The sequence below is a fragment of the Molossus molossus genome, unplaced genomic scaffold (genome assembly GCF_014108415.1).
Source record: "Molossus molossus isolate mMolMol1 unplaced genomic scaffold, mMolMol1.p scaffold_m16_p_7, whole genome shotgun sequence".
NCBI lineage: Eukaryota > Metazoa > Chordata > Mammalia > Chiroptera > Molossidae > Molossus > Molossus molossus.
In genome coordinates this window covers 16,703,379-16,847,557 of record NW_023425401.1, presented here as the reverse complement: position 1 = coordinate 16,847,557, position 144,179 = coordinate 16,703,379, and the positions used below count along the sequence as shown (strand labels likewise).

The 144,179-nt window shown below is 39.1% G+C and overlaps 1 protein-coding gene, 1 non-coding gene and 1 pseudogene across 8 annotated transcripts; 1 reads left to right on the top strand and 2 right to left on the bottom strand.

The window, feature by feature from the left end:
• Window positions 1-14,134: 14,134 nt before the first annotated feature.
• Window positions 14,135-14,208, top strand: LOC118620608. The gene has a single exon (XR_004957505.1). It is a non-coding gene; the product is annotated as a small nucleolar RNA SNORD93 (small nucleolar RNA).
• A 1,428-nt stretch (window positions 14,209-15,636) lies between these two features.
• On the bottom strand, window positions 15,637-48,035 carry LOC118620345 (annotated as a pseudogene).
• A 24,594-nt stretch (window positions 48,036-72,629) lies between these two features.
• On the bottom strand, window positions 72,630-143,361 carry FAM126A (family with sequence similarity 126 member A). 7 transcript variants are annotated; one of them, XM_036246454.1, is made up of 12 exons: window positions 143,162-143,332; window positions 118,212-118,290; window positions 110,349-110,450; window positions 100,579-100,758; window positions 99,255-99,335; window positions 98,627-98,742; window positions 98,159-98,254; window positions 92,833-92,949; window positions 90,784-90,871; window positions 89,883-90,042; window positions 73,883-74,134; window positions 72,707-72,789 (listed from the first exon to the last, which is right to left on the bottom strand). In XM_036246454.1, the coding sequence occupies exons 2-12, from the start codon at window positions 118,260-118,262 to the stop codon at window positions 72,722-72,724; spliced, it is 1,311 nt and encodes a 436-aa protein (XP_036102347.1). In that variant the 5' UTR covers window positions 118,263-118,290; window positions 143,162-143,332; the 3' UTR covers window positions 72,707-72,721. The 7 variants fall into 7 exon arrangements, with proteins under 7 accessions (XP_036102340.1, XP_036102347.1, XP_036102345.1 ...); XM_036246449.1 differs by lacking the exons at window positions 72,707-72,789; window positions 143,162-143,332 and adding exons at window positions 121,867-121,869; window positions 135,288-135,297 and having other exon boundaries at window positions 73,028-74,134; XM_036246447.1 differs by having other exon boundaries at window positions 72,630-74,134; window positions 143,162-143,361.
• Window positions 143,362-144,179: the final 818 nt, after the last annotated feature.

Genomic DNA, 144,179 nt, shown 5'->3' with positions numbered 1-144,179 from the left:
AGGGAGTAACTACTTGTTATGAATTGAATTGTGCTCCCCACCCCCCAAAAAAGTATACATTGAAGCCTCAACCCCCACTGAAGGGGTTTGCAGATCAACCTTCAAGAAGGTAATTAAAGCTAAATAAGGTAATTAAGGTCCCATAAGGGTGGGGCCCTAATCTGATAGGGCTGGTGTCTGTATAAAAAGAAAAAGAGACACCAGAGCTCTCTTTTCATGTGAACACACAGAGGAAAGGCCACGCCGGGACGCAATGAGAAAGAGGCTCTCAGTAAGCCAGGAAGTGAGGTCTCACCTGCCTACACTTTGACCTGGGACTTGGAGCCTCCAGAACTGTGAGAAAATAAATTTCTGTTGTTTAAGCCACCCAGTCTGTGGCAGCCTGAGCTGACTAATCCACTGCCTAACAAGGTTGTGTGTGAGAACAATTAAATCAGATCACATAAAGGTATTAAGAAAAGTACCAGGTATGGGCATCTCTGTGTGCCAGGCACTTCACGGACATCCTTTACAGTCCTCCAAAACTCATGCTCTTGTACCACCTCACACTGCCTGGTACATAGTTCGTTTGCTGAATTTTGAATTTCAATATCATAATCTTACTAACACATGATTATAAGCCATAAAAGCCATTTGTGCATTTATTCATCCTGGAATGTTGAGTTTTGACAATGTGCAGCCCCTGCACTATGGCTTGTGCGTGGGAAAACAGGAAAATTAGGTGCAATCTTCCACTGAAAGATTTTTATGATCTAGTTAGAGAGAGTAAGACAAGTATGCCAGTAAGTTACTTGTCCATATGACTAATCTTTGGAAAGATAGTAACATAAAGTCAAGATTAAGCACAGCAACCCAGGGGTAAAAGCTTTGCACTTGAATTCTTGCTTTACCACTTAGTTGATCATGGTCAAGTAGTTTGGCCTCTCAGAGTCTCTTTTCTCATGCGTAAAAGAAAATAAACAATAGTGCCCACCTCAATCAGTTCTTGTAAAGATGAAGAAAGAATATGCCTGAAATATAGTGCCTAGCTAAGTAAAGCCTTAAGCAAAGGTAAACTATTACTATTATTTTTCATAGTTTGCCGTTTACTTCTTCATTCTTACTGGCTTGGGTTTCAAAGATCAGCCTTTTTCAGAAGTATTGTTTTCTAACTCTAAGCCTTCCCAAGAAACAGTTGCACCTACTACATACACAGCCATTAAGTAGGTAAGGGACAGACTAATCAATATGCAATCCAGTGTAAGCTCCTCAAGGAATGTATTTGTTCTATTAAAGCTTAATGCAATGCTGTGTATGCAAGCATAGAAGTCATATGGATCGGAGATCAGACCTGTTGAGATTTGAATCCAACTCTTCCATTTACTCAAAATGAGAATCTCAAGAACCAGTTGATAACATCAAAAAAGCTAATTAATTCACCATGGTTACCAGAAAATAGGGCTTAGTTTCCAAAATGCAGCCAAATATATGAGCCAAAATGAAAAAGAAGGAAAAGTTCTATCATGCATTTTGTTTTCCAGAAATGTTATATTTAAAAATATATTGCAAAAAAAACAAATATATATTGCTGTTCAAACACCATGTGCTTCCAGAAAATTCAACTCTGTCCTCTTTTTTCTGCTACGGTGGTTTTGGGTGGATACACAATTTCTTATTGTCATGATACAGCTTGGGATTCTTAACAACATCCGGCAAGCATATGGTGAAATAAATTTCCACAAAAAAGAGATTAGTCAAAAAGCATCACTGAGACATCAACCAAGTGTAAGGCTCTGCCAGGAAAAAAGACTTTTAGAAAACTGTCGTACTCAGCCACTGCCCATAGGATTTGGTCATCTTACTTGGGGACAGAGTGCACTTATCCTCGATAAGAAAGAGGGTGGGGGGTAAGGGCCAAATGTGTAGGGCACACAATGTATTGTTATAGAAATTTGGAAGAGAAAAGTCGCAGAGGGCTAGACCATTCAGGGAAAACTTCGCAGATGTGAACCTGAGCTACTTTCTGGTGGCTGGGGAAGAGGAAGAGAAGAATAAAGAAATGCCAGAGAGCACACAGCTATGAGTCGAGATGGTGCAACACTTGAGGCCTAGCAGAAAGCTCCAGACAGGAAATAATGAGACCAAGTTATAAAAAGAAGACAATGTCAAGAAATTTGGATTTTAGCGAGAATAGATTGAAAGCCACTGAATATTTTAGAGGAAAAAAATTACAGGGGCGCAGCTGGTATGGCTCAGTGGTGCATCAGTCCATGCACCAAGTGGTCACCAGTTTGATTCCTGGTCAGGACACATGCCCGGGTTGCAGCTCGATCCCAGTAGGGGATGTGCAGGAGGCAGCCGATCAATGTTTCTCTCTCTCTCTCTCTCTCCCCCTTCCTCTCTAAAAAAAGTCAATAAAAACATATTACTGGGGGGTGGGAGAGATAAACCACAGAACTTATATGCATGTATGCATAACCAATGGACATAGACAACAAAGCCGGGGACAGGGTGGGGGGGGGGATGGGGAGGAGGGTGTCAATGGGGTAAAAAAGGAGAAACATCTGTAACAAAAATAAAATTAATAAATAAAATATAAAAAAAATAATAAAACATATGTAACTTAAAAATCATTTTGTATGAATACATAAAAAACCATATTCCCTTTTTTAAAAAAACTAGATAAATTGGTACAAAAGAACATAACTGTTCAAATTCTCTCTGCCTCTTTGGCACCTTGCTGCCCAGTTCTTGTCCCTGTCAACAACTCAGTGTATGTGGTTTCTTGGATAGCTTAGGTATATGGAAGCAAATACACACTCATATATCCTTTCTCTCTCTTTGAAAAGAAACAAGTGTAATGCGTACTATACACTCACTATTTCTCATTGTTGGATACATTGAGAAACAATTTAGTTAAAAACCAGGCATTCCAAAGAGGTCTCACTCAGGGATGATATACAAAATATTGGCTTCCACCAATCAGAATGGCACCAAAAGGCACGGCTACACTGGTTCATCTGGGCTGGAAAGCAGAGCAAAGTTTCCTTTGTTTTTTTCCCAAAGGGACCATCATGTTAAATTTCTCTAAGATCAAGACAACTACGTAGACAACACCTACCTTTACATTTTTTTCAAGCTAAATATTTTCCCCTCAGTATTTTATGCTGCAGAACTTGGAAAGGTTTGAAGCCTTTTTTCCAAGGAAATAGGTAGTCCTTCCTGCAGAGTTGCTCACTGCACACAGCTTGCTCAAAGTGGGTGCCCAATATCCCAGTGGGAATACCAGCTAATTGAAATCTTCATCGCCTGCTGTTCAGTGGGCCTGCCATTGGTGGCATTAACCTGGTGAGCGGTTATGGCCTTGGACCCAGGAGTTCTTCTTCTCAGAATTTATTCTAAAGAAATTATAGACACTTTGAGGGAGGTGTCAGCTCACCATGACCATGTCAACGACTCTCCTCACCAATAGGGATGGTTTCCCAGCAGCTCTGCCCAGTGTGACTCACCACTGGCCACAGCTGATTGGACAGAGTATAAATTCCCAACTCAGAAAGAGCCAATTAAAAGTCTTTCTCCCACACACACAGACGCACAAATACACACACACACACACACACACACACACACACACACAAAACATGACTACTCTAAGTACCCCAACCCCCTCAGAGTAGAAGAGAATAGTGGTTAGTGTCAATGTTAGGATGTAGCCAAAACTTTGTGAGGAAAGAGTAGGAACTTCTGAGTACCAGGAGGTGAGACTTCCCCAGGACCATATTGGCAACAAGTTTGGAGGCCCTGGGATAGGGTCGTTTTGGGAAAAAAAATTCCATTAAAGACTGAAGTCAAATTCCCACCTTCCTGGAGGATAGGAGAACCCTAAATAGGAGTAAACAATCTTGAGAGAGACACAAACTTTTACTAGAGGGAACATAAAAGTGAGTAATATTTTTTTGAAATACGTATAAATTTTTATTTCTCCATACGCACATTTATTCATTCATCCAACAAACAGTTGTTAACTGCCTGTTATGTGTCAGACATTGCTTAAGGACCAGCAGATATAACAATAAAAAATACAGGCAAAGTTTCTGCTTCTGTGGACTCTAGATTCTAGAAGGGAAGGCACCAAGCAAGTAGAGCAGCACACACTTAACAGGCTTTCACGTGTCAGGCCCTCTCCTAAACCTTTCCACAGCGCAGCTCACGCTGTCTTTATCACAGACTATAGTAGGCACTGGGATTGTCCTCGTTTTACAAACAAGAAAACCGAGGCTCAGGCAGGCTACGTAACTTGTCCTGGTGCACACAGCTAACAAGTAACAGACGAGGATTTGAATTTTAGAGTTTGTAATTGACACAGATGGAAATGGATAATGGGAAGGGGATGGAGATGCAGATATAGACAGAGAGGAGAACAGAACTATCCATCTTCCCAGAAGACAGGAGACTCCTAAGTAAATAATCATGAAAGGGACTTGAAGTCCTGCTAGAGGAAGCCAGTTGAGAGAGAGAGAGAGAGATGGACAGATAGGTAGGTGCTATAAAGAAAGCTATGGAAGGAGGGAGCTTTTCTTTGGATTGAGTGGCCAAGGCAGGTGGCATTGTGATTGTCCAGGGCAGATTCCCAAAGCCTGCCTAAGCCAAGAGTAAGTGTGATCACAAGTGACCAGGTCCCAGGTTTCAGCAGCCAACACCAGAGAAGGCCCAGGGCTGGCAACAGTCACATCTCAGGGTCACTGTCCGCGGGCAGCCCCCACTGCAGCCGAGGCCAGGGGGGCAGCACATTCGTGTCAGCCCGACTCCTCTCCTGTGCCATAAGCACCTCCCCACATACCTCCCCAGAAGCAATGGAGAGGAGAGGGAAGGGGAGCAGAAACCTGGAGACTGGGCCTTTCACAAAAAGCGACTGAATGTTTACCTCTAAAGCCTGTTTAAATGAATGAATCTGAATAAATTCACTGGACTAACACGTCAAGCCCCCTGGGCACCTCGCACCCTGTCTAGCAGAACGCAGGCTCCGAAGGGAGTGTGGATCCGCAAGGGAAAAACAGAACAATCCGCTCTCAATGCAGCATGTGATGCCACTGCCCCCGCTGGAAGGTCACAGCAAGGAGAGGAGAAAGGACACAAGATGGTAGCAGGAGACGCTTAGCCAGGCCCTGCTGCTTTCCTTCCAGATGGAATAGTGATGACGGCACAGAAGTTCTGTCGCATTAAGATTTAGGACCGAAACACACATCATGTGCATCTCTGGAGAGAACAAAACATTCGTTATTCTTTTATTACCATTTTCCTAAAGATTAAAGCACGACTTAGGAGACGTCATTGGTGGCAATGCTGCATTCCGTTACCCAGCACAAGCTCAGATGGGCCTGGCGGCTGTTTCCAGGCGTCCAAATGTGGGTCATAAATATGCGTTAATCAGAAAGGACAACGCAATCAAGCAGCTTCGCACATTTATCATCATTTCTATGAGACACTTATAAGCAACTGCCTGCATGTGCTTCAGGCAGCCTGGGTTTTAGAAACGGAAATGGAGCAGTCACAATCCCTACCCTCTTGAAATGTAAACCTGCAACGCTGATTTGAGCAATCACATAAATATACACCAGAACAAAGGCGATCTGCAATTATTCCCTGTCCCACACGCCCACTCTGAGCCCGCCTCAGACAGGCTCTTTCTCACAGCCACTCAGGAATCCTGTCCACGCTGTTCTCACGCCTGCAACTCCGTCCAGGTGAAAGTAAAAATCTGGAACATGGTGCTGGGTTTACATTCTTTTAGGAATTGAAAAGTAGGGAAATTGCTTTTTTGTGTGCAAAAAGAAGAGGCTCACCCTGTTAACTACCGAGACAATTTCCATTACTCTGCCACTTATTTTCTGCAAAAACACCCCACTTTTGTTCAGGGTGGTATTGTACCCAACTTACTTTCTTTTTTTAAAAAAAAATGCATTTCCCAGTATCATTTGCAGCGAGAGAAGGGCATGTGACAAGTTTTGGCCATGGAAATCATCAAGTGGGGCTTCTGTTTAAAAGGGTTACCCCCGGCAGCATTTGCCTGTGCCCTTCTCCCTTCACAGTCTTCCTGCTTGGAATGCAGATGAGACGCTGGATGTGCAGCAGCCATCTTGTGACCACAAGCAGTCCATCAGAAGGGCTAAAGCTATATTTTAAGGATGGCTGAACAGAAAGATAAAAAGAAACTGGGTCCCTTTGCACCATTTCTAAATTGTTATGTGAGGGAAAATAAAACCGGTATATGTATTTAGTATATGCAGCCAAGAACTGATTGATTCCAAGAATTATACAGATGAGGCTGTATAAGTTAGGGGGCCACTGTGATCAAAGCTCACTTTTTGACAGTATTTTCCTCCTTTTGAGCAGCTGTAGTTGTCTGAGGCATTTGGAGCAATGTTAGTGGGGGGAGGGGGGGTTGCCCAGTTCAGTCATGAGCATTTAACAACCACTGAGTGAGGTTCTAAGCTGGGCCAGACACCGTGTCTGGGGCTGTGGATACAAGTCTCCGCGCTGACGTTCTATTCAGGGGAGAAGAACAATAAACAAACAAACAAACAAGAAAAGGAGGTTAAGGTGTCGTGAAGAATACAGCAGAGTAAGGGGGACGCACGCTGGGTGAGTGAGGGACCCTGGCTCTTTACACACGGCGGTCAGACTAGGCCTCACTTCGTGGGTGGTGTAATAGTCGGCTAGGATGGACAGAACTGAACACCACAGACGGGGTGACTTACACACAGAAATTTATTTTCGTACTCTTCTGGAGCATCAAAGATCAAATTGCTGTCAGGACTGGTTTCTGGTAAGGCTCCCCTCCTCACATGGCCTTGCCTCCGTTCTTCTGGAGAGAGAGGTGGGGTGGGAGAGAGACGTCTCTGGGGACTTCCTCTTCTTATAGGACACCTGTCAGATTAGGGACCCATCTTTAAGACCCCATTTAACTTTAATTATCTACCTAAAGGTCCTATCTTCAATTATAGTCACATTGGGGATTTGGACCTTGGCATATGAATTTTAGGAAATACAAGTTGGGCATAACAAGTGTCTTATGAACAGAGACCTGAAGGAAGAGTCAGTGAAAGCCAAATGAAACCTGGAGGAAGAACATTTCAGACAGAGGAACAGCCAGTGCTAAGGCCCTGAGGCAGGACTATGTTTGGCATGTTGGAGGGACAGTGAAGAGGCCGATGCAGCTGGGGCAAAGGGGCTAAAGGGAGAGTGTCGGGGGGGGGGGAGGCAGAGAAGAAATGGAGGCCTTGTATTGCCCTGTAAGCCATCGAAAGGACTTGGCCTTCACAATGAGAAAAAGGAGAGGGACTCGAGAGGTCTGAAAGAGCAGCAACATGACCTTGCCCGTGTGTTGAAGAGCTCCCTCGGCTGTTGGGTGGAGAATGGACTGTAAGTGAAAAGGTGGAAGCAAAATATCAGCTGAAAGTCTGTTAAAATGATCAGGAGAGATGTAATGGAGCCTTGAACCAGGAGCCTGGTTGAGAAGCGGTCAGATCTGGGATTTAGAGGTGGAGCTGGTGGGACTTGCTGCTGATCAGTGGGTGTGAGGTTTAAGAGAAGGAGAGGAGTCTGGGATGCCTCCAGGTTTTTGCCATAGGCATTCGAAGACTGAAATTGCTATTTACTGTAGTGGGGTAATAGTGGGGAGATCAGTTTTGAGGGTGAAAGATCAAGGGTTCGGTTTGGGATAAGTTATTTCAAAATGCTTCTAGAAACCCCAGTACAAGCGTTGACAGTTTTAAACCTATACATCTGAATGAAGTCATCTCCTAGAGAAGAGTAGAACAAGGAGAATCTAGATATGAGGACTGAGCCCTGGAGAACTCCACAGAGTCGAGGTGGAAAAATGAAAAGGATTTAGGAATAGAGACCGAGAAGAAACAGCCCCAAAGTTGGAGAAAAACCAAGAAAGTGTAGTGACCTGGAAGCCAAATGGGAAGCATTTGAAGGAGGAGAGGGTGATGGCCCTTCAAACTGACAGGACAACTAAGGTGAAGACTGAAATCACTGTGGACCTTGGAAAGAGCTGTTTCCATGGAGTGAGGGCTTGCTGTATTAGTTATCTATTGCTGTGTAACAAATTTCCCCAAACTTAGCAGTTTAAAGCAATAAACATTTATTATCGCACAGCTTCGGTGGGTCAGGGATCTGGGTGTCGCTCAGCTGGGTGCCTCTGGCTCATGGTCTCCCATAAGGTTGAAGTGAAGGTGTTGCTGGGGCTGGAGTGCTCTCAAGGCTTGCCGTGGGAGGAGTCACTGCCAAGCTTGCTCACGTGGCTGTCGGCAGGCCTCAGATCCTTGTTGGCTATTGGCCTAAGGCATCTATTCCTTACCAGTGGGTGTCTCCGTAGGACAGCTCCCAGCATGGTAGCCTGGTTCCCCTGAGAGAAAGAAGGAAAGAGAGAGCAGCCCAAGATGGTAGCTATAGTGTTCTGTAATATAATCTCTGAACTGACATCCCAGCACTTAAAAAAAAAACTTTGTTAGGACATTTTTAAGTTCACAGAAAAATTGAGCAGAAAGTAGGGAGAGTTTCCACACCCTCCCTACACACACTACCCCACTACCAACATTCCCCATACTGTACATCATTATCAACCAAAGTCTGTAGTTTACATAGAGTTCACGCTGTGGTGTACATTCTGTGGGTTTTGACTCGTGTATAATAGATGCATCCACCCTTTCAGTGTCATACAGAGGTGTCTCGCTGCTCTACAAACCCCCAGTGCTCTGACTTGTTCATGTTCCCTCCCCCAAAACTCTGGTGACCATTGATCTTTTTATTGCTTCCATAGTTTTGCCACTTCCCGAATGTCATATAGTTGGAGTCATATTGTAGGTAAACTTTTCAGACTGGCTTCTTTCACTTAGCAATATGCATTAAGTTCCCTCCATGTCTTTTCATGGCTTGATAGAACATTTCTTTTCAGCACAGTTTATTTATCCATTCATCTATTGAAGGACATCTTGGTTGCTTAAAAGCTTTAGCAATTATGAATAAAGCTATAATAAATAAGCTTTTGCAGGTTTTTACATGGATATAAGTTTTCAACTCCTTTGGGTGAATGTCAAGGAGCATGATTGCTGGATTGTATAACAGTATGTTTAATTGTTTAAAGAACTACCAACTGTCTTCCAAAGTGGCTTTATTCTGCATTCCCACCAGCAACAAATAAAAGTTCCTGTTCTACATCCTCACCAGCATTTGATGTTGTCAGTGTTTTGGAATGCACGCATTCTAATAAAATATGACGTATTTCATTGTTTTAATTTGCAATTCCCTAATGCCATGTGTTGTGGAGCATCTTTTCTTATGCCACCCCATCACGTTTGCCGATTCTGTTCCTTAAAAGAAATTCACCAGCTCTAGCCCACGCTGAAGGGCTGGAAATCACCCAAGGGCATGCACAGCAGGAGAGGGGGCATTGGGGACCATCTCAGAGGCTGCCCAATATAACGCAATTCAGAAAAGAATGGAGGAGAGGAATTGGAACAAACATAGGCAGTGCTTTTGAGGAGTTTTGCTACGAAGAGAAACAAGGAAATGAGAGGTTAATTGCAGAAAGATGTGGACTTAAAGTATGTTCATATTTCATTATTTTATAACAAACCAGATCATTCTTATCAATAAAAGTAACATATTTAATATATTGAATATGTAACTAAATAGAATTCTATTTTACACCTTTATTCATATATTTGTTAGCAGCATTGTGACCTATAGTGCTCCAGTTTGTAAGAAAACAAACCTGAGGGGGGATTTTAAAAAATAAATCTGTTTGTACCCATGTGGAGGTCAGAAACAAGGACACCTGTATTCCTTTGCTTCCAGGAGACTAACTAGCATACCCTCTAATTACTGATCAGCCACACCGTTTATTTAGGCAGATAAAACCAATAGGTCTCAGTGAGGGCAGACATTCTCTCTTGGCTTGAAAACAAGCGTGCAGCTGCTTGGAAAAGGCAGGCTGCTGGGCTGAGACCTGCATGTGGCAAACAGCCCAGAGACACCAATTAAAATGTTACCCGACTGGAGCGATCATTCAAATAATAAGTAATGTCTGTTGTTGCTTTATCTTCTGACTCTACAACAACATAATAAAATGCAGAGACAAGAGTAAATGAACAGGCCCATTAATTGGCAAAAGCAAATGCCCTAGATCGGTCTGATGTCCGTCCATAGAGAACAAGGGAACCTTCGTATCTCCTGGAAATAGAGACCTGGCAATGGCAGGTTTTGGGGGGGGGGGGGCGTAAATAATGTGTTTTCTTCCCCTTCCATGCTCAGAAACAACTCAGACATACAACACAGAGTGGAAATTAAAGTGTTAGCTTTCCCACTGATAAGATCGAGTCTTTAGAACTGGGTCTGTTCTATCGCCCTTCTCAGTCCAGACCTTGAGTCACCATCTCCTTATACTGATCCTGGGCACAGAGCGAAGAAAAAGAACATGAATCCTCACAGCTGACATCCTTCTAATGGATTTGCTGTTCTTTGAGAAAGATGAGTCATAGGATGTCACCTGCCATAACATGTGGGGGCCAAAAATTTAGAGTGAGCAAAATGCAGGATCATGTTACTGCAGGGTTAATGAGAAATACTCACTTGGTTTGGTCTACCAAAAAAGCACAAAGGTAAAGGGAATGGCATAAATTTCCAACTGACTGTATAATGAATAAAAAAAAAATTCTCAGTGGCTTCCAGGTGGTCAGTTCTTATCCTGCCCCCCACCCCCATCAGAGAAGGTCAGAATCTTAGTCTGTTTCATTGGGAATGAGAGACAAGCAGGAGATGGAAGCCAATGAGCCAATCCCAGTTTGCATGCTCTCAAAATTCATGTTAGCACAGGATTTCATTGGAATTCCTTCCTCTTTTGGAAGGGAATGAGGAAAGTGTGGGCAGAGGCTAGGGTCATTATCCCACAGAAGTTCTTCCACAGAGAAACAGGGCCAAGTGGGTTGGGGGGGGGGGCAGGGAGGCTCCCCTCTAGCAGCAGAGAAATGCCTAACACCTCCTGATGCCCCCAGATGCCTGCTCTAGAAAGGCAGGCCAAATACACACCAAGAGAAGAAATCCAACAGGTTTTATCAAGCACTAACTGCACCAAGCCCTAGGCCAAGTACTGGGAAAGCAGGGATAAATTCACACTCAAGGTGACCCAGGAGAACTCAGCTGGGTAAGACCCCACCACTACTACCATGTGAGCCTGTAGGAGTTTTATAGTGTTACTAAACTACTTTGGGGGACAAATGGTAAATCTCTTTCCCTGGCGTCATTTCCCACTTATCCAGGCACTGTGCTGAATTCTGGGGATCCAGTGGACAAGAGTCCTCATGGAACTTATATTCCATCACCATGCCAACTGTATTATGGGTGAACAGTCTGAGGCCAGCTCTACCCCACCAGAGAAAATCCTGGATGATTTATAAAGTGCTTGTACTCTATGATTCTTCTCTAACTCTCTTGGCCTCTTCAGCTTTTCCCTCTCCTATATTCCATATGCTGTCACCTCCTATTGGTAATGCTAGACTCAGCATCGGTACCCCCTCCTCCAGGAAGCCTTCACTGACTCCTTAGCCGGACTTGCCCGTTTTGTGCTGTGCCCTTGGCACACTATGTGGGCTTCTGTCAGGGGATGAACCTCATTTTACACTCCTTGAGGGCAGGGGCAGTTTCTCCTTGAACTTCACACCCAGCACCCATTACAATACAATGCCTGGCACAGAGTCAGCACTGATAAATATCTGCTGCATGAAACAGTTCCTCCAACCAAAATGATCGCAAGTGCTCCAGCTTCTAGGAAACCCCAAATCTCAAGATTCCAAGGACAGGTTAAAGATAAAACTAAGAGCAAGGCTGGGGAGGGTTTGTTCTGTCCCTCAGGGCTTCTGTGACTGTAGGCCACCCTAAGGGAGGGCATGGGCTATCTGGGGCGCGGCGGATTCCTAACATTATTGGAATATCAGGAGCTTCGTCAAACCTGCAGCGAGGTAAGTGGACACCACACCCAGGGAGGTGTTTGGGGTGGATTTTCCGGAGTCCGCAGGCTGGGGGACCTGGGCTGTCGCCCGCCACGCTTTCCCTCGGCCGCCGGCAGGGGGCACGCGAGGGCCTCCGGGCGCCGTGGGCGGGGCGGGACTGGGTGGGTGCTGGGTGGGGGCGGATGCTGGGCCCGGAGCCACACTTGGGCAACTTTTTGGTTGGCTGCCTCCGAGTGCTGACAGTCCAGGCCCGTTTTAAACTTGGTCTCTCCTCCGCGCCCTCCCCTTTCGGCAGCGGCGCGCGACTCGGTAAGTGGCTTCCGACAGGCTCGACGCCGGAGCCGACCACGTGGCCTGAGGGTCTCCGGTGACACTAGGATGCCCCTTGCTGTCCCGATCCCTGTCCAGTCCGACCCTGCACCAAGACCGGGGGTCAGGCTCAGTTTGGCGACCCCTCGGGTGCGGCCCTTCCAGCCCCGGGGAAGGAGCCCCTCTTGGGTGGGGACACCCTCGTGGCGCCTCAGGTCCCTGTTCCCCAGTGGCCGGGCGCCAGGCACCCCTCGTGCCTGTGGCCCCGACGCTCAGAGGATCGGACCTCAGGGAGCTTCAAGCTCCTTTCCAAGGAAAAGGTAACATTTCGAGGACCAGACCGACCCGGGGCGGAGGCGCAGAGCCCGGGACGGTGCGGGTTGGGGGCGCACTCGCCCCCCCACCCCCACTCCGGGTTCTGCCGCCGGGACCGAGCAGTTTAGGAAGTGGGTGAGATCACGGATCTGAAACGCTGTTTCGGTGCGGAGCCGTGTAATTACGGTGTCAGCAACCAGCGGAGGTCATTTCGCCCACACAGCCACCCTCCCGCCGCAAATGCCTTTCAGTTGTCACTTCGCACGGTGGTTGGGCTTTTTTTTTTTTTAAAGGTGTGGGGGTGAGTCTGGCGGGAGCGGAAAGCATTTTCAGGGTGGGAGGCTGGTCTCGGGAGGCACTCTGAACCACTGGGTCCACCACGACAAACATTGAGGCCGCCCGGGGAGAGTTCGTCCCAAGGAAGCACTGCGTTGGGGAGGCGCTCTTCAGCTCGGTGGGCATGCCAGGGGGTCGTGGCTGGTGCATATTGCCGTGGCAAGGGTTATTCTCCAAATTTAAGGTCCGAATTTAGAGTTCAGTGAGTGAAGGAATCTCTGGAGCTCTCACAGGTACCACTTAGGAGTCGTCTTTGAAACGCGAGGCTTCTGGGGTTTACATCTTGGCCTGGTTTGTGAAAGATCCTTTTACTGATGAGGCAGCCAAACAGGATGTCAGTTTTCATCACGCTTTTTAAAAGGAAAAGAGTGTGTTGCAGGCTGTGTTCTCAGCACCGCCTTCCAGACACATGTAGGCCCAAAGCACATGAACAGTGTTGCCCCATACCGCAGTCTCCGGTGGATACCCCACCACACAGGGAAACGAGATGGCCAGGCTTTGGTTCACAGTCGCCGTGGGTGTTGAGCCAAACTGTTTCAACGGCGCCATCTGAGGAAGACACGTACTGAGAGCCTGGCAGCGTTTCAAACAGGCGGTGGCTGGGCCCGTGTCTGTTGAAGGATGGTGGAAGCTGAGCAAGTGAGGAAGCCTGTTCTCAACTCCTTGGGTTCTGCCTCTGCCTTTGGTTTTTAAATCTGTTAAAACTTTGTTTTTCCTAGAAAGATAACCGTTGCCAGTAATGTTTACTTTTCTAAAATGGATATTATTCCATGCTAATGTAACAGAGATAACGTTGGGAAATGGTGGCTGCTGACATTCTGTTAAATGGGTTCCCAGAGTAGAGGGATTTATTTCACCACTCATTTTACTCCTGGCTGGAAATTACAGGAGATTCCCAAGTGTCAGGAAATTTGGAGAATGTAGCTTTTTTTTTTTTTTTTTTTTTTTAAATAGGAATTCTATTCAACAGTAGCTTTTTATTCCATCAAGGGCAGCTAGTAGATAGTCACAGTAAAAGACATTCTTTATCAAAACAAAACATAAAAAAGTTAGTGCACAGTATTCTTAACATTGTTCTTCTCACTTTTCTACCAGGCTCAGTCCAGCTTCAAGATGCTGACAAACCAGGTAAATGGAGAGAATTTGGATCAAGTTATTATTAAATACTTGAATAGAATTCTTGGCCAAGGATGAGAACCCTAATCTGATTGGATATACTCCTGCTCTGATGGGTTAAAGGATTTACCTGAGGCCAACTAGATAGGAATTTATTTATTTGTTTATTTATTTATTTATTTTTTAATCCTCACCCGAGGATATTTTTTCCATTTTTTTGTACAGATAGAGTAGGAGGGAGAGAGAGAGAGAAACATCAACGTGAAGGGACACATCGAGTGGCTGCCACCCGCACGACCAACCAGGGCCGGGGACAAACTGCAACCGAAGTACTTGCCCTTAGCGGGAACCGAACCCGGGTCTCTCCGGACCGCAGGCCGACGCTCTAACCGCTGAGCCAAACTGGCCAGGGCAGATAGGAATTTATTAAATGCAGTCTTATCCCTCCCCACTTTGTACAGATAGAGTGGGAGGGAGAGAGAGGAAGAGAGAGAGAGGGAAACATCGATGTGAAAGGGACACATCGAGTGGCTGCCACCCGCACAACCAACCAGGGCCGGGGACAAACTGCAACCGAGGTACATGCCCTTAGCGGGAACCGAACCCGGGTCTCTACAGACCGCAGGCGGACGCTCCAACCGCTGAGCCAAACCGGCCAGGGCCCCACTTTGAAAAGGATATTTAAGTGATGGACATTTAATCTTTCAAACGTTTTTCCAGTGGTGACCATTTTGAGTTTGAAAGGAGGCTGAGATGGATTGTTAGCATTAGTAACATAGGATTTTGAGTTTTAAAAATTGGTTTTTATGTCAGAACATGACTATGTCTGAGTTGATGTGAAATGGTGGGGAATTCTATTGTCTGCACAGTTTTGTGAACTATTTTCTTAATGACAGTGTCTTGCTTAGTACTTGCTAATCTAATCACCTGCTGTGGAACTTCTTTTGCAGGGCCAGTACTGGAAAGACAAGCTTGTCAAGTAGATAAGGTGTATCTGAACATGTGATGGTTGATATATGCAAATAGAGCCTTTTATTTCTTTGTCCCTTTCACGGTAAGAGCGGGGGCGTGTTTTGAGGTGCCAAGTATCCGTGAGAATGTACATCTGCCCCACAGAGAATTTCCATAGAATTCAATTCCATTATTTAGAGTTTTTCTACCAACCAGCCCCAGCCTGCAGTTTGACATAGTAATAAGACTAGCTATTCTATACCTGTTTTAAGACAATTTTGTCAACTGCTTTAATTACAAGGTTTTTTGGTTTTTTTTTAAAATCTCATTCTTTTGACTATGGTAAAGATTATTTGTTCCAAAGTTATCTTTTTAAAATCTTGGTTTTATATGCTTAGGATTTGTCTGTAATACTGTATGTGAAGCCCTCTCAATGATTAAATTTTACCTCTTTGACCGAAAACAGATCGATAGGTTCCTAGGGGTGGGGAGGGGTTGGTTGCAGAAGAGTATCCTGAGGAGTTCTGAGGAACTGTTTTGACATCTTGATTATGGTGGTTATTGTGTAACGTCTGCTTTAATAAACATGACTTAAAAACTTACCCTTTCTGGCATCTTAATGACATTTCCAATGAAGTCTGTGGGAAGATGGTCCTGAGTCAGCACTTGAATGATTTCCTGAGATGTTTTAAAAGTGGCAAAAACATCAAAATCACTTTGGAGTATAAGTTGCATAAGTGACTCATGTACACAGTAAATACCTGAGAAACAGGACCAAGAGGTATATGTTAGCTCAGTTATCAAGGATATACAATTTCTTTTTATGGATGTTTCGGGCAACATTTCTTTATCTTAACAACTGCATTTTAAATCTCGCCTGTGCTGTGGCGCTTCTCCCTCAATCTCTCTCTTTTTTTTTTTTCTTTAATCCTCTCCTGAGGATATTTTTATATTTATCTTCAAACAGAGTGGGAGGGAGGGAGAGAGAAACATCGATTGGTTGCCACCTGCATGACCCCAACTGGGGCCGCGGATGAACAGCAACCAAGGTATATTCCCTCGACTGGAATCAAACCCAGGACTCTTTGGTCCAGCGGCCAACACTCTAACTGCTAAGCCAAACCAGCCAGGGCTTCCCTCAATCTCTTGACAATCCGTTCTAGTGGCCACATGGTAGTAGAAAATGGAGTGTAAAAATTATTTTACCTGTATGTGCCCTGTAACTTTTGGGGCATATTTTGGGTTCCTTGTAGCCTTGCTTTCTACATTGGCAATTTCCTCTTCCAAGAAAACTGAATTACCTTGGTCAATACTGGCTAGCCAGGGAATTAGGGCAATGAAGTGAGGTGCTAAGTAATTGGGCTTGAGTTGATCTCAAAGCTTAATTCATAAGCCACATGGTTTACTTCTGGAAGAATCAGTCTGAACTCTCCTTTTCTCTTGGGATATTTAAAGATGCTTTTGAAAGGAGGGACGGGCCAAGCATTGTTTGAGAGCCATAGCTGTTGGCTGTAGGTACTAGGTCTGACCTGCAGAGCCTGTTGAGCCTTGTCCCATAACTAGGGGTGCTTCCAACAGCTGTATTGTGCCCTCTTACTTTAGGAGCAAGCAATGCCCTTCAGATGCCCTCTTGTGGTTCCAAGTTTGGTACATTCCCTGCACTATTTTCCCCCCAAATCTCCTTCCATGTACCATGGCAAAAGCTTGTCCTGTACCTTGGTTAAGTAAAATAAATCTAGCATCACCCAAGAGATTGGGGTGAGAAGCGGAGCCAGCCCCACATGGTTCTGCAGAGAGCTTGCCCTTCTCAGCACAGCGCGTGCCTGCATGTTGAGCGGAGCTAAAGCCAGAGTGGAAAGATGCCAAGTGATGACTATTAAAACAGCCAGGGCATTCTTTTGTGCTCAAGTACCCTGAGGGGACGTGAAGCAAATTGACTTGAATGAAATGTTTTCAAAGAGGACTTATTAACTCCAAGGGAGAAGCTTGGGCATGAAGAGAATCTTTAATTATGACTATGAAAGAATGTGATTGAAGTACAGTTTGACGCTAATGGTTATGATTTCACTGAAAATGTGAAATCTTATTTAAGAACTCCAGTCACTAACCTCCCCAGATGCGACTTGCCCAGTATCAGTTACACTGTTGCTATGTTAGTTCAGGTACTGAGTCAATGTGACTTCAAGAATGGGCATGCGTTTGACAGGCACTCAGCAGTGTTCCCAAGCCCTTGAGTATAAGGAGTTTTTGTTTCTTAAAAGCAAGCAAATCTTTGTAGCTCAAGTGACTATTCCAAACCCACAGTATGTATTTTTTGAGGTTCCTAAAACCTTAAATGTTTACATAATTTGGCAAATATTAACTGTTTCCCTGTGTGCTAAGTTTTGTGGTAGCTGATTCCCAACAACAGAGTTGACACGATGTGACTTACCCATGTCACTGTGTACGAGGAAGCTGGCTAGAATGTGCGTCAGTCGACTTCTGTTATAAGGAATAATTTCACTTAGTATCTGAGGCAATAGCTGAAAGATTCCATTGCTAGGACAAACTGTGAAGAGACTGTTATATCTACTTATTCAACACCAATATATTTCCACAATAACTTGAGTTGGCTTACAAACTAATAGCAAACAATGCACTAATTGGAAGAGGGAATAAGAGCTCAGCAAGAAGAGAGCAGGATTATAAAATAAGCCATTTGACCTCATGCTTTTGGCTTCTGCCAATTTAGCTCTGAGTCTCCCAGGAGCCAGAGAAAAGAGCCAGTTGGCAAATTTGCCAGTTGGCACTTGAAGTTTTAAATGGAGTAGGAGGAAGGGACAGGGCCATCTGCATTTTAGGCTCTTTAGATCCCAAGTGAGAAGATGCCCCCTTCCCCACCCCCCATGATCTCAAGTACCTTGAAGGAAGAAGTAGAACAGAGAAGGTTGTCCAGATAACAACACAGGATCTAGAGATAGTGGAGACATGCACTTGACCCTAGGAGGTCTGTTGGTCAGTGAGGCCTGTCAGAGGCTACCTATTTAGCTGATTGTCAAGCCAAAGTCAGGGATAAATAACACCTCTTGAGTAAAAAGCCATGTTGAGATTATGTGAACAGACAAACACCCAGAGATGTGCTTGAAAGGCTTATTTTTATTCTGTACTCATAAAGGTTGCCTTTCCAAAATTTACTTTATATTCATAAACTGAAAAGATCCGACTCCGGTATTGTTTTTAAGGGAGTTACCCCAATCTGGAACTATGCAACCATGACTGGAAGGCCCCTAGTGGAATTTATCTGTATTGCAAGGGGCCAGTTGTCTTACAGTACCTTCCACCATTGCCAATTGCATTTCTAGAAGAACAGCTCGTGGTCAATCTGTTTCAGAGATAAAGAGATAAAATCCAGTCAAATGAGTGTGATGTATGTCACCATGAACTGTTCTTGGGAACATAGCAGAATGATGTCCTTGATGGAACGGAGCCTAATACCATTGATTTTCCAGTTGAACAAATGCCCTGGCATGTTAGCCCCCACTCCCTAGGGCAGAATAGAGCCCATTGTATCATTTATAGACCTCCTGGAGTACAGAAATGTGTGGAACTGTGGGAATCATCCAGAGTCCAAGCTGCACTCCAGTACAGGCTGCTGGCCACACATAGGGGCTGAACTCCTGAAATGTGGCCATTGTGAACTGACATGTGCTAAGGCATTGAAAACCATGGGCTTTGGAAGAATTAATGTTAAAAAAGAGAGTGAAACATCTCACTGTTATGTTGATTACAAGATAAATGATAATATTTTAGGTGTGTTGGGTTAAAATGAACTATATTATTAAAATTACATAAATGTGATTTGCATTATGTTTCTGTTGAGCAGTGCTGGTTTAAAACATGAATCAAAATATGGGAACATGCAGAGAGTGCTTCCACAATCAAGCAGAGAGAAGGATGTTGCTTTTCTACTGTACAGGACCTGGAGGAAAAGCAAAACTCAAATTACCACTTAAAATGCAGGATTTAGAAGTAGCAGCTAGTTTTCAAGGGCAGAAGGTGCAGGGGTAGCCAGTGCTACTTAGAAGATGTGGCATAAATTCTACACCTAAGTTGCTAGCACTTCTGGGGTCTTTAAATAAAAAAAAACAGTCTCTTGTTCTAAGATTACTCTGTCCAAGTACTTGTGTGTTCATTAAAATAATCAAGGGCCAGAGGACTTGGTATGCAACATTAAAATACAACTTCCTTAGTAAAAAATCCATATGGTGAATAGTTCTGGTTTCCTGACCTAGTTGGTTTAGGGTGTGTGTGTGTGTGTGTGTGTGTGTGTGTGTGTGTATCTATAGTAATATTGTCTTTCAGAGTTTTTTAATAGAAGGAAAAGATTGGGGGAGGTGGCACCATAAATATTACTAGAACTTAAGGTACAATTTTTAGAAACTACCTTATGTAAAACAACATGTTCCACAAAATTCTCTCCTTCCCTCATTTTCTCTTAACTCTAAAAAGTAGGTCAGTATAAAACCCCCTTTTGTGGTTTCTTTACTACTAATTATGACCTTTTGTCATTTTGCCTTTTAACAGTAAGTTGATTCTTCCCTTAGGTTTCAAATTTTTTCTTTAACAGTGGTGTTGGGGTGGGGGGAACTTTGCCCTCCTAGAGAATAGTTGGTAATGTCTGAAGACATTTGATTCCCACAGCTGGGGGTGGGGAGCACTGGCATCTAGGGGCAGAGGCTGAAGATACCACAAAGTACCCTCCAGGCACAGGACAGCCCACATCAAGGATTGTCTGACCCAGAAAGTGCAGGGGTTGAGAAACCCTCTCTTAGGAAACGTCATTCCCGACAACGCCAACCAGCGAAGGTCCTTCAGAACATGCTCCAGGCCATTCCCAAATGTGACTTGCCCACACACGGAAAGTTCTCTGCACTTGGAGGCCCAAGGGGGCTCAACCACTGGCCTCACTGTTCTATGTCACAGCATTTACAAAATAGCAACTCATTCAGGGTTGGGGAATGTCCGGCCCACGGACCGTGTAAGGCCTTCAAAATCAATACCAGCTAACATTACACACCTCACCAAATTAGCCTGGCCAAATACAGCAGGCTAATTTTTAAGTTGATATTTTTGTACGGCCAGTGAATGATGTTATAAACATCCAAATGGCCCGTGGCAGAACAAAGTTCCCCACCCCTGCAAGAGCTATGGGATTTCCTAGGCTCCTGAAAAGTTAGTTTTTGTGTTGATTGTGATGAGCTAATTTTGAGTAGCCAGAAATTCAAAATTAGCTCATCACAAACTAGTGTTTTTCTTGGTCAGAACTGGTCAAACTGGAAGTCTTAGCTTGATTGCTGAGGTGATACTTTCCCAGGTCCACTGAAAGACCGTCAGACCTCTGGCCTGGCCCCAGAGTCCAGAAACCCCCCAAAGGTTATTACCATGACCTATGGCTCCAACAAATAGCTCCTATGCACATGAGAGGCACCGAGCACATCAGAGGCACATTCACAAACCGGCTGCAGAACATAAACCCACACCCAAGGAACTGAGGCCAGACCGCTGACCTAGCTCCACCTCTCTCATTTTAACACTGACCAGAAGATTTTGACTCATTTTCAAACCCAAAGAACGATAAAAACCAAGAAACAATGAATCATTGTGTTGGCAAAATTAAACCCTTCAGGTTGTGTGGAGTGGAATCTGGGTTCAGTCCATGGATGTGCCTTGAGTCAGACCCCATTCAAACCTTGACTAGTACCCATCACAAAGATGCGTTGACTACAGCTGACGCTCTTGGCTCAAGGTGACGAGTAATACAGTTGCTCTCAGATGTAGCAACGGTACAAGGTGGGCACCAGGGGCAGTGCAGGGAATCCCTGGAAACCCAGACAGGGCCCGTGATCCTAGAGCTCCGAGCAGTCAGAGGCGCTGCCTACCTCTCAGGTTAACGTGTCTTTCTTCTCTGTCTTCTGAACATGGGCATTTCTCATCTTGCACTTCCTTGTGTAAAAGAAGTAGAGCACGTGCCCTGTGATTACAAACAGTACGGAGATGAAGACCAGCATGACGAGGATGGAGTGGGTGAGGTCCATGAGGTAGTTCAGGGAGCACTGCACGCCGTTCACAGCCCCTCGCTCCATTTCTGGAATGTTCTGAAGAAGTTGAGGTCAAAAGACCAGAGACCTACAGGGCAGCAGTAGAGGGGGAGAGTAAGTGTGATGAGGTGAGGAGTCCGGCCTAGCACTACTGTATTGTGTTGCCTAAGCGAACCTTCCTGTTGCTCAGTTTCCTCATCTGCGAAATGGGAATGCTAAGAGCACCATATCCCGCCAGAGGATTCCATGGTAGAAGATTGCGAAGCGTGTAGCCCCGTGCCTGGCCATCTGTGCCTGGTAGTCACTGTCCTCATTTGTGGCATTATAGTTATCTTTTTCAATCACCATTACCACCATCATCACAAGGTACCAAAAACTTCATTTGGGATATATTTATTTATGCCTACCAGTTCATTCTAAAAATGTTTAGGAAACACAGCAAAGTCTTGAGTTTTAAATCCAGTTCTACTTCCAGAGTTTTCCTCTTCACTCCTGGTTGAGCAGAGAAGGAATGGGTCTCCTCTCTCTCCTGTGCCGTCCACCTTCCACGTAAAGAGGCCAAGTCTGAGTGCCTGCGAGAGCCTCGCCCCGGCTGCTGTCTGAGCTGGAGCTTCCCGTGGAAGCCCCGCGCCCGGCCCTTCCCGCGCAGCACTTACGGTTCCGAAGTGTTCGGTGGCACAATGTGAAGAGCTCAAAGAAGTAGGGCTACTTGTGCACTGACAGAATTATTTCTAATCAAGGGTACAAAGAGTTAGAGTTCTTAGCCCCGGCTGGTTTGGCTCAGCAGTTAGAGCGTCGGCCCGCAGACTAAGAGTCTCAGATTCGATCTGGTCAAGGGCACTACCTGGGTTGTGGTTTAATCCTTGGCCCTGGTCAGGGTAGTGCAGGAGGCAACCAATCAATGTGTCCCTCTCACATCAATGTCTCTCTCTCTCTCTCTCTCTCTCTCTCTCTCACACACACACACATTGATATCCCCCCCCCCCTCCAACTCTATCTAAAGATAAATGGAAAAATATTCTCAGGTGAGGACTTTAAAAAAAGGTTACAATTCTTAGATTTTGGAAAGCAAAGTTACCTGTGGGCGATGTGTCAAACACTTGCAGCCAAAGTTCTGTAACTTTGTTTCCATCAGAATGGAAACAAGTGTTTACTGAGCAAATGCCTAGAATGCACCCTGTGCTTGGGGATCCCTGGTGGACACCAAGGCAGGCCACTCTTTGTCCTGGTGAGAGGAACAGTCGTCGCCACCACCAGGCCTGGTCGTGCTAACCACACAAAGCCCGGCACAGTGTGCCCTGGGCACGGGTGCTTGCGACAGGCGCCGTTTCAGCAGCACACCATCGACCCCAAGGCCACGGGTAACTCTGCTGGAAGAGCTGTGAATGGCATTCTGCTGGCACTGGGTGTGTGGGAGCCACACCGCATCCACTTCATTCAACACGGGTTCTCTCTGTCTTGCCACACACTCCCCACTCCGCCCTTACACGGCGGTGCTCATGAAAACACCAAATTGCAGCCAAACATAAGAACGATGATGATGATGAAAGGTGAGAGTTCATATTCATGTTTTGAACAAGTAGCTCCTGCACTTGTGACCGTTCTGTGCCACCCACATTGCCCACAGGAATTATCTTGGTGCATCGCCAGGACCTGCGTGGTAGCTAAGTGCCACCATTATTACCCCGTCTTGCAGAGAAGAAACCAGGGACACGGGAGCTTAGGTAACTTGCCAGCATCGGCAGGCACCTGGCTCCACGTCCTGAGCTGTCTCCCTCGCGAGTGTCCAGAGTGCTCTGTGTCTCTGGGTCCTTTTCACAGGTCAGGAAAAAGAACCGCTGCCGCAGTGGAGAAAAGCCTGAAGTTTCTCTCATACTGAATGCCTTTCTAGATTGCAGGCACCGGCAAGGAAATTTCCCATTTCCCAAATGTGATAATTTCCTTTGGGAACAGGAGTCACTGGTGCACATTTTCTTTCTTTTGAACTGAATGCTTGATTATCATAATATAATGTGAATTGCATAAATCTCAGATGGCTAATCTTCTCTCAGTTGTTCGTGCAATTAAAAGCAGGGCGTGCAAGTCAAATACCCTAGTAAAAGGTCATTCACCCACTGGGCACTACACTTAAAATAGTTTCAAGGTGAGGCAACCGCCTGATGAAGGCACAGGTGTCTGTGTCAGCTGTTTGGAATTAAGAACACGGTTTCTTTCTCAGGCACATGTATTCTATCAGAGAAATAAGGTTCCCAGGCTAGCCCGTGGTTTTATAACCTCTTAAATTGGACCAACAAAACTTTCATTTCCCTTCTCCCGATATCCCAAAGGTCCAGTGGACCAATGGGCTCCAGGTTTCCACTGGGAAATTAGAAACATATCACCCAACACCATGCTCCCACCCAGTAGTCCCAGAGATGAGAAGGTGACACTCCGAGCCCAAGAGGGAGGGAGCTGGCTGAAGCCTGGTGCCCGGAGCAGCGGAAGAGGCACACCGAGGAGGTGTGCAGCATGCTCCTCGAAGAGGGAGGGAGACGTACTTGGTTGTTGATCTGCTCCTTCCACCACCACCACAACCACATCTTCCACTCCGCCCATTTCTGATGTGGAAGTTGGGAATCGTCTGGCTCTGAGCCGGGGTCTCAGGGAGGGGCTTTGAAGATGGGACTTAAATCAGGCATGTCCTCACTGCCAGGTTTGATGACATATGGTCGGTGGCAGAGTTCAGAAACCACGTTCTTAGGGCAGACAAGCATGCAAACTCTCAAAGTCTGCCACCCTGTCCCTGGGAAGGGAGTTCACTGCCCTCCCCAGGCAGCTAAGGAAAGCCTTGGCCTACCAGGCGGTCCTCGTCTCCCTGTCCCCATCCCAGTTCCACAGAGAAAGGATCCAGGTCAAAATTCTTCTTTCATGTGGACGCCAGCTACAGCGTTTATATGCCTGGCACCTAGGAAGTAACTAGGTCCCCACGTTTTCACATCTCAGCCTTTGCACAACACTGCCTGGCCTAGAGCACTCTTCCCTCTCCCGGTCACCTGCCTGGCTTGCCCTTCTGGAGCTCTGACTTGTGCCTCCTAGAAAGGCTTCCCCAAGCCCAAGATAAGATTGGGTGTCTCTCCTCCATGTTCCCAATTCTTCTGTCCTTCCTAACAGCTCCTATCACTTTGTACTGTTCGCTGTTGTTGACTATTCGGTGATCTCCCATTCCATGGAGCTAAGACCTTGTCTGATTCAACCACTCTCATATCCCCAGTGTCACAGAACAAATTCTTGTCTTGTCACAGAACAGATTTTCAGTGAATGAATGATGAAGACTTGCAATGACAGAGTGGTGAGACCATCAAATGCTTCTAAGATTACTTAGCAACATCACAGCCTGCATATCACACATGACCCACTGCTCACTGATTCTCGCCAGGATCACGCCCGAAAAGAGCAAGATGATGGGGATGTAAGACTCAGGATATTCGGGGTCCTGCTCGCCTTCGAACAGAACCGTACTATTGGTCCAGTGGAGGGAGGACTGGTCAGGAAGGATAGGTTGGTTCATATTTCTTTCAAAGAAAGAAGCGTGCATCTGGTCCTCTTTTAGCACCTCATGGTTTGAAGAAGAGTTGTTGCTTAATGGAAATGAGAAAACAGCCAGATCAAAAGGACTTCCAGGAGCAAACACAGAAAACACACAGAGCATCAGACAACCTATATGGAGCCAGCTGGATATGACGCCCGTGGTGACCGAGCCGTAGTGCCCCCTGAGCCTGGTGAAGAGAACTGTGCCCATCAGGCCAGACAGAGCTGAAAGGGCCGTGAGGATGCTCAGCAGGGAGCCCCCGATCCCCTGGGTGTAGGCGTAGCCGGTGGTGATGCAGTCGAAGCCCAGCACCGTCATGTAGAGGAAGACTAAGCCCAAGCCGGCTGGGAACACGGTCTGCCTGCGGTAGGCTTCCCAGCCCTCTCGACACGTGGGCAGCACCCTCCGTGTGCTTTGAAGGCAGAGGGAGGACCCTGTGGTCATGGCCTGTTGTCCTTCAAAGTTAGTCCTGCGTTCCCTTGGCTTTTCTGAAGTTTTAGGCTTTTTGAAGAATCTACCAGTGGTTTCCCAAGAGCTCACTGCACCTAAAATAAAATCCAAAGAGATGTTATGTCAGTGCCCTGCCCAAATGCCCTCAGCCCATTCCCAACCTCATCTGCTTCCGTTGGACAGTTCCCCTGTGCACTGATGGCTTCCTATCCTGGGAGGCTGTGTCTCTGCCCGAGGGCCTCCCTCCAGCCACAGGGACATAGGGCAGCTCTACATACACAGAAGTCAGTGTCCCTCTGAACCACCTGCGACTGATGAGTGACAAGACATGGTGGAGAAACACCCTAGTTTCCTGTGCCCTACACAGTCTCTGAGAGGGCCAGCCCCCATGGGACTGAGTCCATCCTCAGTGGTCGCACATACACCTTTTAATGGCTGACCCCTATCCTGCCTCCCCCATCCCTTCACCATGCTTCCTGGGATCACCTTCCAAAACATTAGTTTCCACCCCAAATCCTTGTCTCGAGGGTTGCTCTTAAGAGAACCCAAACTAAGACACACAGTGAAAGAGGAAGGGGTGATGAAGGAGAGGGAGGGTACAGAGGAGGGCTCACATGCTTGAGACATGGTAACAAGCTCCTGGGGACAGAGATGGGTAACTCCTTTGAGTGTTTTCCTGAAGAAACACATACTCATGAAAAGAAAGTGATAAATGCCTCTCAGTCTTCCAGTGCAGGATAGGCAAGGACTGTAAACAAGTTTTCAAATACATAACCATGTGCGCGAGGTGGTTAGCACAAACTAAGACAAACCCTGGAAAGGACCAGAGGGGCCAAGCAGGGCTGTGGAGGTAGGAGGGGGTCAGGTGGGCCACATTCGTTTTAGACCAAGACTGTGAGGAGGGTGAAGCTCTTCAAAGAAAATAGTTTACTGCCAGAGAAGATTTTTTAAAAGATATTTAAAAGCCAGTTAACACTGACTTAAGTTCTACTGTGAGCCAGGGAGCAAAACAGGGCTTTACACAGATTGTCCTATTTCATTGTCACAGCCTCCCTGAGGTCAGTGTTGTTATTGTTATTTGTACTTTATAGATAGTGAGACACAGAGAGTCTGAATAAATTAACCATATGTGGTCACACAGCTAAAGTATATAGCTTTATCTATCATCTATATGTCTATCTATCCATCCATCCATACATCCATCCACCAATCCATCCATCATCCATCACCTAAATAGGAATATGTATCTATTTATCTACCTCTATAAGTACACATACTTTATTCATGCAATGAGATCTGGTGGGCAAGTAATTGCAAAACAGCTTTAGAGAAAAGAGAATTCATTATGAGAAGTTCAGGAAGAGAAACTCAGGTCAGAAGCAGTGAGTGGGCTGTGTTGTACCAGGCAGATGGCCAACATCGTCAACAGGTAAGGATAGTTCTCATCTTGGGAGAATGAGGTCCTATTTATTGGCAGGTCCCCCTTCTTCCCATTCTCACCCTAATGTTAGGGAATTTCTGATTTTATTACACATGGCTGATAGCAGTGATAGCCAATTCGTCATATTGTCTTGACAAAGAGCAGTCCATACTCCTTAACACAGTTGTCTCTAGCTTAGCATCTTTAGGGAGGATGTTTTTGAGTGAGACAGGAAAGAAGAATCTACCCCCAGGGCTGTGGACTAGGTTGGGCAGGCTATGCACTGCACAGGTCAGTGGGATGCTACTCCCACAGGAGTGTCTCCAAATGGAGTTGTGCACCGCACAACCTGTGAAAATGCGCACGGCAGCCCCGCCCACCCGCCCGCCAATGACAGCAGTCCTGTGAACCGCACGACCAATGGCGCGGCCAGAGCCTTCTCCTCTCACTGTTTCTAGGCAATTTGCTGACAGAATGTTGAGACTGTGCTCAGACACAAACTCAGGAAAGAAAAAATGAAACTCTGATGGAAAGGAGAGTAAAAGAACAAAAGCCCTCTCCGACTTTGCATTACCTTGAATGTTCACAGCCTTCTGTTGCCTTTCTAGGAAGTGTCCCCCTGCTTTTTGCTGGGATTTTACAGCCAGTTGGGGAACTAGTTGGTAAACCCTGGACAGAAACAGAAACTCGACAAGAAGTGAAACCAAGTTCCATCCAAGAATGAAACCACAACCGATCACACGAGATGCCCATGTCATCACCTGGCCCGCAGACAGGGGAGCCAAGGGATTGATGATCTGGTCCAGCTGCCGGACGGCTGCATCCATCCCTGCAGGTGAGAGGAAGGGAACGTCGCATGTCATCGGGTCAGTCCTTCCTCCTGGTAAACAAGGTCATGCATTTGCTGGATTTGCTACCCGTGCCCTGGGTGAACGATGGTGAAAACCGGACAGAGTCCTCTCAGTCTAACTAGAGATTAGTCATAGGATTTGCCACCTGAAAAACGCCTTCAAGATCAGTTGTTGGAATCTGAACAATTAACAGATGAGTAAACTGAGGACGGGAGACACCAGGATTTTTGGAGCTGATTATTTCAACTCCTGTCTCAGGACTCTTTGCTATCACGCCCTACCAGCTTACCGGACACAACATTAATATTGGTATGACCAGCATGTTGACAGGGGAGAGGGAGTGAAGGACAGATTGGTTGAATACTTTCTCTGGGCCGGGTACATAGCTCTAAGCCTCCCACATATATTCATCTCACTTAATCCTCAGAACCCTAAGAAGTTGATAGTGTCTCCCTTTTACAGAATAAGAAAATGAGGCACAAAGAGGTGACGTTATTTGCTCAAGGTTACAGAGGAGGTAAATGGTGGAACTGAGATTTAAACCCAGGCAGTCTGACTCCAAAGCTGATCCTCTTAACTATCCTGCCATAATTGAAGAATATATTTACAAGATCATTTTAAAAATTATAATGAACCTCAAACCAGAATCTGTGCTTTATTTTAGACTTCTTTAAAATTAATTAACAGAGACTAGAAAGATTTTTTTCCCCGGAGACAGAGGGCACTTTCAACGCCGCATCACCCGGCTCTTACCCACAGAGCCGTTTTATTTTGGATGGTGTTATTTAAGCCACACTACATCCAAATCAGTGTCATTTAAAAGATAGCATGATTGTAAGGGGTTTCTGCTCTTTGTAAAAAGTATATTTTAATAGGCTCCCCCACAATAGCTTCCTTTATCTTGTCTATCAACGCTCACGAACATTTTCAAGCAGAGAGGAACAATCACACAAATATAGGCTGGGACAGCTTTAAGTTGGCAATTTGAATATATCACAATGTGAATGATCCAAGTTTTATAAATGGAAGAAAAAAACAAAGAAGATGCCAGAGTCTTCCATGTAGCACCATTAATGAAAAGAAAAAATTCTACCTCTCACAGTCAGATAAGGGAAGATGAACAGTCACATTTGTTGATGGATTTGGGGGGACAAGATGGGGGAGTGCGGCACAGCTCACCAGCCAGCTGGCCTCTGTTGTCACCTGTGAGGCTCACAATCCAATCCCTCTGAACGGTGATGGTCAGGGCCGTGCCAGCCAGGTTTGCCAAAGCCACCAGGGTAATCACAGCTCGCAGCTGGCCACCTACAGAAGGAGGGTAAAGGGAGTTTGGAACCCAAGAATAGACTTTCTCAGCCCCTTGTGGTACATACACTTATTTATTTAATCTAACTGAACACAGAAACCTCTGAAAGAGATTTGATGTAGGTTTGGAGCCAAACGTTACTGTGTGATTCTAAACATCATCTTCTTCCCACCCCATTAGCACCAGATCCGACGCTAATTTGTACTTTGCAGACAGAGACTCTGCTGTTCTAATGACTTTGTGTCTGTGGAATCTGGGCTCTGGTTCACAAATTAGGAGTGAGGAGAACAGTGGCAAAAGATGAGCCAGATCCAAAAGCAGGGCGCAGGGCCGTCCAGATGACTCACTGAAGGGCATCAGGTCCTGTCTCTGAGTGGAGCGAGCGGGACATGGGGACACTCACAGTGAACCAGCCGTGCCAGATCTGCTCCATCTCCCTTTGTAGGAGAACACAAGCATCAGGACAACACAGCAGGCGGTGACAGAAGCATTCTGAGTGAAGAGCGAGGCATGAGCAACTGCGGATGGAAACGCTATGACTCTTGGTTTTAAGAGGCAGGTTGCAGCTACCTCATTGTTTGATGCAGAGTAACCGCATGTGACCAAATTGCTGTGCCAGCCACGGTTTTTGTTTCTATCAGCAATCACAGGCTTGAGCAGGAGGCACATGGGCTCACTAGAGGCAAGCCTTTGCAATGAAAAGGAAGAAAAGCTGGGCTTTGCAAGTAAATGAAAACGTACATTGAGAGAAAGATGATATGAAAAGCAGGACACTGAATACATCAAAGAACTAAAAATGTTCTACTGCTGTATCACTCTTCTGGATTTCATTTGTGACTGAAGTTATCAATATGGCCTATGAACCAATACGCCAGAGTCTAAATAAGTTAGCGTTCGGAGGGTGTGGCTTCAGAAAATGCCTTTCCAAGCCCTGGCTGGTTTGGTTCAGCGGTTAGAGCCTAGGCCCGCAGACCGGAGAGTCCCGGGTTCAGTTCCCGCTAAGGGCACGTACCTCGGTTGCAGTTTGTCCCCAGCCCTGGTTGGGTCGTGTGGGTGGCAGCCACTCAATGCACCCCATTCACGTCGATGTTTTTCTCTTTCCCTCCCCACTCTATATGAACAAAAAATGGAAAAATGTCCTCGGGTGAGGATAAAAAAAAAAATCTGTGATGGGTAAGAATCTAAACACTACAGTAAAATATTTTAAGTGTAATGCCAGAGAATGACACAACGCTGTATAAGTCTATTTCTACTTTTCAAAAGGTATGCTCTGTTGCTACTGTGTTCATATCTGTATTTTATTTCAGTAAATAAAACAAAAGAGCGAGTGAGATCATAATTCACCACATCATTGTACACACCATAGACAAAAATATCACCTTTATTTCTTGGTTTTCTTTCAACCCAGTCACCAATTAAGACCCCAAATATGAGTACAGATCCAGCCACCACTACGCCAAACACTACTGTTAGGAGAAGATTGTGTCCATATAATTCCATCAGGAACACAGACATGGCAAGTGCCACATTCAGTCTCCCTGCAAGGTAGCAGAAGCAAAGCCTGTGTTAGTCGCTGACCTAAAAGATAGAACAAAGTGCCCTGGCCAGTTTGGCTCAGCGGTTAGAGCGTTGGCCTGTGGTCCAGAGAGACCCGGGTTCGGTTGCCGCTGAGGACACGTGCCTCTGTTGCAGTTTGTCCCCGGCCCTGGTTGGTGGTGAGGGTGGCGGCCACTTGATGTGTCCCTTTCACGTCGATGTTTCTCTCTGTCTTCCTCTCTCTCCCTCCCACTCTATATGAACAAAAAAATGGAAAAATGTCCTCGGGTGAGGATAAAAAAAAAAAAAAAAAGATAGAACAAAGTTAAAAACCAGAAAGATGTATTTCACCCAAAGAACATGTAATATGCAGGATTTAAAGCCAGAACATCAAAATTATTTTTTTATGCAGTTCAGCTATAACATTTAAAAATATGCCCTGGCCAGTTGGCTCAGCGGTTGGAGCATTGGCCCATGGATAGAGAGCCCTGGGTTCGGTTCCCACTAAGGGCATGTACCTTGGTTGTGGTTCATCCCCAGCCCCGGTTGAGGTCATGTGGGTGGCAACCAGTTGATGTGTCTCTCTCACATTGATGTTTCTCTCTCTCTTCTTCCCTTTCTTTCTCCCACTCTATCTGAAGATGAATATAAAAATATCCTCTGGTGAGGAATAATAATAATAATAATAATAATAATAATAATAATAATAATATACTGCCCAGTCAGAGTGGCTCAGTAGTTGAGCATCAACCCATGCACCAAGAGGTCGCTGGTTCGATTCCTAGTCAGGTCACATGCCCAGATTGTGGGCCAAATCCCCAGTGGGGGGCATGAAGGAGGCGGCCAATCGATGTTCTATCTCATTGATGTTTCTCTCTCTCTCTCCCTCTTCCTTCCTCTTTCTCTAAAATCAATAAAGAAAAAATTAAAAATATATATATAATATACTTATATTTTAAAAAGCTGGACAATCAACAAATCATCAAACAAGTGTTGGCAAGGGTGTGAAGAAAAGGGGACTTTAGTACACTGCTGGTGGGAATGCAGACTGGTGCAGTTACTGTGGAAAACACTATGGTGTTACTTCAAAAAGTTAAAAATTTAACTGCCATTTGACCCGGTGATCCCACTTCTAGGAATATACTCCAAGAAACCTGAAACACCAACCAGAAAGAATATATGTACCCCTATGTTCATAGCAGCACTATTTACAATAGCTAAGATCTGGAAGCAATCCAAGTGTCCATCAATAGATGAGTGGATAAAAATGCTGCGGTACATGTACACAATAGAATACTATGCAGCTGTAAGAAAGAAAGATCTCTTATTCTTTGAGATGGCATGGAAGGACCTGGAGAGTATTAATGCTAAGCAAAACAAGCCAAGCAGAGAAAGACAAATATCACATGATCTCACTTATTTGTGGAATATAATGAACTAAACAAACTGATGAGCAAAATTGACCCAGAGACATAGAGGTGGAGTACAGACTGACAAGTCTCAGAGGAAATAGGTTGGGGGGGAAGAGATAAAACACAGAACTTATATGCATGTATGCATGACCAATGGACATAGACAACAAAGCTGGAGATGGGGAGGAGGGTATCAATGAGCGGAAAAGGAGAAACATCTGAAACAGCTACGAAAAAAACTGCAGTTTTGGTGGCTTCAGAAAGTCAGATGATCGAAGTCCATTAAACATGGGGACAGAGGTAAAATAGTTTCCACTTTAAGGTGAGATCCCATATAAATTCACCCGCAGGGTAAGTAAGGGTAAACTACAAGTAAGCCACCTCTTGTCTGGACTTGTAGTCCAGCTTGCCCTCATCTAGATGGGCCAGGAAACCTCAGGCTTTGCACTTGCATTAAACTGTTCCCAATGGCCAGCGCCCACTATGCATCTGGTAGAAGCCAATTAAAATCCTCTCTAAAGGAAGATACTATCATCTTAGCTTTCAAAATACTCCTGTAATGAGTTTAAAATACAATGCCCAACACACTAAGATAAACAGTCACACAAGCAAATGAAGCACCATAAGCAAGATCTATAATAAATAAAAGACAATAGAAACAGGCCTACTGAGATGTCGGACATTTAAGTTATCGGCCATGGCCTGTAAAATAATGTGCTTACTAGATTTAAGGAAACAAATGCCCAGCCTGATCATCTGTGTAGGGAACTAGGAACTATAAAAAGAGACATAGGCAGCATAAAAAAGAAATAAATAGAAATCCTAGGACTGAAAAATAAAGCACTTAAAATTAATATTTAAAATTTTGTTGATAAATTCAATAGAGATTATAACCAAAGAAAAGTCAGTTAACTGTAGATACGTCTGAAGAAAAACCCACAATAAAACACAGAAAAACAAGTTGAGGGAAAAGGTGGTACGAAAGGAAGGTAAAAAAAATATAATGGGCCAAATAGAAAACACAAAATAACATTGTAGGTTTAGCTTAAATAAGTCATTGATTATCTTTAAGTATAAATAAACTAAATGTTTCTGTTAAAGGGTAAATATTGACAAGTTGGATTTAAAAATACAATTTGATGTTGTTTGCAAGAGACACATTAAAAAAATAAAAAAAATTGAAAGTAAAAGGATGCAATGATATGCTATGCAAACACTAACCAAAAAGAATCTGTGTCACTGGTATCAGACAAAATAGACTTTAAGGACAAAGAAAGCATTCCTTGACATAAAGAAGACATCATAATGATAAAGGCTCAATTCATCAAGAAGATATAAAAGTTCCAAGTTTGTATATACCTTATAACAAGTCAAAATATATGACTCAAAAATGTATAGAATTAGCCCTGGCCGTTTTGGCTCAGAGGTTAGAGCATCAGCCCTCGGACCAGAGAGTCCTGAGTTCAGTTCCCACTAAGGGCACGTACCTTGGTTGCAGTTTGTTCCTGGCCCCAGTTGGGGTCGTGGGGGTGGCAACCACTCAGTGTGTCTCTCTCACATCGATGTTTCCTCTCTCTCTCTCTTCCTCCCCCTCTCCCTCCCGCTCTATCTAAAGGTAAATGCAAAAATGTCCTTGAGTGAGGACAAAAAAAAATGTGTAGAATTAAAAGAAGAAATAGACAATCATTGTGGGAAATTTTAATGCACCACCTACCTCTTGGTAACTGCTAGAACAAGCAAAAAATATTAATATTTATTAAATATGTATTTATATGTATTTTATATACTCTATATGAGTGTGTGTGTTCTATCTAAAGTTTACATAAAAAAGCACTGTGGACTTCCGGTCACGATGGCAGGTAGGGAAACGCGGTATCGCGTCCTCCCACAACCACATCAAAGTTACAACTAAACTACAGAACAACCATCATTCAGAACCGCCTGAAATCAAGCTGAATGGAAGTCCTACAACTACGGAATTAAAGCAGCAGCCACATCCGGACTGGTAGGAGGGCGGAGGGGACGGGCTGGGCCCACACCCACGTGTGGCGGATAAAAATCAGGAGGACACCTTAGCTGGGAAGGTCCTTCCTGAGGACTGAGGGGTCCCCGTCCCACACCAGGTGCCCCGCTCAGGGTTCCAGTGCCAGGAAGAGAATCCCCGTAACTTCTGGCTAGAAAACCAGCGGGAACCGAGGCTCAGGGAGGCTGAGGCGGCTGGAGCCCCAGGCAGCTCCTTAAAGGGCCCGTGCACGGACTTATCGGACTCTCTCCCTCTAAGCTTGGAGGGGAGGCAGCTCGAGAGACATCCAGGGAAGAACTGAGCTGTTTGGCACTGGAGTGAAGGCTGGAGAGGGGGCTTTCTCTGGGACAAACGTGCTGTCAGAGGCCTTTGTTCCTTTGGTGAGCCCTTCCCTGGGGCGGCAGACAGCCGCCATATCCGGGACTCCAGCAACCTGGCTCACACTGGCAGCCCTGCCCTGCTGACTCCCTGAGGCCCCGCCCCACCCAACTTTCAGGCCCACCCAAGCTGTTGCCAGTTGCTTAACCATAGGATAGACCTGTCTTGGATCCTGCTTCAGGTTTTCCTAAATTCTTTCAAACAAGCAGCATCTGGTCTCAGCTAACCCCATACCTCTCGTTAAGTAATACACAGAAACAAACACAGGGAGGCAGCCAAAATGAGGAGACAAAGAAACAGGTCCCAAATGAAAAAACAGAACAAAACCCCAGGAAAAGAACTAAGCGAAATGGAGATAAGCAACCTAACAGATGCTGAGTTCAAAATACTGCTTATAAGGATGCTCGATGAACTTAGTGAGAACCTCAGTGAACTTAGTGAGGGCCTCAAGAGCATAAAAAAGGACCAGTCAGAAATGATGGATGCACAGTCAGAAATGAAGGAGGCATTAACTGAAATAAAGAATAATTTACACAGATTCAATAGTAGAGTACACAAATCCAAGAAGCAAACCATTGATTTGGAATCTAAGGAAGCAAAAAACACCCAATCAGAACAGCAAAAAGAAAAAAGAATCCAAAAACATAAGGATAGTGTAAGGAGCCTCTGGGACAACTTCAAGCGTGCCAACATTCGCATCTTGGGGGTGCCAGAAGGAGAAGAGAGAGAACAAGAAATCGAAAACCTGTTTGAAACAATAATGGCAGAAAACTTTCCTAACTTGGTGAAGGAAACAGACATACAAGTCCAGGAAGCACAGAGAGTCCCAAACAAGATGAACCCCAAGAGGCCCACACCAAGACACATCATCATCAAAATGCAAAAGGTTCAAGACAAAGAGAGAATCTTAAAAGCAGCAAGAAAAAAGCAGTTAGTTACCTACAAGGGAGTTCCCATAAGGCTGTCAGCTGATTTCTCAAAAGAAACTTTGCAGGCCAGAAGGGAGTGGCAAGAAATATTCAGCACAATGGAAAGCAAGCACCTACAATCAAGATTACTCTATCTTGCAAAGCTGTCATTTAGAATCGATGGCCATATAAAGAGTTTCCCAGACACGAAAAAGTTAAAGGAGTTCATCACCACCAAACCATTATTATATGAAATGATAAAGGGTCTTTTTGAAGAAAAAGATAAAATATATGAACAAACAAAATGGCAATGAATATATATCTATCGACAATGGAATCTACAAACAAAATGAACAGGCAGAACAGAAACATTCTCATAGATACAGAGAACATTTTGTTGGTTGCCAGATGGGAGGGGGTTGGGGGAATGGGTGAAAAAGGTGAAGGGATTAAGAAGTACAAATTCATTGCTAGACTGACAAACCTCAGAGGGAAAAGGGTTGGGGGGTGGGAAGAAGTAAACCAAAGAACTTATATGCATAACCAATGGACACAGACAATAGTGTGGGAAAAGGCAGGAGGGGGGCGGGAGTGGGAAAGAGGGGGGTCAATGGGGGAAAAATGAGGAACATGTGTAATACATTCAACAATTAAGATTAAAAAAATAATAATAAAAAAACCAAAACACTGTGCCCAACAACTTCAAATATACATGCTTTTTAAACACATGAAACATTTGTAGAAATTGACCAGCTAATGGATCATAGGGAAAACTTTAATTTCAAAATATTGAAACAGGAGACAGAAAATGGCGGCGGAGTGAACGGAGCTACACAGACCGTCTCCCAGAACCAAACTGGAATTACAACTATAACACAGACAAATCGACGGGAAAAACCAACAGAAAAGCAGCTTGCGAGGACCATACAACGAGGGACACCGACTCGATCCCGGTAGGCTTGCGAAGGCGCGAGACGGGGCTGGGAGCCCACGGTCGGCAGCTCGGCAACGGCCTTAGCTGGGAGCGGCGCCCTCGGGTCACACTCCCAGGCGGCCCCACAGCGCAGCCGGGACAGAGGCTGAAACAGCCACAGCCACTCACCTTGGGCTCCGGCAGAGGGAGGGCGGACTGGACTGGAGCTGTGTCGGGACACTCGGGGTTTGGAGGGCGCTCGGAGCTTTGGCTGAGTGCAGCCACGCAGGACGGTGTCCACATTGCTCCTTCCCAGGGCTCTGAGAGAGGCAGCAGCCCCTCCCTCGGAGATCCAACCCCAGCCTGTGGGCCATTGAAGTGCTAATTGAGGCTCACTAACAACCAGCATCTGCCCCACCCTCGTGAAAGCGCCTTGGCTGAGCACCAGAGGGAGTTTTTCAATCAACTGGCAACCCAAAACTCATCAAGTAACCTAGACTGCTAGCCTCCAGGCAAAAAGCTAGAGGATAACAGTACGTTTCCTGGGCTGGCAACTTTAACCAGCAAAGTAAGACTTGACAGTGGTGTTCAACGTGGGTCCTCCCTCGCTCATCTAAACACAGGAGAGGAGCCACAAAGAGCAGAACACCAACACCCACAGGGAGAACTTGACAGGCTCCAAAGCCCTCAGTGATAGCCAAAATGGTGAAACACAGAAACAGAAGCCAAATGAAAGAGCACGAAACCTCCACCGAAGATGAGATCAATGTGGAGCAATTAGGCATGTTAACAGAGCTAGAATTCAGAGCCATGATCTTGAGGAAGCTGAACAGCATGAGTAAGGACATAGAGACACTGAAAATAAGCCAAATGGAAATTAAAAACCAACAAGAAGAGATAAAAAATGACATATCCGAAATGAAAAACACATTGGAAGGTTTAAAAAGCAGAGTAGGGGAAGCTGAGGACCGGATCAGTGAATTAGAAGACAGGGTAGAAAAAATCAACCAATCAGAAAAACAAAAGGAAAAAACTATTAAAAAACAGGAAGACAGCTTAAGAGAACTATGGGACAACTGGAAACGTAATAATATTCGCATCATAGGAGTCCCCGAAGAAGAAGAAAAAGAGCAAGGGATAGAGAATATATTCAAAAAAATAGTGAGAGAAAACTTCCCTAATTTGGTGAAGGAAGAAGGCATTCAAGTACAAGAAGCACAGAGAGTCCCAAGTAAGAAGAACCCAAACAGGCCCACACCAAGACACATAGTAATTAAAATGCCACAAATTAAAGACAAAGAGAGAATCCTAAAAGCAGCAAGAGATAAGCAACAGGTTACCTACAAAGGGAACCCCATCAGGCTCTCAGCTGACTTCTCCCAAGAAACACTACAGGCCAGAAGAGAATGGCATGAAGTAATCAAAGTCATGAAAAACAAGAATCTGAATCCAAGACTACTCTACCCAGCAAGGCTATCATTCAAAATAGAAGATCAAATAAAAAGCTTCCCAGACAAAAAAAGGCTAAGGGAATACATTAGCACCAAACCAGCACTGCAAGAAATGTTAAAAGGACTGCTGTAATTAGCAGTAGAAATGGGAAGAAAAATAGAACCACACTAAACAAAAATGGCAATAAATAAGTACATTTCAATAATCACCTTAAACGTAAATGGATTGAATGCTCCCATAAAGAGACACAGAGTAGCTGATTGGATAAGAAAGCATGACTCATCTATATGTTGTTTACAAGAGACCCACCTCTCAACAAAAGACTCACATAGGTTGAAAGTGAAGGGATGGAAAAAAATTTTCCAAGCAAATGGAAAACAAAAAAAAGCTGGGGTAGCAATTCTCATATCTGATAAAAATAGATTTCAAAATGAAGACCATAACTAGAGACAAAGACGGCCACTACATAATATTGAAAGGATCTATCCAACAGGAAGATATAACCTTGATAAACATATATGCACCCAATATAGGAGCACCAAAATATATTAAAAATCTTCTGGAGGACTTCCAAGGAGAAATCGACAATAATACAATCATAGCAGGGGACTTCAACACCCCGTTGACAGCACTGGATAGATCCTCTAGGCAAAAAATTAGCAAGGAAACAGAGACTCTAAATGAAGCACTAGACCAAATGGATTTAATAGACATCTACAGAGAATTACACCCCAAAACTACAGAATACACATTCTTCTCAAGTGCACATGGGACATTCTCAAAGATAGACCACATGATAGGACACAAACTAAATCTCTACAAGTTCAAGAAGATTGAAATCATATCAAGCATCTTCTCAGATCACAATGGCATGAAACTAGAAATCAATTGCAGCAAGAACATGCAAAGACATTTCAACACATGGAGGCTAAATAGCATGTTATTAAACAATGAATGGGTCACCAAGGAGATCAAGGAAGAAATTAAAAACTTCCTGGAAACCAATGAAAATGAACACACAACAACACAAAATCTATGGGATTCAGCGAAAGCAGTTCTGAGAGGGAAGTTCATAGCACTACAGGCCTACCTCAAAAAACAGGAAAAATTTCTAATTGACTGTCTAACCTCACAACTTAAAGAATTAGAAAGCAAACAAAAAGAAAACCCCAGAGCAAGTAGAAGGAAGGAAATAGTAAAGATCAGAGCAGAAATAAATGACATAGAGACCAAAAAAACAATTCAAAGGATCAATGAAACAAAGAGCTGGTTTTTCGAAAAGATAAACAAGATTGATGGACCCTTAGCTAGACTCACCAAGAAAAAAAGAGAGAGAACCCAAATACACAAAATCAGAAATGAAAGAGGAGAAGTAACAACCAACACCACAGAAATACAAAAGATCGTTAACAACTACTATGAACAACTATATGGCAACAAATTCGACAATCTAAGCGAAATGGACAAATTTCTAGAAACACACAGTCTCCCAAAACTAGATCAGGAAGAGATAGAAAACTTGAACAGACCAATAACAACTAAGGAAATTGAAGAGGTAATCAAGACTCTCCCAGCAAACAAAAGCCCAGGCCCAGATGGTTTCACGGGGGAGTTTTATCGAACATTCAAAAAAGAACTAACACCCATTCTCCTCAAACTATTTCAAAAAATTCAAGAAGAAGGAAGACTTCCAAACACGTTCTATGAGGCCAGCATAATTCTAATTCCAAAACCAGAAAAAGACACTACGAAGAAAGAAAACTACAGGCCAATATCCCTGATGAACATAGACGCCAAAATCCTGAACAAAATATTAGCAAATCGGATCCAGAAATACATCAAAAAAATTATTCACCATGACCAAGTGGGATTCATTCCAGGGATGCAAGGCTGGTACAATATTCGCAAATCAATAAACGTGATACACCACATAAACAAAATGAAGAATAAAAACCACATGATCATATCAATAGATGCTGAAAAAGCATTCGACAAAATCCAGCATCCATTTCTGATAAAAACGCTCAGCAATGTAGGAATAGAGGGATCATATCTCGACATAATAAAGGCCATATATGAAAGACCTACAGCCAACATCATACTCAATGGACAGAAACTAAAAACATTTCCATTAAGAACAGGAACAAGACAGGGATGTCCACTTTCACCACTCTTATTTAACATTGTACTGGAAGTCTTAGCCACAGCAATCAGAAATGAAGAAAAAATAAAAGGGATCCAAATTGGAAAGGAGGAAGTGAAACTGTCATTATTTGCAGATGACATGATATTGTACATAGAAAACCCTAAAGACTCCATCAAAAATCTATTAGACTTAATAAATGAATTTGGCAAAGTAGCAGGATACAAAATTAACGTCAAGAAATCGACGGCATTCTTGTACACCAATGATGAACTCACAGAAAGAGAAACTGAAAAAACAATCCCATTTACCATCGCTCCAAAAAAATTACGATACCTAGGAATAAACTTAACCAAAGAAGTAAAGGACCTATTTGCAGAAAACTACAGGTCATTGAAAAAAGAAATAGAGGAAGATATAAAAAAGTGGAAGCACATACCCTGTTCATGGATTGGAAGAATTAACATAATTAAAATGTCCATACTACCCAAAGCAATCTATAGATTTAATGCAATCCCCATCAAAATACCAACGACATATTTCATAGAACTAGAACAAATACTTCAAAAGTTCATATGGAACCAAAAAAGACCCCGAATAGCCACAGCAATCTTGAAAAAGAAGAACAAAGTAGGTGGGATCACAATACCAGATATCAGGTTATACTACAAAGCGACTGTAACTAAAACAGCCTGGTACTGGCACAAGAACAGGCATATAGACCAGTGGAACAGAACTGAAAACCCAGAAATGGACCCAAGGCAATACGCTCAATTAATATTTGACAAAGGTGGCAAGAGCGTACAGTGGAGTAAAGACAGCCTCTTTAATAAATGGTGTTGGGAAAATTGGACAGCTACATGCAAAAAAATGAAACTAGACCACCAACTTACACCATACACCAAAATAAACTCAAAATGGATAAAAGACTTAAATGTGACCCGTGAATCCATAAAAATTCTAGAAGAAAATGTAGGCAACAAAATTTCAGACATCGTACGGAGCAGAATTTTCACTGATACATCACCTAAGGCAACAGAAATAAAGGAGAAAATGAACACATGGGACTACATCAAACTAAAAAGCTTCTGCACAGCAAAAGAAACAATCATCAAAATGGAAAGGCAACCCACTGTATGGGAGAACATCATTGCCAATGATGTATCAGATAAGGGGTTAATTTCCAATATATATAGAGTGCTCATACAACTCCACAAAAGGAAGACAAAGAACCCAATTAAAAAATGGGCAGAGGAGCTGAATAGACACCTCTCCAAACAGGACATACAAATGGCTAAGAGACATATGAAGAAATGCTCAACATCACTAATCATCAGAGAGATGCAAATTAAAACAACAATGAGGTATCACCTCACACCTGTCAGAATGGCCGCCATCAACAAATCATCAAACAACAAGTGTTGGCAAGGGTGTGGAGAAAAGGGGACTCTAATACACTGCTGGTGGGAATGCAGACTGGTGCAGCCCCTATGGAAAACAATATGGTGCTACCTCAAAAAATTAAAAATTGAACTTCCATTTGACCCAGTGATTCCACTGCTGGGAATATACCCTAAGAAGCCTGAAACACCAATCAGGAAGAATATATGTACCCCCATGTTCATAGCAGCACTATTTACAATAGCTAAAATCTGGAAACAGCCCAAGTGTCCACCCGTAGAGGAATGGATAAAAAGGTGTGGTACATATACACAATGGAGTACTATGCAGCGGTAAGAAAGAAAGATCTCTTATCCTTTGAGACGACATGGAGGGACCTGGAAAGTATTATCCTAAGTGAAAGAAGCCAAGCAGAAAAAGACAAATACCACATGATCTCACTTATATACGGAATATAATGAACATAACAGTCTGAGGAATACAGTAGACCCAGACACATGGAAATAGGGCACAGACTGACATCCCTCAGAAGAGGGGGTGGGAGGGGTTGGGGGGTGGGAAGAGATAAACCACAGAACTTATATGCATGTATGCATGACCAATGGACATGGACAACTAAGCAGGGGACGGGGGAGTGGGGTGGGGGGTGCCAATGGGGTAAAAAGGTAAAATGTCTGTAACAAAAAAATAAATAAAAATTCATAAAGATTAAAAAAAAAAAAAAAAAATATTGAAACATACAGAGGATGCTCTCTGACCCCAAGGCAATTAAGCTAGGAGTCAATTAGGAAAAAATTCACAAATGCCTTATATGTTTGCAAATTAAGGAATACATTTCAAAATAATTCACAGGTCAAACTAACAATCATAAAAGAAATTATAAAATATTTTTAGCAAAGTATATCAAAACTTGTCAGATACAGCTAAAGTATTACTTGAAGAGAAATGTATGGTCTTAAACATGTATATTAGAAAAGAAAGTCCAAATTCATATAGATAGGAGTTCAGTATCTACATGAAGTTAGAAAAGGAAGAGCAAATTAAACCCAAAGGAAATAAACGAAAAGCAATAATAAAAGCAGCAGCAGAAATAATTGAACTAGAAAAATGAAGATACAGTAGAAAGGCTTACTAGAGCCAAAATCTGGCTCTTTGGGAGAACTCATGAAATACATGGCGGTATATTATACAATACAATATGGACAGTATGAAACCAGAGTTGCAACAACAGAGGAATTGCCAACACAATGCTGAGTAAAAGAAGAAGGCAGTAGAATAGGTAAGCTAGGATTTCATTTATGGGAAGCTCATCCGAACTTGAACGAAACTAAATTATATCATTTAAGGATGCCTACCCCACTGGTGACACTATGTAGAAAAGCAAGAAAGTGGATGCTGCCACAGTGAGGCTCGTGGCTCCTTCTCATTGGTGAGGAAGGGGTGTGACTGAGAAGGGCCCATGAGTGACTTCCTGGGACCGGGCTACATCCTAGTTTTTGACTCAGGTGGTGTTTGCATGGTATTCACTTTATAATTATTTATTACAATCATTTCTTATACATCTTTCTTTTATGTACTTTTCTCTGTGCTATAGTTGATAATTCAAAAACACTTCTAACAAGTGTTTTGAGACATTCTGATTGTCTGTTACAGTTCCCTTAACCATCTGAAATACATCACTTTCATTTTGATTCATCTTACCCATATTGATAAGGCACAGCTTACATAAATAAAAAATCTTGGGCTCATGAAGTAGATCAAAGTTGCTCCTAAAACACATATATACAAATAATACATGTTATTAAATAGTAATATATATATATTTATTTAAAGCAATTTTGCCGGTTAACTCAGAGAAAGTAAAATCTTGTTTAAGAATTGTGGAAACCAAAAGGCAGTATAAGGCACCAAGGAAGGACATCAAAGTTGGACATGCCATCTCCTGACACAGGAGCACTACCCAGCCACCTACCCCAACGCTGAAGACTAGTGTCTTGGGTCCTTCACACCGGTAGAGATCACCAACCCTGTGACCTCTCCCCAGGGGTGTCCCCCCGCCCCATCTTTTGCCATCTCAGCAATGAGGCAGCAGGGGTTTGCTGTCCACATCACCTCTCCCAGTGACAGGCACCGCACTGGAGAGCAGGGTGTTTGGCTGGAACCCCAGCTGCTCCAGCTGGTATCAAGAACTTCTTGGGAGCTGGCTTCTCACATCAGAAATTCCCCGGAATGTCTCCCAATGTTCCATCTGGCCTAGCCAGGGGAGAGCGTCTGGTCAGGGGTATATTACCTCTCCCCCCACCCCTGGCTGATCTCACTTCAAATCCATTCACTAATCCCCTTCCCCCACTGCGCTTTTCTTGACAATCACTTTCCTATTATCCTGACTTCTCTTCCGAAATCTTTCTCCCCTTGTTCTGAGCTGAGGCCTTGTTTCCTGAATGTCACCGGAGAGACAGGAAAGCAGTGGGAGGGACTGTGAGCTCCCTCACCACTGCCCAGCTGCCCACACTGGGCTCTGCCTGCCCTCCTGTTTCTGTGGGCGCCTGTCCACACTCCCAGCCAAGCTAACTTCTCACTGATGTGATGAGGAGTTAGGACATGGACTATTTTATTTTATTTTATTTATTATTATTATTTTTTTAATCCTCACTCGAGGACATTTTTTTGTTGTTGTTCAGTTACAGCAGGAGGGAGAGAGAGAGAGAAACATCGACATGAGAGGAACACATCGAGTGGCTGCCACCTGCACGACCCAACCAGGGCCGGGGACAAACTGCAACCGAGGTACATGCCCTTAGCGGGAACCGAACCCAGGTCTCTCTAGACCGCAGGCCGACGCTCTAACTGTTGAGCCAAACCAGCCAGGGCGACATTGACTCTTTAAAAAAAAAAAAAAAAGTAGTAGCCCTGGCTGGTATGGCTCAGCAGTTAGAGCATCGGCCTGCGGTCCAGAGAGACCCGGGTTCGGTTCCCGCTAAGGGCATGTACCTCGGTTGCAGTTTGTCCCGGTCCTGGTTGGGTTGTGAAGGTGGCAACCACTCAATGTGTCCCTTTCACGTCGATGTTTCTCTCTCTCTCTCTCTCTCTCCCCCACTCTTTCTGAACAAAATATCAAAAAACAACAACAACAACAAAAGTAGTGTAGCCTGGCGGGTGTGGCTCAGTGGTTAAGCGCTGACCCACGCACCAAGAGGTCTCCAGTTGGATTCCTGGTCAGGGCACAGCCAATCGATGTTTCTCTCTCTCTCTCCCTCTCCCTTCCTCTCTCTAAAATAAATAAAGGGGAAAAAAATTTTAATAAAAAAGCCATGTATCCTTCTTATCTTAAGGTTAAATCAAAAGGAAGTGTTTCATATGAACCATGGGAGGAAATCACTTAAAAAAATACTAATCCTAAGGGTTAACTCTAAGTTTGGAGACAGAACAGTCACCTGGCTTCTATGAGCGATAGGACAGCTCCCAGGGGTCACTGCAGAGAGGTAGGCAAGCCACAGGTGCAGCCCCAACAAGACACTTGAGTCAGGGAGCCCAGTCGCCCTTTTTGACATAAAAGAGAAGGCAGCTCTTAGACCTGTTCCAAGCCAGTCCTGCAGCGAAGCCTCCATGTAATGATCAACGTCATAATCAGTCACCCAGAAATGGAGGGCAGCTAGCCACGATATGTCTGAGCACAATGCCAGCCATCAACACCAAATGCTAAACTTGGACAAATGGCCATTGTGGTGGTGATTGGACACAAAAGACCTTCTGAGACTGGGCCGTGCAATTCTGTGCCTTCCATGGACACATGACTATGGCTCCCAGTGATTTTCAGGTGGCCATTATTGGTTTGGGAATTCATTCCAATATTTCCACAAGGAGTGTGCAGCATTGTTCGAAAAGAAGGCCTACTCGCCCTGGCCGGTTTGGCTCAGCGGTTAGAGCATCGGCCTGAGGTCCGGAGAGATCTGGGTTTGGTTCCCGCTAAGGGCATGTACCTCAGTTGCAGTTTGTCCCCGGCCCTGGATGGTCGTGCGGGTGGCAGCCACTCGATGTGTCCCTTTCACATCGATGTTTCTCTCTCTCTCTCTCTCCCTCCCACTCTATCTGTACAAAAAAAAAAAAAAAAAATGGAAAAATGTCCTCAGGTGAGGATGAAAAAAAAAAAGAAAGAAAGCCTACTCTTGGACCAAGGAATATGGAACATGGGACATGACCAGAGGGAATTCTAGTTATGGCTATTACTTGCTATGACCAATACCTGGCTTTTGTTTAAAGAGCCCTGATGTTGAGAGTATGTGATTATATGGCCCGCATGGGTTGAGGGGGGAGTAGAAGTTAAAGCGGTTGCTGGAAACTTTTCATTTTCTCATTCTTTAGTAAGTCTGATGACTTAGACTGACTTGGGGATTTTTGTAACAGCCAGGCACTTTCTTCTCACATCAATGAGAGAACATGTCACCACCTTGCATATAGAGGACACTCGATCACCTGTGGGCAGTAATATGATGAATAGTGGTACATATCTTGCTCTTCTGCATAATGTCTACCACAATGAGAACCATCTTTAAAAGTAATCTGTTCAGCCCTGGCCGGTTTGGCTCAGCGGTTAGAGCGTCCGCCTGCGGTCCGGAGAGACCCGGGTTCGGTTCCCGCTAAGGGCACGTACCTCGGTTGCAGTTTGTCCCCGGCCCTGGTTGGTCGTGCGGGTGACAGCCTCTCGATGTGGCCCTTTCACATCGATGTTTCCCTCTCTCTCTCTTCCTCTCTCACCCTCCCACTCTGTCTGTACAAAAAATGGAAAAATGTCCTCGAATGAGGATAAAAATTAAATAAATAAATAAATAAATAAATAAATAAATAAATGTAATCTGTTCATCAAAATGTATTGCCAGGCCCTGGCTGGTTTGGCTCAGCAGTTAGAGTGTCGGCCTGCTGTCCAAAGAGACCTGGGTTTGTTTCCCGCTAATGGCACATACCTCGGTTGCTGTTTGTCCCCAGCCCTGGTTAGGTCGTGCAGGTGGCAGCCACTCGATGTGTCCCTTTCACATCGATGTTTCTCTCTCTCTCTCTCTCTCTCTCTCTCTTTCTCTCTCTCTCCCTCACACTCTATCTGAACAAAAAATGGAAAAATCTCCTTGGGTGAGGATTAAAACAAAACAAAATAAAACCACATAAAATGTATTGCCAAATTTGAGAGTGAAACAAAAGATAGTTTTCATGGAAAGTTAAAAAGTTTCCACATCAGTGGGCTAAAGAGATCATATATAGAAAGACGAGGAACCTGGTCCTTTTGGGGGCACAATTTGTCTTTCTGTTAAACATCCTCATGATATTATATATTGTGGGGTGAGTTTTAGTTTTAGTTTCATTTAAAATCATTTCTGTTACCTAGTTAAAAATAAAATAAGAAAAGAAAAGAACAGAACAACTTCCCCTCCAGAAACAAAGGGCATCTGTTTAGCAAATGGGAAACAGCTGTCATTTCCCTCGCTGTTGTTAACAGGACATCAGTTTGTTCGAAGACAGGCACCCACAGCCCAGAGCGATGAATCACAATGGCTGTAAGTCGCTTACTGACATCATTTCCCAGACCCCCTGTGGCTAGGATTGACCTCTGACAGTCTAACCACTGAGGTGTAAGCAAAAGTCTCCTAAGGCTTTCTGGGAAGGATTCTGCTTTCCGAGACAGGCAAGTGCGACAGGAGAGCTTGCTGTGGCTGCTGCCCACCCGCCCCCTCGCCTTTCTGGCCACGATGCCCAGCTGCAGTCGCTGCTTGCAATCCTGAACTGACAGCTTCAGAAGCCAATCAGCTGAGGGTGACAAGGCCGATGGACAGAATGAGCCAGGCCTTTGATGGCTTCACTGAGTTGCTGAACCAACCCTGACTTGATAACTTCTAGACTTCTTGTTTAATAAGTAACGAATGTTAAAGTTTCAGCCCTTGTCTTTTACTTGCAGCCAGAAACATTTCCAATTGATAAGGTAGACCTTTATTTCCAGGTTCAGTGACTGCCCATATATCCACTATCTAAATATGATTACTGCTAATATTTACCACACTAGCTCTATTTGTGTATGTATGTTTTCAATGTGTTGCAAATAAGTCGTTGACATCATACTTCACGCCTTCAGCACATATTGCCTAAAAATAAGCACATTTTTCTTCATAACCACAATGACATTATCCCTCCTAAAAATATTACTCATTCTCTGATATTATCTCAGAGCTAATCCTTATTCAGTTTCCCCTGTTATCTCCCAAATGTCCTTTTGTGGTTAGAGGAAACTTTCGTTTACATGGTGCAAATGAGATTTTGTTTTACTTTTTCTTCTTCATTTAATTAAAAAAAATTCACCTTTCCCTCTTCCTGTAACAACCAAGTTTCATTTTCAAGCCCATTGTGGTTTCGGGGCCCAGGAGAGCCCCTCCGACTTGAATCAAGCTGTGGAGTGAGGACTGCAACAAATTACCTCAGAGCCTCAGCCACGTAACTTTCAGAAATGTTTTAGGAATTCCCACTGGAAACTTTTTCAGCATTGAGCTCCTGGTGTATTAATGTTCTTCCCAATCAGACAGCAAGGCAAAGGGCTGAGAACATTTAGTGTGGAACAAAGCTTCACTAGTTTGGGGACCTATCCCTCCTCCCCAAAGGCCCTACACATCCCACTCCACAATTTACCTGTAATGCTCTGGGAAAAAAAAAAAATAGAAGTTTTTTTCCCCTAGTTGTGGTCATTATAACATTCACTGTGTATTTGAAATCATCAACACTCTCTATAAATGTAACTAGGAAAAATTAAGACTCACCTACACGCTGGAAGAGAGAGCTACAAAAACAAAGCTAATTGTTTTGTGACATTTAAATTAGTGAAATCAATTAAAATTTTTGGTAGAACCTTGTTATGTAAAAGGATGACTGTTGCTTGACCTTGACTGTCTTTGCTTTTTTCAGAAAACCTCCTGTAAACTCCTGTTGTATGTACTTAATGGAAGCCGGTGCTCAGAGGAACTCAGTCTCGGGCTGACCGGAGAATGCAGCAGAGCTGTCTCAAGCAGAGCTCCCTGGAGGGATGTCTAACCAGAGACTCACCTGCACGACCCTTCTCTCTCCTCATTCGCCTAGTGCTTGCGGTTTTACTCTGTTTTTCCTCTTTTCCAAAACCTGCGGTGTCATTTAATTCTCCCACCATGACTACATGCTAGGAGAAAAAGATTTCAAGTAATAAAAAATGCATTTAAACTACTGTCGTGTGGTCTTAAACTGGGAAACTCGAAGTGTTTTAACTTCCAATCAGATTCCTCTAAACCCATTCATGTTTTATATATTTCAACTGCAGTAAGTTAATTGTGTGGTCTATTATAAGAGCTTTATTGCTTTTGAATTAAGTCATAGAATTGCTGTTGACAGATAGAGGCCTATTATTAATGCTCAAAGCCCATCATTTGGGGGGGAAACATTCAGCCAGCTCTAATCAGAGACACACATTTTTCACACACAAATAACAGTCAAAGGTACGTTTTGAATAAATTATGTGTTGCCATTCAACCCAGGAACAACAGTGTAAGTAATTTGTCCTTCTTTAACACGTTATTTTTCCCACTTTAATTTTTCAAAAAGGCAAATTTATTACGCTTGGTTTACCGAATGCAAGTCCTAACTGAAACTCCGTCGTGTTTTCCCGAGCACATAATCCTGAGAAGCAGGTGCTTGCTACTGCTACTGGCTACTTTACTTCTCAGTAGCATTCAAACAAGGGATTTCTCAAACTTGAACATTCTGCTTACCGAACACAGACAGCAGGAAGGTTTGGGTCTTTCCCTGGGCTCCCAGGGGCCGTAGCGATGGATGAATCACAGAGCAGAGCAGCAAACGGCTTCTGAGCCCCACACGGGCGTCGTGACCACGGCCACTTTGTATGAAAGTGCTGGAGGTGCAATGTTTCCTGTGGCATGTACAGAGGGTGGCCAGCATTTTCTGCCACCCGTGACCTCATAGCACAATATACACTGGCAGGGGGCCCTTCTGGGCCTGTAGGTTGCCACACTGGGAGACGCAGGCACATCACCTTTCTTGTCTCCAGCTTGGACAAGGACAAAAGATGTCCGAAACGTCCCTGTCTCATAAAAACCTAGGCCACGTGCAGGAAGATTCAGTAAGGTTCTTAAAGAAGAAGGTTTTATGTTGTGCTTTGCATGTGTCAGAAATCACTCAGAGGTGAGCGAGAGCTGGTCCTCTGCAGAGTCAAGTGGCAATAGGTCCCCAGATTGCCTTCACGCTTAGGTGTCCCCTTTGGGCCGTGGCTCCCCAGGCCTTCCCAGGGCAAGGCTACCCTGCCTCTTTCTTCCTCTCTGCAGGCTTTGAAGTCCTGCTGCTCACTGTCACTGCCTCACTCCTTCGGGGAGCGTGCTGCCCAGGCCCTGAGCAGATGACCCTACCAAAGGTTCATGCCAAGCAGAAGTTCCCGGCCGGTCCTCCTCAGTCGATTAGCCTTCTTTCCAGGAGCGATGCAGCCTAACAAAAAGGGTTCCATTTTTTTTTTTTATCCTCACCCAAGGACATTTTTCCATTTTTTGTACAGACAGAGTGGGAGGGAGAGAGAGGAAGAGAGAGAGTGAGAAACATCGATGTGAAAGGGACACATCGAGTGGCTGCCACCCGCACGACCAACCAGGGCCAGGGACAAACTGCAACCGAAGTACGTGCCCTTAGCGGGAACCGAACCCGGGTCTCTCCGGACCGCAGGCGGGCGCTCTAACCGCTGAGCCAAACTGGCCAGGGCTCCATTTTTTTTTAATGGAAATTTCAGGAATCAGTATTTTGGGGGGTGTAGGAGGGTGGGGTTGAGGACGTTTCCAGTTCTATCACAATGGATAACATTTAGTGGCAGCTGTGGCCCAGCAAAATCTTTTTTTTTTTCTGTCACAAAACCTTAGAGCATTGAGTAAAACATCCTTGAGACGCCGGTCGGCTTCAGTAATGAGCTGACATGTTTCTCACAAACAGGCAGATTCTTGAGACTACCTCCATGCATAGTCCATGCTTCTCTGCAGTTAACGGCAGTTAGGTGAGACAGCTAAGATAACAAGGCTTTTTTCACGTTATAAACGCCCTACCAGAGAAAGCCTAAAAGCCATCCTGAAAGCATTCCACTTGACACGTTCCAGATAAATTATTTAGATTTTGCTGCAAACTGCTTCAGCCTAAAATAAATGGCTTTGTTTGCAGAAATGGGGATGGTACGACACATTTGTCACAGCTCCTCACCCACCTGGAAGTGCTGTCGTCCTGGAAACGGGAAGTCCAGCGGGGTCCTGCGGGCTGGCAACCCGAGGGCAGGGCACTCACCCTCTCAGGCCCCAGACGCAGGCTGGGCACAGAGCAGGCGCTCAAGCAATGCGCCCGTTTGCTGTGTTGACAAGTGCAAAATATAGCAATAGCATTGGGCCCCGAGCTTCGGGCTCAGAGAATGACAAGGACATGTCCCCACTTCGTCTTTGACGCACACACACGGAACACCACGTGGAGAGAAAAAGGAGCAGGTGTTGTTTTTCCCAAAAGGAGAATATTCACAAAGTACGTGGAAATATCAACACCACTTTGAAACTGCCGGTGGTTTCCCTAAGCAGGATTTGGCAGAATTTTTTAAAAAGCCAATTTAGTACTCGAGGTGGAAACTTGATGGTCCTTGGGAATGAGAGGAGAATTGTATAGTTCTTCATCCAATGGCATACACATATACATTTCATGTTGTATTAGCAATGTACATACATACATAAACATATACGTAGTATGTGCATATGTACATAAGTATGTGTAGATATAGTTCACATCTTCTGTGATGTGTCAGAGATGCTTTGGTCATAAATAGAGAAATAATTAAATAATTCTCAAAGTTTGGACGGAAGTGGGGGATGGGGAACAACTTTCTTATTTAGCTTAAGAAAACCAGCTTCCTCAAAAGGGCCTTTCTCTACATAAACTATAAAAACCACTTCAAAAAGTACCACTTAGTGCTTTCCATACCTGTAAGGAACAAAACGGACGTGGCCACAGTCAATCTTCAGAGACAAGGAATGATATTCACTGGCCCCCAGGAAGCCAGCCCCTCTCTCTCAGAAGATGTTTCTTATTGTTCTTGTACTAAGGAGGAGGAACTGGTAACGGGGGAACTGCTGCTTGTACAGGACAGTAGATGGGGCCTTCCCCTCCCCACGCTGCCTGAGGGGATGATGCCCCTGACTGAGTAGCCCAGCGGCAACGGAACCTTAAGTAGACAGGCTGGGAGTAGCACAGCAGTGAGCGATGGGGAACCAGACCCCACGGTCTCTCCAAAGGCACGCACGTTCCAGTTTAGACCAGCTGTGTTTTCCAACCTGCGTGCACTCCTCCCACAGAGCCCGGTGGACAGTGTGTCTCCCAGCACAGGAAACGCTGGCGCCTACCTGGGCCCAAGCACAGACTCAGTCAGACTGCCTGGGTTCAGACCCAATTCCCCTACTCACCAGCCATGTGGCTTCAGCCGGGTTCATTGAGTTCTTCCAGCCTCAGTTTCTCACCCCTAAAATGGGGGTAATGATAGTACTTACCCCACAGAGTGGTTATGAAGCTTTAAACCATGATAATGCATAAAGGTGCTTAGAAGAGTGTCTGGGGTAGAATTAGTGCTCAAAAGAGAGTAGCTATGATCATTTATTATTAGCAGTATTTGCATATTCCATTATCACCATTATTATTATTACATCATCATTATAGTCAAAGAGTTAGGTCTGACTTGAGGGAAAAGTGTGAAATGGCCATTATGAGGGAGAAAGCAGCGAATAAGATGTGGGAAAGACGAAATGAAGCCCACAAGTGCTCTCTCTCCTTTCTCTCGATGCCAGACTCTTGCCCCTAAAGCTCTGGGATTGATGTAGGGACTCCACTGGGATGAAGGTAACAAACTGCGTTTCTCTGAACATGACCCACAGAAATGTACAAAGGCATCAGAGTGACACAGAGTGTAAGAAAAAAAATGCAGTTTTACTCCTTTAAATTAATTCTTAAAAAATTAATGCATAAATAGATTCTCATAAAAATTAAAACAATACAGACAAAAACAAACTTCCCTTTGACCACTATTGCCAATTCTAGAGCCCTCCCAGAGGTATGCACTGTTACCAGGGTGTGATGCATCCGTCAGACCTTGTCCGCACATCATAGCCACTATTCATTTTGGCTCACATAAGTGGACTCATACTCTGTGTACTGTTTGGCAACTGCTTTCTTTCATTCAGTAGTGTCTGGAGATGTTTCCATGTTAGTATGTATAAACAGTTCTACCTCATTCATTCTTTTCCAGGTGTGTCTATTCCTGTTAACTGAATGAATTGCTTCAACAGGTCTGGTGAAGATCTGTCCCTTGCCCCTTCTGTCTGTTCCAGAAGCAGTTCCTTTGCGGGGAAAATGCCACTAGCTCGAGAGTCTGGAGATCTGTGCTTTGGTTCGAGCACTTCTAATTAGAAGTGAGATCTTGAGATAGTCACAAAGGCAACTTCAGCCCCTATCTATTAATGAGAGGGCTGGATTACAAGTTTCTAAGTTCTGATGCAGCTACAGTAATCAGTGTTGAACGACGTGGATGAGGAAAGTCATGTGAGTGAGCAGAAGCCTTGATTTCTCAAGAGGTTCTTCCTACTAATAAGTATATGCTTTCCACAAAGTTAGGTCCATTCATCACCCATAATCTGGCTCGTTGTTTTTAGTGTATGTGTAGTGTTTAATTGTAGGTGGGCTTTGCTATCATGAGAGCCAGGATTTATTTTGAGTAGTCACAAATACACAAATTTGTCTGGTAGAAGTTGGTTGAAAATAACTGCATCTGGGCTGTTTATTGGGGATGGAATGAAGGTGTTAGAGGGTAGATTTGGGGAAGTGGGTGCTAAAAGAGGGAGATTTGAGTGCTCTAAAGACTCATTCAATGATTCGTTCAACGCTTACTGAATGACCACTATGCCTAGTGGGGAGGATGTTAAAGAACCAAGACCATTAGTCGCCATCCTTCCAAAATCTTAGCCCAAAGGGTGTCTACACTGATGGAGTGGACCTGTTGCACCCATCACCAAGCTACCTTGCTGCTGCAGGGTTCAGTTAAAGCCTTATGGAGCTGCTGGTCACATGTCTTTTTTATCCCCTCCCCCATTAATGTTTTATTCAGTAGAGGGGGTGGTTGACAATAACCACTTTATTACTCTTATCAGTGTTTCTGAAATATATTTTTTAAATTAGTGTTACTGACACCAAAAAGAGAGAGTCTTTCAACAGGAAACTGGGACCTATTGCGGTGTCAATGAGCAGTAATACGATTTGGAGTGTGTAGGGAGGTTAAATGTGAGGGTTGCAGTGTTGGATGAGAGGGAGAAGGAGACCCAGCCAAGCTCCACCTGCCTTGTCCCCTTTACCCTCTGAACTACAGCAGGTGGTAAAGTCTTGGGGAGGCCATAGCATGACCCGCCCCACATCCCCAGCGCTGAGCCCTCAGGGAAGCTAAGTTCTACTCCTTGGCCCAACAACCCCACATTATGTTGGACCATTTCACATCCCCAACCATGTTCCCACTCCCTAGATGTAGTCCCAGAGCTCCAAGGTTGAGGGGCTCCCAAACTTATTTCTTACTTTATTCTCAGGATCAGCCTTGCCTGTGGAGTTAGAGATACAAGCACAGAACCTCCGAGCCCCACCTGACTCTCTAGTTGACTAAAGCAGTCAGTCCTTAGCCCCCAGCGCTTAGACTCCCTGCCAGCTCGCATCGAACAGTAATGGTCGAGCGGGCACTGGTGTGGACCCTGGTTTTCTTTTATAGAATGCTAACCATAAATCCATGTCGGGCAAAGCAAATCCTCCCTCCCCCACCTCCTGCCACCAACCTCCAGCCTCTCCACACCAATCACAAGTTTAGAGCCTGCTGAGATCGAGGCTAGTGGTCCTAAGTAGAACTACAAGTGGTCCCATTGGGTTGTTTGTTTGTTCCTTACAATGACTTCCTCCTGTGCCCTCCCAGTTTCACCATCAGCACAGGGTCCCTTCCCAGAGTCCTTGTTAATGGTCCTCATCTCCAGCCCTGGGAACAGATACCTGTTCTATACATCCCAAGGAGTGATGTTGTATGAGAAGGTCCCTGGAAGCAATGTTTTTAAAACTTTGTCTTTAGTGATATATTTCAAATTGTATTGCATGAAAGGAGTTGAAGTTTTTTAGGTGTAAGTGTTTTTCTGAAGCTGCTCTAACTCCCCACACTGCCCCACTAATAATTGAAAGTAATTATTCTGATTTTCCCTAATATCCTTTTTTCATCCTCAAAACCTGAGGACTAAAATCAGGGGATAATATTGCCATATGCCTACAATTCAGCAAAACAGGACAGACCACTTTTATGTAAGCTGAAAACAAGTTTGTCAGTAAGTTGAAACTGAATTAAATGGACACTTTGGCAAAAATACTCTGGACTTTTAAAAGCAGTCATTAACTACTGTGTCTGTGTTAGGCAGGCTGAAATTCTCAAAAATACTTCATATAGGTTACTCATGTATACACACACCCCTTTTCTGATAAATCATTCCATTTATACCAATTTAATGTAAAAAAAAACTTTTGACTGGCTTAATTTTGAAATTTCCCTTTTGAAAATATTTGAATTATCAAATAATTTTATTTTAGAGTTAAAACGTATGTGTTCATTGTGTGCATTTATCAAATTTCTTCAGAATTAAAATTCATTTCCACTGTGTCTAGGAGCATTCTAGGTATGATGGAAAGATAAATGTGTAACACTGAATAAAAGGTCTAATATTCTTTCTTCCCATTCATTCATGTATAATTCTTTCTACACCAGCCTCTGTTAAAATTTAGTTCTATTTGAGGGATTTTTATGCAAATGTTACCTTACAAAACACATCAGCAGAGGTGTTGGCAGAAATGACAGAAATGTAAAAACTATGCAGGTGGTCAAAGGGAACCCTAGCAAGTGCTAACCCCACCGAGGGAGTCATTGCGCTGGGAGCCCAGACCCCTGACCCCCACAGCTGTGTCCCCCACCTCTGAGTAGCACCTGCCTTCTTACATCTTTTCCTCCTTGTGAAATGCATTTTCCTCCTAACTTCAATGAGACTAACTTCTTGTTCGGCATTCTTCTTTTTCCCTTGCATAAACCGTACTCTGCCCCTGACAGTGAGGCAAACAACCCTAAAAGTTTTTAAAAGCATCACTCCCACATTACAAGTCGTGACATTTCATTTGCTGAAATTCATTCATCGCTTCTTAGCTAGTTGTCACGACTTAATTTCCCACCGTTTAGATCCCTTGGGTACAGTGCTGTTTCTCTAAACAATAGCACGCCGGAAATGGTGTAGGGCAAAGATAGCACCAAACCTTAGCAAGGCAGAGAGGCTGTTTTTATTATTGTGGTTTCCTTATATTGTACACACTGTGATATCCAGCTAGATGAGCTCTGTGGTTAATATTATATTTGAAATGAAAAGGATTCCAAGTTCTTCAAAATTTGCATTCTCAAAAGCTGTCTTCTTGAATTTCTACATTTTAAAAACAATCTTCTGAAAACTAAGATCAGATTTAAAATAGGCTTTGCAAATTCCAGCAAGAGACTGATTCCATATCACTTGAGGGTCTATTCTGTCGACTTCCCTTGCTTCCCCCTAGCCAAAAAGATAAGCCATTTAAACACTTTGCATAATTACTTTTTAAAAATAATTTTTAAGTATTTAACATACAGCTAGCGAGGCTTCCTGGGAGTTGTGGTACAGAGCACGCAAGGGACAAAAGGACACAATGGCGAGAATTGGAAGAGGAAAATGCATAAATGGAATGACTAAAGCAATGGAACAAAGCAAACACTATTGGGCAGACTGCAATTCTGGCTTAGCTATTTCTGAACCAACCCTGAATTAACTTGTTCAATGTGACCCCTACAGAGCTGGTTCAAGGGCGCACCGGTTTGCAGTTGTATGAATTCCTTTCACATGACAATTAAGCAGCCAGGCTAAAGCATAATACAGCTGTCTAGCAAAACGCAGAGCCCAGCAAGAGAAGCGCACTGGGGTTCTAGTTTAGCTGCCGACTCCTGACTTGGTGAAGTCTCTAAAAGTGTCTGCACCTTAGTTTTGCCTTTTGTACAGTTCTCTTTGGCTGTTGGGTAGATCTCTTTCTTTTTCTTTTTTACATGGATCGTAAAAACAAAACCAAAAATGTTTCACTGAGCATTCCCTGGCAAAGAGAAGAAGAAAGGCATTGTTCTGTTCACATCTCCCATCCTAAGCTTCTCTATCATCTTTTTTTTCCCCCAAAGAGGAGGCTTCTCTGATATCTGGGAGTTCAGAGTGCGAACCCACCCCGTATTAGCTCTGAACACGGGGCGAACGACTTACCTTCTCTAAGCCACATGAACTCAACAGACAGTGAGTTACTGCATGCCAACCAGTTTCTTAGGTGGTGAACGAGACAAAGCCCGCGCTCACTAAGCTCCCAGTCTCATGAACGGAGAAACAGTGAGCAGATGGATAAGAGGTGAAACTAAGTGCTGGGGAGGAAGGTAAGGTGTGAAGGACAGAGAGTGAAGAGAGAGGCTGTAGACAGCCGTGAGGAGAGGGCTCTCTGAGTGTGAGGCTGGGTCAAAGACTAAAGGAAGGGAGGGACTGAACTGTATCTGGGGGGACAGAAAAGTGACTGCAGATGAGAACAGGCTGGCCTGTTCCGAGAATGGCAAGGAGCCAGCATGTCTGGAGTGAGGTCAGTGTGAGGCGGAGGAGGAGGAGATGAGGTCGGAGAGGTACGAGGGGGCAGAGCCCGTGTGCCCTGTGGGCCACTGTGAGACTTTAGATTTCATTCAGTGACAGGTAAGAGTAGGAGAATTTTAGCAGAGAAGTGATCTGATCTAATTCCAGGTTACAAAAATGGCTCGGGTTGATTTTGTGGAGAAAGGACTATCTGGGGATAACCACAGCAATGACTGCGACAAGGGATGATGGTCGTTCACTCATCTGAAACGGGAGGATAATGTAGCGACAACTGCTTGGCGCTATTGTGAGAATTCAATGAGATCACCTAAGTGGCTTCCCATAGCATCTAATACATAGCGATAGCTCAGCGGTAAAATTAGTAATATCATCACGACTATTTGTGAGCAGTTCTTCTACCCCAACTGGTAGCTTCTTTTCTAAGCTTTGGCACTCCCCTTGCTCGGGGGACCCCAAATACTCCTTGATCCCCTCTCCTGAGTCCTAACGCAGCCTTACATACAATATACATTTGGCCAAAGATGTTCAAAAGGCTTTCTCAAGACTATTTTTACTCGTCGTGGCATAACTCCTGCGGTCTGGGACCGCAGAGAGGAGCTCGTGGAGAGCACTGTTACAGTGGCATTCCCAGGGGGCATCTGGTCATGTGGGGGCCATTCTGGATGTCAGAGAGACTGCGACCAGTGCTGGCACTTAGTGGGTGAGGTCCAGGGATACTAAATGGGTCAGCCCTGCACAAGAAACGGTTTGCTAACCAAACTGCTCATGTTGTCCCTCTGGGAAACACTCAGGCGGCAGCGGGGTCTCCCTCCATGCAAGGTGCACACGCCCAACTCCAGGGAAGCTATGCTGTGGGGCAGGGAGACCTGGAGATGTTGGTGTAGAGGAAAGAGCATTGGGTTGAGGATCAGGTCTCAGTCTTAACTCTAACAACACAGGTCATGGGACCTTAGATGTTTCATTCATTCAGCTTCCTTATCCATAAAAATGGGAGAATTTTCCTTGACTATCTCCTTGGAATGTTAAGGGAAGTCAATAAGATAATGCCTGTGTGTGCATTTATTAAACTATAAACCATCGTAAAGCTGAACCATCTGTCTCTCTGCACACACAAGTTGCTAAAGATAGAAAATACAGTCTCTGCCCTCAGTCATCATTAACAAAGAGCTGCAAGCTCCCATTAGAGAAGAAAGTAGGGAATGTGCTTTCAAACTCACAAGCCAAACATTTTATATTTAATTAAACTTTGCAAATGTCAATTCTTTTCTCCCCTAATTAAGCATATTTTCCCAGTTATATTTATATTGTACTAAAACATATCATATAAAATATATTCAAAATGTTACTTAGGCTTTTAAAAACAAAGTACACATAAAATTGTTTATGACATCTATCTTCTTTTTAAAATAGGAAAGAAAACAACCCTATGGCACAGATTAAACTTCTTCTGTTTTGCTTTGTTTTTGCTTTTGTTTAAATTTTGATTATCTTCTTTATGGCAAAGTCTCGTTGGGAGAAATTCTGATCTGCTAGAATAAAATTAAACTGATCTGTTATCAAATTTCATTTTTTGTTGTCAGAAAATAGCTACTTCGATGCATTCATTCATTATCCATTCACTCATTAACATATCATAATTATCTACCACAGGCCAGTTTTGTACAAACTTTCAAAATTTATTCTAAAGAGCACTCCTAGCCCAAACAAATGAAAAAACAGGAATAGGAGGTATTGGATCAACAAACACTAAAAGCTAGACTTCATGTAATTCTTTGAAAGGGATGATTTTCTTTAGTTAGTAAAATTAATTATTAATAACAAAAAATAATTGTGTTAAAATGTTAGCAAACTGAGCATATTAGATAAGATTAATTCCTTTGGCAGACACTGTTTTTCCTATATTCACTCCCCTTCTTCCCTACTAACAAGCACCAACTTATTCAGGTAACATCAGAAACCTCTCTCTCTCAGCATAGGTGGATACTTTCTTCCATTTGCAGAATAAGAATCCCAATTTGTCTAACCATCACTACCTGTGGACAATGATTGCTATAAAGGTGGTGATAAGAGCCAGTTTTAGCCAAGATGTAAATAGACATCTGCTAGGTGGGCTTCCAGGATAGCTCTTGATCCACTGTATAAAAAGACAGGCTCTGCGCTGGCCGGTTTGGCTCAGCAGTTAGAGTGTCGGCCTGCGGACCAAAGAGTCGCGGGTTCGATTGTGGCCAAGGGCACGTACCTCAGTTGCAGTTCATCCCCAGCCTTGGTCCAGGTCATGCAGGAGGCAACCAATCAATGTGTCTCTCTCACATCGATGTTTCTCCCCACCCCCCTTCCTTCCACTCTATCTAAAGATAAATGGAAAAAATATCCTCAGATGAGGATTTAAAATTTTTTAAAAAGACAGACTCTGATTAGGGATTTAAATTTTAATTCCTGGAGCCACCACTAAAAATAATAACAACACAAAGTGGTATAACTAAAATGCCAATAGATAGATTAAAATGAAATACTAGAAAAAAAATGTAAGCTAAAAAGTGGGAACAGAAGAACAAAAAATAGAGGGTACAGCCTGGCCGGTGTCGCTCAGTGGTTGAGCATTGACCCATGCAACAAGAGGTCGCTGGTTCGATTCCCAGTCAGGGCACATGCCCAGGTTGTTGGCCAAATCCCAGTGGGGGTCATGCAGGAGGCGGCCAATTGATGTTCTCTTTCATTGATGTTTCTATCTCTCTCTCTCCCTCTCTCTCTAAAATCAATAAAGAAAAAAAAATTTAAAGACAAAAACAAAAACAGAGGGTACAAATGAGGAGATGGTGAAATGGTAGGCCTAAATTCAACTGTATCACTACATCTGGTTAATGTTTTCTAAACACATCATAAGGCTAATATTATTAGAATTGATATGAAAGCAAGACAAACTATATACTCCCTACAAAAGGCACACTTTAAACAAAAAGATAGAAATAAGTTTGAAAGAAATGAAATATTTTAAATGCTATGAATTCTAAAACAATGTTTAAGCAACCCAGATGAAGTCAGAAAAACAAATAAAAAACGGAGTAAGCTAAAAAAAAAAAAAAAAAAAAAAAGGCAGACTTAAGGCCCAACCTATCAATACTTACATTAAATGTAAGTGGTATAGCCCTGGTTGGTTTGGCTCAGTGGTTAGAACATCGGCCCATGGACCAGAGAGTCCTGGGTTCAGTTCCCGCTAAGGGCACTTACCTCGGATGCAGTTTGTCCCGGCCCCGGTTGGGGTCGTGTGTGTGGCAACCATTCAATGTGTCTCTCTCACATTGATGTCCGCCCCCCCCCCCCCCCCGCCTTCCTTCCACTCTATCTGAAGATAAATGCAAATATGTCCTCAGGTGAAGATAAAAAAAAAAAATGTAAGTGGTATAAATATACCAATTAAAAGAAAAAATAGTCAGATGGATAAAAGAACATGATCTGACTACACACTGCCTACGGCAGGTACAGTCCACTGGATAAAGACAAGAAATGCTGCTGAACACCTTACAATGCACAGCTCTAACCTCTCCAACAAAGAATTATGGAAGCCAAAATTTCAATAGTGCTGAGGTTGAGAAGCCCTGAGCTACAGTAATCAAGACAGTTTGGTATTGGCAAAAGATAGACATATAGATCAATAGAACAGAATGTAGTCCAGAAATAGATCCATACATATCAGGTTAACTGATTTTAAAAGTGCCAAGGCAATTCGATGGGAAAGGAAAATCTTTTCAACAAATGATGCTGGAACAATTGTATATCTATATGGAGAAAAATAAACATCAACTCTTTCTTCAAATCACAAAATTTAAGGCAAATTGTATCACAAACATAAATGTAAAATCTTAAACTATAAAGCTTCTAGGAGAAACAAAGAAGAAAATCTTTGTGAATCCAGGATAAAAAATGTTTCTTTGATAAAACATGAATCATAAAAGGAAAAAATGATAAATTGTGCTTCAACAACCAAAGAAGATGCATACATGACCAAAACCACATAAAAAGACGCTCAATGTCATTAGTCATTAGGGAAATGCAAATCAAAACCATAATAAGATGCCATTTCTTACATACTAGAGTGACTAGAATAAAAAAGACAGACAATGACAAGTGTTGGTAAGGAGGTGAAGAAATCGCCATCCTCACAGACTACTGGAGGATGTGTAAAATGGTGCAGCCACTATAGAAATGAGTTGGGTGATTTCTCAAAAGGTTAAACATAGAGTTATCACACAACCCAGCAATATCACTCTGCTATGATCTAAATGTTTATGTCCACCCCCTCTTCCCAAATTCATATGGGAGTTACTTAGGTCATGAGGGTTGAGCCCTCATGAAAGGGATTAGCGTTCCTATAAAAGAGATGTCACAGAGCTCCCTAGCCTCTTCCACCATGAGAGGGCACAATGAGAGGTTCGTGCCCCCGAAAAGGCCCTCACCCTACCATGCTGGCACTCTGATCTCAGACAAACAGCCTCCGGGACAGTGAGAAATAGATTTCTGTTGTTTATAAACTACCTAGTAGGTGGCATTTTGTTAAAGCAGCTCAAACAGACTAAGATACACTCTAAGGTATACATGCAAGAGAAACTAAAACATATGTTCACATAAAAACATGTACATAAATGTTCATAGCATCTTTATTTGTAATATTCTGAAACTGTAAACAACCTTATTGTCCATCAACAGGTGAACTATAAACAAATTGTGGCATATCCTTACATTGAAACACTATTTAGCGATCTTAACTAGAAAAAGGACAAAATATTTATTGATTCACACCATATCATGAATAAATCTCTAAAAAATTATGCTGAGTGACATATGCCAGACCAAAAAAAGTATATTCTTTATTATTCCATTTATGTAATTCTAGAAAATAGAAACATCTTTAGTGGCAAAAAAGCAGATCAATGATCACCTTGGGATAGAATTGGAGAAAGGGATAGAGTCTGAAGTGGCACAAGAAAGCTTTTGTTTTCCTTTCAGGAAAACAAACATATAAAGTATATAGCAATATAGCAGTATTATTTAAGCATAAGCAGAGATAGAATAATGTGAATGCAGAGAAATTCATTAAAATAGGAAATGTAATTTGGTTAATTTTTTTAAATGATAATTTTTAAAAAATGGAACAAATCTGATGCTTTTAGGGGTATCTTAAAAACCAAAATACATAGAGGAGCTAAAAATTATAATCAATCTGAATTTTTTTGATACACAGTAGGGATTACTATCACGATAGTGAGTATATTTCTTAGCAAAAGCATTATGAAGTAATCAAGCTCCCTATTTGATTGTATAAGATATATTAAAAAGAGAAAACCTAACAATATTGAATTATATGTCCCAAACAATATAGCAACAAAAAAACATAAAAATTACAGAAATACAAAAAAAAATAGAACTATAAATATAATTTAAAATCTCAACAATCTATTATCAGAATATGACAAAACACACACATAGACAAATGTTCTCTTAAAAATTAGAAGCTGAATAAAATAATACATAATGTAGTAATAACTCGATTAAGAACTTAAGGTAAGGGAAGAAAATATACCTTCTTTTTAAGCTATCATGAATTTTTCACAAAAAGTAACCATATTTTCAGAAACGATGATGTGACTGGGAAAGGCAGAAATTCTACTCAGATCAAAACAAAATTATATAGGACAAGAGTACAACTTAAAAGTGTCCAAATAGAAGTATATTATTATATGTGTTCCAAATACTTAGCTAAATTACAAAATAACACAACATACAAATACATTATGTCAAAATTTATGGGCTATTACAAGGTCAACCTTGCAAGCAGCACTTTCTAAGGATAGTGTCTCATGCCTGCTATTCATTATTTTCTGCACACCTTCTCTTTGGTCTTTTGGCTCTTAGAATCCTAGTTGCCCAAAAGTTCTTTGATGACTTCAGATTTCTAAAACATGTTATCCAATGTTGCTTGTTGTTCTCAATGAGTTGTTCTGCAGTAGAAGTGTCTGGTTATTTTTCTTTCTCTGCTAGACATTTGAAAAACTGTAAAACTTGAGAATTAAAATTGCTTTTCTTCCTTCATGGATGTATGTTTGTTTGTTTGTTTGTTTGTTTTTAATTAGCAGGCACATAGAGGATTACTTTCATCCAAATGGAAACTGGGATGACTTAAGGCTGTGCTGAATTCCGTGTGTGTGTGTGTGCGGGGGGTGTACCTCCAATTTACTTTAATTTCTTCAGTGAAAATTTTTGGGGGTCCTCAAAACATGGGAGTTTTCTAAGCCCTGCCCCATGAGTAGTTAGTATCTAATTTTTGTCTCCCTAGCCTCCCAGGGGTAGTAAAAAGCACTGCTTATCCCTTAAGTGCTTCTTCTAGAATCAGACAATACCTCCAGTAAGACATAGCCCCAGTGTTTGGCTTGCCTCTCTAGGTTTTCATATTTATATTTATAAATATAAATATTTCATATTTTATATATATTTAAATATATATATATTGCAATATTGTATATTTATTGTGTGTATGTATGTGTGTGTATATATATACAGATATCTAGATAGATAGATAGATAGATAGATAGATAGATAGATAGATAGATAGATAAATATCTGTTCAGATTATCAAGTTGTCCATGGAAATTTATCTAGTCTGCCATTACTGGAAGTGGAATTCCCCCTCTATCTTACTTCTTACAATATAGAGTAGGTTCCTTAGATGCACTGTTTTGAAGAAAACTGATGGTAAGTAGGTTAATGTTGCACATAGCACGGCGTACAGGGAAAGCAACTCTAAACCCAGACTCACAGTAACTGTCTATTCTATGAGGACAAATAGCTGCCTCTCCATGAGAAAAGAGATTTGATATAATAAATCTTCCACTAAGCAACTATCTGGCTACCGTAGGGCATGCTGTCTGAGGGTAGGTCACTCCTGCTGGCAGTGGCAGTAATCAGGGTGCCCTTGATGAAAAGAAGGCCTCTGCAGCCCCGATCCTTCTAATATAGCCACTTTTCTCATAAGCTGATTGAACAGGGATTGGAATGTCAGAAAGAAATCTACTACCATCCTTAGAATCACAATGGGGATTTTTCACGTGGGAAACAACTATTCTTACAATCTGAGTTTATACATTTAGCTCCCAAATTTTTTTCATTCATCTTCCAAGCTCATTATGTCCATGTACTCCACCACCTGGCCAATCCGGTCATTTGATTTGTACCTTGGGATCCTCACCTTCTGCACAGAGCAGGCAACAAGAAACACTGCTCAGATTTGTTGTCACTGTAGAGTTCCTTTCCTTACTGTCCTCCACAACCATTGTTGAGTGGCACTGTAGTACCACAGTCCATTTCTAGCTAGTACCAGCATACTGTGTCATACAGCTTGTATAACCAGACTCAATTTTTAACTCCTAAGTGAACTGGAAATAAAATATTCTATCCTCTATACGTATAGTTCATAGATTTGTTTGCTTGCTTGTTTTCTCTCTTTCAAACATATCTTGCCTCAATAAATTCAACTTGGAGAATGTAAATGAATATTGAAACAAATTCTACATCGGAGTAGATTTAGAATAGAAGTAGTGGTGATGTGTTGTTCTAGAGGGTGACATATTAAGAGATTTGTAGAAAACGTTAGTAAAAATTATAAAGCACAAGGGCAAGACGTTAGTAGAAGAATCCTGGCTAAATGAAGACAATAACAGTTTTAAGATACAGGCACCACAGGCCTTCATTAGGTTGTAGTGGACTTGGGATACAAAAGTTAAATATACCTGTAGCTTCCATGAAGTTAGGTCTTTCCTACTTTATTTTCTGAGAAGTCTACATATCACTAATGTGTACCACAGGTATACCAAAAAATATATGAAAGAAAATAAATGAATGTAAAACATTAGCCCAGAAGATTTTCATGCTATTCATTACTCTAAGTAAAAAAGAAAAAAAAAAGGATATAATTTATACACTTTAAAGAACCAAGTAGTCAAATTCCACGCAGACGTACGTTAGAGAATCTAAGGAGTTTTACAGACATCTCTCGAAAGGGAAAGAAGCTACTCAGTTTCTTCTATGCCGCCACCCATTTCCTGGATTGGATTTTGTTTATCTAGTAGAACAAATCGTTATTCACTATCGTGTGTTGGGTATCATACTAAAACTTCCACAGTGCAATGGTCCAGTGAGGGAGACAAACATGTGAAAAGATAATCACAGTACAATGTGATGAGGATTGTATTAGAGCACTTAACAAGTGTGAGCCAAGTGTGGCAGGGGTCAAGGAGTTTCAGAAAAAAAATCTTTGAGATCATCAGTGGAACCCTGAGAAGTCACAGAAGACATACCAGTATGCTGTATTTGTGATACTGACTTACAATCTTTGAATAGGAAGCGATAAACAGAGCTGAAACCATCAATGTCAGTATGGCTTTCAGCGGTTCTCAACCTGGGGGTCGAATGACCTTTTTACAGGGGTCGCCTAAGACATAACAGTAGCAAAATTACAGTTATGAAGTAGCAACAAAAATAACTTTATGATTGGGGGTTAAAGGGTCGCGGCATTAGGAAGGTTGAGAACCACTGGCTTAGATAAAACTGTATCCCGCCTATGTCAGTACCGCATAGTTGTTTATTCCAGGAAAACTTTGCCCAGGAAAGATAAGACTGTAAACAAAATAAAACAAACAGAAAAAAAATCTCTAATTCTTTTGTTTGCATAAGGAAATTCCTATAGGATGGAGACAATAATCTGCTTATCAGGGCAAACTGCCAGCTAATTAAAGTTTATCAAGACCCATGCTTGCTGTTTTCACCAATCCTAAACCATTTCATTAACTTTGCCAAATCCAAACAGTTCCTTTTATTTACAGATGTCTTAAAGTATTTCAGCACACATCCCAAAGCTCTACAAATATCCAGTTTTCTGGTTCTGAGACACAGCTAAGTGTACCAAAGTGGTACACTCCTTTACTGCAGTTTTACTTTATTAACAGATTATCTGATGATATTTGGGAGAGTTCAACAATAACAAAGTCTTTTTTAAAGGGCTGCTCATTTAATCAGTGAGTACTATATCACAGATCATTTTTCTATGTCAGGCCAATTCACCTTTCACTAACAGGTCTATGTTACTGATGTTAATCAATGTTAACATACTGTTAACATCCTTTATCTCAGGGAGGCCACATTTAGAACACAAGATCTCTTCAAAAAATTTGTCCTTCTGGAAACAACCAGAGTGAACGAATAAAGAAAATGTGGTATATATACAATGGCATATTATTCAGGCTTAAAAAAGAAGAAAATCTTGTCATTTGTGGCAACATGGATGGACCTTGAGGGCATTATATTAAGTAAAATAAGTCAGAAGCAGAGCAGTGGGGGGGTGGCCAAAATGGGTAAGAGGGTCAAAAGGTAGACTTCTAGTTATAAAATAAATATGTCATGGAGATGTAATCTTCAAAGTTCTCATCACAAGAAAAAGAAAAACTTTTAAATTCTGTATGGTAACACATGTTAACTAGACTTATTGTGGTGATCATTTCACAGTATATACAAATATTGAATCATTATGTTGTACACCTGAAAATAATATGATTACATGCCAATTATATTTCCATAATTTAAAAAGGAGGTGTAATCCTTTGTAACTACAAACCATCACCAGAGACACAAAGATTCATTGTTGTCACCTACTAAGCTAAATGTTGTTTCTGCAAGAATCACCCTGGCCAGTTTGGCTTAGCCGTTGGAGCATCGGCCTGCGGACCAGAGAGTCCCGGGTTCGGTTCCCACTAGGGGCACGTACCAAAAAAAAAAAAATTAAGTTTGTGTAAGAATCAACTAAGAACTCATTAGAAATACAGGCTGCCATGCTTTACTCAAAGTGATGCTTTCTGATTCAGGGAGACTAGCACAAGGCCCAGAAACCTATTTTTAAAAGCAACAGTTTTTTCCTAATTCAGGCTGTCTTTAGATCATACTTAAGAGAAATACATACATACCCATATTAAATGTTCCACATACTTCTTAGAAAAATGGGATCGTGGTCTTTCTATATCTTGTTCTATAATATGTTTTTCAGGAAATATATAATCTTTTTGAATAATCACAAACAAATCTGTGTTGTTTTATGTGTTTTTTTAAATCCTCACCCATGGATATATTTTTCTATTTATCATCATACAGAGTGGGATGGAGGGAGAGAGAAACAGCGACGTGAGAGGGACAGATTGACTCCATTCCACACGACCCCATCCAGAACCAGGGACTAATCACAATCAAGGAACGTGAATCAAACCCGGGACTCATTGGTATGTTGGTCAACACTCTAACCGCTGAGCCAAACTGGCCAGGGCAGCTTTATGTTGTTTTTAATGGCTACATTATATTCCACTATACGCATGTACCATATTTTATCTAGTTCTCTATTAATGGTCATTTAGATTATTTTTTGCTACTATACGCAATGCTGCAATGAATACCTTTATACATTTGTGCTAAAATTTCTGTAAAATATATAGAGGGGAGTAAGCATAGAGGAGTAAAATTGCTAGGTCAGAAAGTATGTGGATAGATCCTGCTGAATTGCTCACCAATTTAGTCATACCAATTTACAGTCCTGCTAATGGCTGGAGACTGGTGATTTCCCCACACCTATACCAATACTGATATCAATCCTTTTCATCTTTATCTGAGAAGATAAAGCATAAATAAAATCTTAACTGGTATTTTACCATGTTTTTAATATCAGAATAACTGCATTCACTGTACCACTGAAACACAATTCTCTAAAATTCTATAAAAGATACCATAATTTATTTTTGAAAAACATTTATTTTTAAATTAAAACTTAACTCTATCACTTATAAGATAAATGGGGTGAATTTCAAATATATGTCCATTTTGTAGTATTTACTTAGTTTTACCAAGTGACGTGAAGAAAAGTAAGTCATAAGTCTTGTGTTTAAGTCCTAGCTTTGCCACCCAGCAGCTGGGGACCTTGGGCAAGTCACTTGCTCTATTGAGAGCTTCAGTTTCCTCTTTTGTAAATGGGGATTATACTCACTTTATAGTGAGATTAGTTTATAGTTTTGAAGATTAAATGAGATCATAATTTTAATTACAAGTATCACCACCACCACAATAACAATGCACGGAAAATTACCAAATGACTTGAATTGTTTGCAAAATTTCCTTAATAATAATAAAATAATGATGTTGGTATTACCAAAGTCAGATTTTATTAGGTTAGTTGACAATTTATTGGGATTAGTAAAGTCACTAGAAGAGTGTGTATTCCGTAAGGCTAACACACTGCTTACGAAATCACTCTCTGGTTGTTCTGGTTCTCTATAATTACATACTCCTCCAATAGTAGTTCAGAAAATGTTTCATAAATTACTTAGTTTTTTAGATGAAATGGAATTATCCAAATATATAATCAACTACACACCAGGATTTTTATTTCCAGTTTCTAAGAGGGTCCTGTTTCTAAGCACACAGTAATGCAATACAAGTAATGCCACAGAGATTTCCCAGAGGCAATAAATGAAATTCTAAAATTTTATTATAATATATTGGAGACCTTATCCTTGATTCTTTCCAAAACCTAACACCAACCTAACTCACTCACTCATTAAATATCTCAATACTTACCATGCACAAAGTCCTACGCTAGATACTTTGGGTATATAATCTGCACTCAAGAGATAAAGACTCATATTAAAAATAAAAGGACAAAGAATTATCTAAATATGCCTGTGCTTTTGGTATGACAAATAATCAGCCAACAGTACATGACCATGGAGCTTCCCTTTTTTTGGATGGACACTAATAGACCTGTCACTTTCTCATCCCTCAACCATGTAAAACATAAAGCAAGGAATGAGATGCCATTGCCCTATGACTTACTCCCAAAAGCTCTCTCTCACTGGCTTAGCTAACCTAAGTTTTCCTCCTTTGTTTTCTTCTCATACATCAGGATTTTCACAAAATTTTATGATGATTCTTTTAATAAGTAAATGATCTGGAAAAAATATTTTGTTTCAATTTTTATTTTAATGAAGGAGTCAACACTGCTGTATAAAGAATTGCACCTGGAGATCATTTGCACAAATATACAAAACTTCAAAAAACTAAAACTCCCATTTATTTCATAGTGTTAAAAAGGTCGAGAACACATAAAAATATCTGAAGTCATAGTTTATTCTTTAGGAATGTAAACTTTGGGAATACAATTAGAAACAGGAATACTTACTATGAAAAAAATTAGTATCATTACATGATTAGCAGTAACTAGAACAGGTACACAATAAACTCCACTTAAGAGAAAGCAATAATATGTGGAATAGAATCTTGAGTTTACTAATAGAAACTTTATAACAAGACACAGGTAGGTAACTCTAGTCCTCTACTATAAAAAAAACAACACCACCAAAACATCTTCCAGAAGTTCACTGCTAGTCTCTCTAGATATGCGCAAGTTACAAGGTATAGAAGACAACATATTTATGTTCTCTAATGAAGAATCTAACAATATTAAACATAAATGTGAATAACTCAATGTATTGAGTATAATTTTACTAAGCAACAAATCTAAAAGTATAAATTCATGCTAATTAAAGAACTAGAGGGTTTTTATTTTTCATCCAAAGATTGGGAAAACACTATTATACATTAATTTCTATGCTTAGTTTAAGTGCCCATCAAATTATTCCTTCTTTTTAAATGGTTTTTAAAAAAATATCTTTTCAATTATATTATTTAACATATATATTTGCTTGAAGTGCTTTCCTTTAATAAAGTATAGATTTACTGTGCCTATAGACTCAAATCTTAACAGCCTATTTTAAATATTTATTTTAAATTGTCTCAGAGTACATTTTTTTCTTTATAATTTAACACTTTAATTTTATTCTTCCCAAACAAGCAAAATCCTTTAAAACTGGGATTCTTTTTATCTATTTTGGTTTAAAAAATATATTTCCCTTTAATTCAACTTTTTGTTTTTTTAATGAGTAATGTTTGCAAAGCAGTTATATTATAATTGAAAAGGACAATAAAATATTGCTTTTTCAAAATGAACTTTCGTCATCTTTTCAGGACTGAAGAAATTCTACTCTCCAAGTCTACAGAAGGTCTTTAAAAAGTTCAGTGGTGCTGTACAAGGGATTCTAGGTGCTCTCTCTGTTGCTCTGGGTCCTCTAGGAAAAGTCCACTTTGTTTCCTTTGAAAAGTCTTCATTTCTCTCCCCACTTGGATTCCAAAAGGCAAATGCTGGGAACCAGTTTCACTAGAAGACCACAGGTATTTGGGTATTTGAAGAATGAGAGGTTTAAAATGTGGAATGGAGCCCGGCTGGTATGGCTCAGTGAATTGAGCATTATCCCATGGACTCAGAGGTGCCCGGGTTTCAGGCTCAATCCCTGGTAGGGGGCATGCAGGAGCAGCCGACTGATGTTTTTCTCTCATTTCAATGTTTCTACCTATCTCTCCCTTCCTCTCTCTAAAAAAAATCAATAAAAACATATTAAAAAAAAATAAAATGTGGAATGGAGCTACAATGTCAGATCATCTAAGCACTGGGGTGCAAGGCCCCAATATTGTGCATAATCCTTCTCACGATAACAAAAAGTATTATTCTGGACATGTAGGAAGTCTGTGACCAAATGCTCACATCAGCATCTTAATGAAAAAATGACCTACAAAAGCCACCCCAACTTTCAAATTTGGAAAGGTGAGTGAGAAGAGGATAGAGATAATTACAATTGTTATTATAGTTAGCATTAGCCAGTATTTATAATACCTATAAAAATTTTCAAGTGTATAATCTTTTTTGAAATAGTATGAAAGGTACAACTATAAAAAAATTTTACTGTTAATATATAATCCCATACTCCAGAAAATTAACTGGTGGAAATTACTTGCAGCAAAAATTCAGAGTAACTCCACTGCGTAAGCCTTCAGAGTTTTTAAAAGAATATACATGTGCAGCCTGGCCGGTGTGGCTCAGTGATTGAGCATTGACTCATGCACCAAGAGGATACAGTTCGATTCCCACTCAAGGCACATGACCAGGTAGAGGGCCAAATCCCCTTTGTAGGGTATGCAGGAGGCGGCCAATCAGTGTTCTCTCTCATCAATGTTTCTATCTCTCTCTCCCTTTCCCTTCCTCTCTCTCTAAAAAATCAATAAAGAAAAAAATTTAAAGAATATACATGTGCAGATTTGTTGTGCATTGTATAAAGGTGTGGTATTCCTTTGATACTTAAAATTATAGCTATGTACAGCTCTGATTCCACTTATGGTTAACAAGAAAAATATAAAATGTTATATTTTTATCATAAAATAAATGAGAATCATTAAAAATTTAGAATTGGAGGACTTAAAAAGTCAAGTGTCATTGACACTATTAAAAAATTAATTTTCCATTAAAACAATAAAGATTATAATGAACTAGTCCCTAACATATTTGATCTAGTGTTGTGAGGCCACTGAGAATTCTAAATATTAGATAAGTGATTTGTTTGCACTTTGATATTCTCTTCTCAAAATTTACTGTACATAAAAATCACTTCAGGATCTTGCTAAAATGCAAATTATGATTCAGTATATCTGGGATGACTGTGAAATTTTGCATTTTTAACAAGATGCCAGGTGATGTCAATGATCTAGAATAATACCCAATTAGTTTCCATGATAGCAGTTGAACATTAAAATCTCCTCTCTCATTTGTGCCAGTTAATGTCTCCACAAACTTATTCTACAATATTTTCTAAGCACTTTAACTTGCTTAAAATGTTGATATTTTAAATTAGTTCTTAAAACTATTAACACTGTTAGTAGCTCTGCCTAGGGGAAATTCTTTGTCAAATTATCACAAAAAGACAACCGAAAATTCACAGACATTTTAAAGTATACACAGGATTCCTATTAAATTAATACTATATTGACTCTCACTACCTGGTTGCCTTACTTTTTTTCTTTTTTTAACTTACAATTTATGCCAATAGATCTTATTCCATGACTATTACTGGACTATAACAATCAAATTTACTTATGTTAAAAAATATATATTGTATTCAGGGTTAATGAGTGAAAATGAGTTCATGCCTTTTGAATAGTCAGATTTAAAATGAGAGCCAAGGCAGTTACGGTCAGAACTGCATTTATATTGTAAATGTGTTAGCACTCAACACACATTTTTCATATATCTGAGCTCTGCATCAGCAGGGTATAAGAAGAAACCAAGCATTTTCTCTGTGTGATCACAGCTAGGGACCGTGAATAAGGAACCACTGTATACTAACAGTGAAAGAGACCAGGTGGACAGCTCCCTAGGTCCTCTTTCCCAGTCAGCTTACCCTCATCCTCAGTCTTGCTCTCTCTCTCTTACTGTGAGTTATTACTTAAATATTCTTGATTTACAGGCAACCTCAATAGCTGGAATGACCATCACTAGCAAATACCAAACTTAGTTCTCTATGGCCACATACAAGTTTGCTTAGCTTCTGTCATATTGCCTTTTATATTTTAATTTTTTTGTGTGAGGTAACTACATTGATTATTCTTTCTATCATAAAAAAACACTGAAAATAGGCCTGTTCACAAAATAAAAAACACATTTTTTTCATATTTAATAATTTTAAATTTAAGAACACAAACATAAATGACCCTCTGTGAGTTAATATGTAAATGTCCTTTGTCCATATTTCACTATCTTTATTTTTTCATGACTTTTTTTTTATATTCACCCGAGGACATTTTTCTATTTTTTTGTTCAGATAGAGTGGAAGGGAGAGAGAGGAAGAGAAAGAGAGAGAGAGAAACATCAATGTGAAAGGGACACATCGAGTGGCTGCCACCTGCACGACCAACCAGGGCCGGGGACAAACTGCAACCAAGGTACGTGCCTTCAGTGGGAACCGAACCCGGGTCTCTCTGGACCGCAGGCCGACGCTCTAACCGCTGAGCCAAACTGGCCAGGGCTCATGACATTTTATTGATTAAAAATTTACCTAATATCCTTCATTTGCAGACAAACAATATGGTTGATACTGGCATCTTGAGAGCTGTGTTGCAAGATTTACGATTTCCCAAAAGTCTTCAATGATGTGTGCTTTGAATTACAGGAATCCAGACCCACTAGGATTTCTGAAGTCAATCAACAGGGTAAGTCAGCCTTATAGTCTATTACATCTTAGAAATTAAAAGGGATTTTCACCTGCTCAATCCAAATCAAACACTTCAAAACAATACATCTACTAGCAACTTAGTTTTTGACATAAAAATGTTCCAAAGACAGCAACAGAAATTCCTTTGCCCATCCCCTGGAATCATATAATAGTATAGGTACTAAGCTACCAAGCACTTTCCAATGCTTTATATAAATTGTTCTACTAATTTTAAAGATGGTCTGGTTACAAACATTCTTATCAGGCACTTTTCACATCATTTTTGGTTTTTTAACATGCCCATTTTTCAAAACTGTCTTGCTGAACAGTCAGCTGTAGAATTCCTGGAGTTGTACCTCTGCCTCATCCTTTAAAAAAACAGTTCCCGTACATGGAGATTTCCTTTAATTTTGAAGGCCAAACTTACATCTACCAAAACAGGAGTTATTAGGGGGAAAAAACAACTCATGACTTCACATGAGATATAACCAGTCTGATCAGACAACTTGACAAAATATATATTGTCACACTGACAATCTTAGAGCAACAAAGAAATACACACACACAACCAAGAAATAACAAAACCATATTTTAACTTACTGCAACCTAGACATTGTTCCCTTCATAAAGCCTTCAGAATCTGAGACACTGGGGCTCTGTCAGGAACAAGGATGAAAGACCCTGGGCACTTTCAAAAAAAGCAAAGCCTTATTTCCAGATTCACTGGTCACATGAGAAAACTCTTACATATTAATCTGTGGACAAAGTAATGCTAATACTAGGAGGCCTCTGCTGACCGGATTGATGCTTCACTGGAAGTTCAGTCCTTTCAGAAACGTAAATAAGTTTTTCCTCTTGGAGACTACAAGCGGAAAACCTATTGGCATCTGTCCCAGTCCCACAGCCAACAACAGATGATGGGTTATGTGGGACTGTCACACCACTGACTTGTTCAAAAGATTTACTAAATACAGTCGCAGCAGTCTTAGCCAAACCATGGCTATTAGGTTTAGGCAGGGACTGGCTGGTTGTTAACGTAAGTCTCTTCAAAGAGAGAAGCTCAAGATTCTCACTTTGAGCTCTCTGAGTTTGTTTTCGAGCAAAGTGATCTTTACAAGACTCCCCCGTAGTTTCTTTCTCTTTTCCTCCAGTTTTGCTTCCTCCTGAACGTCTCTGAGTCTTTCCTACACTTGTCTTGTTACCAGAATTGTGACTATTGTTTGATAAGCCTGACTGGCTGGTACTAGATGCAGCCCTGGAATAAAATCCCTCGTCAACTTCAGATATGTCCATCAGTTCTTCTTGATCTGTTAATTCTGTATTTCCTAAACAAAGAAATAACAAAGATTAATTAACATTAAGTATTTTTAGTAATTCTTTTTTCATGATTAATACCAAATTATACTTTAAATAAATTAAACTTTAGCATAATTAGATAAAGCAACAGATTATAGACCAAAATCAAAGAATAAATCAAATCATTCTATAAAAATGCTAAAAACAGTCCATTGTAATTAAATAACAGTAATTTAGAGCATATTAAACAAAAAGCATGCCATAAACCACGCCCCACCGTGTTTTCAGAAAGAGATTTCTTACTGACCATGCAAAAGATCAGAAACAATTAGGAAAAATACCACACAATGAAATTAGGGGCAAGCTCTCCTCTAGTAACAAAGCAGTAAAAAATCAAAGCTCTTACCAAGAAACTTTAAAAAATATTTTCAGAAATATTTTAAGGTTGTATGCTATAGTCTAGATTATTTTATAAAGATAAAAATAGACTATTATCACAAGCTCAAACTTAAAAGTTTTATATACATTATCCTTCATATCAAAGACGAAAGAACTTCTGATCTCAAAAGATAAGCAATTATTTTGGAAGCAAGTTTCTGCCTCCATTTTTGTAACAATTTACTCAAGAGACAATATAGGTATGACCATTCCAAAGAGAATTAAGAGTCATTAAGAGAAATTATGGTGCATAATTCATGCATTTTGATTATTAGATGACATGCAAAATTTTTGTGACTGTGTGACTGTTGCTTAAAACATGCAGCAGTGGCCCTTTTCCATGAGATACCTTGGAGTGCAGCTATAAAGTGCTGTGCTAAAACTGCACTCTGCCAGGTGAGTTTATTCCATCCTCCATCATTTTTCTTACAGATTTTTGCCTCCTGATCTCTGGCAAGCCTTTGCTTTCAGTTCTAGGATCTGAAACAGGGTGTGTTTCCTGCACGCCCTGTATATGCTGAGCATCAATCTCTCCTAGTGTTCTGCCTTTTTCCCCATTCCCGGTTCTCTCTCCGGCCACATTTGTGACACTAATTTCAGGAATGACAAGGATGCCCAATTCAGTAGTATCATTATTGTTGTCAGGTTGCTCTAGAATTGAAGATGATAAGACAAAATGATGGCTGAAAACAAAACAAAATAAAAATGCAAAACAAAAAAAAAACAAAAGATCCAAAACAAAAACTGGACAACTGAATGTTATAAATTAAGTCAAATATTTGCACTGCAGAAATTTCCATAATTTACAGTACTGACGGCACTGGAGACAATAGGATAATATTCTTGCATTTTAAATGACAACAAAAAATCACAGAGCATCAATTTATGTTCTGCATTTTTTCACACACATATTTGACACAGACTATGAAACAAATATTTTTTCATAAATCAAAATAGGATTTCTATTGTTTTAAGATAATAGTGTGACCATCTGAACTTATTTATAAAGCCTTAGGCAAATGTTCAAGGATATACACCCACAACTTTAGCTTTTGTCAACAAAAGGAATCAAGCTACTTAGGAATTCACCTTTGTACACTTAAAATTCTATTTTTTGTTAGATTACATTGAGGCTTAGTAAATCACAATATTGGAAATATGCTCATTCACTTATGATATAATGGTTCATAATGCTATAGGTATGGTTTTTGTCTCACATATCAATCTTGTATATTAGTAAATATTAATGCAGCTCTGATATAATTAAACAGCCTTCTCCTTCAGATTCATACTAATTCATAAGTTTAGGCAATCTTATAACAGTTCCTTACTAAGCTGGAGAAAAAATAAAAATGGATTTGGAGAAACAAATTGTGTTTTGGTCCTTTATTCTGAAAATGGCCACTGTAATCAAAACAAAGGAATGACCATTCTAACTCGTTAATACTTGTAGACATTTTATTCTTTTTGTCTTAAGTCACAAAGTCATGATTTTATTTAAAGTAGTTGAGGAAATATCTGTAAGAAATGGGAAAAAAATAACATGAATATATCTACCATGGGCCAGTAATGAAAGTCAAAGTTCAAAACAATAGAGTATGTACAACATTTTATACTCTTTAAAAAATGTAGACCACAAATCTGCTTGAGGGACATCACATATTACTTTATAATGTTTTTCATGATAAGATTATAATTCTCTCACTAATAGTGCTAAAGAATGTGAAACAGTAACAGGTAGTAAAGAAATGGAGGCCAGAGCCACATATTCCCAAATTTTGGATCCCAACATTGGTATCAGTTGGGGATCTTTAAGAACTACTAATGTTCGGCTCTCACACTAGACATTCTGATTTTAATTATTCTGAGGTATAATCTGGACACTGGGATTTTTATTTATTTATTTATAATCCTCACCTAAGGATATTTTTCCATTTACCTTCAGATAGACTGGGAGGGAGGGAGAGAGGAAAAGAGAGAGAGAGAAAGAGAAACACCGATGTGAGAGAGACACATCAACTGGTTGCCTCCCGCACCACCCTGACCAGGGCCGGGGACGAACCGCAACCCAGGTACATGCTCTTGGCCAGAATCAAACCCAAGACTCTGGTCCCTGGGCCGACGCTCAAACCATTGAGCCAAATCGGCCACGGCTGGGCACTGGGGTTTTTAAAAGCGTAACTAATGTGCAGCAAAGTTTGGGAACCATGGTTCTATTCGGATTCTTTCAAATTTTGAAAACTTAAAACAAAAGTTATTATGGATGCCCTGTGTATCCCATACCCAGCACAAAATGCACTTCTGGAGGTTTTAAACCTTCATGTTGCCCTGGGCTGGTTGGCCAATGTGGTGGTATAATGATTTCTCATTTACTTAATGCTTCAGAAAAATTTAACTGAAGGTTCTCTAAATCAAATTTTTATTTCCTAGACAGACCAAAGCATGTTGGTAAGATAGCATCACACTGCAGCTTCTGGGTGCCCTTATAATACAGGTTTAATGAGACTAAAAAGTTCCAACCAATATATTCCATTGCTAACAGTTGTCTTCAAAGTGAGGGCAAATAAAATCTTAGTGAGGTAAATGCCAGAAGCCACTGCAACAGAGTAAATTCGCCATGGCACTGCTGGGTGACAACCAAGACTTGTCCATTTACACTGTAGAAGTAATTTCACAGAAGATCTATAAAAGGGACCATAAGTCCAAAAAATTATCAACTGTGAAAATTATCCAGACATAACAAAGCCATTGAATATTAATACAACAAAATTTTAAAAGATAAGCACAGGTATCCTAAGAGAATAGAAAATACTACTACTTACAGTGAATGGCACTAAATAGTGTTTTTGAAAGTGTTCCTATAATATTATTTCATTCCCGAAACAATGTGTGATAGTGAGCCTCTGAGGTAGGCAATTCGATTCCCATTTATAGACAAGGAAACTGAAGTTCAGTAAAAGCCACACAACTATTCATTGGGGAACTAAACAAAATCTTTTTACTTCAAATGTCCATTCTAACATACTATAAATTCTAACTCTTCAATTCATTAAAATCAGTTCGAGTTAAATGTCCTCTGACATCCTTCAATTCGGTTTAACTTATTTGCTGGAGTCCTAGTCATTTCAAAGAAAGCAAATAATTTACTTTGGCTAAACAGAAGGAAGAGTAAATAAACGTCTCTAAGAAAACCTAAGTCATAATTCTCAAGGTTAGTTTTTCTTTAATTGTATTTATTTTTTAAAAGATGCTAATAAAATTATTTGTTTAAAATGGTGCAAATTTAAAATTATGCAAGCAAATTATAAAATGACAAGAATAGTCCAGCCGGTGTGGCCCTGTGGTTGAGCGTCGACCCACGTGCCAAGAGGTCGCCAGTTCAATTCCTGGTCAGGGCACATGCCCAGGTTGTGGGCCTGATCCCCAGTGTGGGGCATGCAGGAGGCGGCCAATTGATGTCCTCTCTCATCGATGTTTCTCTCTCTCTCTCTCCCCCTCTTACCTCCTCTCTCTCTAAAGTCAATAAAGGAAAAAAAATAATAAAATGACAAGAATAATAATATAAAGCAGCACTAGGCAACTGGATTGCTAACCACATTTACTGTGATAGTGATGAAGATCTGCAGACCAAGAAGCCATGATACTAAATTTTAAAACATGAAATTAGATGGCAAGTAGAAAAAATAAGACCATGTGTTTTTTTTCTACAAGCATAAATTTTTGCGTGTTATCAGTCCAAAAGGGTAAAAATGGCAAAAATTTTAACTGCTCATTAAATTCATTTTTAAAAAGCAGGAAATTCTGTACAGAGCTAGAAAGAACAGAAATATAATGCTCAGGAAAATTACAGAATAAAGAAAAACAATTCCAATAAACATTTGTTACATGATCTTGCTCTCCATTATTTCTCCAATATCTTCTATCCCCTATATAGCTCTGTGACCCAATCCCCCTACACATACCTTCTTCTTACTGGTATTACTGTTCGCCAGGCCTGGAATGCTCTTCCCAATATAGCTACATGACTCATCTCCTTACTTTTCTTTTGGGTTTTTTCTCAAAAATTTCCTCTCAGTGAACCCTCCCTGATCATCCCATCAATATTCCCCATATTTTATATACCATCCTCCCTAATTTGTTGTTTATTCTTAGCACTTAATCACTCTCTAACCGACAAGTATTTATCTTGTCTACTAGATGTAAGTTCCATGAGGGCAGAGATTTTTGTCTGTTCAATACTGTATACCTAGTACCTAGGAAAGTAGTTTCCATATAATAGGTACCCAATAAATATTTGTTTGATAAAATGAATTTCCTGTTATGAGGTAAAATTATTATTAGAATAAATAAAAAATGTAGAAGACATGAGAAAGGTAGGCTAGGAATGTGTTACTTAAATTTAAAAAAGGAAAAATAATATACAGTTTATGCTAATAAGAATTTTTTAAAAATCCTCACCTGAGAATATTTTTCCTTTTCAAAGAGAGTGGGAGGGAGGAGAGAGAGAGAGAGAGAGAGAGAGAGAGAGAGAGAAACATCAACGTGAGAGAGACGTATCAATTGGCTGCCTCCCGCACAACCCCAACCAGGGCTGGGGACCAAACTACAACAGAAGTATGTGCCCTTGACCGGAATCGAACCCGAGACTCTTTGGTCCTCAGGCTGACGCTCTAACTGCTGAGCCAAACTGGCCAGGGCACTAATAAGAATTTTTAGCTGACAGAGAAAAGCAAAGGCTCTTTGTTTTGGAAAAGTGAAGCAGCCACCTCTAAATGTAGTAAAATGCTTAACATCAAAAAGATTTTTAAAAATCTATAGTTATTTTATCATGTCATCCATGGGATGACATACATTGCCCCCCTAGAAGGCAGTTAAGGGAATATAAATGTCTTAAGAAAACAGAATCTGTTTAAAAGCCCAGAACTTAAAAATCTATGCAAAAGGTGTTACGCTTGTTCTATACCTACAAAAGCAATACTTACATTTGACTTCAAATAATTCGAAAAGTTCAAAAAAGATCCAAAGAGAAACTTCTCAAGAGAATATTTTATTTGTATAACCTCTATAAATAGGTAACCTTCTCTCCGTATACAGAAATGAGGGGAATTAAAGAATACTTTTAATGGACATATCCAAATTGGTTCTCAAAGGCACTCAAATCATTTCTCCCTACAAATGTCTTCTGGCTTTGAGGGAGGAAAAAGGTGAAACAAATTGCAAATATTATTAAAACTGATCATGAAAAGTTGAGATTTCTCCCCTCTGTAATTTTATAATCCCAAATATCTACTCCATTATATAACTCATGGAACTCTTTATCCCAACTTTAGCTTTTATATTTTCAAGATTTCCTTATTTACTGAAAATAATAATTTAAATTAAGGAACAATTTATTTATTCATAGAATTCACACAGCTCTGTACTCAGACTGCTGTAAAGTCTAAAGTAATCTGGTTATGACCCAAGACACTTACAAAATTCATTTACAAAAACAATAAAACAAACTGAAGCTTAAAAAAAATTTAATCCACACCTTAAATGTCCATATCATACCATTTTGATACTAATTATTAAAAGTATTTTAGAGTAAACCCCAAAGATATTAATATACATTTCTTTACAATTTATAGGATATAAATATTTAAAATGTCAGAAAATATCTAAACAACTTCATAGCCTTTAATTTAGTCTATTCTATTCAATGGAATAAAAATGCTATCTACATTCATATTAAGCTATTCATTGCAGTATTATCTATAGTAGCAAAAAGCAACAAATTATTTAACATATTAAGGGAAAAGTTAAGTAAATGATGGAATATCAACTCAATGTGATTATTATGTAGCCATTAAAATAATTGGAGTTGCTAGGACTCGGGAAAATGTTTGACAATGTTAACTGAACAAAAGCAAAATATAAAAAAAATTTTTTTTTAATTTAAATAGAGCACAACTATGAAAAGCACACACAAATATATAAAAATTATAAAATTATAACTCTTTAAATACTGGGATTATACGTGAATTCCCTTCTACCCAGTTGACTATCATGTTGTTACACTGTTTCTCAATACAATGAGAAAAGAAGAAACAAATTGCTCAGTTTATATTACAAATTTATCATTCATGCATGCATTCAACTACTATTTATTGAGTACCTACTATGTACTAGACATTTTTTAGCCTCTGGGGACACAATGGTCAACCAGATAAAGACCCTGCCCTCACAGAGTTTACACTGTAGAATGTAAATTGAGTAAACAAAATAATTTTAGATAGTGGAGATAGCATAACAATGAAGAAAATAAGAATAGTGGGCGAGAGTAAGAAGGGAGCTAGGGGAGAAAGTCTGCCTTAGATGGGTGGTCTGAGAAGCTCTCTTTAAGGAAGGGATATTTGAGCTGAGATCTGAATGATGAAAAAGCACTGGCTACAAAACAATGTGGAAGAAGAGTTCAAGCTGGCAATTTTTCATCATTTAAATTTCAGCTCAAATATCCCAAATGGCTAGTATAAAGCTCTTAAGGCAGAAATGGCTTAGTATGTTGAAGGGTTAGAAGGAAGGGTAAGAGTGGTCTTCAAATGAGGTCAAAGTGGTAGGTAAGACATCATATCACTAGGGACACCTATGCCATAATACAGAGCTTAGATATTATTCTGATTACAACAGGCAGCCATTGGCAGGTACACAGATAAATTATTTGCATACTTTATTAGCATTTTTTAATCAACAGAAGTCACATATAAATGGCACAAAATAATGAGCATGAAGTGTGTCCTGGGTTAGAAAGAACAACACTGTAACAGTCCACAGCCTAGACCAGTAATTTGCAAAGCAGATTACAGAAAAATGAAGCTGCCATAGAAACACAGAATAAGGTCCTGGCAGTTAAGGGACTACACTCTGAACAAGTACATAAAAACTAAGAAATCTGGCTCCTGAAGCCAAACGTAGGCTTTCCAAATAAGAAAGGAGCAGGACACAGAAAAATGCAGTCTGGACCAAATAATTTGTTTATAGACACACTGGTTAGGAGTTATTACCAGTTTCCTTAAGTAAAGAAGAGTCAAGTCTTTTTAAAAAAATTTTAATTGATCTTAGAGAGGAGGGGAGAGAAAGAGAGAAACATCACTGTGAAAGAAAAAGATCAATCAGTTGCCTCCTGCATGTACCCTGACTGGGGATTGAACCTGAAATCTAGGTACATGTACTGACCAGAAATGGAACCCACCACCTTTTGTGCATGGGAGGATGCACTACCAACAGAGCCACACCAGCCAGGGCAAGAATCAAGTCTTTAGCTTTTGTTGCGTATACAGTAAATGATACAATTCTCCTTACTGAGGTGTATTCAGTCACTCTCAATAACTTCTTTTGTCATTTTCATTAAGTATCAAGTTTAAAAAAAAAAAATGCCTTAGAGAATGGCAACATGAATGCTGCTGGACAAGGTGAATCCTTCATGATAAAGATCCTCATGACCAGACAGACCAAAAACAGGTAAGCAACATCTATTACAAAACTATATATGAAAGTTTATTTCTTCCTGTGTACATTGTATAACAAATGCTCCTAAAAAGGGAGTTGGGGGGATGGCATAGTGCTCTGTAATAAGTATCAACAAATAATAACTTCATTAACTACAGCAAGAATTATATAAGGCCTCCTTGGTGTAAAATGTAGACCAATAATTTACAAACAAGTATGTTTGCCTAAGACTAACAATTCTAAAATATCTTATTCTCTGTATAGAAAATTATTTTACTTTTACCTAGAAATAGACTAAGATTTTTTTTTTGTTTTGTTTTCTTCTAAAGTTGGCTAAGCCAGGATTCTTTCCTATTTAAACCTAATGTTCCTATGAGTCAATTGTGCCAACGTGATATTTTAGCTCTTTGGTTAATAGCTTCTTTTTCTTTTAGTCATCTAACATCTAATATTTCATTTTGTCCTACATGAGTATCAAGTTTCATATCAAGAATGCCAGTTAAAATGCATGCAATGCTAACTTTGGCCAGAAGGAAATCCTTATTTTGGTCTAAATGTTTTAACATCTATAATGGGAAAGGAAAATTTTTTCCTCAAATAGCATTTCAGAATCTGAAAATAATGGAGCCTCTCAAAATTATACTAAAAACATTTCAATCTTTTTATAAAACTACTAGTTTTTTTCCTAAATTTCCTTAATAAGTATAGACAATATTAAAATTAAAAGCATAAGCATTACACAATTCTTTTTTTTTTTTTTTTATCCTCTGCATTTATCTTCAGACAGAGTGGGAGGGAAAGAGGGAGGAAGAGAGAGAGAGAAACATCAGTGTGAGAGAGACATATTGAATGGTCGTCACCCACACAACCCCAATTGGGGCCGGGGACAAACTGCAACTGAGGTATGTGCCCTCTCTGGTCCATGGGCCGACGCTCTAACCGCCGAGCCAAACTGGCCAGGGCAAGCATTATACATTTCTAATTGCAGATGTAAAATTCCAATAGCCAATTTGTTCAAGTTTGCTACTTTGGGGTTTAACATGATCATTTCTGCATTTTTCAAAATGCTTTCATAACTATTAGCAACTTTGTTTCAACTAATGCTTTTCTCATAAAATCAGATTTAAAAAATAAAGGCTTATGAATATCTGAAAAGATACTGTAGTATCTAGAATGAAGACTACTTTAAATGTTTTGAAATACACTTCTTATAATTATTCAGATTTGTTCAACAGTTAAAAAGTTAGTAATATTCTGTTTCATCAATATGTTATTATACAATAGAAATTTAACATTTTCTAAATCAACAACCAGTTTTTTGGGTTTTTTTTTAATCCTCATTCGAGGACATTTTTCCATTTTTTGTACAGATAGAGTGGGAGGGAGAGAGAGGAAGAGAGAGAGAGGGAAACATCAATGTGAAAGGGACACATCGAGTGGCTGCCACCTGCACGACCAACCAGGGCTGGGGACAAACTGCAACCGAGGTACATGCCCTTAGCGGGAACCGAACCCGGGTCTCTCCGGACCGCAGGCGGACGCTCTAACCGCTGAGCCAAACCGGCCAGGGCTCAACAACCAGTTTTCAAGAAATTATTTTTCAAAATGAACTGCTACTTTTTATTGTTCCTTTTCTCTTTTCAACTAATAAATTAGTACTTAACCACTGAACAAATGGAAACAAATCACATTTTTTATCATTTTTAAAAAACATAATCACAGGACTCGGTATTTTGTTATACTCATTTAAATTTATTTAAACACCTTTAAAATAGAAAGTTATATTGAAAATGCAATAAAACTACTATAACATGAAAGGTCACTTATGTAAATTGTAAAATGCACCTACATAAATTGCATTTTGTGTGATTTTTCACTAAAATATTCCATATAATTAATTAAATACTCTAAAATTCCCAGCGTACTTATTTTGTATTACTGTTAGAAAACTTAAAATATATGCATAGTTATTTTCAATTCTTTTTCACTACTTAAAACTTTGTACTCTTGGATCCCCTAAATCAAAATAATCAAATGCAATGTTATAAAAATAATATGCCAGGACCAAAAGTAGGACTAAATTAAAGGATCTAGTTAACAAATATTGCTTTTACTATTGACACCTACCTGTTGCAAACAGCTGTAACTGCACATAAATAAGAAATACAAGTTCAGTCTATTCTATTTTCATGTTAATTGAGGATTAACTGAAAAAAACAGGTATTAAAATAACATTGTAAAAATCCTGACATAATGGTAATATAAATGTCAGATAATAGAGTTAGAGTACTTACTTCAAGGCTACAGAAACTACAAAAAAAAATCATTAAATGAATTCTTACTATCTATAACTTATGGATACTTTTGTGTTTGATACTACACTCAAACTGGACATGTTTATTTCAAATTGAGAAATATGAAAGAGCTAATCAATCACAGGACCATATGAACAGCAAGCTAGCTAATACAAACTTATGAAGAACAAATTATTATGTAGCTAAATAAAACAAATTAAACAGTTCTTAATTAACAGTCAGCCTTTATGTAGTGCTTTAAAGCACGCCAAGTGCTTTTCAGTTACTTGTCTCATTATCTCACAAATGCACAAGTGGAAAGAATGATGTGCAGTAATACAGAACTGGGATTTTACCAGATAAGCCTTTCATTAGGTAACTAGTTGGCAAAAACAATAAAGCACATATTATTTGCAACCATAACTTAATTAGGGGTCTTTTATAGAATGAAGTGGTATTTCAACAAGTATTTTAAAAGGAGGAAAGTTGGGCCCTGGCCAGGTGGTGCATTGTCCTACACACAAAAGGCTGCGGGTTTGATTACTGATCAGTATATATACCTAGGTTGTAGGTTTGATCCCCAGTTGGGTTGGGGCAGCCAATCAGTATTTCAATCTCTTTCCCCCTCTCTCTCTTACTCTCCTCCCCCCTCTCTTTCTCCCTTCCTTCATCTCTAAAATCAATAAACATATCATTGGGTGAGCATAAACAAAAATAAAAAAGGAAGAAAGGTGGATACATTGTTCGAAGTACAGATAACTTTTTTTTTCAGTAGAAGAGTAAGTCATAGTAGTGTGGTAAAATAGACAGAAAAAGTAGAAATTAAATTTGATCTGGAAGAAGAGAGGAAATGGAAACGTACAAGGAAATAAATATAAACTGTATAAAAGAGTCTTAAAGTGGTAAGATCATACAGTGATTTAATAAAAAGGGCTCTTACAGCTGATATGGTAGATAATGAAGATAGCTTTAGAAGCAACATTTAAGAATGACTATGGAATTGAAGAATGATTATAAAAAAATCATTTCGGCCCTGGCCAGTTTGGCTCAGCAGTTGGAGCATCAGCCTGCAGATCAGAGAGTCCCGGATTCAATTTCCGCTAGGGGCACATACCAAAAAAAAAAAAAAAAATTCTGTTTTCCTTTTAACTATTGTTTATTCTTAAGAAAATACTTAAGAATAAAATTGCATTTTTATTATTAAATTTGAAAATTAACAGATTATTTCACTGTTTTATTTTTATTACTGGAATTTTCACTTTAATTCTTGCTATGGTCATAATCTCTTCATTCTTCTCTTACCTTACTTAATGCTTTTTAATGTTTATTCTATTATCCTTCTCTAATTTTATTTTACTTTCAAATTATGAATTCTAAAAAGACCTCAAACTGTAGATTGCTTGAAATTCTAGGTTTAAAAAATACACAATAATTGCCCTGGCCGGTTTGGCTCAGTGATTAGAGTGTCAGCTCGTGGACCAGGGAGTCCCGGGTTTGATTCCTGCTAAGGGCACGTACCTCAGTTGCAGTTTGTCCCGGCCCCAGTTGGGGTTGTGCAGACGGCAACCAATCGATGTGTCTCTCTCACATCGATGTTTCTCCCTCTCTTCCTCTCTCTCTCCCTCCAGTTCTATCTGAAGATAAATGCAAAAATATCTTGGGTGAGGATAAAAAAATACACACTAAGTAAAACACAATACACTTAAAAAAATAACAATATTAAAAGAAAATTAACAATATATAAATAAAGCTATTAATTCTGAAATTATGACCCTTAAAAGTTAAAAGCAGCAATTCTACACTGTAATGTTACTTTACAAACAAATATATTAACATAGAATTATAAAGTCATTAAGTTAAGTGAAAAGTGGGGAAAATCAGGCAAACATACTAGTTTTCAAACATGTCTCTCCAAAATATGACAGCTGAAACCAACCAGTCTTTAAAAATCACCCTACTTAGTCGATATGAGAATGTACAGTCTGGTCAAAATTAAAATTACAGGGCCTTATCAATATATCTCTCTAGTGTGGGATGTTGATATTGGGGGAAGATGTGGTAGGGTGGGGAGGTGGTCAAAGGGTCCATGGAAATTATGGAAATTCTCTAAATTTTTCTACTCCATTTTGCTATGAAACTAAAAATAAAAACTAAAATCTATTAATTTAAAATCTATATACAGGTACACATACATGGAATATTATTCAACCATTAAAAAAGAAGGAAATCCTACCATTGGTGACAACATGGATAGAGCTTGAGGGAATTAACGCTAAGTGAAATAAGTCAGACAGACAAAGATAAATACCATGTGATCTCACTTATATGTAGAATCTAAACAAACAAAAAACCCAAACTCATATAGACAGAGTACAGATTGGTGGTTGGGGAGCACTGGGCAGGGGTAATGGGTAAAAGTGGTCCATTGGTCAATAGGTACAAGACTCTAGTTATACATATAAAAAAGTAAGTCTTGGGGATGTAATGTACATGTACATATGATGACTATAGATAATAAAACTATATTTTATGTTTGAAAGTTGTTAAAAGTAATTATCAGTAGATCTAAAAATTTTCATCACAAGAAAAAAACATTTGTTATCTATTTATAGCAATGGATGTTAACTAGACTTACTCTGGTGATCATTTCCCTATATATATATAAAATCATTATGTTGTACACCTGGAACTAATATAATTTTACATGTCAATTATATTTCAATTTTTTTAAAGGCATAAATAAAAGAAAGAAGAGGGGTAGAAAAGGGAAGAAACCCAAGGAGAGGGGGAAAAGGGGGCCAATTGCTTTCTTCTTTCCCAGTACCAGCAGTAACAAAGAAAGAGGCAAGGACAAAAGTTTAAAGAATATTCCTTAAAGTTCATGCTTCTTCTCCCTTCTCCTTCCCCAATCCTAATCATCACTGGTTTAAAGTTGCATATTCCATGTTCCTACTGTGTGATATAGTTCGGAGCCTGGGAAGAAATCCCTCTTCCTGGAAGGCTTGGTGTAGTAAGGGAGTAGTAGGGATAGAAGTGAAATAGGAAACACATTTAGAGTTCCGTCAAATAAAGAAACTCTAAATGTGTTTTCACAGTCATAAACTAAACCTACAGTCTATAGTACTCTGCTTCAGAAACATTAGGGGATGAAAAGGCTTTTGTGGGTCCCTCTGAAATCTACAAGCCCTTTAACATTGTTTCTGCAAAAATTAATGTATAAGTAAATTCAATTTTATTGTAATTCATATATATATAATGTATATATGAATGTAATATAACAAATATAATTTACATATAAATTTAACTTAAAATCCATTTACAAATTGAGAGTTATTTATATATTTAAGAACTATAGTAAAGATACCTTATCTTCCCCACAAGAAGCCAGTGTCAGCTAAAGAGCCCAGAACAATAATAATAAGGTGTTCCAAAGGAATCAAGACCACAAAGAAGAAAAACAAAAGTTTTTCATTCAGAACAGGGTAACAATGAAAAAATACTGCTGTAAAAAGGAAAGGAAACCCAAGATTATACTAAAAAAGGGAGAATGCAACCTACCTACAGAAATAAATAAGAACTATAGACTAGGAATATTTTAGAGTCCACTAGATAAGAAGAACTTACACTGCAGAAGAATGGTAAACAAGACTAAGCTATATTCTGTATCTGCTCCATGCACCTGACTTCTTTTTATAGTTCATTCTCTTCCAAATCATCTGTGACTTTTTTGTTACAATAAACAGGAGTTGTCCAAGAGTTAGAGTCATGAAGGTTGAATAAGTGTAGGGGAATAGAAAGATGATTAAGAAGGTTGCTTTAATGAGGCTGTAGCCCTAAGACACAGTGCCAAATGCCCAAGTGGAGGACAAAATGTAACCTGGGAAATATGTAAGTATCCAATAGATACAATATAGTAGTCTTTTCTCCTGTTTTGGTAATTTATTCCTTTAAAATTATTTCTATTAAAATACCTTCTATTTTATTGCAGGGTACACATATTCTGGTAAATGCATGCATGGACACACCCACACATCTCTTTTTCTCACACACATGCACAAATACAATTGAACTTCAATATTTTACATTTTTAACTGAAGGACCTATATTTTGTTCCTCCTAATTCCCAATATGTCCACCTAAATAGCAAGACAGGAAAGTGGAAAATGAATTAAAAAGCATTCTTACATTTCCTATAGTGGTAGTTTGGGAGCCATTATAGCCACAATGACCCATATGAGCTGGTTCATTGCCTCTGTGTCTATATTCACCTATTTATGCACCCCCCACCCCCGCCCGCACCACACACACACACACAAAACTGATCTCTAGGGTATCACTATATCTAATTAAATGACTTCTACCTATAGCCTATAGATCCATTCAGTAACATAATTTTCACTGAAGAAACTGAAGTATCTGACTGTTTTTTAAATAGCAACATAATTTGCCTTGCTAATGGCAAACATTAACATCTTTTTTATGTCTTTCTAAGGGAGCTTCAAGAATTGTCACACTATTTTTAAAAAAGAAAAAGATTCGAAATGATCATTGATTAAGCTGGAAAATTTCATCATCATTCTTTATTTGACATACTATCTCCTAGGTTCCCTGAGAAGGGACAATGGTAACTTTTCTCATTATCAACTTTATATTTCACCATAAATAATCTCATTTTTGCATTTCTCTATAGAGGCCATAGGGACAAATATAAGTAAATATACCAAAAGGAGCTATCATTTTCATCGGTTTATAGGAAGAAGAAAATAGGGAATTGATTTTGCTTTACTCCTAATCAATAAGAAGTGGCTTTCTGCTTCCCACTCTGTTATTACCTTCTGAGAAAGGAGACAGTAATCTTCATCTTACACTGGTATTTGCCACTACAATAACTTCTAGGTAGGAGGGGAGTTATAAAAAGAATGAGAAATTAAATAAGAAATAATTAATTATACAGGAAGCATTTGAGAAGGCCATGATGAATAAAATTAACTTCCAATAGAAATTTTAAATAATAAAATGAAGCAATCAAGAAGAAATATTAAAACAAACAATATTGGAAGAAAAGTAACTTCCAGAAAATAGAAATGCCTAGAGTTGCATCAATACCATGGCATCCTTTATAGGAAATCCAGAAGAAAACGTTCAAGTCCCTATTAGTCATTCTACTTCAATATGCAAGTTTATCTGTTAGAAAATTAGTTGAGAAATCAGAAACATTAACAAATACTGCAAGTAATTATGAATAGAAACTCAAAATGTATGAATAATTTTTAAATGCATTTTCCTACTTTTCTCTCTATTGAAATATAATTTAAAAGCCAATATAATGTTTAAATAAATTTTTATCATATATGTAACATAAGGGGCTCTATTTTCCTTATCGGCTGTCACTCATGGACATTAAATTCGAAGTTAAAAGTGAGTAAAAGTGAATAACTCTTTCTTCCATGCCACTGTGGCACTGTTTACTAAAGCCAGAAGTTATAGCACTGTAAGTATAGAGAAAAATGTGATAGACTCAATAATCCTCTAATGTATAGAGTTTTTTATTTCTTACCATGTCTTTTCCACCTATGACCTCTTATTGACATGCTGGTTACTGCATTTCTTGATATTCTAGAGGAAGTTGGTGTGATTTCAACTTGAATACACCTTGTACCCTCCTTACTAGATTTCATGGCACCATGAGGCAATGAAGCCTTTATTGCATTTGCAACCTAAGAAGAAAACATATAGTTTAAGATTAGTATTAAAAATGTATTACTATACCATTAGAAAAACAAGATGTTAAATTTTAAGAGATTAAAAAATACTTTTTCTAAGGAATTTCATATGATGATATATAAGTCATCTGGAATAAGAAGTAAGAGATCAGAAGAAAACTTATAGTTACATATAATATGTAAGCCCAGCCTGTGTGGCTCAGTGGCTGAGTGCTGACCCATGTACCAAGAGGTTGCTGGTTCGATTCCCAGTAAGGGCACATGCTCAGGTTGTGGGTCCAATCCCCAGTGGGGAGCATGCAGGAGGCAGCCAATCAATGTTCTTTCTCATCAATGTTTCTACTTCTCCCTTCCTCTCTCTCTAAAATCAATAAAAAAACAAAAAACATAAATAAATAAATGTAATATATGTGATAAAATCAAAAATTTCAAAATATTGGATTATATTTCCAAATGCCTACTGCTAATTAATAAACATAGCTCTAGGCATGCTAAGGAGAACATTCTTATAAGTTAAATAGACTATCAGGTATCTAAGAAGTTAGCCAAGTAAAATTTTCATATTTTATTATTTATATACCTTTTCAAGTATAAAATTTTTCTAGTATAACATGAGCATGAATCACTGAATATTAATGACATATTAATGTACTATGAATGGCTACTCCTCAATTTATAGTTCTAAATTGAGAATTTTAAAATTTTAAAAATTACATAAATAAGTGAGGCACTTACCAGCAATGGCTCTGGATATAATTCTAACTGGGCTCTGTATATAATATCATCCAATGCTTTTTGAGCTAGATCCCATTCTCCATTATAACTATAAAATTAAATAAACAAAATAAATATTTTACATTAATTTTATATAACTGAATAAAATACAATGAGAAACTGTCTTTACTGAGGAAGATAACTGATCAGATTAACACAATGCTTAGCATTCCCCTCTCCTTAAAAATAAATCTTTGAATTCCTTTCGATTGTATGTGAAAGCCCATTAATAGACAAGAACATTTTATAGATGTACATTTCTTCGCCAAAGACACTTCTATTTTTGGAACAGGTATCAAAAAATCCAGGCAATCTCAAAGCATTTTACACTTTCAAAGCAAGTCAGAGCACAATAAATATGCCTTAGAATAATGTTCAGAACACTTTATGGTCATATTATTCTGTAACTCCTATGGTTTTTAATGAGAATCTACTGTGGCTTGCAGTATCCTAAGTAGTTACTTCTTTACATTTTGATATTCATTTAGAAGGGTACATGATGTATGTTGCAAATATCAGCAATAAATTGGGAGAAAAGTATGAGTGAGTTGAATGGGACAATATTAAAGGTCTAACACAGGGGTCAACAAACTTTTTTTATTAAAGGACTAGTCAGGGAATATTTTTGGCTTGTGGGCCATACAGTCTCTATTGCAACTACTCAATTCTGTTACTATGGCACAAAAGCAACCACAGACAATACAAAAACAAATGGATGTGACTGTGTTTCAACAAAATTTTTTTAAAAACAGGCAGCAGGCCAGATTTGGCCCAAACATAATAAATCCTGCCTTCAGTCAAAAGGTTTATAAAGTACTAGGGAAAATTAAAGTATCAAGTGAATATAATACAAAGTATAGTAAGATATGTATAGTAAGAGAATTACCAAATAAAAGATAGGGTTTAAAGAAAAATACTAATATCTATGCAATTAGATCCTAGTTGTAAATTAATATAATTAATACTAAATTAATCATTAATTTATTAGAAATAGTAAATTAATAATAAATTGTGATCCAAAGAATTACAAAGTAAAAAGGGATTAAGAAAAAGAAACACTCACAGAAACAGATCACAGTATGGTGATTACCAGAGGGAAAAGGCAGTAAAAGAGGACAAAGGGGAATAAATGGTGATGGAAGGAGACTTGACTTGGGGTGGTGAAAACACAACACAATATACAGATGATGTGTTATAGAATTGTATACCTGAAACCTATATAATTTTATTAACCAATGTCACCCCCATAAATCCTATAAAAAAGAAAAAAAGAATTACAAAGTAAAAAATAGGGTTCAAAGAAAAATACTAGTATCTAAGGCATTAAGGCTGAGCATCAATAATAGAAATTAATAATAAATTATTTGTGATTAAAGAGGCTCTAAAATATTTTTCAAGAGTTGAGATTTTTTTTTTTTTTTTTATCCTCACCCGAGGACATTTTTCCATTCTTTGTTCAGGTAGAGTGGGAGGGAGAGAGAGGAACAGAGAGAGAGAGAGAAACATCAATGTGAAAGGAACACATCGAGTGGCTGCCACCCACACAACCGACCAGGGCCGGGGACAAACTGCAACTGAGGTACGCGCCCTTAGCGGGAACCGAACCCGGGTCTCTCCGGACCGCAGGCTGATGCTCTAACCGCTGAGCCAAACCGGCCAGGGCAAGAGTTGAGATTTTTATAATGGGAAAATATATTCATTGGAAGAAAAGCTATTTGGAAATTACAGCAAAAAAAGTAATGAAGAAAGGAACTGTGAATATACTTAGGTACTCCTAATTTTCATTCTGTTCTTAAATTTTTTTAAAAATGATGAAGTGTTTCAGTTGGATACAAATTCTTCAGAACATTAAAAGATATATTTGAAATTATAAAACTATTATCAAGATCTTGATTGATATTCTTTCACAAAAGTATACCAAATGTTTAGCTATTAAGTATATAGTAACAATAACAAACTATAATTTTCCAAGAAGATCAAATGTTTACATTGCATATGAAATTGACTTACAAAGCAAAATAAATCCCTGTTAACATCTGCACCATGAATCCTGAAGAAACTGGTATCCTGCTACTTATACCTTTATATTTTCTTACATGTTGTCTGGGATATCCACAAACACAGATTCTAGAAAGACCAAAATAAATATATTTGTAAAATTGGTAGAAACTTAGGTAATTTATTTTTTTAACATTTATAAGCCAACCATGTACTAGGCATGCTCTCTTCTCTAAGTAAATCTAATAGTTATGAAACAAAGACTCTTTCCAAACAGAACATTTGTCTATAATATTTTCCTCAGCAAATTAGACTGAGGAAAAAAAATGTACAAAGCCAGAGTGATGTTAGTCTATAGTAAATGAATCAGATTCTCAAAGCTGATTCACTAATTTTGTTCAATTAAATTATTAATAATTTTTGGCCACTGTAAAACTTATTACCGAGAACTTAGTACCATTTATCGTGAATAGTACTGTAGTGTGATTCTCTATTCCTGACAAAGTTCTTGACACAAACTACAGGCTTCAAAAAAATACCCTAAAATTACACTCAAACATCATACAGTACACACCTCAATAAACTAAAGATAGACTGAAAATTTTAATGTTAAAAACCTTAAGATAAATAAAACAGAAGCAAATAGGTACATATTCTTTGAATGCCTAAACATGATAACAAAGGCAGAATCTTAAAGAAAGATCAATACATTCTTACAAAAATTTTTTTAAAGAAACTATCATAAAAAAAAGTAAAGAAGTATTTATCATAGCGAAGAATATTTAAGGAGTACTGATGATAAGGATTACATATTATAATGAATAGGAAGCCACCTAAAGTCCAACACAAGGGACCAATTATACATCGTTCAACAATACTATGAAACAATTAAACATGACGTTTTGAAAGCCTATGTAAATGACAGGGAAAAAAAACTGTACAAAACAACACATGTAGCCTAATCTGATTTTATAACAAATAAGTGAAAGGCATGTGTCACTATAAAAAGATGACATACAAAGTCACAGAATTATCTCGGAGCTGTGGAATTATAAACATATTTTCTTCCTTTTTTTTAAAATTCTCACCTGAGGATGTTTTTCTTTCTTTTTTTCTTTTCTTTTTCTTTCTTTCTTTTTTTTTTTTTTTTGGATGTGCCCCTAGCGGGCACCAAACCCGGGACTCTCTGGTCCACAGGCTGATGCTCCAACTGCTGAGCCAAACAGGTCAGGGTGGATGTTTTTCTTTTAATTTTTTTTTTTTTTTTTTTTAGCAAGAGTGAGCGAGAAGGAAACATCAATGCGAGAGAAACATCGATGGGTTGCCTCCCGTAGGCTCCCGAACCAGGGAGCAAACCCAAAACCTAGGTATGTGCCCTAACTGAGAATCAAACTCACAACCTTTTTGGTGTATGGGACAATGCTCCAACCAACTGAGTCACCCAGCCAGGGAAACATACTTTTTTAAAAATATTTATATGTATTTTCTAAGTTTTTTATGATCAACATACACTGCTTTTAAAATAAAAAGTAAGTTTCTATTTTTAATAAAATGAAAAAATAGTGCTTTCTCATAATATGTTGTGGTTGATACAATACAACTATCACTTAAAACAGTACTAGTCAATAGATTGTAATTATTTACCTCCTCTTCCCATGTAGGTACTTAATATTTTCTTTACTCATGGAATCTAAGCCTTTTACTTAAACATGCCCAAGTATAACACAGACTATTTCAAATGAGGATATCATTAATTCAAAACAACTTTAAAGAGTAAATATAAATTCATTTGATATTGAAAGGATCTTAAAACTCTTTAGAATCAAGGGTAAAAGGGAGCAGGGATACTTATGGACTCAATGTGTCCCCCTCAAATTCATGTTGAAGCCCTAGGTTTAGATGAAATTACAAAAATGGGGCACCCACAACAGGATTAGTGCCCTTAGAGAGAGGAAGAAAGACTCGAGGTCTCTGCCATGTGAAGTCACAGTGCAAAGGCGGTAGCCTGCAAGCTAGGAAGATGGCCTTCACCAGGAACCAAATCTGCTGTCACCTTTACCTTGTATCTGCCAGACTCCACAATTGTGAGAAATAACTGTCTGCTGCTTAAGCCACTCAGTCTAGGAAGTTTTGTGAACAGCAGCCTGAGATGACTAAGACAAAAACTGAGAAAAATTAGCTGCATATGAAATAAAACCAACTCGAATATTGTTTGCCATTACACAAACTTATATACAATCTAGAATAAACTCCTCTTACTCTTATTATCTAAAAAGCAAACTAAGAACCGTTTTGCTTACTTACACCTTACACCTTTATGATACGGATGGTACTAAATAACAGACAACCAATATATGAAACATAGAATTTTTCAATTTATTTATTCATTCAGTGAAATGCTTATTAAAGATTTATATTGTGTCAGACACTAGGGTTATAGATGAAAGCTGTAGCACCCACAGGGATTCCCAATTTAACCATGAAGACTGTGTAGTAAACAAATATTTGCAATGAACAAGTTGCAAAGGCAATAAAAGGAGAGAGTGGAAAGAGTAGAAGATCACAGAAGGCTTCCCAGAAAGATGCTCCTGTGAACTGAGCCTTGAAGAAAAAGGGGTGAAAAAGCATGATATCAAGGAGACTGGGGGAATTTTAGAAGGCTAGAATGCTAGCACACTAGAAAATAGCAAAGAGCTAGCTAGGGGTCAGATCATGGAATATCTTATAGAATGCTAGGCTTTATCATATAGGCAGTGAGAAGCAACTAAAGGTTTTTGTTTTGTTGTTTTAAACAAGTGAGTGACAAGATCAGATTGATCTTTTGATTCTATCACTCAGGCTATATTGGAATAGTTCAATGAAACAGGAGAGGAGAATGTCGGAACTAAAGAAGTAATTGTGAGGAGGAGTAAGGGTGGGATTGGAGTTACATCTAGGAAGTAAAATCAAGAGTGGGGATAAAGGAATAATAGGAGTGTATAATTATTCCTACACTGGTGTGGGTAACAGTCTGGATGGTAGTGCCATTAAAAGAACTTGGACAAATAAGACATACTGTTTTAGAAGATGCTAAGTTACAGATATATGGGATAGATGTCTCTATATATCTATGTCTGTATTGCATTCCTGGATCCTACCATCTAAGACACTGCTTCAGAGTAGAAGCTGGGCTTTGTAGTTTACTTAATTTCTTAAGGTGAAAGTTACTGCATCAAGTCATGTTGGTCCTTATCCTCATTTTAGACCATAACAAAGTTTTACTAAGACCATAGTGAAAAGAGAAACAAAGAAAGCTAAACATCCCATTTTTTAATTTATAAATTATTGTCCTTCTCTTCCACTCTCCCTGCTTTTTGGTGTGAAAATAGTCTCAGTTTTGTTAAATAATGTTGATGGTAGATAGTTATATCACTTAGCAAGATAAAAAGTTGGCAACACTATGTAGATACTCCAACCGCTCCAGCTTTTTTTGAAATTTTACAGATCTTGTAAAATTCAAAAGTCTGGGCACCTGTAACTTTAAAGTATTTAAAACAAGAAACATATTAGAGAGACTCAGTTAGTGGGAGAGATGGCACATTGGTATCATCTTCCAAGGTCTAGGAAACATAATTATGCTAATTAAGGAATCATCTGAAAGACTCTTCACTTCTCTATCATCTTAAACAAGCCCTTTGCCTTATTTCCAACCTTCTCTCTGGTCCTGTACAGTTTTCTATCCTATTCAATGTTATTTTCTGCTTTTCGGTTTGTTTTGTTTGGTATGATTTCTAAGTATTGGTCTATGCACCCTCCCTCTTACTAACATTTCAAAGTTACATTATCTAAATAAGTCCCTCAAATCTCAATTATTCTATAAGTTTATTAATTCTCTATTTTCCCTATTTATTTGAATTACCAAAGGCATTTTCTGGGTCATTTTGTTTTGGTTTGTTATTATTTTCTTTAAAAAGGTAACATGTCCATCACAGCAAATTTAGAAAAGAACAGAAAATCACACAGGAAAAAATTAATAAACCATTATTCTACCAGTCGGAAATAACTATTGTTGATATTCTGGTCATATTTAGTCAATGCTGGAATCATAGCACATATAATCTATCAGTAAATATCTTTTTAAATCACAACTTTTAAATGCTTGCATAGTATATCTAAGAACTATCACAATTTATTTAACCAACCTTTTGGCTCAATATTTTTAAACAAGGGAAGTTTAAAAACCTGTATCTCTAACTTATTTCTTGGTACCAAATTAGAGCACAACAGAAATAAATAATAATGAAAAAAAAAACACAAATAGAAACCAACCACATGCCAAATTCTGAAAGGTCATAAGAGCTCCATCCTCTTAATTATATAGTATGATCCTTTTCTTTGTTTTGTACCTGTATATGTGTGTGTGTGTGTGTGTATTTGTTTTATTAATTTATTTGTTACAGATGTTTCTCTTTTTTCCCTATTGACACCCTCCTCCCAATCCCCCACACCCCCAACCCCAAGCATTGTTGTCTATGTCCATTGGTTACACAAACATGCATACAAATTCTTTGGTTTATCTCTTTCCTTTCCCCAACCCCCCTCTTCTGAGGTTTGTCAGTCTGTACCCTACTGCCATGACTCTGGGTCTTTTTTGTTCATCAGCTTATTTTGTTCATTATATTCCACAAATAAGTGATATCATGTGATATTTGTCTCTCTCTTATAGGCTTATTTCGCTTAGCATAATACTCCCCAGGTCATCTCAAAGGATAAGAGATCTTTCTTTCTTACAGCTGCATAGTACTCCATTGTGTATATGGACCACAGCTTTTTTATCTACTCAAGTATAATCCTTTCCTGATGAAATATCCCACTGAAATGCTATTCAACTTAACCCTCTTCCTTGTCATTTTTTTTGGTAACTATAATTTATTTATTTATTTTTTATCCTCACCGGAGGGCATTTTTGCATTTATCTTCAGATAGGATAGGAGGGAACGAGGGGGGAAGAGAGAGAAAAATAACTATGTCAGAGAGACACATCAACTGGTCACCACGCACACAACCCCAACCAGGGCCGGGGACAAACTGCAACCGAGATACATGCCCTTAGCAGGAACCGAACTTGGGCCTCAATGGTCCGTAGGCTGACACTCCAACTGCTGAGCCAAAGTGGCCAGGGCTGTGACTATAATTTATAAGAAACCTTCTATGTGTTGACTAGGCTGAACTTCATATTAACTTATTTAATGTTTTAAACAAATGATTAAAGAAAACAAAAATAACTTAGATGTATAACAAAACCAGCAACTCTGGATTCATATATTTCAATATTAAAAACATTTAGATTTTAATTTACCTTGAACAAATTTGACACAATGATTGAAGAGAAACACTGGGCATATAGGTTAAGGCAGCATTGTAACACAACAAAAGGAATGTCAACACTTCAAACCTAAAGATAAACCAAAAAAATATTTACAAATCTTTAGAATTCTAACTCAACCATAATTAAATTAAGCAGGCACTAGGGAAAGTATTACATTATAGAACAGACCTGTACAAAATAATCACAGGAATAACAATACAACACTAAAAGGAAAAACACTTCCCAAGCAACAGTCATATGAAAACTATCTTAAACATCAGATGTTTGCAATGACACCTAAAGCAAAGTATAAGTGATAAATAGGAATATGAGGTTTTCTCTTGTACAATGACTCAATATTTTAAAAAATTGTTATATACCACTCATTAATTATAGATCTACTGAAATAATTTTTTTAATCAGTGTAGTAGCAGTGCAAGTTATGTCTCCACAGTATACCTATTCTGTGCTGTCAGCATCTCCCTTTGTGGGTGAGGTCCACTGTACACAACTTTTGACAAACCATGCTGGGATAGTGCACTCTCAGTCAGAGCCATGGACCCAATGCTGGAAGGCTAAAGAAAAGACATTGGAAAAAGGAAGATGAAATAATGTTCTATTAAAAATGTGATACTTAGTATACATATACCACTAAGAATAATTGCCATGAACATCATATATCTTTAAAATATTCAGACTGTCTACTAAATTTTCTGCTCATAGATTTAATAAATAATTAATAACTAAATTACAAATAGAAATAATAGTTTAGCTTCAAAAATTCTACCATGAAAATACATAATGCTGCAAAAATAAATAAATAAATAAATAGACTAGTCTTATCCATTGGAAGGAGAGAAAATTTTTCAAAATAAATACTTTGGGTAGATCTTTTACAATCACATTTTAGTTTAAAGTTTAATGATCTTGATTTCTCATTTCAAATTTTGAAATGGCAAATACTTTTGTGTTTTATACTTACGGTACTAATAAATTGATCAAAATTTTGCCTCAATAACCAGACCCTAATTTATAGCAACTTAGGACCTTAAAAACAATAAGTATACTTTGATAAAATGTCACTTACTTCATGATATACAGATGGTTTAGATAATGATGGAATTGTAAAACTCAATACTTTGCTATGTCCCTGTTTATCAACTATTTCCTACAAAAGTAAAAGAAAGTATATTAAAATACTTATTTTTTTTGCACATAAATTTAAAGGCTAAATGTAAATTGTTAGTCTAAAAAAAAAATAACCTGAAAAGAAAAGAATTTTAAAGTCAACTAAAATCTTAAATTATAACAGTACTTTGTCAATTATTCAGAAACAACTGGAGTTAACCATCCACTTTTAAAATATAAATAACATATAATTTTAAGGATGGCTGAAATACAGATGTAGTGTCTTAACAGTTATTAATTTTTCTCATGTAAAAAGTTAGTTTCTAAATCAAGTGACACAGTTACAAAATATGTCAAGACAAAGCCCTGATTTTTTTTCCATTTTAAAAGGTAGAAACTGAGTGGGAAGGAGAGAGGTCAATGGAGAAAAAAGGGGGACATCCGTAATACTTTTAACATTAAAAAAAAAAAAAAGTAGAAACCTTAAATATCTAGAATGTCATACTAATTAATATACAAACACTATTAGTAATTCAAACTATATGTTAAATCAAGGGTATAAACTCTGGAGACAGTCCAGATTTTATAGAATTACTAGTGGTAGATGTTAGACTAAATTTTTTTCTCCTAAACTTTTTTTTTTTTTTAATTCTCATCTGAGGATATTTTTCCATTTATCTTCAGATAGAGCAGAAGGGAGGGAGAGAGGGGGAGAGAAGAGGAGAGAGAGAGGAAGAGAGGAGAGAGAGACAGACAGACAGACAGACAGACAGACAGACAGACATCGATTGGTTGCCACTTACACAACCCCAACCAGGGCTGGGGACGAACTGCAAATGAGGTACGTGCCCTTGGCTGAAATCGAACCTGGGACTCTTTGGTCCGTGGGCCGACACTCTAACCACTGAGCCAAACAGGCCAGTGCTTTCTCCTAAACTTTTTGTGAAGGTCACAAACAATTTATAGACAATGGATTTTAAGTTTAAAAATTTTTAAATTCAACAATGATATTTTCAAATACCTTTATAAAATAATTGGTCTGATTTTCAGTGTTCAGTCTATCCCAAAAGAATTATTTACATAATTATATGTATGCCTGTACAGCCCTCAACCTCCATAAAGTTATTTTGGGAAGAATGAGTTATGAGTCATTTGATGTATAAAAAACAAATAATAGCTTTACAAACATGAAAAGTAGTTGCTATTAGGTATTTACTTTTGCTGAAAAGGTTATATATTTGCTTTTGCCATAAAACATTTTGTTAACCACATTAAATACAAACCAAATTGTAAACCCCTAGAAGAAGAGCTTCAATGCATCCACTGCTATGCACATTTCTGCTGGTTGAGACCGAAAGGTAGCACCAAATCAGTTCTGGAAGAAACTGCAGCGTAAATCGAAGTAACTGCTCCTCTCCACTGCGATAGAATTCAAAGAGCTGGTGACAGACAGGTTCAAGCAACTGGAAGAGGACAAAATGTTAATTCAAGGATTGTATTGTATTTGAATGAAACTGATACATAAAATATTTTAAAATTTTTCCCTGATTACTAATTACTAAAATATATCAAGGTTTTTCCATTTTTGGGGGAAGCAAAACTATTCATTGCTAAGCTATTTAGTAAAATTTTTGAACTCTAGTGAAAGGCCAAAGCAAAACAAGTGCACTTTATAAACTTTAAAATATCTTATAACTCTATGGTAACACTGTTATTAAAACCATCTTTTTTAACTTCTTAAAATATCTAGGTTTCTTCCTTAATATCTTTAATATCCTTTCTTCCTTATTAAAAAAAAAAAAAAAAGCCAATATATAAATAATTGGCTACAGGGTCAGAGAAATTGAAATGGGAATCCTAGGCAGTTACCGACACCTCCCGAGCTTATAATTAGCAGCCTTTGACAACAATGACTGGTGTGTGACGTAGCTGAATAATTATAGAGCCCCTAGATCTAGATCCCTATTGTAACAATGGTTAATTGCCACTGGATAATCTAAACATCGCTGTCATTTTGTTTTAAACATGATTTGGAAGTTATCTATAACCTTTTCTCTCCTACCACACCCCCCACATTATCTAGTTAATAGAGCTATCTTTATAAAAGATATTTTTTCCCTTTCTACTGTTCATTTATTTTTCCACTTCATCATTTTCTGCTGTATAGTGTTTTTTTCTTTTTGAACTTATCTTTATTGTTGAATGTATTACATGTGTCCCTCCCTTTTTCCCCCATTGACCCCCTCCTGCCTTCCTCATACTATTGTCTGTGTCCATTGGTTATATATTTATGCATATAAGTTCTTTTTAACTCTTCCCTATCCCCTGCCCCCTCTTCCCTTACATTTTTTAAATCAGAAAGATAAGAGACCCTTATAGATAAGTATTATTTTGAGGCATATTCAGTGATCACACACCATCATAAACAAATATGTCAAGAGTTTCACAGAGTACTCATTTTTTCAAACTATCAGGCAATAGTTTTAAGTCAACTTACTAAACAGATTTTCTACTACCAATAATTGTAACAAATACAAATTAATTTATAGCAGATGTTTTTATTTCAAATAAGTTAAATATATAAAGTAAATTACGTGTAATTAAAGTATTATCTATATAAGGTATATAAGGTATAACAAAAGTTACACTTCAATAAACATTGACTAAGTCAAATTAGTCTTTTCTATTGAAAAATTACCTAACTTCTCACAGTTAAAGGATATTTTTTCCATTCTCAAATGGTCATTAGAAGTCAACAGGTGTCCACTTGGCATGGAAAAGGTAACAAGAATCTAGAGAGCCAAAGGCATGGGGGGATTCACAGATAGCAAGAAAACTTTTTAGGACACAAATTTGCAAGAATGGGGTTGGGGGTGGTAGGAACTAAGAAAAACTGATGGGGAATGTTTAGCTTTCAAGTGGAGTTTTAAATTTTTCTTTATGGAACAGTGTCAATGAATGATCTTGCATTGTGGTCTAACCTTCCTCATTTCTATATACCTGGGGAAGCTTTGATAATAAGTATTTGCAAAATTATGAAACTTTATGTTGAAAATGTATTCAATAGTTTACATGAACACAATCAATTTTAATCAAAACACCTTTAAAAGGCCTTATAACTGGTTTAAAATACAAAATTAAAATGGTTTTTGCTTTATGAAAGTAGAACCAAATGAAGACAGATTCAAATGGGATGTAGAAATTGTGTTGCAATGAGAGAAGACGAAATTACACATATCAAAAACCAATAGAAATAAAAACCAATATCTGTGTATTATTTTACAGCTTGCAAAATGCTTTCACATACATGAACCCATTCAATTCCCACAATACTGTAGGGAAAAATATCATTATGCATACTTTCTATACAAGGAAATTGAGACAAAGAGACTATCTACTATCACACAGCTTACAAAGGTCAGAACTGGAGCCAAGACTTCTTTACTCAATTACAAACATACATGAAAAATATCAGAGATGAATAAAATGACATATAATGTGGGAAATACAGGTGGTGGTTGACTTGTGTAACTTGAATATATTTGAGGTAAGCAATGGAGCATTGGAACATGCTGTGTTTATTTCTAGTGCCTGGTTTGAATTTTTTAGTGTATTTTCTCATAGAAACATTGTTATACTTAGTGGGTACGTTTTATAATACTATTACGAGAGAACTGCACATCAGGTGTATTTTCATATATTAAATGGGCTTTTTATGGGTCTAATGAGAACCTAATTATCATGTACCTTCTTTCCATTCTAAAATACATTCTGTATTCAAAAACAACTGAGTTACAAATAAACTTTTACAACAATCCATACATATAATGTCTGTATCCTAAGAAAGATTTCTAATGGTAAGAGAAATGTGACTTTAAAGGACTAAAGCAGGAATAGAAGATGGGAAAGAGTTAAGTTTGAATAAATTTACAAGAAAATCTTACAAATGTTTAGTTTGTTTTGTTTTTGCATTGAACAACTACTAAGGAACACGAGTAGGAAAAAAGATATAGAAAAGTAGGAAGGACACTATTATTCAGGTGCCAGTAGCCATTCAACTGACCCTCTCTTCACTCAGGGCTCCCTACACCTAGAACACCAAAGAGACTTTATATGGCTCTTTCAAAAAAACAGCTGGTTTCTTAACAGACCTGAGTACTGTTAGCCTTTAATCATGTGCCTATCTTAAAGTTATAGTCAGTTAAAAGCACCAGTCAAGATAATTTTATTGTACTATAAACTGTCTCTTTTTTTTTTTTTTATCCTCACCCAAGGACATTTTTCCATTTTTTGTACAGATAGAGTGGGAGGAAGAGAGAGAGAGAGAGAGAGAGAGAGAAACATCGACGTGAAAGGGACACATCGAGCGGCCGCCACCCGCACGACCAACCAGGGCCGGGGACAAACTGCAACCGAGGCACATGCCCTTAGCGGGAACCGAACCTGGGTCTCTCCGGACCGCAGGCCAACGCTCTAACCGCTGAGCCAAACTGGCCAGGGCTAAACTGTCTCTTTATAGTTTCTTGAAAACACCGTACATACCACCTATCTCAGAGCTTTTGCACTTTCTATTTCTTCTCCTGGAAAGCTCTTGCCCTCTGTTTTATTTTCTCCCTCTAATTCATTCAGTCCTTGATTTAACTATCACGTCCTCAGTCCCCACTCCACTTCATTTAACTTCATAGTATTACCACTAACTGACATGGTTCTATACATTTAGATATTTGGTGTATCTCACCTACCAGAATATAAATTCTAATCCATAAGATCAAGAATTTAGTCTATTTTGTTCACTACTATATTTCTAAGTGATTTCTGGCATATTATGTAGGTTCAACAAATATTAAATGAATTAAACTGAGTAAAGAAAATGTATTATCAGTAGAATCCAAATACCAAATCTGCCAGACTTCAAAGAACACTTCTAAGTGTATTTTTTAAGACTGAGTTGTCTTTTAAGAATACAGAATACACACTGTCTTCACCACATTAATCAGGCATAAAACATAAAAACAAACTTACATGCAAAATCTCCTAAATCATTGCTTCTGAATGTGTGGACCACGGACTGAAGACCATCAACAAACTGTTACCAGTCCCCAATAATATAAATACAGAAATTGAGAGGAAAAATTTAGAAATTTTTATAGCAACTTGATATTGCTACAACATACTAGTGGGTGATCAGCAGACTTATTCAACAGAGTATAGATCAGTTAGGGGTTATCAAATTTGTGTGGTACCTCGCATGTGATGTGAGTTGCATGATTCATCAGAAACATTAGGTACACATATTCTGTAACAGATTGAAACGTTTTTTAAACCAGTCTTTCACCACAGTTTGAGAAATAGTGCTATAAACCATTAGAGCTGTATTCACTGTTAATTTGAATAAAAGAAATGCTATGAACTAAACGAGCCTATCAGAAATTTACCATACAAACTCTATCTAAATAGCCTGGTTAAAACACACTTAACCAGAGGAATAATTTTTAAGTCTCTTAAAAATATTAAGCAAGAAATGATAAACAAGATTTAACGTTTAAAATAATAATATTTTTTAATTGATTTTTTAGATAGAGAGGAAGGGAGAAGGGGAGAGAGAGAGAAACATCAATGACAGAGAAACATTGATCAGCTGCCTCCTACATGCCCCACACTGGGGATCAAGCCTGCTACCTAGGCAGGTGCCCCCACTGGAAATTGAACCAGGATGTCTCAGTCCTTGAGACGACACTCAATCCACTGAGCCACACTGGCCAAGCATGTTTAAAATAATAATAAAGCACATAGCTATACTTACTCTATTCAGTGAAATAATTCTCAACTAAATATGGAAAACTTTAAAACAGCTTCTAGCCCTGTCAGTGTGGCTTAGTGGTTGAGCATCGACCCATGCACCTGGAGGTTGCCGGTTCCATTCCAGGTCAGGGCACATGCCCAGGTTGGGGGCCCAATACCCAGTGGGGAGCATGCAGGAGGCAGCCAATCAATGTTCTCTCTCATTGATGTTTCTATCTCTCTCCCTTCTCCCTTCCTCTCTGAAATCAATAAAAAGAAAAAAAAATTTTTAATCTTTTAAAAAATAAAACAGCTTCTACTAAAACCCTTCAAGGAAACAACTCACACATACTATACAAATTAAGAAGCTTTGGGGAGGAGAGAGGAACAAGCAAAATATGATGATTGTATTCAGTTATTCCACTTAATGTTTTTGGCTTGTCACTATACTCCCTACTCTTTACTTCAGCACCTAAAATTCATGATGCACTTTATAGAATACTCAGCAGAAGCTGGGTTATTCCAAACCCCTCTCCAAAAAAGGTGAGCTATTCAAATGACCAAATACTCTAATTTTGACAGTTTCATCCCAAAACCATATAGATCCATATAGGACTGGACTCCAGAGTATAAGTTACTTTACCTGAATAATACAATTAGTGGTGTTACAGCCAAAATCAAGTACAAAATAATCATATTCCTCATATTCCTTCCCCCTACTCCACCTATTTCCATACCAACTGACACTGCCCCAGTTCAGGTTCTCAACACCTTCCTCCTAAACTATTTTCATAGCTTCCTAGTCTCTTGTTTTTAATTTTCCATTCTCCAAATCTATCCTCTATATAGCCACCTTACTAAAAGAATAATCTAATCAAGCCATCGCTTCAGTGCAAAAAAAGGTTAAACTGCTTATGACAGATTTTAAGATCCACCATGGTTACAACCTAAATCTATCTTTCCAGCTTCAGTTCCTACCTGTCTTATCCTCTCTTGTTAACTATTGCATTAGCCTATCTGCATTCCACCCCCCCACACAAATGCCATTTTTATTATTTTCTTTCTTCTTCTAAAAAATTTGATTTTATTGATTTTTTTTTTTTTTTTTTATCCTCACCCAAGGACATTTTTCCATTTTTTGTTCAGATAGAGTGGGAGGGAGAGAGAGGAAGATAGAGAAACATCGATGTGAAAGGGACACATTGAGTAGCTGCGACCTGCACAACCAACCAGGGCCGGGGACTAACCGCAACCGAGGTACGCGCCCTTAGCGGGAACCGAACCCGGGTCTCTCTGGACCACAGGCCAACGCTCTAACCGCTGAGCCAAATCAGCCAGAGCGATTTTATTGATTTTTTTAGAGAAAGAGAAAGTAAGAGAGAGATAGAAACATTGATATGAGAGAGAAACACCAATTGGCTGCCTCCTGCACACCCCCTACTAGGGATAGAACCCTAACCTGGGCATGTGCCCTGATCAGGAATTGAACCAGGACCTCTCAGTCCATGGGATGACACTCAAGCCATTGAGCCATACCGGCCAGGCTTTACCTTTTTATTTTCTATCCTATTTCTAATCCTTTTCTCTTTTCTTAAATTAAAAAAGTATCTTTATTGTTGAATATATTACAGGTATTCCTCCTTTTCCCCCTATTAATCCCCTACTTCCCACTCCCACCCCCCTCTTGCCTTTCCCCATACTGTTGTCTGTGTCCATTGGTTGTGCATATATGCATATAAGTTCTTTGGTTCATTTCTTCCCACCCCCCTTCCTTTTGAGGTTTGTTAGTCTAACAAGCAATTTGTACTTCTTAATCCCTCCACCTTTTCACCCATTCCCCCAACTCCCATCCCATTTGGCAACCAACAAAATGTTCTCTATATCTGAGTTCTCTTTGTTCATTTTGTTTGTAGATTCAATTGTCAATAGATATGTATTTATTGCCATTTTGTTTGTTCATATTTTTGATCTTCTTTTTCTTCAAGAAGACCCTTCAACATTTTATATAATAATGGTTTGGTGGTGATGAAATCTTTTAGCTTTTTCTTGTCTGGGAAACTTTTTATATGTCCATCAATTCTAAATGAACTTTGCAGCACAGAGCAATCTTGGTTGTGGGTTCTTGCTTTTCATCATGCTGAATATTTCTTGCCACTCCCTCCTGGCCTGTAAAGTTTCTTCTGAGAAATCAGCTGACAGCCTTATGGGAGTTCTCTTGTAGGTAACTAATTGCTTTTCTCTTCTCTTGCTACTTTTAAGATTCTCTCTTTGTCTTGAACCTTTTGCATTTTGATGATAATGTGTCTTGGTGTGAGCCTCTTGGGGTCATCTTGTTTGGGACTCTCTGTGCTTCCTGGACACGTATTTCTGTTTTCTTCACCAAATTAGGGAAGTTTTCTGTCATTATTGTTTCAAATAGGTGTTCAATTTCTTGTTCTCTCTCTTCTCCTTCTGGCACCCCCATGATACGAATGTTGGTATGCTTGAAGTTGTCCCAGAGGCTCCTTACATTATCATTTTTTTGGATTCTTTTTTTTTGTTGTTTCAGTTGGGTGTTTTTTGCTTCCTTCTATTCCAAATCGATGGTTTGCTTCTTGGTGTACCTACTCTACTATTGAATCTGTGTAAATTATTCTTTATTTCAGTTAATGCCTCCTTCATTTCTGACTGGTCCTTTTTTACACTCTTGAGGCTCTCACTAAGATCCTTTAAGTTCTCACCAAGTTCATTGAGCATCCTTATGAGCAGTGTTTTGAGCTCTGCATCTGTAAGATTGCTTATCTTCATTTTGTTTAGTTCTTTTCCTGGATTTTTGTTCTGTTCTTTCATTTGGAACATGTTTCTTTGTCTCCTCATTTTGGCTGCCTCCCTGTGTTTGTTTCTATGCATTAGGTAGGGTTGCTATGTCTACTGGACTTCCTAGGGTGGCCTATTGTAGTAGGTGTCCTGTCAGGTCCAGTGACACAGCCTCCCTGGTCTCCCAGCTGGGCCCTCGAGGTGTACCCCTCATGTGGACTTTACAACCTTCTGTTGTAACTGAGTCTTGATTGATGTTGGCACATCAATGAGAGGGCTTTACTCAGGCTGATCAGCTGCAAGGACTGGCTGTGCCCACTATCCACTGACCTCTGATTATCTTGGATGATCTGCTGTGCAAGGGCCCACTACACAGAGCAAGACTTATTTCAGCAGGGCTCTGGTACCCACTGAATCCATTCCTTGAGTGTGTCACTTGTGGAGGTGGATGGGTGGTGGTGCTTTGCAGTGTTCTGAAGCTGTCCACTGGGGGTGCTGGCTCTGGGGCCTGGTCAGCCACTGCCTGTGTTCTACCTGGGGCCACCAGGCATAAGCTACAAAGCAGTCTGCAGATGGCTGCTTCTTGTGCTGGGCTTGGAGGTGCCCAGGCAAAGCCAAGTTGTGAACCAAGGCTGGCTGCTTCTACTGCCAGGCCTGGGGCCACTTAACACGATGTACGAGGCTCGCTGAGACCAGATGCTGCTTGTTTGAGAGCATTTAGGAAAATCGGAAGCAGGAGCCAAGACAGACCAATCCTATGGTAAAGCAACTGGCAACAGCTTGGGTGGGCCTGAAAGCTGGGTGGGGCAGGGCCTCAGGGAATCACTAGGGTGGGACAAATAGTGTGAGCCAGGTTGCTGGGGTCTCAGATATGGTGGCCATCTGCCTGTCCTGTGGGGGAAGGGCTCACCAAAGGAACAAAGGCCTCTGACAGCACGTCTGTCCAGGAGAAAGCCGCCTCTCCAGCCCTTGACCCAATGCCAAACAGCTCAGTTCTTCCCCTTATGTCTCTGGTGCTTTTCGAGCTGCTTCCCTCACGCTGGAACTTCGAGGGAGCAAGTCTGAGTAAGTTTGTGAGCAGGTCCTTTAAAAGGAACTGCCTGGGGCTCCAGCAGCCTCAGCCTCCCTCAGCCTCAGTTCCTGCTGTTTTTTACAGCCAGAAGTCATGGGAACTTCCCTTCCTGGCACTGGAACCCTGAGCTGAGTGCCTGGTGTGGGATGGGACCCCTCACTCCTCAGGGGGACCTTCCCAGCTGAGGTATCTGCTGATTTTTATCCGCCACACGTGGGTATGGGACCAGCCCATCCGTGCCTCCGCCTCTCCTACCAGTCTTGATATGGCTTCTTTAATTTTGTCGTTGTAGGACTTCCATTCAGCTTGATTTTAGGTGGTTTTGAATGATAGATGTTCTATAGTTCAGTTGTAATTCTGATGTGGTTGTGAGAGGATGCAATACCGCGTTTACCTGCACCACCGTCTTGACCAGAAGTCACCCTTTTCTATTTCTACTATGAATGGTGGGATTTATAGGCACCAGAATCCAGAGTATTGATTTTATCACCTTCAATCTAAATTTGCTATTTAAAAAAAGAAAAGGAGATGAGGCAAGAGAAAAGAAGGAAGGACTGGGCAAAGCATCAGCCAGTGCCTGCCTTTCCTTAAATGCCTTACATTTTTTCAGACCTTCGTATACTACCCCTACGGCTTGGAATGTTCCTTTATCTTGCACACCTGGTAAATTCAAGCATATCTATCTAGATTCAGTTAAGAATTGGCTTGAAAGTGTGTTTACGTATTTTATACTCCTTTCCTCTTTTGAGATAAAGACCATCTTTGATTTTCTATTGCCTAGCATTGCAGCTGGCTCATAGTAGACACACAAATATTTGCTGAAGGAGTAAATGAATGTAGTGACCCAGACTTTTCTAGGCTACTTCCAACGAGACAGAGAGAGAGAGAGAGAGAGAGAGAGAGAGAGAGAGAGAGAGAGAGAGAAGGAGGAACAGTTCAGAGATGGCTTTTCGAATATGGCAACAGATCTATTTCTTGGCCTGGGGGAGGGTACACCGAAGTTCATTTTATTAGTTTTTTGGTTTTCTTTTTACTCCACCATTTGTCAACATAAAGTATTCTTCTTTTATCCCCTGCACCCCATTTTTCAAAGGTAATCAGCTAAAACACTCCATAATATATACTATAGTTGTTTAAACACACACTTTTTCTTACTCTTTTATACATGTTATATTTCATAATAAAAAATTTATTTATTTATTTATTTATTTTTAAATATTGTTAACTTTATTTTATTTTTTGGTACATGCCCCTAGCGGAAACTGAACCCGGGACCTCTCTGGTCCGCAGGCCGATGCTCCAACCGCTGAGCCAAACTGGCCAGGACTAAAAAATTTTTTTACATCAATCAACTGTACTAGTATAATCAATAGTATTAATACAATAAACTATAAGAGTACTTACCTCACTTTGTGGCTCCTGGATAACTTTATAAAGAGATGAAACTAAAGAACTCTTATCTTTCAAATTTGTGGCATAATTTGGTAAAGATGTTTCTGGTAGTGTCTAAACAAATTAAAAGAAAATACATTTTATTTTTATGAAGTGTCCAGAATAGACAAATCTATAAACAGAAAAGTAGACTAGCTATTGCAAGTAATTTGGGGATGGGAGAGTTGGAAGTATGTAACAGGCATAAAGTTTCTTTTAAGATTGATTGATATATCCTAGAATTAGATGCTGGTATTGGTTGCACAACATTATGAATATACTAAAAACCATTGTATTTTCAGGTTAAGACAGTAAATTTCATATTCTGTTAATTATATCTCAACAAAATAATTGCAAAAGTAAAATAAAAATTATATTTAATCCTCTTATCATCAACAGAGACATAAATTAACATCAACACTTCATCTTTTTTTTTTTTTTAATCCTCACCCAAGGACATTTTTCCATTTTTTGTTCTGATAGAGTGGGAGGAGGGGAGGGAGGGAGAGAGAGAGAGAAACATCGACGTGAACGGTACACATCAAGTGGCTGCCACCCACACGGCCCAACCAGGGCCAGGGACAAACTGCAACCGAGGAACGCGCCCTTAGCAGGATCCAAACCCGGGTCTCTCTGGACCGCAGGCCGACGCTCTAACTGCTGAGCCAAAGTGTGGCCAGGGCAACACTTCATCTGTGATCACAGTGTAGGGTTAGAAATGAGAATACAAAACTTGTATAAAGCCAGAGATATATTTTCTGTAGCATTATGTTACAAATCTCATTAGCCATATTGATCCTGCTTTTTTAGCCCGACCGGTGTGGCTCAGTGGATTGAGCATCCTCCCATGGACTGAGAGGTCCCAGTTCGATTCCTGGTCAAGGCATATGCCAGGGTTGCGGGCTTGATCCCCATTGGGGGCTGTGCAAGAGGCAGCCAATCCATGTTTCTCTCTCACATCGATGTTTCTATCTCTCTCTCCCTTCCTCTCTCTGAAAAATCAATAAAAATTTTTTTTGAAAAAATAAATAAAATAAAATAAAATTAAAATCCTGCTTTTTTGCCCTGGCCAGTTTGGCTCAGCAGTTAGAGTGTCGGCCAGCAGACCACAGAGTCTGGGCTTTGATTCCAGTCAAGGGCACATACCTCAATTGAAGTTCAGTCCCCGGGCCTGGTTGGGGTCGTGCAGGAGGCAACCAATCGATGTGTCTCTCTCATATCAATGTTTCTTTCTCACTTTCTCTCCCTCTCTACCTCCCACTCTCTCTCCTCCTTCCTCCCACTCTATCTGAAGATAAATGGAAAAATAGTGTTGGGTGAGGATTAAAAAAAAAAAAATCCTGCTTTTAAATAAACATTATATTAATGACCACTGTTGTATAAGGATCGAATAATGTTGCAAACCTGAAAGCTACAGATCATTATCAAAGGAACTCTCCTGAGTTATCTATTGTGACTGTTAAGTTAGGTAAGGCTGTTCCCTCCTTTATAGAATTACGAGGAAATTTTAGACTTCTCAGAACTGCAGAACAAGGTAGCCACACGGCCAACAAAGTAGTTTTCCTAATGTCATTTAAAATATAGACAACTAATCACTGCTTGCCAGCATCACCCATTTAGAAAAGACACAATGACCACAGAGTAATGAGAAGAAATAAAACTCCAGGAGTAAGTCAGATGCTTTGGGGTAAAAGTAGTAGGAAAATCTGAAAAACAAAAACAAAACACTTCATAACAAATGATTAAAAAAAACAACAACAACAACTATCCTCCTAGAATATGTCCCTTCCTTTAAATTATTCTTTCTCATGCACATTATTTCCTTCAATCAATCAATCAACAAATGTTAATCCAGCAGTAGATATGTCTCAAGATATTGCTAACAGTCATTCCAAGATATACTATTTTTTACATGTCCCCTATCCTAGCATTTCATGATTTAAAATGGATTATGGTTAGTGTACACAGGTGTATGTGTGCATAAAAATACATAGAAAATTAAACAGCATAAAAATTTTAGTAAGGATATCTGATTCATTTTTACTTTACTGTGAGCTCCTTGAGAACAAGAGCTATCTTAATATCTCTCCATCAATAGCACTCAGCACAAAGCCTCACACTCAAACTTTAGCTAAAGGAATTTATTATAAATTAACAGAATAAGATGAATACTGTCACGGTTTACACTTCAGTAGATTCTTTAAAAACAGGTCACATCTCACCTTAGGATATATAAGTGAATAGATTCTTTTAGAGTCATAAGTAAATGTGAACTATCTGGGAACATTTCATCATTCTGGGGCATTTTACCGCAACTACTTACATAAAAAGGAGATTGGGGCATTCTTCAATATTTCAAAAGCATGTAACAAAAGATCTCCAGGCAACATTTCATTTCCATTATTTGGTCAAGAGTAACCTAATACTGGGGGAATTTATATAAAAGGGAATACTAGTCAAATAAACAGAAGATTTCTAATCCCCTGGATGGAAATGAGCCTGAATTATACATGTAAAATACATTATTATGTATGTATTCATATATGTGTCTGACTATAAAATTTAAAACTGAGTGAATTGAAATATAAATCTTTAAAAAATAGTGAAAATAAAGATTATTATAATACTATATATACTATTTAGGCTAAAAATGAAACATTCATTAAAAATGTGAACAACAGTTTTTAGTTTAGGTACCAATTAACCCTCATGAGGTAAATATTTTCTGTGAAACAGCCAAAGAAAAACAAAAACAACTCTTTTCAGAAAAGACAAGCTCTAGAAAATACCCTGGACCTAGGCTACTACAGCTAAATGACAGGAGAGGTCTCCTATGAATTAGTGCTATGGACTATTATATTTTATCACAATTCTGTTATTATTTCATTTTGTGAATGTAGGAGAAGTTAATTTTGTTTATAGAAGAGGAGAAAATATAATTGCTGTGCTTATGAATAGTGCTTTGAAAAATTTAAGATATAAAAGAACCTAATGAATTAAATAGTATTAGAGCAAAACTTTAAATTTTTCCACACAGTATCAGTTGAAAGGTACTAGCCTTTGCAAATACCAGCTAAGCTTTTGCACTTTTCAGAAGGCATAACTGGAGACAAAAAAGTAATAATGGGAAATTATATTGGAAAATTAGTCTTTTAGTCTTGGCAAAATTTGAAGACAGATGCTTCATACTCAAGTATCATTTAGCAGATGGGTTTTTTTTTTAAATGTAAGGATGTGATATGGGTTGGGTAGGAGAGAATTAATGAAGATGGACAGATGGGTAGAGAACCAATAAATAAAACAACTCTGTTCAAAAACATCACTCATTAAGACTGAATTTTGAGTCACATACTGAGATTCAATGACCACCACAAAACTGAAAAAATTAGGAGTCTGAAAATCTGCTAGATAAATCTACACATAGCATTAAGGAAAACAATACAATCTGAAAGATAATATTTTACAAATAAATCTTTGAAAAGCTAGAATTTGAACTATTCATGAAATCTTAAAATAATGAAATCTCAGTTTAATTATTTTTTTGGTATACAAAGAGTAATAAAAACAAGAGCCCAAAGCCAGAATATACATTGAATGTGTATATTATTCTGTTTTATTATTTATTATTATTATGTTTTGTCCTTGTACATTTGAGAGAATGTTGAGTGAGGTTATGAAGTTGGGAGTTAAGACTGTGACCATGGAACAGTGGAGAAAGAGCTAAAATCATCTTCACAGACCATCTACAATTAATTTTTTCTTATGAGAATACTGAAAACCCAAGAAGTTATGTGATTTATCCAATATCATAAAACCATCCAGCAGAAGAATTATAATTAGATCAAAGGGTTTCTGACTTCTCAGACCAATATACTTTGTACCACTTTACCAATCATGATGATCTTGGCCATATAAGCACATGGTTATTAAACAACCAAGCAGAGGCTTTTTCTAAATATATTTACATTTATATAAATATATATGAGTCAAAATCCAGTCTTATGTGTAAGATTTTTTAACAGAGTTGTTTTGTTTACTGTTTCTCCACCCATCTGTCCATCTTCATTAATTCTCTTCCACTCAACCCATATCACATCCTTACATTTAAAAAAAACTGTCTGCCAAATGATACTTTGGCAAACAGCATCTGTCTTCATGAAATTTTAACCAAAATTGTAATTAACATCACAAATCATTTCAAAAGACAAGATATTCTTATTTTAAAAGTACTTAAGAAGTTTGTGCTAAAGCACATTTTAGTATTCTACTACCTCTAGTATGCTGCTGATTTTGTCTGATAACCTTAATCTCTTTATCCAACATGAAAAGAGCTGAATTCAACACACATTAACACAATTCAAAATGATACTCAAAATCATTTTCAGGAGTGCCTGCCAAATTAACCAAGAAACAGGAAACATCTCTATAACTGACTACACATAGACAATAATTTAAAACATTTGTTATACCAAACTGGCTGAAAATTGAGTAATTTTAATCTTGAAGGATTAGGGAAAAATTAAATTATATTACTTTTTATTTCGTGAGGCCCAGGATTTCATTCCTCTCCTCCCAATGAAAAAGTTTCCTTACCCTTGAATTAAATTTCTTTTTTTTTTTAATCCTCACCCAAGGGCATTTTTCCATTTTTTGTTCAGATAGAGTGGGAGGGAGAGAGAGGAAGAGAGAGAGAGAGAGAGAGAGAGAGAGAGAGAGAGAGAGAGAGAGAGAGAGAGAGAAACATTGACATGAAAGGGACACATCGAGTAGCTGCCACCCGCGCAATCAGCCAGGGCCAGGGACAAACTGTAACCGAGGTACGCGCCCTTAGCGGGAACTGAACCCAGGTCTCTTTGGACCACAGGCCGACACTCCAACCGCTGAGCCAAACCGGCCAGGGCTAAATTTGTAAAATTTTTGATAAAACATCACTACTCACATAATACAAGTGGGTCAAAAGTAGGTATACAATTGTGAGTATATGAAACAGAGTTTATTCTTATATTATTATTTATTAAATATTATATTATTTTCCCTACAAACAATTGTAAAAATTACTTTGCCCCACCCTGTATATGTTAAATTGAGAAAATATTCCTTTGATAATACTTTGTTTATTCATATCCTAGTTTCTTTACATGGAAAATCGTATTTAGAAAACAAGATCTGGCCTGGCCAGTGTGGCTCAGTGCTGGAGCATCAACCTATGCACCAAGAGGTCACTGGTTTGATTCCTGGTCAGGGCACATGCCTGGGTTGTGAGCCCAATCCCTAGTGGCTGGCATGCAGGAGGCGGCCAATTAATGTTCACTCTCATTGATGTTTCTTTCTCACACCGACGTTTCTCTCTCTCTCTCTCTCTCTAAAATTAATAAAGAAAAGAAATTTGTTTTCTAGAAAACAATATCGGTGTGTTTGGGATACTCATTGCTACTGGCCCTTTAGTAAAAGAAGCTAGGAAATATATGTATGCACACATGTATGGACATACACATGCACATATGTGTGGACATGCATGTGCACTGTGTATGGATATGCATGTGTGCCTGTGTATGGACATGTGTGTGTTGTGTGTGTATGGGTATACATAGGCGCATATGTATCAATATGCATGTGCACATATGTGTGGATATGCATGTGCACACGTGTATGGATATACATGTGCACGTGTACCTGGATATACATGTGCACGTGTACATGGATATACATATGTAAATATATACATATATAGATCCATGAGTTCATACTGATTCTCCTAATTTCAATACAATACCTTAAGGTTACTTCTTGCCTTTCTCCATTTCATGTTATTAATTCCTTTCTCAGATACAGAGAAATCTAACTACCATTCCTTATTTGCTCAAAGTAACCAACCTACCAATGTAACCACTCTAGCTGCCTCTTCTACATGCCATCTCTGTAATCTTCCACCAAAAAAAAAAATTTTCTCAAACACTAGGGCACATTACTGCCCTTACTGCTACATTGGTCCCTTATCCCTCACTGCTACACTTACTAGGGTATCTATATAGTCAAGCCAGAAGGGCAAGGCAATAAACAAACAAACAGAAAGGGAAGGGAATCATTCAAGATTTTCAATTATTTGCCTTAATAGTTGACCCCTCCCCTTTACCTCATTTTTTAACATGCCATCTTTCCATGACTCCCCATTAAATAATGGCTAACTGGTTATATTTGCTTTTGCAAATTTAACTTCACCATTAAACATAAGTATGTCCTAGAAGCGGTACTCAATTGTTAAACTTGAAAATTTCCATCAAACTGCCAAAAAAACAAAAAAAAAAGATATAATCAACCACATTAAACACTCTTGAAGCAGGAAAAGAAAAAAAAAAGCTTAAAAACACCTTGAACACTTATTCAAAAAAACAAAGATAACATGCATCAAAAAAAGCACATGCAAGATTTAATCAAACTACTAAAATATGTAGAAGGTACTTTATACATTGTACTTTTACAATATTCTGCATCACTTTATAATTACTTAGGGATTCCACAGAAGGACACTCAATTCATGACTATAAAAGCTGAAAAGTAAAAATCTGCCCAGCCATTCATTCATTAGGATGAGGTAACAACCACTGATAAGGCCAGCTGCAAATTTAATAGGAAACATTGTTTGTCTCAAGGACACACTGTAGCCAAAAAGTATCATAACAACCTCCCTTTTTGAGTGACTACTATGTTGTTACTCACTGAGAAGCCTTATTATCTAAAATCAAGATATCAAAAACTTTGCTGTTTAAACATATATCAGTAAGAATGAAACATCCCACTCTTGTCTGGAGGATCTAAGTCACCTTAACACAGAGAAGCAGGCTCAATTTCCAACCTAGGTACAGAGGTTCAGAGGAGGGGTTTCTGAACACAACATTCCACATAAATGTTAACTTTGTAGTTTCCAAGACAACAGGATCCTGGGTCTACTTCAAAGTTGAGACCAGATATTAACCTCATTTATACATAGAAATGCTTTGTTTTAAGTCCATCAAAATCCGGCTTCAATTAAATTTCATCTGAACTCCACCCTTCCTCTAACTCCTGTAACAATTGTATCTTTTCCTTTGTTTGGTGAGATGCCTGTATGGTACCAGTTATGTAGTCTCCCTCACTAAAACAAGCCAAAAAGTTTGACTTTGAAAGACTATGTTTATCCCTGAAGATCTTGGGCTGATTGGGCTGGGGGGAAAAAGTGATGGTTGCCACCCAAACCCTTCATTCCTATGGTTCATGAACATGAAGTTCATTCACATAATTATGTGTAACAATGAAACCCAGAAGACAAAGAGAAAGTAATGGACTGGTTAACACAATACAATTTTAGCTATCATAGACAAGTTCATGAAACAAGAAAACAGATTTTATATTTTCATCAACTAACCAAAAGTTATACACCCCTTATATAGTCACTGGGTTAGCCAATTAGAGAAAGATCCACTGGTAGAAAGTTGGGTAAATATCTTCCCATTTTTTCCTCATTGTTAATCATGCCCACTTCCATTACACAAGTTGGGATTTCAACGGTGGTTGAAGAGAGTGACATCAACATTTAGACACTTTAACCATTCTTTGTAGTGTTGCCATGAAAAGGAGAAAACAAACAAACTGTTTGGACCACTTGGGAGAAAAAAAGTAATTGATCTCCAAGAAGAGATTAGCATGTGTAAATAATTCCCTATTAAGATTTGTTGGAAGATACTTCTGCTTCAACAAATATTTAGCTTTTCAGTCAAATATTTTTTTTAAAGCCACTAGAATTTAAACCCCAGACAAAACTTCTTTGGAATATAATTATTATATTAAAACAAACATTACCTTAAACTCTGACAACCATTCCTCCACAAGCCCTTTCTCTGAAGTGAACATCTTTCCACATCTGTTCTAAACCTTCAACCTGAAAATTAACATAGAAAATTTTAAATTTTAAGTACATTTTCTTTACAGTCAGATTGCTATAGATAGAAGTAAACCTATAAAATTTAGTTACTTCCTATTTGTAAAATTAAAGCAATTTCAAACATAAATTACTGGATTCAAAAAGCAATGTGAACAAACAAGTGTTGAAATGAAAGAATTTTGACAAAAGTATCACGATATGATGAAATTGGCTCTGCAATTTTTATTCAGCTTTCAGGACTGCCAGCTGCAAAATATACCGGACATTTCTTCCTAGTTTCAATTAAATAATTTCAAACAGACCATGCATCTTAAGAAAACTGCAGAAAATACTTTAAAACTGTGTATTTTCAAAAACACATGCATCCAAAATTTACTTTACAGAAGAAATTAAAGCAATTTAATGTGCTTATACGGTGAACCCTTGATTTTGTAGACCTCGGTTTAATGAACCTCAGATTTAACAGGCTTCGGATTTAACAGACAAAATTTCTGGTCCGTATGTCATATGTGAAAATTAACACCCATTTTTAAAAAGCTTTCAACCAAGATTTGCTTATAATTAAATTAACAAGTTATTTTTTATTATTAATTCACTGTTATTTTTAACAAAAATAGGCCATATAATTTGAGAAAACACTATAGTAATTTTGCCAACATAAATAAACATTACATATCTACAACTACAACCTACATATTGAAATTCAAGAGTCACCACTCGTAAACAATTTTGGAGAATGATTAGTACATGATCACACCACACATCGCATATGGTAATTGCTTCTGTTGTCAAGTGGCGTGACTTTCTGCAGGAGTTTTAACGCGAGCTGGCTGATGTTCGATGTGTGCTTAGCCATGTCCCAGCCATGTGCATTTGATTACTGGTAGTGACTGGTGAATGCACACATTTACTAGACCTATTCAGTACAAATTTTAAATTACAGTAATACATATAGAAAACTTTCCATACATACTTAATTTTAATTACACAAATGTGTCTACATAAGTAAAAACAGGTAAACTAATTTGTCAATTTTTTAACATACATATTTGGAAAACCTACTTTATAATATAATGGACTTTCTGCTTTAATGGACACCCCTTGCCCAAATTAGTCCATTATATCAGGATTTTACTGTATTTCAGTTATTTACAAGAATAACAATCTAGCCCTGGCCAGTTTGGCTCAGGGATTAGAGTCGGCCCTTGGACCAAAGAGTCTCAGGTTTGATATCAGTCAAGGGTATGTACCTCAGTTGTGGTTCAGTCCCAGCCTTGGTCAGGGTCGTCTGGGAGGCAACCAATCAATGTGTCTCTCTCACATCGATGTTTCTCTCACTCTCTCTCCCTTCCCCTCCCTCCCTCCCACTGTGTCTGAAAATAGATGGAAAAATATCCTCAGGTAAGGATTAAAAAAAAATGAAGAATAATCTATCCAGGCAAGCCACTTGGTTCCCTGAAAGCTTAATATTCATAAAACAAAAATGATAATATCCAAGATAATGACTATATTCAAAAATAGTTATTCAGAAGAATGGAATTATGTATACATGAGAAAAAAAGGAAGCTAAGGAAATGCAAAACAAATTTACCTCAAGCAAAACTTGTCAAAGTACAATGTAGTTTTCTTCACTTATCCATATATATGAAACTGTTTCTTGAGAAAAAAATCTTAGCTCTAAATTTCCTAACCTCCTAATTCAGGTACAAATCCTGTATTAGGCTTCTTAATTTTCATCAGCATTATCAAATAGTAGAAACTGAGGCAGAACTGCCAGAAACTGAATCCTGATTCTATTACTTCCTTGGAGTATAACCTTGAGCAAGTTATTTGCCTTTTTGTGAAATGGGCATAATCAGAGTACCTACTTTCAAGGAGCTGTTGTGAGAATTCAACAAAAAATTTATTACAGTACCTGGCAATAAAGTATTATTGTTATGCAATATTATTATTGAAGAATATAAATTCGTAGTCTCCACTCAGCTATCAAAGTATACAGAATATGCCTTAGTGAACAACACAAAGTTCTTGCAAAAGAATAAATTCTAAAGTTTCTGTTGTTTAAAAACATTGTGTGTGTATATATGTATAGTTATTTATTCATGGAGAATTACTTGAGCCCTGGCCAGTTTGGCTCAGCGGTTAAAGCGTCGGCCTGCGGTCCGGAGAGACCCGGGTTCGGTTCCCGCTAAGGGCACGTACTTCGGTTGCAGTTTGTCCCCAGCCCTGGTTGGTCGTGCGGGTGGCAGCCACTCGATGTGTCCCTTCACGTCGATGTTTCTCTCTCTCTCTCCCTTCCTCTCTCTCCCTCCCACTCTAGCTGTACAAAAAATGGGAAAATAGCCCTGGCCAGTTTGGCTCAGCGGTTAGAGCGTCGGCCTGCGGTCCAGAGAGACCCGGGTTCGGTTCCCGCTAAGGGCACGTACTTCGGTTGCAGTTTGTCCCCGGCCCTGGTTGGTCGTGCAGGTGGCAGCCACTCGATGTGTCCCTTCATGTCGATGTTTCTCTCTCTCTCTCTCCCTTCCTCTCTCTCCCTCCCACTCTATCTGTACAAAAAATGGAAAAATATCCTTGGGTGAGGATAAAAAAAAAAAAAAAAAAAAGGGAAAATATCCTCGGGTGAGGATTAAAAAAAAAGAAAAAAAGAATTACTTGAGAGATACACATTTTATCTTTTAGAAAAAACAGTAGCCCATTTATTTTTTTATTCTAAATTTTATCTTTGGATCAAATCAGACAATCAGAAAACCACATATTTCCACCATAGTATTGATTTCATAGAACTGTACATTCAGATAAACTGCACTGCACTTTGGAATTAAGTCCAAAATGTTACTGAAAATGCTGCTAGACCATGTTATCCCCTTTTAAATCCAACAGAGGAAAAAATTCACATCTTCAATTTTCAGTACCAGGAAAAACTATCCTTTAGAGTAACTACTTTACTTTCACATTATGGATTCCATGAATCTCATAACTGATTCTATTTGCTTTGATTCTAATAAAATGAGAGTCAAAGTTCCAGTCCTAGCTCTGTCCAAAAAAAAAAAAGCAGGCCTGAATTAATCTTATCTATTGTTCTATATTATACTCTTAACCCTTATTTTCTTTTTGCCTGAATTTGTTTACTTGTATCTTGTTATATATATTTTTTAAGCAAAATGAAGCACAGTAAATATAAATGCACAGGACTTTTCTTTTATATTTATCCATTGTTTATCTAGTAAATTAGAAAAGAAAGTTATCATAAACAGAACTAGGCTACATCAAGTTACAGAGAATTGAAGGGGTAAAATTTTTACAAATATTCAAAATAATGTTCTACTTAAAATTAAGACTAATTTTATTTTATTTTTAGTTTGTTTTTTACTCCTCACCTGAGGGCATGCTTAGAGAAAGGGAGGAAGAGAGGGGGAGAGAGAGTAACAGATGGAGGGAGAGAGATATGAGACAGAAACATCAGTCAGTTGCCTTCTGCATGTGCCCCAACAAGGAATAGAACCCACAACACAGGTATGTACCCTGACTGGGAATCAATCCAGCAACCTTTCCATGCACAAGACAATGCTCAACCAACTGAGCTACTCTGGCCAGACTAAGACTAATTTTTAAAAGGTTAAAAGGAATCAAGAAATATATACAAAGGATCTAGAATAGACAAAGCAATCTTTAAGAACACTAGAGCTGGAGGACTTAGACTTCTAAATAGCAAAGCTTATTATAAAGCTTACAAAAAACCATAGTAATTAAGCCAGTGTAGTATAATTATAAGAGTTGGGGGGGGGCCGCAATGAAACAGACCCACACATACATGGTTACCTGATTTATGACAAAGGTGATACCACAATTCAGTAGGAAAAAGATAGTCTTTATATTAAATTTTCCAAAACAAAAAAATTATTCAGAAGAGTGGCTTTGTTTTTTACTTAACAGATTTCTTTACTGTCTTAGCTTAATAGAACACAGTTGGATCCTTATAACTGCTTCTACATTCAAACTGATATGATAGTCTATATGTGTTTGATTTGTTTTACAGTCAATATTATTTTGTATTAGTTTCAGGTGAACAGCATAGCGTTTAGACAATCATATACTTTACAAGTGATCCCCTCAGTATTTTAAGTACCCACCTGGAACCATACGTAGTTATTACAATATTATTGACTATATTCCCTATGCTGTAACTTTACATGCCCATGATTATTTTGTTTTTGTTTTTGTTTTATCCTCACCGGAGAACATTTTTGCATTTATCTTCAGATAGAGCAGGAGGGAGAGAGGGAGAAAGAGAGAGAGAGAGACATCAATCTGAGAGAGACACATCGACTGGATGCCACCCACACGACCCCAACCAGGGCAAGGGACAAACTGCAACCGAGGTACGTGCCCTTAGCAGGAACCAAAGACAGGACTCTCTGGTCCACGGGCCAACGCTCTAACCACTGAAACAAACCACCCAGGGCACCATGAATATTTTGTAACTACCAATTTATACTTCTTCATCTCTTCACCTTTTTCACCCAGCCCTCCAACACCTCTCCCCTCTGGGCAACCATATGTCTGCTCTCTGTATCTATGAGTCCGTTTCTGTTTTGTTTGTTCAATTGTTTTGTTCTTTAGATTTCACATATAAGTGAAATCATATGGTATTTGTCTTTCTCTGACTTATTTCACTTAGCATAATACCCTCTAGGTCCATCCATGTTGTTGCAGATGGAAAGATTTCATTCTTCTTATGCGCAAGTAATATTCCATATATATATCACCACTTTATCTACTGGTTTACTAATGGGCATGTGGGTTGCTTTCATATCTTGGCTATTGTAAATAACTCTACAATAAACACAGAGGTGCATATATTCTTTTGAATTAGTGTTTTGGGTTTCTTCTAATACATACCCAGAAATGGAATCATTGGATCATAAGGTAGTACCATTTTTAAATTTTTGAGGAACCTCCATACTGTTTTCCTTAATGGCTGCACCAATCTGCATTCCCACCAACAGTGCATGAGGGTCCCTTTCTCCACATCCTCACCAACATTTGTTTATTGATTTATTGATGATAGCCATTCTCACAAGTGTGAGGTGATATCTCATTGTGGTTTTAATTTGCATTTCTCTGATTAGTGATGTTGAGCATCTTTTCATGTCTATTGGCTATCTATGTGTCTGCATGTTTTGATTTTTTACCAAAAAGAACGCATTCTCTACTGAGACTTGATCTTTCTCTACCCAATTTGGTCTGGAACTTTTCTTTTTCATGTGTGGAAGACTATTACCATAGTATTTATGGCCTTCAACAAACAACCCTTCCTACTGTTTTTTGTTGTTTTTTTTTAATTTTCATTTCTTTATTGATTTTAGAGAGAGCGGGAGAGAGAGAAACATCTATGAGAGAGAACACTGACTGGCTGCCTCCTGCATGCCCCCCCACTGGGGATTTGGCCCACAACCTGGGCATGTGCCCTGACCAGGAATTGAATCGGTGACCTCTCAGTGCATGGGTTGACGCTCAACCACTGAGCCACACAGGCCAGGACCCTCCTACTGTTTACATGGTTGTGTAGTCCTTTACCACACTGATGCTAGGCTTGGCAATATAACCTGTTTTGGCCAATGGACTTTAGCAAGCATGATGCCAGCAGAGGCTTAATAAGAGCTTGCACCTGGGATATGTTTTCTTAAAATAATTCATCTTAGAAGGTAGCTACCACGCTATTGTAGGGTTTCAGAACCAGTCACCTCAACATATACCTCAGTGTATGCAGATTATTTTGAACTAAAGGCAGCTGAGACCCTGTAGGCTCAAGAGAAATTTCTTTACCTCATTCCTTTACCTAGAAGAATTTGAACTGGGGGCCTTGCCCATAACAGAGATTATCAGAGATAACCTTTTTTTGGATTATCTATATAGCAGGGTAAATTTCTAAATATTGAACATCTGCTCTTCTTTTTGTCCTATAATAACCCTTTGAAGCCCCAAGGCACCTCACCTCATCCTCAGCTCAGAATGCCCTATGTACCTACTTCATTTTAACTTTCTGTCCTCAACCCCTCATGTATGTGGAGTCTCTCCCTCCTGTATGTGGGGTTCCTATGTACATGTATGTAACTAAATTTGGTTATTTTCTCTTGTTAATCTGTCTCACATAGATTTAATTATTAGACCAGCCAAAAGAACCAAGGAGGGTGAAGAAAAGTTACTCCTCTCAACCCCACCTCACAATTGGCACTGTGAACAGGATACCGCATTTGACTGGGCACTGTTCACCCTGAAGCTGCTACAACAGAAAGATCCTGGGACCTCTAGCAAACCCATAAAGTAAGAATTCTTGCCAAATCAGACTCCCAAATCTGTACCAGCACAGTCCAGTGGAAGCAGAGTGGCAAGAGTTCTTTTTTTTCCCTTTCCTAAATTTAGATTAGCAATGTTTGGTTATTTGGTATGAGTACTTATGAGTTTTGTTAATTGTTTTTCTCTGTGTGTCTGGTGTCTCTCCTGTCTTGCCATATGTCCTGAGACTTGGCCTTATGACCAGTGAAAATACTTCCTCTCTGGCTTCCACTATCTAGAGGTTGCACTTGCTCATATGCACCTTGCTCTCTGTCCAGCCATGCTAAGCTCTCAAGGGAGTTTTCTTTGTCTATTCATTTCCTCCCAAAGATGGTAAAAACAGGGCCCCTCATTCTTGTTTTCCAGTAGTTGGAGGATATATATGTGTGTCTAGCAGGCAGTAAGTAAGTAGGCTGTGGATATGAGCTTAGAGAATCCAAACATCCCATTCATATTTTGGAATGGCTGTTTCTAACTGAGAGTTAACTTTATCTTGGCATGGTTACATCTTTTTGCACACTCCTTTGGGATGCCTCTTGCATACAGAATATTGGTTTGAGTCGCTATTAAGATCTCACTCATTAAGGCCAGACAATAAATCCTTTGAATTGGAAAAATTTCTAAATTAAAAAAAAGAAAATTTTAAGAACTCTCATACTGTTATAATGGCTAGTCATTAAGATTCCCTTAATAAAATGAAGGAACAGAAATTAGAACAAAAATCAAAGTGCACTCAGACATCTTCCTATTTGTCTTCAGACTTTTGCAGATACAGAATAAGGAAGGGAGGGAGGAATATTGAAAGTATAACTGTCCTGCACTTAAGAGAACAGAAAAAAAAAAAAAAGGCAAAATCTTATTAAATGACAATCTAAACATTTTATGTCCTAAGAACTCAGCTTGGTGACTGTCAATTTGGAAGCTCCAAAGTATGGCCAGACAGAAATGTGGGCTAAACTCCACTTATGACTATGGTCCTACCAAACTGCTGCCAGCCCTCAAGGAAATTATAACCTAAAATTGCAATGGCTATTATTAGTAATGTTCCAAATAGATTAAATTTAAAAGTACACTTTAAAGCAAGGGCTTCCAAATCAAATAAATAAAATGAGATACTTATTTTTTAATATTAATAGGGATACAATGAAGAGAAATTTCTAGGACTCCTTGATATGGGAATTCCATGAACTATGGGTACAAAAACCCCTTGGTGAAGCCCTGGCTCAGGTTACAATTAGATGAAAAGAATACAGAAGTGTAAGTATTGATAAGATTATAAAATCAGAATGTTTAAACGGGCTCTATGTTAAAAAAGAGTTATGTCAACTTTACCTGAATGTTTTATGGGAGAGGATATTATGTCTGGCAGGGAACAATTCTTCTACCCAGTCTTATAAAACCAAAACCTGTTGATAAAGTTCTAATGGAAGCTAGAGTTAAGATTTAAGAGTTGATGAAGTTAAGGGAAAAGTTTAGAGTAGAGTTGGTATATTTTGAACAGGCGTTATATAAAGCAATTGTATATCTTTTATCAGATTGTATTGTGGAAATGGACATTGTGCCTCACCAGGAAACATTCCCCTGCCTGCCTGGGACAGAAAGGCTGTCAGTTCTATTTTTTGGCTATCAGAGGGAATGATCTGGAAGGTAATGACCTCAGTAGCCTCTTGAGTCCATGTAATTGTTCAATACTGCCAAAAATATTTACCATTTGTTCCAGCTGAAACCTGACAAGCTATTTGAATAGATATAACTTTTAATCAGAAATTTGGCAAAATTGGAAGCTGAAGATTGAAGAATGTGACAGGATTTTTTTTATAAATACGTCCTCCCCTAAGCTAAAATAAAACTATGTACCCAGAGAAGAAAAAAAGCAAATTAGGGATGAAATGGCTAGGGAGGAAGGTCAACCTATGATATCATTCGAGAAACTGAAAGCAATTGTCATCTTACAAATCTTTGTGAAACCAGAAATGTAGCTTTAGAAGCAGTTCAAAGCCCACCTATCTTTACCGTCTTCAATTCCTAAGATTAAAGGGGAGGAAAAAGAAGTTTTTTAAAAAAGAAATCACAACAGCTCATACGTGGACAAATCTTCATGCCTGTTGCATAAAGATCTCCAGAGACAATCAAACTACAAACCAGAAAAAATCTATCAGACTGTCATTGTCTGCCTTCACTCCATCTGAAGATTCTTGAAGCTACACATCTAGAAATCTTCTCTACTGCATGCTTTCAGAACTCAGAAATTGGGATTATAGTCTACTCCAATCATTAACCTTCATTTTTATTTTATTTCTATACAGATGCCTCTTATTAAATACCGATTGCTTGCATCATAGGACTAATTTGGGGGGCCCACCTGCATCACCACTTCTTGAAAAGAATAACAACTGTTTAACTGACCTGACCTATACTTAAGACTGAGACTGGTTTAACGAGATATGAAACAATCTCTATCAACCCAACTTCTGAAATGTGATACTTCTCGGGAAATTTCAGAAGAGGTAACTGTTGGGGTTCAGAACAAGTAACCCCAAGATGTGTCTCTGTGGTATTCACGTTATTATGAGCTAAAAACAACTGAGACCCTGTGGGCTCAAGAGAGACTTCTGTCCCCCTACCCCTTAACTAACTAGAAGAATTTGAATTAGGCACATTGCCCATAAGAAATTATCAGAGATTACCTTTCTTGACCTATCTATGTATCTGGCAAAGAAAACTACGACTTACTTAACATCTCTTCTTATTGTCCTGTAATGACCCTTTGAAGCCCCAATGCACCATACTTAGCTCAGAATGCCCTATCTACATACCTCCTTTTAACTTCTGTCCCTGAACTTCTCCTGTATGTGGGGGTCTCTGTCTCTCTCCTATATGTGGCCACCCTGCTCACTTTCCAGAAAAGAGGATAAAAAGGAAAGAGAATGCCTTCCCCATAAGGAGATTTCTTTCCCTGGGCTCTTTATAAACTTACACATATAGCTCACTGGCCAGAGTTTGGTATTAATGGCCACACACAGCATTATGGGAGGCTAAGCAAAATAATCCTTAGCAGGGTGACACATGCAAAAAATGTGGGTTCTACTTCTAAGAAAGAATGAAAAACAAGTATTTGTGAACAATCAGCAGCTTGTGCTACAAGTGCCTTTTGTTATCTGATAGGACTTAGTTTATGTTACTATTATAAATGATCTCTTCTTTTTTTCTAAAACTTTATGTTTTGTCCTTTGTAATTATAATTGTTTATTCAAGTATTTAGGAAAGCCATCTATTTCCTATGTATTTTGATTATTTCTACCAATCTTAATAATTGAGTTATTCAGATTTCTAATAATTCTTCAGTCTATTTTCTTGAGTGTTCTAGATAGACAATCATGTTAATTATTAAAAACTGTCCTGTCTGACAGTTAAATTTTTTATTCTACCTCAATGTCAACCTCCAATTTAATTTTACCTATAAAAATTTTGCCACTGATTGGCATGTCATATTTTACATTTCAAACATTTTAAACTTGCAGGTATTAAAATTTGCTGCCGTAGACATGATATGAAGAGATGCTGGCACTACTGCTAAATGACAAGTCTTATAAAATGTTATTTTATGAAAAGACCCCCAAAATTTTCAAACATAAATAGTCCAATTAGAAAGAGTATTAGCCTAATTAGCTAGTAAAACTGCTTGTTCAGTTCATAATTAAGTGAAACCTCTCACTACCACAGATAAATAACCTAAGCCAAGTCAGCCTTACCTCTCACACACTAGTTTATCCTATTCTCAGAACTCTGATAAACTGCTTTCAAGTGATTAATTAGCAAGTGGTGTATTTTTGTATGTGTTCAAAATTTTTCTCTTTCAGCAAAGTACCTCAGAATACTATAAAAGAGTTGTCTAAATACAGCACTATTTGATATATGACCCAATTTTAAAATGACAAGAATCAATGGTAAAAATTGCATGTATATTTAGCTTATGGATAAAGTATGTAATGAAAAAGCTGAAAATGATTGTGGCAACTAAGTATGACTGGTCGTGGATCAGAGGGCATAACAACTATCAAAGCAATAGGCATGCACCAAAAGACACACTGCTCTACTCCTGTTGGGTATAACACAGGCAAAGTAATGTTGCTAAGACTATGCATAAGCAATTAGTTCAAATTAACATCATATTAAAAAGTATTTCATTCAGTCTTCCGCTTCCATTTTCTACTTTGAAAAAGTAATCAGGTCTATTGGCAGAGGCTCTTCAACACTCAACACAAATACCCCATAAACACTTTCTCTTTGCCAAACCAAACTAATTCAATTGAACTAAGAAATTAGCCAGCTGCTTGCCAATAACTATATTGGGGTGGGGGTGGGTGGAAGGAGATGAATAGGTAATTACTTTCTCCATTAAGCCATCCAAATTTCTCTCTCCCATGTCTTGCCTGAGGGAGGTGTTAGAAAAAAATTAAGGTTTTGGCATTGAGCTTGGCAAACTATTTAGACCTTAGGAATAAGCAAATTGAAAGTGTTTAGGATTGGGATTTTGCTACATCCAAGCATACAAGCCACCTATATTAGTTTGCTAGGGTTACTGTAAAAAGTACCACAGACTGGGTGGCTTAAACAACAGAAATTTATTTTCTCACAGCTCTGGAGGCCAGAAGTCCAAAATCAAGGTGTCAGCAGGGTTGGCTGAGAACCATTAGGAAAGTATCTGTTCCAGGTCTTTCTCCTTGCCTTATAGCCATCTTCTACCTGTGTCTTCACATCATCTTCTATCTGTACAAGTCATGTTCAAATTTCCTCTTCTTATAAGGACACCATTCAAACTGGATTAGGGCCCACCCTAATTACCTTCTTTTAATTTAATTATCTCTGTAGAGACACTATCTCCAAATATGATTACATTATGAGGTACTAGGAATTAGGACTTCAATATATGAACTGGAGAGGGACACAGTGCAGTCCATTAACACCATCAAAGATGCAATAAACTAAGATTGTGACAATTACTCGGACTCTCTTTTCTTGTACTAGAGCTACTTAAATATCATCCATTTATTCATAAATTATTAAATATTTACTATGTCCTAGATGCTAAGTTTACAAAAATAAACATGACATAGTCCCGGATTTAAGGGATTCATAGTCTATTAAGAGAGAAAAGTAAACCTAAAACACAGCAGAAATAAGTGTCCTTTAATCCATTTAGAAACAAATCAAGGCAAATGAGGGCATAAGTAAATAATAAAAACAAATGCTATGAGGAATGTAAAAGAAATCCCAATGTGAATATTATTTTGCAACAACTTTACTATCATTTGACACTCTTCCTTGCTCTTTCACAAAAAAAAATAGCATACAGAAATACAATTTCCAAAGTATAGTTCTACTTTATTTATTTGTTAATCCTCACCCAAAGATATTTTTTCCATTGATTTTTACAGAGAGTGGAAGGGAAGAGGAAAGGAGAGAGAGAGAGATAGAAACATCAGTTTAAGAGAGACACATCATTGGTTGCTTCCCACATGCACCCAACCAGGATAAACCACTGAGCCACACCAGCCAGGGCAGCATAGCTCTACTTTAATTCCTTTAAAGCTATTTATATGGCAAGGCAAACTACTAATTACTGAACATCTGTTTTCCACTGAAACCCCTAGGCACACTTTGCTCATAATAACATATATACTTCATTTTCCCTTTGTCTCTGACTCTCTCATATATGTAGGGTTCCTGCGCACACAAAATTAAAATTGATTTTCTCTTGTTAATCTGTTTCATGTCATTTTGATTTTTCAACCAGCCAAAAGAACCAACACAATAGACACAGACAACAGTGTGACAATAGCTCAGTGAAGGCCAAGGGGTGCGCAGAGGGGGGGGGGGGGGCGTGTAACAGGGAGGAGAGTGTCAATGGGAGAAAAAAGGAGAGAGCTGTGATACATTCAACAATAAAGAAAAATAAATGAAAATTAAAAAGACCCAGCAGAGGAAAGAGGGAATTGTTCTCTTCCTCATACTTTTTGCATTCTAACAATTTTCCCTTCTCTAATACTGGGGACAAAGGAAGGAATAAATGTTAAGAGAACCAAATTCCAATTGACTTGTCTTGATGTCTTAAGTTGAGTCACTGCCCTGTAGTAAATTGGAATGAGATTCTTAACCATTAATGAAGTCTCCTAATAGAGGCTCAGATGTTCAATTAGAAAATGGTGAGAACAAAAAGAGAATGCAATGAGAAAAAGCAAGTGAATAGTTAATGGTGGTACTGTGTACTAATAGAACCATAATAACAAAGAGGGGAAACAGAGTTTGCCATCCCAAAATATGCCTTTTGGGGTATTATTTTAAGTTGGTTATTAAGAAACAAAACCCAGGAAAAATCTGTAATCTAACTGCCTACAAGAATTTAGATAGAGGATCTGCTCCAGGAACAGAGATATCATGATAGATAACTATAGTTTAATATGAACTAAGTGTGATACACAAGGAGGAACCTAGCAAGGCCTATTTGATCTAAATCCTCCCTGTGCCCCATTGCTAAAGATGGCCCAGCAAACACTTATCAAATTCTCTCTCTCTCTCTCTCTCTTTCCCCCGCCCCCCCTTCCCCTTAGCTCAAGATAGCATATAAGCCCTGGCCAGTGTGGCTCAGTTGGCTGGATTGTCATCCTGTGCACCAAAGGGTCATGGATTCAATTTCTGATCATAGCACTTACCCAGGTGTGGGTTTGATTCCCTGTCAGTTGGGGCATGTGCAGGAGGCAACTGACTGATGTTTCTCTCTCTCTCCTTCCTCCGTCTCTAAAAACAGAAAAACATGTCCTTGGGTGAGGATTAAAAAGAAAAAAAAAAAATGGCCTATAAACCTTAGGCACCTGATCTGATCTCAGGTTCCATATTCTTAGGGAAGTCCTTTATGTACATACATAATAAATTTAGCTATTCTCTTGTTAATCTGTATCATGTTAATCTGATTACTAGTCCAGTCAGAAGAATTTAAAAGAAGGAAAATTATTCTTCTTCCCTAACAAAAGCAACAGATTTTGAGTGTACTACAAAATCCTATTTGATTCTTCTTCTCATTCAGAAACTTGGTGGACCTTATTAATATAGTTGTTTTTCTTGGTTTAAAAAAATTATACTCACCATAACAGAAATAAATACTTCAGTATAATCATGTTGATTCATATTAACTGGGGTAACAGTCAATTTGTTTGTTTTAGCAGAGGCTGAATTATAAAATTATTTTTCAAATAAAGTTTTCAATAATACTATATTAATATACAAAAGTAACCTAGACGTTGTTTTGCAGCTGAATATGAAACTAAAATAAGTACAGCAAAAATTTCCATCTTGGTTCCTCCAGAAGTACCTGAAAGTCCTGGAAGAATGTTTAATCCTGAAAGTACTTTAAGTATTCTTTTTCAATTATTCACTGTTTCTGAATAAAGGGTTTATAACAGAAAACTAAATATCTGTTTGGACTCTTTCACCAATAACTAATTTGTGGTTGATGAAATCAAATTCAATAAATCACATTATATTACAATAAACTCTAGGGCTTAATAATCTGGAGACATGAAGAGTATCTCCCCTGATTATTATCTTGTGACCAGCTCAGTATGATTTCCATAAAGAGGCTGGCCTTTCTGAGAAGCTACCTAAAATTATATAACATATTTGAAGTTCTCACAGAGAAAAAATAAATTTTACTCTTACTTTCTTGATGTTGCCTTTCTTGACCTGTCCTACCCTTCCCCTCAATCTATCATTATCATGGATAAAAAGAATAATTCACTTCCAAATAAAAGTAATTGTTAAAAATTAAATATTATAATTAATGGTAAAGGAGCTTATTGGAAGGAATCCTTTTATAAAACATTTTATATAGAAAATAGAGTTAACACAAAGTATAGTGAGCATAAATAAAATTTCTCTTCCACTCCTTTCTCTAAGAAGAATCGTACCTTATATTCCTTTTACAACCACCCCATTCCACTCCAGTATTTTAACACAACTCAATAAATAGAAGCAACATGGTATAATGAAAAGGTCCAAGAAAACTCACACCCAAGTTCCAACGTTACTTGAACTTTCTAAGTCTCACTTTTCTCAACTATGAAAAGCAGGTGAGAATATCTACGTTACAGTAATGTTTCATGGATTAAAAATAATACAGATAGCCTGGCCAGTGTGGCTCAGTGGCTGAACATTGACCCATGCACCAAGAGGTCACTGGTTCAATCCCCAGTCAGGGCACATGCCCACGTTGTGGGCCTAATCCCCAGTGGGGGACATGCAGGAGATTGCCAATCGATGTTCTCTCTCATCAATGTTTCTATCTCTCTCTCCCTCTTCATTCCTCTCTCTCTAAAATCAATAAAGAAAAAAAAATTTAAAAATAATAACAACACAGATAAAGCACACCATAGATGTCAATAATGATAGCTCTAATTATCACTAACAAAATATTTACCAATTTGACAATTGAGAATGAATTTCAGGATCTTACATTCCTGAAACAGGGGATGGAGGGAGGATGAGAGAGAGGGAGGATTTATTAGATTCTAATGGCCTCCAGTTACTTATTTATTCTTCACTGATTAACTTTCTGATTTAGTAATCTAATCTACTGCCACTGCCTCCAATTATATCATCATCAATTTATTCCTTAAATCCCTTTACAGTATATGTTAGTTCTCATCATATACTCTCCATGATCTTACAAATAAATCTATTGGTTCTTTCTCAACACTCATTCTTTTCTCTTTAACTTTGCTACAAGTGTCTTCCTTTCTGAAACTCAACTAAGAAGATGTCACAGACTTCAGTATTCTGATTCCCATGTAACCATCCTTCTGATTTTCTGTACTTCTCTAATATGTAGTTTATTTGATTTGCACAGTTCTATCTTCCTTACTTAGTGGATGTTTTCCCCCAACCCATTTCTAAAATACTTTCACCTTCTTTATTACTTTATCAGGACTTGAAGTTTCATAATTTCCCCCAAAAAGTCTCTCCCTCTTCTAAACTACTAAAGTGTAATACTGTTTTGGGGGTTACGTTGTTACTCTGTCACCACTATGGGTGGACAGAGTAACATATTTATGGGTTAAAAAATATCTATGGGTTAACAAATCAGCAGAAAACTTGAAATTTAGATTAAAAGAGTATATAAGTGCCTAGCAAGTTTAAAGAGGCCAGACTGGCAACTTTTTATGCCCCACATGGGCAAGGGAGGGGAGTATAATATGTTTATGTTGATTAGACCTAATACCCTACCTGAATTAATTAAATGTTATTTACATTTAAAGGGGAAAAAAAAAAACAGAAGAGCTCAAAAAGATAAAAATAGAGTTCATAATTGCTTGCACTTATTTTAGCACTTCTTTTTTTGGGGGTATGTGCCCCTAGCAGGAACTGAACCTGGGACTCTCTGGTCCACAGGCTGACACTCCAACCACTGAGCCAAACCGGCCAGGGCAATTTTAGCACTTTTAAGGCTTACATTACTCTCTTAAATTTCCAAGCCTATAAGTCACTCTATAACCTCAAATAATTTTCATGGTACAGTTTAAGAACTTAAATACAATGTTTTCATTAAGTCTAGTGCAAATAACTGAATGAATCTTCATGCATTTATATGAGAAAGCAACTAATGTTCATCAGCTAATCAAAAGACTCTTTGTTCAAAAAACACACACCAAACAAATATCACTTAACATTTACTACTAAAAGGCTACCCTGATACAAGCCTCAACAATGGCGAATACTTCAACTACAGTGTAAAAATATTGTTTCCAAAACTCCCTGATCTCTCATATGTGTTGCAATTAACATTCTTTACAAGGTACAAACAGGATTAAGGAATACAAATTGATCTTGAACACCCAATAAATTAAAAAGTGAATTATATAAAGTGCGTTATACAAATAGTATCCCATTCCCATTCTGGGATCTTCTACTTAATCTCAATTCCAAAAAGAAAAGGAAATGGAAGACTATTTTCTTGACATGCTAAAAAAAATTGTCAAAAAGAATACACAACTGTGAAACCCTAAAAGCATTCTCACTTAAATGAGAAACAAGCTAAAGATGCTTACTCTTCACTACGATAATTTAGCATTATCCCAGACATTCAGATAATTGTAATTTTTAAAAAGAGGAATAAGGATTAAATATTGGCAAGAAGACAAAATTATCATTTCCAATGCTATAACTGCCTTATTACAAAAATTCAATAAAAACTATTAGAATTAAGAGTTCCTAAGATGAGCAGTTAGAAAAGTTGGTAATTTGTATATACTGTTTTCTATGTTCCATCTGGAAGATGTACAGTCGGCCCTCATTCATCATGGTTAATCAGTTCCAGAATCTACTGCGATAAATGAATTTCCGCGAAGTAGAATTTTTTATTTCTATAATACATACAGTTGCCCCACGCCACTTCGCGCTTCGACTTTTGAAGCTGTGAAAGTCGAAGCGCAAAGTGGCGAGGGGCGATTGTAATACTCTTTAAAATACAATAAAAATGTATTCAGTTCACAATAGCAACAGTAAGTTTAAAATATCAAAAATTAACTTTGAAGATAGGCAGAATCCTATGAAGAAAACCACAAAACACTGAGTCATTAAAGATGACTTGAAGAAAAGATAAATACATTGTAAAGATATCACAACTATCTCTAAAAAATTAATTTAGAAATTCCAATGGGGTTCTTTTGGAATCTTAATATACTGAATTAAAGGCAATCTAGAAAAAGAAATATAAGAGAAATGCTGAAAATCTTTTGAAAAAGTTAATAGGAATTCACACAACTATATAATAAAATATATTAAAAGTTATAATAATTAGGACTGTTTGAAATTACTGGATCAAAAAAATAAAGATCCCAATGAAACAGAATAAAAAGCCTAGAAAAAAAGCATATTGATAAATATAAACATAATCTGGTATATAATAAAGACAACATTTAAAACCTCTGAGGAAGGATGTGAAGAAAAGGGAGCCCTCATGCACTGTCGGTGAGAATGCAGATTGGTGCAGCCACTATGAAAACAGTATGGAGGTTCCTCAAAAAATTAAAAATGGAACTGCCTTATGACCCAGCAATTCCACTTCTGGGAATTCATCCAGAAAAGCCCAAAACACTAATTCAAAAGAATATATGTCCCCCTATGTTCATTGCAGCATTATTTACAATAGCCAAGATTTGGAAGCAGCCCAAGTATCCATCAATAGATGAGTGGATAAAAAAGCTGTGGTACATTTACACAATGGTATACTACTCAGCCATAAAAAAGAAGGAAATCTCACCCTTTGCAACAGCATAGATGGACCTGGAGAGCATTATGCTAAGTGAAATAAGCCAGTCCGAGAAAGACAAGTACCATATGATTTCACTCATATGTGAAATTTAATGAATTAACAAGTAAAATAGTGACAGACTCATAGATACAGAGAGCAGCTGTCGAGGGGATACGGAGATTGAGCAGAAGATAAAAAAAGAGAGAAAAAAACTCATGGACAGGAGCAATAATATGGTGATTACAAGGAGGGGCGTGTTGTAAGGGTGGAGGGAGGTAGAGGAGAATATAGGAGGATAAATGGTGATGGAAGGAGACTTGACCTGGGGTAATGAATGCACAATACAATGTACAGATGATGTGCTGTAGAATTGTGCACCTGAAACCTGTAAATTTTGTTAATAAGAGTCACCCCAATAAACTCAATATAAAGGGAAAAGACTGACTTTAAGAAGCACAATAAATGTGAAGCTAAAGAAAAAATTAAAATAAAATAATAAAACCTTTGAGGAGCCCTGGTTGGTTTGGCTTAGCGATTAGAGTGTCGGCCTGCGGACCAATGAGACCCGGGTTCGATTCCAGCCAAGGGCACATACTTCAGTTGCGATTTGTCCCCAGCTCTGGTCGGGGTGGTGCAGGAGGCATCCAGTCGATGTCTCTCTCTTGCATCAATGTCTCTCTCTTGCATCGATGTTTCTCTCCCTCTCTCTCTCTCTCTCTCTCTCTCCCTTCCTCCTAATCTGCCTAAAGATAAATGGAAAAATATACTCGGGTGAAGATAAAAAAATAAAACCTTAGAGGAAAGATAACTGTTCAATAAACAGTGTTAAAATAATTGACTTGCCACTCTACATTAAAATACATCCAAAATAGATTAAAGACGCAATTAAAAAAAAAACCAACAACTATGAAAGTAATATAAGGAAATAGAGATGAATTACTTATATAATCTTGGAATGTGAGAAGGCTTTCCTAAGCAAGCAGATACCATAAAAGAAAATTCTGATAGACTTAACTACCCTAAAAATGTTAAAAATCTGTTTAAAAAGTCCTGACCAGTGTGGCTCAATTGGTTGGAGCATCGTCCTGTACATCGAAAGATTGAGGGTTTGATTGCTCGTCAGGCCACATACCCAGGTATCGGGTTCTATTCCCTGGTGGAGATGCATACAGGAGGCAAATGATTGATGTCCCTCTCTCATTGTTTCTCTCTTTCTCTTCCTATCCCTTCCTCTGTCTAAAATCAATAAAGACATATCCTCAGGTGAGGATTTAAAAAAAAATCTGTTTAAAAAAAAAAAAAAACCTACACCAAAAACAAAATTAGGATGCAGATGACAAACTGGGGAAATATTTGCAATGTAATTTGACAAAGGTATAATAGTTTTATATACAAAGAGTTCTCATAACTCAATTTTTTAAAATCTCCAATATCACAATAAACAGAGGACACTAATGAATAATTCACAAAAGAAATAAACTATTTAGTGTCACTAATAATGAAATAAAATTTATAGAAGATACAACTTTCCATATTAAAATGGCAGCTTCTTCATTGCTAGTGCTGGCTTTCTTAAAACAATTAGTAAATGTGAATATTAATTAAATTTTTCTGAAAGGAAATTTATTAATATCTATTTAAAATAATTTAAATATTCATAACTTTTGACTTCAGAATTTATCCTGAGGAAATAAAGATATGTGCAATGATTAATCTGTCAAGAAGCTAACTGCTACACTATTCACTCACAATTATTGAGAAAAGCTTACATTTTCAACAATTAAAATGGTGGTTAAATGATGATAAATCAATTTGCAGGAATATAGCCATACATTTAAAACAATGTTATATGTTGTAAACAAATATTTTATTAACTCAGTAAGCATTCATTCTATTAAGTGAAAACAAGATAGTAACAACATAGTATGTACAAAAAAACTACATACAATATGGTCCCTTTTTGGTTAAAAATAAATAAATATATCTATTAAAAAGATCTATAAGAATATTCACCAAAGTGTAATAATGATTATATCTGGGCGGAGGCATTATAAATGTTATCATTTATGCTTTCCTGAATTTTACAATTTTCCTACAATTATTATGTATTACATAGTAATTAAGAAAATAAAGAATGTTTACAATCTTGCTGTGACTGTAGTAACAATGGTATCCAAAATCATGCCAACACTGATATTCCCACTCTATTTAGGTTGCACAAAATTAAGGATGCCTACCATTTCTAGATCAGCACATACTTTGATACTTTAATCACAGTAAAATACATTTTCAGAACTCTAGAAAATAATCAAACAAAAGTTTTCACTCCACCTTTATTTATGATCAAGTACAATGTCAAAAAACATTTAGTTATTAGCTATTCTACTTTTAGCCCCCTGCCAAATATAAGAATCAAGAGTAAGGAACAAGCCCTGAACCTCAGAACCAATAGGGCTCAGCTTTTACCTACATTTTGTGAGCCAGAAATTTTTTTCTAAAAAGTGAAGGGGGTGGGGGGACACGGGAGGATACAGGTATTTTCTTTTTCAGTATAAAAAGTGTGGACCTTAGACACTTTTTTGTTTTTTATCCTCACCCAAGGACATTTTTCCATTTTTTGTTCAGGTAGAGTGGGAGGGAGAGAGAGAGAGAAACATCGAGTGGCTGCCACCTGCACAACCGACCAGGGCCGGTGACAAACTGCAACCGAGGTACGGGCCCTTAGCGGGAACCGAACCCGGGTCTCTCAAGACCGCAGGCCTACGCTCTAACCGCTGAGCCAAACCGGCCAGGGCTGGACCTTAGACTCTTTTAATCACAATTCTTCTCAGTCTCATTTGGGTTACAAAGAAATGATTTTCTCCCCTAATGCATTTAAAAGGCATATATCCAAAGGGCAAGCAAGCAGGATTTCTTCTGAGCAAAGATTTGTAAACAGGAGATTTTCAAATGTTAAATGTTCTCTTTCCTCAGAGCAAATATGCAGCCTAACTCCAAGAGGGCCAAAAAGACTCTGGCAGTACTTGGCTCTCAACAATAAGCAATAGTCAAACTGTTAATTCCATCTGCTCCCTCCAAAAAAATGACAAAACACTACATGGTGGTGCCAGGGGTCTCGGGCTCCTCCATTTAAGGGGTTTTCTGAAGGGTATCCATTTCACAATATTAACACGCTAATTTTTTTTAGTACTTCAGAGAACCAATCTTGATTATACATGATGACAACTTTAATGCTGATCACAAAGAAATATACTATCTTTAACATTGTATTCTTTGTTAGAGACGTTGCTTCCAGAATTGTCTTCCTTTCTTATTTGTCAAAGCTCTAAATTCCAACCACTTCTACTGTCTCGGGGACTTAGTTCCAATAAATATCTAATCTTTCCTGAATATATTATTTCTTGCTTTCCTTAAGAATGTAAAGAAACAAACATAACATTCCTTCAACCTGTACCCCTCTATAGTGGTTTTCAATATGTCTGCATAGTGGAATCACCCAGGGAACTTTAAAATACCTATGCAACTAATCTATCGTAACAGAAAGTAGATCACTAGTTTCCAGGGATGAAAGGAAAAGATTACAAAGGGACACGTGAAAACTTTTGGAGATGATGAATATGTTCATTATTTTTATTGTGTAAACAGATGTCAAACAAACTGCACACTTTAAATATGTGTAGTTTATTAAATGTCAACTATATTTCAATAAAGCTGATATCTAGGTCCCACCCCACAAATTAGTATAGGTATTCCCCCTGGAAATAAATACTGATATCTAGATCCCACCCCACAAATTAGTATAGGTATTCCCCCTGGAAACTGGCATTCTTAAAAGCTCCCCAGAGTATTGTAAACGTGCAGTTAAGACTGAGAACCACTGCTCTATAGCTATCTTTATCCCCTCTCTCCATTCTTTCAGTTTTCTTGAAATACACCTCATTCAAGCATGTCTACTTTATCATCACCCATTCTTTCTCAATTTTCTGAAGACTGGTTTCTGAATCACCACTCAGCTAAAACTGTACTTTTTAAAGTCACCTATGACTCCTGACAAATTCACTGGTCCCCAGAATCCTCTCTACTTGACACCTCTTTCCAACATTCAAAACTGTTGATTTATTCCCCCTCTATCTGAAAATCTCTCCACCCTTAGCATCTGTCCTGATGGCCCTCCCACCTTTCTCTAACTACTACAGTCTTCTTCTATCTCTTTCATATTACTCTTCTGATTTCTTTCTCTGGTTGCTGCTTTTATCATGCTAAAAGCTTTCCCAGAGTCATTTCAACATAACCAAATCAATACAGCTTCAATTTAACCCCCAATCCTCCCTCTAATCCTGATTTTCTTTATAAATTCCACATTTTCATAGATCCAAATACCTACATCTTCACCTGAACGCTCCAATAGCTTCCTCAAATTCAAGAAATCAAAAATAAAATTTATCATCTTCGCCCTGGCCGGTTTGGCTCAGCAGTTACAGCGTTGGCCCGCGGTCCAGAGAGACCTGGGTTCAGTTCCCGCTAAGGGCATGTACCTCGGTTGCAGTTTGTCCCCGGCCCTGGTTGGGTTACGTGGGTGGCAGCCACTCGATGTGTCCCTTTCATGTCAATGTTTCTCTCTCTCTCTCTCTCTCTCTCTCTCCCTCTCCCTCCCTCCCACTCTATCTGAACAAAAAACAAAAAATGTCCTCGGGTCAGGATAAAAAAAAAAAAAAATTTATTATCTTCCCTCCATTTATGTGTTCCTCATTTCCAATCAATGGAACAAAGTCAAATCCTCAAGGCCTGATTCCTCCTCCTTTCTTCCCAAAAGTGACAGAACCTATTAGATTCTATCTCACTCTGTCAGGGTGAGGGTCTAAAACACAAATCCATTAAATAGCTCCTTATTGTTCACCTTCAATCCATATACCCGGTCTGGCCATCTACCACCCTCACGATTCTCATCTTCTACCATTTCCCTAAACCCTGCATTCAGGTCATGTCAATGTCAGTGTTACTGACTTTGGACTTGTCATTGACTGTCAGTTCTCTAAACTGTCATGGTTTCTCACACCTCCTTTCCTTCTCACTTATTATATTCTCCTCTTGGAAAGTTATTCACTTACCTCCTGCATTTGACAAAAATATATCATACTTTAAAACTCTACTGTGTGCTCCTGACTCTACCTACACCAAGTTGTTAACTTTCTCCTACTCTGCTCCCTTACTACACTACACTTATCTCTAATCACACTTATCACATGGTATTATAATTGTTATTTTACTTATCTGTCTTGTAAATTAGACAGTAAATTCTTTGATGACAAGAGCTATGACATTCATTTCTGTATCCCTAATACCTATCAGTGTGGGTCACTACAAAATAAATTTGTCATAATTTCAGTTATTTACAAAATGAAAACTGATACCCTAAAAATGGTCTTGATATCAACATTTAAAGATTTCTTAATATTCATTATAAAATAAACATCAGACAACAGGATGCTGAATAAAAGAGTCAAATACCTTGACTATAAGACATTTTTAAACTCTGTCAAAATGACACCACTCTAAAAAAATGCAACCAAGAGATTTCAGAAAAGAGAAATACAATAAAGAAAGGAAGCATAGTAGGAATAACATATTGATCTGGCCACTGCCTTACCTGGATGTCCATGTCCAGGTACTACTGTTAATGCTGATAACTAAGAGTTTATAATCACTCTCTGCTAATAATAATAATAAATCAAAAAAGAATAAGCCCAATCCAGAATTTGTTTTCTAAATATGTAATGGCTTTCTCCCTTGCCATTTTGTTTATATGAATTATTTGAATAACTGGCTTTGAAGATACTATTGGCCAAGTAGATCCTAAAGACATTTTTTTTTCTTTCTTATCTTTCCCTGCACTTTAAAAATAAGGTGCTTTGCAAACCTTAAAATGTATTAAGGTTATTAAAATGTATTAAGGTTCATCTTGCAAACCTTAAAATGTATTAACCTAAAAAAAAAAAAAAAAATGCTTGGTGGTGGGTGGGAGGGGGGCGTAGAGGAGATAGGGTTTGGATGTTAAGAGAATGTTCTTAAGGAAAACAAGCCTCCCGGGACTGTAACATTGACTCAAGGTTACACTGATCCATATGACTTTATGCAGATAAGATTTTAAAAGCTGAAAAATCTCAAACTGTAAAGTGTTACATGAACCAAAGAGGGGGCATACCTGCTCCAAAAACTACGTGTGATTCAAAGGACAAATAATTTGCCAAAGGACTGCTTGGCCCTCCTGTCTGTAGTGTGGTCTCGGAGATAAGTAGCAGCTGCCAGGCCGGTGAACAAACTCCCCCTACCTGAAGAGCCGAGTGGCTGCGGACGCGCGATAGTGTGTTTATCAGAGAGCCGATTCTGTGCAGTCAAAACCACTAGGGCAAAATTAAAATCTTTCAGGAATGTCTAAACTCTGTACAAAGCACACATGTGCACACTGAAGGACGGATACCCGGTTTGGCGGAAGGGTGCAAACTTGGGTCTTTAAATGCAGCAATTTTCACACAAAACCCAGACGATTCTTGAGTATGTTCAAATCAGCCTCGGGAGAGCAATAACTCATAGAAGGAAGGCGGCAAAGGCCGAAGAGATCTCCGGAGTAATAACCAAGGAAGGAATCGTAGGTGCTTTCTGAATCTCTACGTCCTGCAGGGGACCAAAGACCCAAGAGAAGGCTTTCAAAGAACGAGGGGGGTCGACGGTGACCATTTTGGCCACTAGACCGGACTGAGCGCGGTAGCCTCGCTGGACTGGGAAGAGGGGATGGGAGGGTCAGGCCGAAGCATCAGCCGCGGGGTCGACTCCGCAGAGGGGCGGCCGGCACCCGGGGTACGCCCGGAGTCTGGACCGCTCCTCGCCGGGAGGAAGAAAGACGCGAGTCCGCGCGCACAAAGCTGCCGACGCCCAGGCAGCAGCAGGAGGGCTGCGCCCAACTTCGGACCGGCAACCGCCGACCGCCGACCGCCGCCCACTCACTGGCCCCGCCGCTCGCGGCCCGCGACGCCCCCGGTGCCCAGCGCGGTCCTGCGCCCAGCTGCGACGCCTCGCGCGGCAGCCGTTACCCGCAACGAAGTCGCCGCCCGAGAGACAAAGTCCCGGTCTCCTCCCCGTCGCCGCCTCGCCCCGGCTCCTCCCTGACAAAAAAGTTATCGGTCGCCGGCCGCACTGGGGGCCCGCTGCGGGTCGCTCGACCGGACTCACCAGAGTGACTCCCTGAGCTCCACCTCCAGAACTCGACTAGTCTGGCTCACAGCGACGGCGCAGGCGTCCGCTCTGCCTTTTCCCGGGTAGCAGTAGCACCCGACCCCCCTTCTTCCTAGCAAAACGGGTCTCGACGAGCCATCTTCCCCCTCCGCTCACTGACTGACAACCCAGCTCCGAGAGCCGCCACTGCCGCCAGCTACTCTGACAGGCACGACTGGGGACCCGTCCTCAGGCAACCAACCACCACCGCCCCACGCCAGTTCGACCTATCGCCGTCGCCTGGGGCGGGACCAGAACAACTTCTCCACCAATGACAATCTTTCTCTTCTCGGTCTGGGCGGATCCGTGAGGTGGGAGGGAGGGCGATTTAGGTGAGCGTGGTCTAAGTAGTGGGCGTGGTCGGAGCGTCCCGAGGGGAGATGATTGACTGTAAGGTTGGCGGCAACGGATAGGCAGTAGTGATCAGAGAAGGTCTCTTAATCTCTAAATCGTTAGGATTTATGGCCCTCTCAGAAGAAAATAAGACTTTTGGAGTGATATTAACCATAATCACAGAAGAGAAACTAATTGATATTTTAATTTCTTAAAGATTTAGTTCCCAGTAATTCGAGACACAAAAATTTATCAAAATCTTATCAAATTCTAAGAGGAAAAAAAATGTATGTTTTTACAAAATGGTAATAAAAACTCTTCCCACTTTATCATATCGTTGCTTTTGGCCTTGGCCTGGAAAAATGTCAAATACAGTTTCCCAATTTTCTTTCCATGGATTCTCTCCCTCCCCCCACCCTCAATCTTCCCTCCCTACTCTTCTCCCAAACACATTATTTTGTGTAATGACCGGAACCTGAGCACATCTGAGCCAGCTCCTACATACAGTCCCTCTGTAAACCTTGTCAATTTCTCCTACCACATCTCTCTCAAATCCAATCAGAATTAATTAGAAGAAAAATGGACCTTCGACCTGGAAGATAGGAAGTCATTCTAGGTTTTCGCCAAAAAGGGGAAAGAGTAT

Bases quoted from the DNA above. Each gene is read 5' to 3' on its own strand.
- FAM126A (XM_036246447.1), bottom strand. From the start codon at position 118,262: ATGTTCACTTCAGAGAAAGGGCTTGTGGAGGAATGGTTGTCAGAGTTT. The intron at 98,255-98,626 runs GTATACTGTGGA...GTTTATCTTTAG, and splicing joins ATGCTGACAGCACAGAATAG to GTTTGAAGTGTTGACATTCC. The intron at 92,950-98,158 runs GTAAATTAAAAT...TGGTCTTTCTAG, and splicing joins TTGTGTCAAATTTGTTCAAG to AATCTGTGTTTGTGGATATC.